General features: G+C 40.7%; 2 protein-coding genes across 3 annotated transcripts; both read right to left on the reverse strand.

Annotated features, from left to right (window-relative positions):
- Positions 1 to 11,284: 11,284 nt before the first annotated feature.
- Positions 11,285 to 60,927, reverse strand: MAPK1 (mitogen-activated protein kinase 1). Of its 2 annotated transcripts, XR_006573897.1 has the most exons (10): positions 60,655 to 60,927; positions 35,694 to 35,876; positions 33,740 to 33,929; positions 29,196 to 29,312; positions 26,954 to 27,068; positions 25,847 to 25,978; positions 20,471 to 20,580; positions 18,884 to 19,011; positions 15,250 to 15,307; positions 11,285 to 12,723 (listed from the first exon to the last, which is right to left on the reverse strand). XR_006573897.1 is itself a non-coding variant. In XM_044990040.1 (9 exons), exons 1-8 carry the CDS (start codon positions 60,795 to 60,797, stop codon positions 18,895 to 18,897), a joined length of 1,107 nt encoding a protein of 368 aa, XP_044845975.1. In that variant the 5' UTR covers positions 60,798 to 60,926; the 3' UTR covers positions 11,285 to 15,307; positions 18,884 to 18,894. The 2 variants fall into 2 exon arrangements, 1 of the variants encoding a protein (XP_044845975.1); XM_044990040.1 differs by having other exon boundaries at positions 11,285 to 15,307; positions 60,655 to 60,926.
- A 36,088-nt stretch (positions 60,928 to 97,015) lies between these two features.
- On the reverse strand, positions 97,016 to 124,905 carry PPM1F (protein phosphatase, Mg2+/Mn2+ dependent 1F). Its single transcript, XM_044989516.1, has 7 exons — positions 124,690 to 124,905; positions 112,389 to 112,519; positions 106,255 to 106,454; positions 105,281 to 105,469; positions 104,137 to 104,280; positions 102,125 to 102,218; positions 97,016 to 100,838 (listed from the first exon to the last, which is right to left on the reverse strand). Exons 1-7 carry the CDS (start codon positions 124,863 to 124,865, stop codon positions 100,441 to 100,443), a joined length of 1,332 nt encoding a protein of 443 aa, XP_044845451.1. The 5' UTR covers positions 124,866 to 124,905; the 3' UTR covers positions 97,016 to 100,440.
- Between the last annotated feature and the right edge of the window lie 13,463 nt (positions 124,906 to 138,368).

Below are 138,368 nucleotides of genomic sequence, written 5' to 3' on the forward strand. Positions count from 1 at the left end.
TCAAGGATCTTCATCATCTTCTTGCTAAAATGAAGGACTGCTTCTCTCTTGATGTAGCAACACTACTATTGATATCTTAAACACACAATCTGAGAGGCCCTTGATGTAGCTGCATCGGCTCTCAGGATGTTTTCAGGAAAGGTTCTTTCGTTTTGGAACCTGCTTCCTTCCTTGGTCCAACACAGAGACCAAGAGGCACACTGTCCTTAGAGGCACACTGCAAGACTTATTTTCCCAGGCTTTTGAGACAGGAAAGGGGTATGGAGAGCATACGTGGGTTCCAGGGGTGAGAGAGATTTACTACACCTGATAAGCTATTGGGGGGGAATATCATTTGTTTTTAGTTTATTTGACAGATCTTTTGTTCTTAAGACACGTGCCCAGAACACTGGAGGGGGGAACGTTTAAAAAAAAGGCAAATATGAGAAAAATCAATTTAATTAAACACTATTTCTCTTGAGTGCAAGTAGAGGTAGCAAGTAGGTGCAAAGTACTTTCATCGAAACCAAGTCATGCTTTTTCACTGTGAAAAGTAGCTATTCAAGTGATTCACAGGTTTAACAAAAAAAGTACATACATGCAAAATTTCAGTAACAGAAAAATGTCATCATGAATCCATCTTCAGAGTAAGTGAATGCTAAGGCAATACTTGCATGTTTTGAGGCTGAAATGGACACCACTTGTTAATTGCTGCTATCTTTCTTCAAGGAAGTGTATGCCAATTTGCAGATATGAATATTTATACAAGTGCCACAAACTTCATTGCTGCTGCATAGTCTTCTATCTAGTCTAGCCTAAATTGAAAACTACAGTGGGAGGAGCGGCTGCCTCTAAGGGAATTTGTGGGTAGGGGGTCCAGACTTAAGAAAACCTCACTTTGCACCCTGTTTGACCAGAAGCAATCCCAATCAATTTTCCCCATCAAAACAAAAACCAATGGGAGGTAGCTGCATTGGCACGGAGGCGAAGACTGTCAAGTCACCCCTAGCAAGCGTCTATGTCAGGTTTTAAGGACTGCATATTTTGAATAGTACAGCCTCCCCTCCAGGTCTCATGAATCCATGGTGAAGAAAACCTGCTTCTGTTTGGAGGGTCAGTGTGCTCCCTATATATGCACGCATGGAGATCCCAGATCCAGGTAGCTTTGGGTGGGATGCAGTTTATCCTTCCCCCATCACTGTGGATAATCTACAGCCAATTCAGCCTAGCCTAATACCGTATTTAAGCTATTCCATAGCTTCCCCAAGGCAATCCTGCCTCAAAGCACCAGCCTCAGAAACTTAGAATTATTAATGATTAGTACTGTGTAATGCTGAAAGGCCACTATTGCAGTAGGCCTTATACAAACATGCAGAAGGCAGTCTTTGCCCCAAAGAGCTTAAAATCTTTTTTAAGCTTATGCTAGTTCTTAATGCAGTTTTTCTTGGGAGTTAGAGGTGATCTTGACCTTAGAGACCTCTCTGCACATCCCAACTTTCTTCTTGCTACCATATCTCCAGCAGCAGCCAGACTTTCCACCGGCTGGGTCCCCTTGTGGGTACACAATAGCAGCCCTGAAGAGGATACAAGGAAAATAGTACTGCTATATTTGAACTAAAATTGAGTGTTTTATTTTTCTGAATTCTTTACACAGGTCATCCCCTCTCTCTTTTCTGCTGATCCCTCAACTGTGTAGAAAACTAATAATACCCTGCTGCAGCTGCCAGGTTCCAAGGACAATATGCTACCACAGCAACAGATTTCTAACCACAGCCTCCATCCATAAATTACATTGAAGTATATTCTCTTTCTATACAGAAAGCTGGAGATAAATAATAAGTACAATTGCTACATCGATGGCCAGATGACATTAGTGTTGATGTGTTTCATCGTCATCTAGCAAATTACGTTACAAAATTACTGGCTACAGAAGTGATTGTTTTCAGTGTGATGACTGCCTGGAATCTATTACTGGCACTGGACTGCTGTACAAGCAGCAGTCATAGAAAGATTTTTTTTGGTAAGAGCAGTCCTCATGCTTCATATAAATCTCTTAGAGCAAGGTACACTTCCCAAACAAGATGGTACAGTGTGGTGCAGAGCTAGGAGTGTCCCAGCAATGACAGATATGAACCGGGTCCCAAAAAACCACTGAACTTTGTGGCAGACTTCATTGTCTCACTGACACCACCAATAACTTGGCCAGATATGTACATGGTAATTTGGTTTACAACTCTACTCCAAGGCACTTGTAATACTACACTATTTAAAATGCTATTAGCAGCAAATATGAAAAAAGTGGGGGTGGAAAGAGGGAGGGAGGGATGGAGGTAGGCTTAGGGTGGATTCTATGGAAGCTAACAGGTTAAAACTAAAAATTTCTCTAGAAAAATAGTTTTCAGATGCATTTAAAAGTAGTGAGGAAGGATGTGCGGAGGCAGATGTCTAGGGGGAGCAATTTCCACACCGTAGGAGCTGCTACAGCAAAGAAATGATCATGAACTGACCCTTTGATACAAATAGCAGAATTACAAGATGTAGGAAGTGGGGAGAAGATACAATCTCTTTCCCTCTCCCTTTAGAGCAGGGCATCAAGTGAAAACAAAAACACCCATCACATAGGAAAATTACATAGGACTGTCTTGCTACATGGCCAAGCAAGTCAGGAATAACTGGAAACAAAGGGGTGGAATTATATAGCAACAGAGAATTCACAAACAATCAAATAGTTATTTGGCTGAAAGAACATCACCTCTGTGATGGAGAGTCATGTTCCATATTAGCAGGAAACCGGATGCTCAAGCTGTTTATGCGAGGGGCTATTTATTGGTTCAAACGAAGAGAAGTGCAGGCATTGATCACTGAAATAAATACTCACAACTACTGTGTACAATTATTCCTTTGGGTAATTCTAGGCTCTCAGAACTTGAGATAATTCCTAGGCACTCCATATTGCCTGTGCATTCTCCTCCAGTATCAGTCCAACTGAGCTTGTTTGCCAGCTTGTTACAATGTCCCATGATCTTTTACAGCCCCACTACCTATAGGTTTGGAGTCTAGGTTTAATGCAAGTGGAATCCCAAAGCAAAGAAGAGCAGATTCCCCCCTCAAGGTAAATCCAAGGCCCACCAGTGCTGGGCCTGGCCTTCTTGCAGAGGAAAGATGGGTAGGTACAGGTCTGGAGAAACTCTACAGACCCATTAATAAAGTTTGGTAGCTACCTTAAGACAAGTATCAGAGGGGTAGCCGTGTTAGTCTGGTTCTGTAGAAGCAGCAAAGAATCCTGTGGCACCTTATAGACTAACAGACGTTTTGCAGCATGAGCTTTCGTGGGTGAATACCCACTTCTTCGGATGCAAGACAGTTATACCAGGAGAAACAAATTTAAAATAGCACCAGAAGCCACCACTGTGTGCTGTTAAACGCTATTAAATGGTAATAGCAGCTCCCTAAAACCAAACAAAAAATGACAGTCAGGACACTCTCTACCACAGTTGTAATAGCCTGGAGAGACTGTCAAACCAACATAGTCTGCTCTGGGGACAACCAACAAAACAACTGGAAGGCAACTTTTAAAACAGAATTTGCACAGTAATTATTATTTCCACTACTAACTGCATACAGAATATCTTTGTGCTTTTGGTACCATACCACTTATTGTCACAAGGAGAAAACCAGTGATTAAGTTTATCACACTTGAATCATGCAGACCTTTGGAACACTAGAACACCACATTATGCCTGAAGGAATGTGCAGTGAAACATGTCAGCAATTCAACTGTAAATAGTCTAATACAGTTCTCCTAAAATACCACCTTCCCCAAGCTACTATTTTCAATGACAGAAAAAAAACTCTCTTCTACAGCTGAACTTAAAGTTATGACCTGACTATACCCCCACATTTGCCACAGTTCCTCTTTCCCCATATGGAGCATCTTGTGACCTCATGTTTAGCTTCATAATGTTTTCCATAACAACCTTATAGCCAAGTTACTTGAAGTAAAAACAGAAAGCTATACCACTTATACTAGCAGAATTTAGCAAAACTCATCCAAATATTTAAGTTTAAAAAGTAGCCTACAAAGGATTTTTTAAAAATTTGGTTTGAGTTGTTTTATTTCTTTATTTAAAGAAAGCCTGAAAGGCTTTTATGTTTTAATAAAAAGGCTGAAGTTTTTGCTTAAAAAACCCTAGGAACATGAGGAGTGTCAAGTTTGGTCTTCCTTTGTTTTGCTGGTGAACATCCGAGAGGACACAGAGATGCTTGCTAGTACTAATACCTTCAACTGAAGAGGCACTTCCTTTACCAAATGTGTCAGTCACTGAAATGAAACAAGGGTCAGTAAAAAAAAAAAAGGGGAAAAAAAAAGTTTTAAAAACAGTGACTAAAAATCCTTCACCTGATTGTTCAATTCATTTTTGTGATGTGTCTGTTTCACTAGTTCTCAAGTCAGTACACTCCAGCCTAGACAGTCTGAATTTCTAATGTGTTTTTTTTTTAAATAAAGGTAGGAAAAAAGAGTCTCTTTCAGGCCCTAATACATCATAATGAACCAAAAAAGGCACATGCCAAATCTTTAAGTGATCATAAATTCAAGTTTTAACATATTTTGCATGCTTTTATATTCCCTTTTTACCGTAAAAGTATGGTTTTCAAAGGTTCTATAACAAGCACTGTGGCTAGATAGGAAATGCACTGACCTTTCTTCTCTCGGACTTGTATTCAAGTCTAGCATTAGCGCTAATAAAATTAATGATAGCTGCAGTTCATATTCCCCCCCAAGTAAATAAGATACAATTAGATGTCTGTGCTAAAGAAATCCCCTGCCATCTGAGACAGAGACTAAGCTACCTACCATCAAAAGAAAGGGCAATCCTACCAGATGAACAGTGGAAATAACTGTCAGTAAATACTAGTAGTATTTATTTCCATTTTAGAGATGAGGAACAGAGGGCAGATGAGTTGCTCAAACCCACACATCAAGTTCTATGAACAGAGCTAGAATCAAAATTCTATGTTCCCATCTCTATGATCTGTCCACTAGATCAAGCTGCCTCTATCTGGGACAAGTTTTCAGTGCAGTAGCTTTAAGCTGTTTAAGTTTCTATTGCTATTCACTCTTTCACCTACCCAATAAAATATTAATTTTACAACAGTGCCAGTTAAAGCAGCTGTGGTTGCATGGTCTGCAGTGGCATCACATCTACTAAAAGTTGCCCTTTGACAGCCCAGCCTACAGTTGACATCTGCCAGGGCTAGCTCCACCAAGTGTGGTGGTCAAAGAATCTATCATTTATACAAACAAGAAAAACAATTTACTTTCTGTGTCTGAGACAGCCTGGACCATGCCAGTGTTGTGATTTCTCAAGAGTGATCAAAACAGACTAGTAGTGTAGGAGACATTAATGTATTTGTGTGTATATATACACACACATATATATATATATATATATATATATATATATATATATACACACACATATATATACATACACACACACACACACACACACTAGTGATCTTGGGGCCAATTATATCTTTCTGCATGGAGGGGCATGATAAGAGTTTGAATGTTAACCACATGAAGAATTTCAAACATAGAAAGTTCCCAAATGTCACTCAGCATGCATGCTGCTGTGTCTCTTCACATTATTGATGGATCACAAAGCATTCTTTGCTTCCCAAAGCCTCCATTTCAGAGCTTTGTGACACCTTGAGGAACGTTATGCTGTTTTTAACTATGCTCTTCAGCTACATAGTGTGTGATCTAGGAGGAATCTGAAAAGCTATTTTGTAAAAGCTTTAGCTACCATCTTTACCAAGATGAGTCCCAAACCATCATATAAATTCCCCCTTTAACAGAAGTGGGAATCCATCAAAATGTCTTTAATGCAGTACTAGTGGAAAACAATTCACCACTATTCAGAGTTTATAAGTGTTACAGCAGAGGCTATTCTGGCACTTGGAGAAAGGAAAACTACTTACCAACAATCTAGCTAGAGTTCTCTGAATGCGAAATCTCTGCAGATCCCCACGATAGGAATTGAGTGCCATCTCTCAAGTCTTGGAATCATTCAATACACTTGTGGGTCTTAACTGCAGATCATAGTATTCTGAGGCAATAATAGCCTGTGGGCCCAAACGTCCTCAGTTTCTCTTTGTCTGTTTGATATCTAGGGTGAAATTCTAGTCCCACTGAAGACAATGAGAGTCTTTCCATCTACTTTAGTGGGGACAGGTTTTCACCTTTAATCTTAAAATGCTGAAAGAGCATGGAGCAAAAAGATAGGTCAGTGTGGCTCTGCAGAGAACCTTCACAACACTCATTGCATAACTAGTTCTGAGTTCTCCACAAAGTAAACTTTTCTTTTCCATGTAAAAGCAGCAAAGAATCCTATGGCACCTTATAGACTAACAGACGTTTTGCAGCATGAGCTTTCATGGGTGAATACCCACTTCGTCGGATGCAACCACGAAAGCTCATGCTGCAAAACGTCTGTTAGTCTATAAGGTGCCACAGGATTCTTTGCTGCTTTTACAGATCCAGACTAACACGGCTACCCCTCTGATACTTTTCCATGTAATTATCTCTACTGATCTCTGCTGTAGAAGATTGGTAAACTGTAGAAATCCTTTAGAGGAGGCCTGGTGAGAGCTTAACTGAATAGAAACAGGACTGCCCTTCCAAAAATAAGCCCCCAATCTGGCTCTAACATTAAGAGAAATGTAAAGAGCCTCCTGCCAAATCCTTTTGGGGAAGGGAGTTCTCCCCCAACCCGTAGCCCCTCCAGAAAGGTGGCTGAGAGCTCTTCAGAATTTTTTCGTCTGAAAGAGCTTGAGTGAGAAGAACATAAGCAAAAGTTTCTTACACATGGTCTTCATGGTCTTTTCCTTCTGAAGATGCTAAGGCTTTCCAGATGACTAGTTAAATATCCTCCCCTCTTTAGTCCAAGGTGACACGTCAAAGGCCATGTTCACAAATCCTAATTAGTAGATTTGTCCTTTGTCATGACAGTAGTGAAGCTCTTGCTCTGGATGGATGCCAGTGGGAAAGCTCACCCTGTTCTGGAATGAGCTAGAAGTCCTGCCTTTGCAGGTAAGATGGCAGCTGTAAAAATTCCCCAATAAATATGTTAATCAATTTTATTAGCACAGCTCTAGCTATGAATATATACATGTAATGCCAGTCATTATGATTGTTAGGTGCTACTAGCACCTTATTTGGGGTGGGGGAGAACACCCTTCCCCAAGAGGAAATACAACCTTCTTGTGACCACGAACTAGTTCTGCACATCTTGGCATGTGAAGCTACAAGGACTGTTCGCAAGGCTACAAGGACTGCATGTAAATTGACTTGTCATACCAGTACCTCACACAGAACAGGGAAAAGTAAAGGGAAGAAGATGGGTCTTGAAAATGCAGAGGAAAATGAGAGGAGGTGGTTAGGAATTGAGCAGCCGTAACCATTTACATAGTTGTCTATTACACACAGGCTACTCAAGATTTGAAATACCTAGAAGGGGAGCATTTGAAGTAGAAAGACTTTTCAGAATCTGATCCAGAGACTAGTTCTTCAGAGGCTAAAGTTCCCAACAGCAGTGGGGAATCCCCCAGTGAATAGGAGTGCTGAATACAAGGACTGCTCTGAATTCCAGCAATGTTGGAAGATTCCATAATATTTCTACAACACATCACCTTCATCTGTTGAGTTGGCTTCTCTATCAGAACAGAGATGGATTTTGGATCCAAGTGTCCTACCTGAACTTATTGGGTCAATAAGTATGCCAATACTGACCTGTGGATCTGAATTGCTTGGAATTCAGGGAGGCTCTTTGCACCAAACTTTCCCATTGAAGGGTTTGTCTGCATTAAGGTGTGTCAGGATGTGTCTATAATCCTTTTCATATAATGAAGACAGATTCTGTATGTATGGATCAGGATCACGAATGCTCCGTCAAATGGTCTAAAGACTTCAAAATACTATTTTTAATAAAGAGGACAACCAGAGAAAATTTGAGGTTTAATGGAAATAACCAAATTCAAATACTTTGATTTCAGATCAGAATCATAGAATCATAGAATTCAAGATCAGAAGGGACCATTATGATCATCTAGTCTGACCTCCTGCAAGATGCAGGCCACATAAGCCGATCCACCCACTCCTTAAGCAAGCGACCTCTGCCCCATGCTTCGGAGGAAGGCGAAAAACCTCCAGGGCCACTGCCAATCTACCCTGGAGGAAAATTCCTTCCCGACCCCAAATATGGCGGTCAGCTGAACCCCGAGCATGCGGGCAAGACTCTCCAGCCATACCCTCTGGAAAAAGGCTAACAATATCCTATCATTGACCCATTGTACTAATTACCAGTGTGGCACTTAATTGACCTATTGACTAAGCCCGTTATCCTATCATACCATCTCCTCCATAAACTTATCTAGCTTAATCTTAAAGTCATGGAGGTCCTTCGCCCCCACTGTTTCCTTCGGTAGGCTGTTCCAGAATTGCACTCCTCTGATGGTTAGAAACCTTCGTCTAATTTCAAGCCTAAATTTCCTGACTGACAATTTATATCCGTTTGTCCTCGTGTCCACATTAGCACTGAGCTGAAATAATTCCTCTCCTTCCCTGGTATTTATCCCTCTGATATATTTAAAGAGTGCAATCATATCTCCTCTTATCCTTCTTTTGGTTAAGGAAAACAAACCGAGCTCCTCAAGTCTCCTTTCATACGACAGGCTTTCCATTCCTCGGATCATTCTAGTGGCCCTTCTTTGTACCCGTTCCAGTTTGAATTCATCCTTCTTAAACATGGGAGACCAAAACTGCACACAATATTCCAAATGAGGTCTTACCAACGCCTTATATAACGGGACTAGCACCTCCTTATCCCTACTAGAAATACCTCGCCTAATGCATCCCAAGACCGCATTAGCTTTTTTTAACGGCCACATCACATTGCCTACTCATAGTCATCCTACGATCAACCAGGACTCCTAGGTCCTTCTCCTCCTCCGTTACTTCCAACTGGTGCGTCCCCAGCTTATAACTAAAGTTCTTGTTAGTCATCCCTAAATGCATAACCTTACACTTCTCACTATTGAATTTCATCCTGTTACTAATACTCCAGTTTACAAGGTCATCCAAATCTCCCTGGAGGATATCCCGATCCTTTTCCGAATTTGCAATACCTCCCAACTTGGTGTCGTCCGCAAACTTTATCAGCCCACTCCTACTTTTGGTTCCCAGGTCAGCGATAAATAGATTGAATGAAATCGGACCCAAAACCGAACCTTGAGGAACTCCACTGGTAACCCCCCTCCAACCCGACAGTTCCCCCTTCAATATGACCCTCTGCAGTCTCCCCTTTAACCAGCTCCTTATCCACCTCTGGATTTTCATTTCGATCCCCATCTTTTCCAATTTAACCAGTAATTCCTCATGCGGTACCGTATCAAACGCCTTACTGAAATCAAGATATATTAGATCCACCGCATTTCCCTTGTCTAAAAAATCTGTTACTTTCTCAAAGAAGGAGATCAGGTTGGTTTGGCACGATCTACCTTTCGTAAATCCATGCTGTAATTTGTCCCAGTTGCCAACTGTACTGAAGACACTGATCCTACTGATATCAAAAGGTAATCAATAAAGCTTCCTCAGAGGATAACTGAGCTTGTTAGCTCACTTACTGCATGCCTGATGAGTAAAACTTGTTCAAGCTGAACACAGTCCTGAAGGAAATCCTTTCTAGGTATTTCAACCATCTGAAGTGCTGATTATAGACATCAGATTTACAGAAAAGATACAGCACCTCTGAATCTTTAACACTTCTTTGGGTCTTCCATCTAGTTATCTTGCTAATACAGAAAAGAGCAATACATTAAGATTTGATTTAATTAATATACTGCCTATTTCACCAGCCTACACTTCTAATTCTTCCCATTGCCTGACTGCAAATGGGACTTTACCTCTCGCTCCCTGGAACAGCACAGAGAGCATGCAGTAATTCTGCTAACTACTACTTATGGAGATTGTCTTGTTTCAGGCTCTCTGCTGATAGGCACCACTGCATATTTATACTCATGTTTTCTAAGTTATTTGCACAAACTAAAAACAAGAAACTGTTCAAGTGAAAGCTGGGATCCAGGAGCGGCTTCCATGCAGATTCTTTTGCTATGTAATCACAAAATACACTGTGCCATTACAGCAGGCCAGGTCTGCACTACAGAGTTATGTCGACAAAAAGCAGCTAAGCTCACACTGCTCGCACCAATTTCAAACCATAACCCTGACTCAACTCCCTTTTACACAGGCAAAACATTGATATTTTTTAATGTTAATAAAGTTAAACAGTATGATTAACAAAGAAAGATTAAAAAATAAAGCAGTAGGCATTAGGTTAACCAAAACAGGCTAATGATAAGAGATCCGAAGGCAAATGGAATTGGAATGTAGTTACAACTCCTTTGCAACATGTCCATGATCACAAGCAGAATTACAAGCCTGGCTCTAATTCTACATGGACGCCAAAGAGTGGGATGCAAAAGTAACCTGGATCTGTTTTTCTTGTAACTAAAGTTAGTTTGAATAACTAGCACCCCAAAATGCTAGTTGTTGAATGTAACAACGAATTCCTCAGAGTTTCTTATATAAGTGTAAATCATGTATTAATATCAAGTATCAAAAGGACTAAAGAATCCTCATACATTGGAATTTATTTGCACTACTATGTATTCAACATTTACTTGAAAGCCCCTGATGCCTTTTTAAGCAAGCATTAAATGAAGGTCTGCCTACTGGTGGGGAATTTAACCTATCAGCTTTTGGATGGCACAAGTTCTCACTTCAACCAGGTACGCAGTATTTATGTATGGGGGGAAGGAGGGAGGACCCAAAAAACCCAAAGATCAGTTTCCTGTATATTTTTAAAGAATATTTTGATTAATGTAGGTTATAGTCACCAATTAAAGGGTTAAACTGATAAAGTCAATTTTTAAATAATAAAATTGTAATAAGCTAATATGTATTGGTGGTTTGTAAAAAGGTAGCAATTAGTATTAAAAAGTGAAATTCCAGTCATTCTATATATGCACAATACTGTGCTACACTGGTAATACAGGGACGCAATTTAATGATTATCTTTGCATTTGTTTTTACAAGAGTCAGATGCCAGAAACAAACAAAACATTCAGTTAACTGATTTTTGAAAAAAATTATGTACGTTTACAACATCAAAAGAATCAAGATAAAATATAAACCTTTGCTACTTACAATTGTTCTATACAGATTAACCAAATCACAAATCTGTCACAATATAAATGTTTAATTGTTACAATATAATGAATAAGAACATACAGAAAATGATATTTATAAAATTTTCCTTTGTTTTGTCTTTTAAACCTACCATTGTAACTAAGTTAGCTATGCAGGACTTTTGGGATACATGATTAAGAAGGCACCAACAGTACAAAGCAAATACAAAGCAGTTTGAGTTTTGTTTTTTGTTTTTTAAAAGAGTGTTCTACACTGATACAACACAAGAAAAGGCAACAATATAAGTAAATCCCCTTGAACCTTTACAAATTTGTTCTGGCTTTACAAAGATATTCCAACTTTTAAATTTCTTCCAATGCATCACATAGTTTTGATCCAGCACATGCTACAAGTATCATTGTAAGCTTCATTTTACTAAATGTACACTTTTCATTATTTTAGTGCGATGTATTTCAATCATCACCAACTAAACCATTTGAAAGACCAATGTGTTTAAAACTTACGCAAAAGGATTGTTCAGTGCCTTTTTTAAGCCACTGCATTTACAAAAATATTTCCCCTAAAATTTGGGATTGCTTGAAGTCATTGCTGTACAAATATAAAAGTACTATGCAAGGGACCCAAATCATGTGCGTACCTGTATGTCTGCAGGGACATATATTTATACCATATCACTGGCTGTAAAATCAATCAATAAGTTTATCAATAATCAGGGGGCTACATAAACTACACTAACATAAGCAAATATATTAATAAAAGTTTATATCTACGGTATAGTTATTCAGCAGATTGTGTGAGACATGGTATAAATATACTGTAGCACATTACAGCGGCAGCAATAACAGGTTTTCCCCTCATTTATTCACTAAAGATAACCATGCTTAACTCATCTATGGTTTCATTTGGCCATATAATCATACCCAGCTCCTGAAAGCAAATAGTGCATTACACTGTTCACCCTGTACTGTGGATTGCACACTCCAAATTTTATATACTATCTAAAATATTGATATGAGAAATTTTGATGCCAAAGTCATGAAAGCAGAGCTCAAAAAGCTTATCACCAGAGCCACCAAAACAGAATTTTCTTGTATTACATGTTTATGTATTTGCATTTCTTTATCTATAAAGGTTGGAATGTTTTGATAGTTCCGTTTACATTCCTTATACGAAAAATGTCTTTACTATTAATAGGGATATCATATGTGTCACATCAATAACAATATGCCTTTCAGTTCTCTGCTAGTCTATGGGAATTTCCAGAAATATAATCTACAAATACACAGAACAGGCAAGGAAAATCAAGCATGAAGTGATGAAATAATTCACATAACAGTGTTGTTATTATAGGCACCTTCTTTTAAAATATTCTCCAACCTGACAAAATCATGCTTCTGCAGTTGAGGCAACGAGTTCAACTCAACATCATCCAATGACACTTTGATGAAAGCAGTTAGTGGTTTCATGCCAATCTGATTCAGCAATAATAGCTAAGGAAGAAAGCGCCAAAGCACCAGATGTTAGTAAATCAAACCCATGGCTTCTCTTTTTTAGAGATGCAACTTGACAGTAAATTTGTAATGCAAAAAAAAAAAAATCTAATATTAAAAAGAAAATGGTTAAAAGATGAATGGGAAAAGGGGTGTATGAAATAAGCTGCCAAAGCTCTTCCTTAATAAATTAAAGTTGAGTTGTTGCAAACTAAATGTTTCAATAACAGTCTTCTTTCCATATTTTCCCAAATCAACTCCTGTAGTGACCATGATCATGCAAGTGTCCAAGCATCTAGATATAGTTTAGCTTTTAGAAACTGGGCAAGGAAAGTATTTTGGTAAAGATATAATGCGTAGAAACGTCAAAAGAGATTTTTACACTAGTATCAACAGTCAAGTGCAGTATTGTAGAAAAGTTGTTAGCATAGGCTCTATACCAGCAATTCAATGATCAACTTTGCAATGTTCTGATAATGCTCTTAATATATATTGTATGCAACGAAGATATTCATGGACCACAGGATTTTTCTAACAGAAAATGCCCTTTGAAGATGAATCCTTGTTTATTAAAAATTAGTTTTGGCAGACTAACAACACCTACAACAAATGAAAATTCAGAATTTTATATCTGATAAGCACCCTTATAAACTGAGAATCTAAGTTAATGGCTTTCTAAATTATCTTGAAAAGCAGACAGAGAAGTGCTATGAGGAAGCCTGGGATAACATACCAGCAAGCATCCTTATATACACACTACAGTAACAAACGGAACCTGATTTCCATTCAAACACATTATCCAAAAGGAAACCAAAAACTAAATTCTTAATATTAATGTGAAGATATAAGATTTAAATTTATTTCCATGAATTACAAGTGCATTTTGTTCATATTAGCAGGCAGTCTTTATACAATCCATTCTTCACTGCTGCCAAAATAAAGTGAGAAAAGACAGCAGAGAAATGAAAAGCTAAAAATAAACTAGTTTTCCTAAGTTATTTGTTGAATAGCATTTCAGTTGAACACAATTCAGAGGTAACAATAGATTTTTTTTCAATCATAGGCATGTGGCACTTAGACAATCATCTTTGCACAGAAAGCTTTAACAGTCATGCGAGGGCACAGTAATTATTTTAAACAAGGCAAGTTTCTCACCACAGAGAGCAGTGGGGAAAGAAAAGGAGGCACTGCACTGGAACAGAACATCTAGGAAACTCCACATTATACAATTTCAGTAACAAATACTTGAAAATATCATTAAAAGGTATACAGTTTTAAACATCATTTAGTGCTAGCTTTGTTTGGCTGTCCTAACTCAGCATTATCAGAAAAGTTTGATAGTACTTGACAAGAGAACAGTACTTCACGTCACGAGCTCACGGAGGCTTGATTACAAATCATTATAACGTAGGTTGCAAGAAATTAACTTTAGATGCTGACGTGCAGTAGTAGCAAAAGTAAATTCAAACTTTCTCATTTAAAGATGCAGTGTTTCTCTCAGCAAGAACCCTGAATTTATTCATTAAATTCAAATGTTATATAAACTAATCACCCTCATTTGAAGTGTTTCATTGGTATATATAGTAAGTAGACTGAGTTTAGTAACAGCACATTTTGGTTTCTCTGCTTACTAATGTATATGGATGCCTTCTACTTAGGAAAACATTCATAATTAGGTAAATATGCCATTGTGGTGTTTATTAATTTTTCAACACACAGTGAATAAATATATTAGTGAGCTGCCACTTTCATTCTTTTTGCATAAATCTCGTAAACACTACATATAGCATGAACTTTGGAAGTACTATACCTCCAGAATGGTACAAGTATCCACAATCTTTTTAGAAAAGGCAGGGGAAATTTAGGATTTTTTTCACTACATAGGAAAAAATGTTCTAGATGGGTAGATGAATTCTGTTAACTAAGTTGTACTCCTAGATATTCACTAATATGCTGTGTAGAATTTTTTATGTACAGAATAAGAAACCTAAATAAGTGCATAAGCAAGATTAATGCAAATGTGGCCTATGCTGTAATCTGTAATGGCGTATATATGAATGAGTTCCCATTGTGAGTAAACGGTTACTGTATAAAGGCGAAGTGCAAAAAAATTGGGATGTCACTGACTTAAAGTGCCCTGAATAGTAGCTTTCCCTAAAAAATGCCAGTGACTTCAGTAAAATCAGAAAAACACAGTTCATGGTGCAAACTTCTATGGGTTAATGAGTTATCTGCTTGGTTAATGATACAGGAGTGAAAGGAACTACTGCATCTTTCAAACCAGAAAGCAAGCAGTTAAAGTATGGTCAGCAGTGGGTGCACTTATAGTACAGTACTGCAACAGGTTAACAATGGGCATTACAGATAGGACTGTCAATAACAATTCTTCAGACTTAAAGAATTAATTGAAAGCATAAAAAGCCAAAACTACCAGTAACTGCCCTCCTGAATGGCTCAAAGGAGTTAGTGGATAAGCTGAGATAGGCCATAAGACATGACCAAGGATACAAGAACTGGGAAGAGGAACAGCAACGTTTGAGCATGCCCAGTCCTTTAAGTCCTTGTCCTACAAAAAAACAAAACATGTTTTAATGAAGGAGATCTGAACAAGAAATTGTAATTTAAGATAAGAAAAATGACCAGTGTTTCTGTATCTCACATACATGAATTCGGACTGACAAGTTGCAGCTAATCACAAAAGTCAAAGGCAGCAGTACCAATATATTCATAAGATTTTCAAATCCCACCCTCTTTTGCCCATGTTCTACAGAAGATCTCCTGGTGTTCAGACAAACTGTCTAAAAGAGAAAATTTTCAGAACTCCTAATATGAATTGATTTATTACCCACAGGAAACATACTAAACTACCAGAAGGATGTTCTAGATTGCTGTACCTGAGATGCAAAAATATTTACGAATAATGAAAGATTAAGAGAATTGTATTTCCGTACCCTCAGATCCACCAATCCAAACTGATGGAATCTTACTATCAGTACTAAAAACAGAATAGGGAGGGAGTTCAACAGGAACCAACGTTCTTAAAATGTATCACCTAACTGGAGGCAAAGCTATCCAGCTTGCAGTACTCAGTTAAAAGGCAAATATGGGGAAACTATAGTTCTGCTGAGTTCTTTTAACAAGCCATTGCCTTGGTGGAATGTCCTAACATTTGCAGGACAGTCACCTGTGTAAATCTTCCTCAAGGAAGTCTAGCATGTATAGTAGAGAAAAGAGTTGACTGACTACTACACAGGAAGAAGCTTTTTTCAGGTAACTGTACATTCTTTTGAGGACTGAAGAATATCAGCTACTTTTATATAGGCTGTCAATGCCAGAGACCAGGCTCAAGACAGTAGATTTTGAATCTCAGAAAATACTGTAGGCTTGAGAGAGAAATTTAGACTCATCAAGACCACATACATTAATTACAACAATGGGACTGGATTTGTCTTTCTGAATCATCCTTACCACTTGGCAACAGATGCACAGAAACAACTGTACAGGAAAGATGCCTCTCATTGCCACTGCCACAGATACTTGCTGGAAAATATGCAGTTTAGTGCTAAGATTGGATGTAAAAACTCTAAAAATGGGAGAAATTCATCTGGTTGACAAAGCAGAGAAAACAGGAAAGAGACATCCAAGGGAATGGAGTATCATCGTGAAGTTTAAACCAACTGCTAGGGGGTGAGCTTCACTAGAAACTTACGTTAAAACAATGGTGAAGAGTTGGACCTGCTGACAATGCTGATCATGATTGACTGGTCTGAGTGGTCAGTCAGCACTGTATAAGCTTATTGTGATTATATTACTAAACTAGCTGATGTTCATTATCATGTCAGCCAACTCCATTGGTGACAAGTCCTCAGCACCAATAGGTGCTTCTGGTCCATGGAGGTATCAAGTTGCATTCCTCCCAACAGTGGGCAGTCTTGGTGACCAGATTCCCACTTTTTCTCCTTCCCCCAACTTGCTGATAGAAATCAATTCCTATCATAGGAATTATACAAGGGCTGTTTTTTCTACTTGCTATTTCCTGGAAGTAAAGACAACCCTCATTATCTGAAGTTCCAGGACACTGGTTGTACAAGAGACCACATTCCTCTGAGTTACTTTTCATAGCATCAAGGGTTCAATATTTAGATTACCCATTTTGCCACTAAAGCGCTCGCTCCTCTGTACAACACTCTGAAAGAGGCTCTATTTCAGTATGCTTCTCAGTGACAGCCTAATTAGTTGGCTTGACTCTTCTGCCCATATAGACAGAATGGCGCAGCAATAGTAGGCTGAAGTAAAGCTCAATAACGTTTTTCTTAAATTTTTCCTATGAAGACATTTTAATTAAACTTTTTCCATAGAAGCAGAGACCTGTATTGTGACTGCCTCTCAGGAAGAACTAAAGTTGCAGAATGTGGAAGGGAGACTGGCATCATTAAGGTCTTGGAGCCACAAGTCTTTAGTTTTATTGGTAGTGAAGCCTGACTTTTCATAAAAGCAGCAACCCATTGAGGATAAATTAATCTGAAGACACAAATCTAGGTTTAAATAAGGCTATTTTAACCATTTTAAAGGTATAAATGCTAGCTATGTTAATATAGTAAACAAAAACTAGAAGCCATTAAAAGAACAAATTTCAAAATAAATTCTGTTGTACAATTGTACACAAATAACTGCCTATTCAAGCTAGTGACCGTGGTGGAAGTTAGCTTGGTTTGGAGTATAACAGTCTACATTTCCACAAGTCTCATCACTAAATTCACACACACACACACACACACACACACACACACTTCATGAAAATGATCTGGATCAACCATGCTGGAAACTGAAATCCTATTTTCAGTGCAGATAAAGCACTGGTTGTGGCAGAGAAGCCAACAATCCACATGCTTCTCTGAATCCTGACCAGCAGGGACTCCCTCTATGGATAAGGATAGTGCTCAGGCTCAATAAATCCTTGGCCTCTCTTTTGAGGCTACCAACAAGGATGCCAGTTGTGGTGGACAGCTGTTGAACTGGATTCAGATCAATACACTCAATTTTACATAGAAGCACAGAACAGACAGTTTGAGCTGTATTCACATGTTTGATCCAGAGGTAAGTTTGTTTCTATTCCACTTCCACGAAACAATCCAAATCTTCATGGCCTATTTAAAAGTACTTTAAATTATCAGCATCACAGAAAAGTTTTAGTCAAGGATTCTCTGAGTAAATCTGAATAATTTTGCAGGAAGTTGAGACTTGTAAATTTCAGGGTATCTAAAGAAAGTTTTACATCAATATACTTTACGCCTATTAAAAAAAAAAGGATCATTACAAAATAAGTCCAGGTGAGGAAAGATGTAGATAAAGGAGAGTGGGCAAGACTTTATAAGCAAGTTACACATGAGGTGGATTGTTCCTGCAAATTTCAGTTTTGTTTGTTTTTTGGGGGGGGGAGGGGGGTTAATGTATTATTAAAAATTGCCAATGGAGAGAGTGAATAGCAATCAGCACAAAAGTACTTTAATCTTAATGATTTATACAGTCTTCTTCTAATCAAAATGAAAATATAAAATCTTTTAGATGCCTTTGTGAATTATGTACTCAAATATTTTGGAGGTATTTTTAAACAAATTGGGATGACTATCAATAAAACGTTCTTGTTGTGTTTAGGTCAATGATTTCTCCTCTTTACATTGTATTACAACAACGGAAACATTAAATGTTTATTTTAAAATAGAAACAACCTAGAACAAGTTTTTTAAATATTTTAAGTTTACATTGATATTATGTTTTAAGAGATCTTTTGAATAACATTTGAATATCAGTGCTGCCATAGCTTTTGTTCAAGCAAGCACCATTTCAATTTCACTGTCACTCTTCTAATGTAATCTACAAATTAAATAAAAAGCATGTCAGAAATTGCTTGAATTCCCAGTAGGCATTTTAACATTGCAGAGAAAATTAAACCCATTTCTTTAAAACAGTATGGCTGAGGTCAAATCAGTACTTTAAAAGCAATAACTAGATGTTAAGGGGTTGCTTTACAATAGTAATGAAATGACAAGCTATGAGTTTTGCGTTAATGATAACTACATAGAGTTCTATCATTCCTCTTCATCTCTTTTACATGGTTCATTATGATTATGGCGTTATGTACCTATGCACAATTTAAGATCGATATCCTGGCTGGAATCTAGCAGTTTCCTCAAAAATTAGTTCTTTCAGTTTTTCCTTCGGCAAGTCATCCAATTCCATGTCAAACTTGAAAGGTGCTTCAGCTACAGGCTTAAAAAAAAGACATTAGTATTTTTTTTAAAAACAGAAAATGTTAAGACAGCAAATAGTCTGAAGTGGGTAGCACAAATGTCTCTTGATTAATTTTTATATACCAAGATTTAAATAATTTCTTAGTGAACAGCTATTCAAAACTTAAGCCATATTGAAATATCTGAGTAAGTGAAAGCTTGTAGCTGAGTAGCTACCTGAAGACAAATTACAGAGAGACACTTAACCTTCCATTATAAACCTAATTTTGACTTCCACTCTGCCCTACGTCACCAAAACTAAACTAATCTTTCTGAAATTTCACTGGCAAGGTCTTATGTCAAGGTAGACTTTTTTCTGGAAAGTCTTAAGGCAAATCTCAGCTACCTTGTTTCCCACCCCCACGCCTAGGAGGCATGGTAGTTCATTATGGGATAACAGTTCATAACAGGAGTCTTAGGTCTTTTTTCCTACTGTTTACCCAATGTTTTTCATTTTACATCTAGAGAACGTGACAACAAACTGAAAAAAATCTAAAATAAATGAAAGTGGGAAAGTCATAGGAGAAATGAGATTTCAAAAAAGTTAATCCAACTTTTTCCAAGCATTAAATATAAATTCTAAATTAGGATTGAAGTTAAATAGATATTCCATAATGAAAAGTTAGTAATACAACATTTCTCTAAATACAAGCAAATTTGCTTTTATTATAGCAAGATTAAACCTGCAAATATACTACACACGCTATGAAATGTGCTCACAACCAAGGCACCATCCAATAAGACTTTCATAGTAAAATGAGTGAAAATAACAAAAATCTAACAGTCCTTTTGTTGCTTTTAAATTTTTTGTTTTGTTTTGATAGAAAGAAATACAGACACTACCTTGAAGGGGAAACTTTAAACTCAATTTGCAAGTACTTAACTAAACAATGAAATAGCAAGGGATTTAGTTAAGTGTCATTTATGGCTCTGTTTCTGTAACTATACTTTAACACAAGCCCAATATAATTTTAAATTTAGGGTTTGATTTGTCAGACAGTGTTTTTCCATTGTCTAATAAAATCATGCTTAAGTGTGACCAGACTCATGTAGTATTTAAAGATTTCTGACAAACTTTAATTCTGGGAACCTAAATTTGAATCTACTGAATCCATACTAAAATCCCTAAACAAATATGCAATTTAAAGTACCCATGCTGTAAAATTTTAGCTTAACTACATTACTCGCTATTTATCTGCAACCAAATATGGTTGTTCTAAAGGCCCAAAGGGAACTGCAATTCAAATATTTCCTGGTATAAGCATTGCGATTTTTTTATATACACAGTGTACACACAATTGTAACAATTTTTAATATAGAACTGATTTATATAACTATTGGCAATTTTTCAAGATCCAACTATACAAACTGTATCCTTAAAAGGGCTTCTCTGATTTCTTGTACAATCATCTACAATATTTATGTTAAAAATCCTTTACCTCATCACTTGGATCATAATACTGCTCCAGGTATGGATGGGCCAAAGCTTGCTCCACTTCAATTCTCTTGTGAGGATTAAAGGTCAACATTTTATCCAACAAATCAAGTGCTAAGAGGAGAAATAATTTTTTAAACAAAAAGTCAACATATGCTGAAAGTTCTATTATATTAAAAATAATACAATCACTGGTATTTGAGGTCTAACACAAATATTGCCCTTTGTTTTAAATGCTAATTGTAGTGTGAAGATGTTTCAGCTTACTCATAATAGGAGCAGAAGACTAGCCAATGTAGTTAACAGGAATGCCAAAATTTTTATTTTATTACCCTTTCCATATCCTCAAGTTCCTATTCTCTGATCATTGACTTCCTGTTCAAATTGAGAGATCTCAGAATGCATTAGGTTTGCAATATTCATAATCCCATAGGCCAGTACTAGAATAAGGAATCAGAGGGATAGCCGTGTTTGTCGCTTTTTACAGATCCAGACTAAGAACCCTGTGGCACCTTATAGACTAACAGACATATTGGAGCATAAGCTTTCGTGGGTGAACACCCACTCCGTCAGATGCAGAAGTGGTATTCAGCCACAAAAGCTGCGTCTGATGAAGTGGGTATTCACCCATGAAAACTTATGCTCCAATTCTTCTGATAGTCTATAAGGTGCCACAGGACTCTGTCGCTTTTTACAGAATAAGGAATGTGTCTCTAGGGATTCAGGAAGTCAACTTTATTCAGCACTGAATCCTTGAAGTCTTCCCCTCTCCGACCACCAATGTCTTAGAAGCACAGATCAATGGTTTTATGGACTTTACAAACCTAGCACATTCTGTACCGCTCAGAGTGAGTGCAAAGTCAATGAACACAGAGCAACCACTGTGGAGACATGCAAAACAAAGAGAGAAAAAAACCTGGATCTTAACTATAAATTTCTTCTGTAAAACAGTATGTCTGAATTCTGTATGTGAGTGGGTCCTAACCCTGAAGGAATGGTAAGGCAATTAGAACTGAATTATATGGCAGGCAACATTAGAAATTCCTACCAACTGTATTTCAGACTAACTTAAATAGCTGGTGAAACTATAAAAACTGGTTGTTAATCTAAATACTAGTCCTTTGGTAACACAGGCCCAGCGTGCTTTCCACTTATCCAGTTCTCTTCTCAAAACTATGGTTCTGAGTCTTGATCTGAGGGTGAACCAGGAATTGACCAACATTGGTTCAATGAAAAATGTACATGTAATGACCAAATTTTTCTCATAATTGCTCTGGCAATTATGTGTATGTGGGATGTAACTAGCAGGATTCAACAATAGGGAGAGAAAGAATCAAGTAGTCTTTCTACAAAACTCATTTTAGGACTTTTACCAAATGAGTCAGATAAGTCAAGCTTAATATTTGGTAAACATATGGATTGAAAGATGTAGCAGTTTTGCTTATTTCCATAATTAGTGCATGTCAGCAATCCTATGAAGCATACTTTGAGCTCTAGTGAAGGATAGTTTCCTTGTTGATTGAATGTCTCTCATATACATATAGTTTGTAGTTCATCTGGTCACTTTGTCATTAGCTACTTTCTTTCCTTTACACGGAGTGAATTGGATAGACTGAAGTTCAATTGCCCATACTACATCCAGGTTACCAACATTTTGGAGGATGTGATTAACTGGACCAACGTATAGACTCCTGAGTTGTACTAGGATACTGGGCTAGAACATTTCTAGAGTTCCTTTGTGTATAATTGTCCTTGTGAAATATACCTGATCCACTACTAAGAATATTTAACTCAGACACCCTTCTGGCAAAAGTTAGGGGAGCTAGAGTCCACCTTCATAGGGGATTAGCGCGTACTTGTAAACCCAGTCTTAAGTTCTAAAATGGACACGTCAACCAGCTATTGTGCTGTGTTCCATTTTAGGATCTTAGCCCTACACAGATGCCTGGAAAACGCTCTTTCCTGTACCATCTGATTATTGTATTCAGAGCTGTTAACCATAACCCACAGTAACTCAGTTTCCAGTCTGCTGACACTATCCCACAGATATTTAAGTCTGTGGTCTGGAGGGTTCGGAGGTTCATTCTGCACTCTGTGAACTTATGCTGAATCTAAGCTACATCCACAAGGATGCAACTGATTATTTCCTACCTTGCCCTCCAAATTTTAGAACCATGTCAGTTATCTGCCTAAACAAAAATCCTTGACTTTCCAATATTACCTTTAAAGTAACTAGACTGCTAAACTTATGTAGAATGAGTCTGGATGGCAAATTGGTCTCAGCAGTGGCAAATACAACCATCAAGTTGTTTACCATTAAACGCTTTTTTTGGAGCAGAACCTACCCTGCCTGGTCATTGTCAGATGAGGGTAACATCTCTTCATTTTAAGACTTCTTAAACTGGTGGAGACTTGGATAGCAGTTGCTATGCCGAGGTCTGCCCGAGCCTGTGTTCCCTCATTTAAAGTAAATATTTATTTGCTTTGCTGTTTTGGGATGATGCAAAATGAGTATATCTTGGGGTCCTCTAGAATGGATATTATCCTTTGTAAGGTCTCATTCAAATCCTAGTCCCCTTGATTTGTGGATTACCTGCTCTACTAATCTGCTCTGTAGTTTAATCTGCCTTTTAGGACACAGTATTTCTTCTGCTTCCTGCATTAGAAACTGAGTTATTCTTCTTGTCCGTTTACTTATATATCCTTGAAGTTGTCAGGTATGCCTGAAATCATGATAGAGCCTTGCTGCCAGTAGCTCCATCCTGTTTCTAATTCTTCTGTTCTTGTGATTGCTTCACATCTCTTGAACTGTGTGCAAGGTTAGCACCCATTGTTACAGTTTCCTTCACTGAGATTTGGGAGTGGAAACTGCACAATCTGCTGCTCTGATGGCTAGTCTGAAGAGGAGTGTACTGGCAGTGAAGCAGCTATTCCTTTTTCCAGATGCTCTTAAGATGGATCCTAAAGGTCAAAATGAACCAATGAAGTTTTTTCAAGTGAAGAAATGCCCAGGGATGCTAAGGGAAAAAACTTCCAGCATCGGTGCATGTGGCAGGCACACACACCTAATATGGAATGGACATGAGCAAGTACTCTGAAGTTTTCTTCTTATTCTGTCAACGCAGCTCTATCTTGAAACACAAAACACAATACAATATTTAAGGTATTTTTAAGATGCCTATCACTTTGGTAACTAAGCAGTTCTAGGTCAGACAAAATCTGCCAATCTTATCAAACTGTACAATGATTTTGTGATCTACACAAACATCCAACAGGAACAGAGATGAGATTACCAAAATCCTTTTAATTTGTGACCTCCAGTAAGTTTAAAATTGAACTGGGGTCTCTGGGTTCAAATTCAATTCCAACACTTAGACAACTAACAATTTTAACTTCTTGATGATGGAAAATTGGGATTTCCATTTTATATATTGAAGTCAACTTCACTGCAACTAATTTTGAGAAATATGGACTGCTACAGCCAATGAGTTTAAAAAGGAGGTCGTCGTCATCATCATGTTCCTATTACACCGCTGGCGTTTAGGGCAGTGACGAAGCTCCTCCACTTCTGTCTGTTTCTGGCAAATCTTTCAATGGTTCCCCAGCTGTGCCCCAGGTTTTTCAGCTCGGCTTCCACAGCTCTTCGCCATGTTGTTTTCGGATGGCCTTGTTTTCACTTGCTTTCAGGTGTCCATCTTATTGCTACTCTGGTGATGCAATCAGTTTCCATCCGAAGCACATGACCGATCCATCTGCAGTGCCTCCTGGCAATGATGGTACTCAGATCCTTTTGGCTGCACTGTGTCAATAGATCTTGATTTGATATTGTTCTGGGCCAAAAGATATGGAGGATTTTTCTGAGGCAGGTTATATAGAATGAAGACTGTTTGGACATGTCATACTTTCTCATTCCTCAGCATTCTGCACTATAAAGTAGTGTTGAAAGTATGCAGCTCTGATAAATCTTGAGTTTGGTTTTGGTGTTGTATTCTAATGATTTCCAGACTGTATATAAGCTCCTGAAGGTGTTCCTGGCTTTACTGATTTTGTTCCGGATGTCCTGGCTTGTTCCACTGTCCTGGCTGATGGTACTGCCCAAGTATGTGGATGTTTCTACACTGATGAGAACATGATCCTCTATCCGTACTGGTGATGGTGAGGCAGTATTAAAGGTCATGATATCTGTCTTACTGTGGTTGATTTTCAGTCCAATTTGCTGGATGAATGCATAGTGTCAAGTTTTTTTTTCTTGTATATGGTGTTGGGTATGTGATAGGAGAGAGACATCATCTGTGATGTCCAGGTCTTCAAGGGATGAGAAGTGTGTCCATTTAATGCCCTTGACATGTCTTCTGTTGTACACTGCATTACCCAGCTGAAGAGGAGTGCAGACATGACACACCCCTGACGGACTCCTGTTTTGACTTCAAAACTGAGCTCACTGTGATCAACACTGTAAAGCATGTAAAGTTGAAATAGAAGCTTTTGATTATGTTGATTATACGGAAAGGAATTACATATGCCTGCAGAATGTGCCATAGGCTGGTCCTGTGAATGCTATCAAAAGCCTTCTCAAAGGCTATGAAATTTATGTAGAGTTGCCGATGCCATTCTAAGCTCTGTTCTATTATGTTTCGTAGAGTCAAGATCTGGTTTGTGCATCCACGCCCTTTCCAAAAACCAGATTGCTCTTTTCTGAGAATGCTATCAACTGCCTCTGATATATGCTGGACTATGATCTTACACAATACTTTGCTTGGCCAGATAAAAGTGTGATACCACACCAGTTATTACAATCATGGAGAGTTCCTTTCTTTGATATCTTCACTATAACCCCATTGGTCCACTCATCTGGCACTTTTTCCCTTTCCCAGACTGATGTAAATACAGGCGAGTCTCATCTTACACTGGGGTTACGTTCTGCTGTCAGCATGTAAAGTGAAAATCGCGTATAGTCAAAATTACATTAATGTAATGGTGGGCGGAATCGCCCGCACTACAGGTACAGTATTTAAATTGTTATTTTTCTCATTTTTTGTTTTTGCCGAATGCACAAAGCTGAATTAGCGCATGTTAAATGTACGTAGGATGAGACTCGCCTGTAGAGGGGCCAGGATAGATACTGCTAATCCAGGATTAAAAAGGAGGTAAACGTTTATTTAAAAAAACCTAAGTGTCATGCTTATCTATAATTTTAAAATGAGATTTTTTTCAAATCAGTTTAAGCAATTTGTATGCTAAATTCTCATTAACTTTACTAGGAACTGATGTACAAATCCCTACGCAGTTCTGAAAATCCCACCATTAGTTGCTTTTTGTGCTGTTTTCCCATCTTTTAAAAAAATCAAGACAAGTGTAATGGAGCAAAAATATAAAATACCTTTGGGGTCTGCATTTGGAAACAGCCTGTTCCATGGTACCTTATTTTTGTGTGGCAGAGAAAGCAAGTAGTTTCTGGCCTTTACATTGATTATACAATTCAAGTCTTCTTGAGAAGGAGATCCAAGTATACCTAAAAAATACAAAATAATTTCATTCATATGGAAAGTACATTTGAAACAGCCACATTACAAGCTTTTGATAAGACTCAAAGATTTCTACTTTTACTCTATTACTGCTGCTCAGATTTATTTTTAGAAAAAGTGATAGATGAAGTAATTTGATATAAATAGCTTTCACAAACAATTCTGACCAAGTTTCATCCTCACCCACAGACATATTTTTATATTAGACTTGTATCAGTCTGTGATGGAAAACTGATTTTTGATCAGCTTATAGAAAAATAAGTATTACCAAATATGAAATGAGCTACATTTGAGTCTCAACAAGTGAACTAAAAATTAATCTACATTTTTATTTTGTAATATTCAATTTAATATCAATACAATAAAGAAGAGATCATCTCTTAATTTTCCAGAGAAGTTATTTGAGACTTAAAAAAGTGGCTTGGACTGTTCACTTAGTAGAGCAATACTGTATGAACCCTTTATTATTATTATTACTACTAATTTATACATGTGATAGCATCGAGAGGATTCAATCAGGCTAGAGGCCCATTACTCTAGATACATGATGTGATTATAACAAATAATGGGAGGGAAGGGAGAGAGGGAACAAGGATAACAATAAAAATATCCCACATTCACATAAGCTTGTAACATGCAGAACTTTATGGTTCTAAACCAGTTAAAAGTATTTTCCAATATAAGTAAGATTTAGCTATCCTCAACTGCCCCTCAAACTAGGCTGGTCATTTCTAGTAGGCATCACAAGAAGAAGTATGTAGATGGAGAGAATAGTGGTCTTGCAGAACATTTCAGGAAGAGTATTCCATACATATAATACAGTGGAAAAAAGCATGGAGACAGCTGTTGGAGAGGTGGATAAATGGGTGGCCAAGGATCCACCCATTTATTGTTGATAGGGATCCAACAATGAGGTAAGAGACAACTGTGGAAACAGAAACTACTTTTTATAAAAAGCTTACCAAGGATATGGTTCAGCTGATCAAGGTAATGTTTTCCTGGAAAGATGGGTCTGTTGGAGAGCATCTCTGCCAGAATACATCCTACAGACCAGATATCAATAGACTTGGTATAACCCTGGGGGGGGGGAGGAAAAAATAAGCCCTTTTGATATTTCATTGTATAATTAACACAGTAACAGGCTATATGTGCTAAGGTACTGTGGTTTTGAAAGATAGGGCACTGGTGTAATTTAGTGATTTAGATGAGTCATGCTTAAGACATCATACTGTTGCATAATCATTCTTGCACAGCGAGGAATAAATCAAGCATTGTGTCTCAAAAATATGAGTGAAAGTAATGCTTTACTTGGAGAAGAAATGCACAATATTTCTTAATCCAAAGGGATTATCTCTCTAAATTTAGTTGTAGCTGTTGCCAAATCAGGTCGAGAACTGTGAATGCATTTTTGTGAATTCTAATTTCAGGGCCTGTCTACATAATAGATTTTAACATTTAGCTGTTATAGAACACCCTGTATCAGCAGATTGTACCAAGTTTGATTTTACCAAAATTGTAAGCAAGTTAATCCATTACATATCGAAATGTAAGAACCATAGTGCCCAGAAGCATGTTACACACTTCAAACAAATACACACATGGTCCTTTCCCCAAAGCTTCTACAATCTAAGTATTAGGCCACAAAATAGTTAAGAGTAACAAGTGTTTGGGATGTGAGTTGGTAAAAAGAATAAGAAAGGACAAAAAGTTACAAAAATAAGTTTACCTGGTTACTTTAGAGCATATATCTGGATAAGCCCCATAGTATATTTACATATATACAAAGAAACGTATAAATGTTTTGGGTATATAGAATTTTGTAAAGAAATCATGTGAGATATCTTACACAATTTAAAAATTAATTAGCAGACTTTTGGGAGGCTGAGGCATGAGAGGCAAGAGGAAATTGGGAGGATATGGAAACAGATAATCAGACACAGCAGTTCTGCCTTGAAGTATCCTGTGAGGTGCTGATTATCAGAAGGGTGAGTGGCAAGGGTCCAGATGCTCTGAAATTGCTACAGTTGAACCACCTGCTTCTGTGAGCCACTTGGAGAATTTTGGGTTTTGAAATACCAGCCCTTGATGGCTGCTAGTACTGGTGCGGGAGAGGTAATATGGGACATAGTCTCCCCAGCTCATGGGGGAAGGGCACTGAACAGGTTCCACTCACACATCCCTACTTCACTTTTGTTGTGAGCCATGAGGGAAGTGTACCATTTGCTTACTTTGCTAGTGATCCTGACAGATTTCCAGGCTCTAGCCAGCTTCTGTTATGTTTCTTTTGCTGTGTATATAGGACCTAACCAGGTTAGTTAGACCTAACTCTCAGGTGCCTGCTTAGGAGCCCCCCACAAAATGTGAAAGACCACCTACAACCCTCTGCCTCTGGCACAAGCAGCTGGGACAACAGGTAGCCCAGATTTACCCAGATTACACTGTTACAAACGTGGCTGTGCAGCTTAGAAGGTGTGGGCAGTACACCATGGTTAATACATAGTTGTGCCAGGAAAAGTCCTCCTGCACAGACATATTGAATCACGTTAGCTGTAACCTTGTCAGATAAACATATCAAAGCCTGGTTATACTTAACATGGTTCTGTCTACAGTGTAAAGGAACTAATGTGCTAAGCAATTAAATTCCATGAGGAACGTGATATGTCCAAGAAAAAGTGCTATATGCGTATTTAAATTGGAATCTGGTAATCCTCCTGCTGTTAAATCGAAGTTCTCTCTGACACACGCTAACACAATTCTGGGAAACCTCTACTAGCAGTAAAACAGGTAAAAGGAGTAAGTGATAATTTGAAATATTTGGTTTTCAAACTTAAAACAAAAAGGAACTGAAGTCTTACGGCCTTGCTGCTGATATACCAAAATTCTAACAAACTCCCACCTAATCTCTTGGAAAACTAGAAAAAATGTGTACTAGACTACATATAAGCACTTCATATATAAAGCAGTACTGTATACATTAATGCAGGCGTTTGCTAGCCTGCACAAACAACCAAGTCAAACCCCTTAAACTTAAAATCATCTATTGCTTCTGGCAGTCTTCTTGGTGAAGACATCTCAACCACTATTTAAGCTGTTCAGCAGCCAGCAATGACATGAACAATATGATTTAAATGGAACTCTACTGTAATACAAATCTAGGATATCTTTGTAGCATACTTTTCCTGTTGGTCCATCTACACTCCTTACCTTAGAATTCAACATAATTTCAGGTGCTCTGTACCAACGTGTGGCTACATATTCTGTCAGGAACCCTGTGTGATCATGATCTGGATCTGCAACACGAGCCAGTCCAAAGTCGCAAATCTGGTTTTAAATTAAAAAATAGTATTAGAAATACAAATCTTAGTGTTATAATTCACCTTAGTTACTACCCAAACTATCTTCTCTCAAGCCATTGTAAGGCTGTAAGCCATGCAATGATAGGGTAATTTTAACATGTAAATTTGTTTTCTCCATATCTAGAAAAATATATACGGTAGATTAAAAACCTAAAATTAATTAATCTAAACAAAGAAATTATGAATATTTTGCATTCACATGCTGCCTGTCATTCAAAGATTTCAAAAGTGATTTATAAAGAATGAGTTAAGCTTCATTACTTCATTACGAGATAGGCAAGTATTCCCCAGATGAGGAAACCAAGGCACAAAAGTTCATTACTACTTGCTCAAGTCACACAATGAGTCTGTGGAAAAGCCGTAAATAGAACAGAAATTGACTAATTCCTGAATTTTAGGTGCAGGCCTATTCTTATCTTGTAGCTGGGTGGGGGGAGAGAGAGAGAGAGAGTAGTTGGATATCAGCCGAACTACTTCCTGCTCATTAATGGTTTTCTATGATCTATCTACTTCACCAATGCAACTACCTTCTCTGCACAGTTCAGTACTTCTATTTTAAGAAGCTATTGCCACCACAATGCAGTCAATGCAACAGAGGCATACTACTGAGCCATGAGATAGCGGTAGACTGGGGAGAATGTAGACTGCTGAGGGAGGAAAGAACTGCAAAAAGCTTATCAACCCTTTGGATAGACACACCAGGGTTGAGCCCCAGTACCTCTAGGCGTGGCATTTCATAGTCCCAGCACCTTCGGGCTTGCCACATCAGTTATGAAAGAAAAAAAATGTTTGAGCCTCGGCACCCCTTTCATGACATATTAAGTAGTGGACACACCTAGATCACAACAATGAGAAGGAGCTCTTATCCACACTGGCAAATTCAGCAAAAAAGCGGGAAATTGCTTTTGTCGATCCTCTGGTGAAGAGACCGTAGAAAGCTGAACTCTAACTGATGGAGGGACTCACAAGCCTTAGGAATGAGGGAGGTCACTCTAGGCACATTTTGAAAAGGATGGTGCTTGCTACAAACTTTCCCTTTTCCAAGGCAGGAGAGGAGAAGAAAAAAAAAATGGTGAACAGGCCACTTTTTGTTTTTGTAAGAGAGAAGGGAAAATTTAGAGACAGACAGTTCTCTGGGAAACCAGCCAACTGCTAATGTCTATTATCTCACTGGACAAGTGGCTGGCTCATTGAGTGACTTGAGATTAAGCCACATGAGTAAGCTTTCATTTCTCCTTCATGAGGAACAGTCTACAATATGGAACAGTCTACACAAGAAGTTTATCACAGAGGAACTTTCTCTCCATCAAAAAACCACTATGGCTATGGGTAGAATATTTCCTCCCAGAGAAACTACGAAGATACAGAATGTGTACGATAATGAAACACAAATATAGACAACGAAGTGGGATTTTTCCCTAGAATTGTTATAAAGGGATAATGATGCTGTATACTTAACTGTGAATTCAAGAAAAGGAAATGACAATTCCTTACTTCATATCCTGTAGTCAAAAATAGACTATGTAGCATCACATAGAAACTCAGGAGGCCTCATCAAGGAGAAACATTTCCCTCATCAGATGCAAAATATCAACAATAATCCTAAGAGTATTTATTCTATCCTTTATTCTGCTTTTCAATTTTCTGATGGAGGCTGATCCTTGACAATTTAGGTTTTAATCTAATCACCTACAAAATTTGCCTTTTGGATTATATCAAATGTTTGTAATAGGCTGGTGACATTTGGAAGTAAATAGTGAAGTATGTCAGGAGAATCACATATGGTCAGTTACAAAACTGAAATTAAAATTACACATTGTGGCACCACAATAAAGACCAGGGGTTCTCAGACTTTTGTACTGGTGACCCCTTTCACACAGCAAGCCTCTGAGTGCAACCCCCCCTTATACATTAAAAACACTTTTTAATATATTTAACACCATTATAAATATTGGAGGTAAAGCGGGGTTTGGGGTGGAGGCTGACAGCTCATGACCTCCCATGTAATAACCTCGTGACCCCCTGAGGGGTCCCGACCCCCAGTTTGAGAACCCCTGATACAGATCCTAAGTTCTCAGCAGTAAAAATAGAAAGGAGTATTTCAAGTAAAAAAGTTACTAGTCAGGAAAAAAGAATAGCTGCAGCAATTGAAAGTCTCACTTTCGTTGATTAGAGGGCCTTTGGTAAGACACTTGAGCAAACAGTATAAATCAATAAGATGATCTCCAAGAGAAAAGAAGTCCCCGTTAAGTTCAATGGCATGAGCTAAACCATATTTAAGGCCTCAATGAAGTTATTTTGCTGGCATAACCTGAAGAAATGGTAACTGCTCTAACAGCTTCATTTCATATTGTTAGAACCCTGGTTCCCAAAAGAAACCATGCCTCTCCCTCCTTTCGCTATTCAAAAATATCCAAACACTACTATCTCCAAAGGTGATACCTTATATGCCTTATATCTCCACCCTAGAGGGAACTGTTCCTCTAAAAAGGTTAGATTTTTTTAAAGGCAAAATTATTTAATTTCATTTTAGCCATTATTTAAGTCCATCTATAGCTATCATTCTACAGATGTTTAGCTATAAAGACACAAATAGGCCAAGGACCAAACTATCGAACAGTCATGCCCATGATCATGCCACTTGTGCTAGGATCTAGTAATGCATTGCTAGTCTGCTGACAAATAGCTGTTTTCTTTCACAGCCCTGTTGTTCAACCATATACGTAGTAACTGTAAACATCAAAGCACCCTTCTAGTTCAGAAGCATGCTCTTTGGAGCTGGGACTGTCTTTTGTGTTTGGAGAGCCATACTTAAACAGTCCTGTAGTGCCTGAAGTAACACTGGGAATAAAGAGGATTAGTGCTCACAAAAGTCACATTCCATGTATTTCTCTTGCCTCTTGACTTTCTTTTTTGTGACTTTCTGTCTAGGGTCAAAATGGCACCTGTTATCCCTCGAGGGTATACACATACAGAGATTCTTCTGAAATTCTACTACTGCCAGCCTCTCCCTTATAGGAGGCTGAAGATTTTTACCAATGCCTGTTTCCTTCCTTAAACAAAAAGATGCCTCCAAGGGCTGCTGAAACCCCAGACCAGGGGGTCAGAAGACACTGGCATAAGACCAGTATTCCACTATCACTTGATACCCATACCCATGCATTATGGGACTGGGAGGGGCCGGCTAACAAAAGCAAGAACTCAAGGTAAGCACCAGTAATCAGTGTTTGAGATGAGCAAGTACACAACTGAATGGCAGAATGATTTTTCTTAAAACTAGTTGTGACAAACCTAGCTATTGGGCTTACATTTTGAAGATTGCCTTTATAATAAGACAACTAGAGACATTTTTTAAAAGAAAGCTTAATTAGGTGGAGCAGAGCTTGTAACATTAGACTGACAGTTTCACATCAAAATAGAGGCTTAATTTTTTCTATACTCCCATAATTCTTGATGGAAAGGGCATTTTAAATTCAACTTTTTCCGTCAAGTTATTTTCTAGGCATAGATTACTCATGAAGAGTTTCAGGTGCCAAAACAAGAGTTTCTTAGGAAGTTAGTGGAAGAGTCAAAATTCAGCCTCAAGGAGGAAATAGTTTTTTGGCCTTAACTATATAGTCATTACTTGTGGTTCTATATTATTATCCTATGCTTTGGTTCACTGAAAGTGGCTGTCACAGGTTTCATTTGCTAATTTTATGGGGATGTGAGGGAAAAAAAATCAGTGCATCTCTGTCTATATACTGCAGGATACATTCAAGATTACACTAATTGATAGGGGTTACTTGAAAGTAAAATGAATGTATTTATGGAAAGGATAGTCGATTCACAAGTGAGAAAGTTACAATCCATTATGCAAAAGTCAAGTCTAGCACTAGTTTACAGAGACTGTTCATTAACAAAAGCTAGTTTAGCAATTTTATCAAGAAAAGCTCACATTCACAACAAAAATTGGTTTAATCATTACGGCAAGTAGTTTATTAAGTCAGGGGTTCTCAACCTTTTTCTTTCCGAGGTCCTCCCAACATGCTATAAAAAACTCCACAACCCAACTGTGCCACAAATCTTTCTGCATGTAGAAGCCAGGGCCAGCATTAGGGGGTAACAAGCAGGCCAACTCCTTGGGGCCCCACACATCAGAGAGCACCACAAAGCTAAGCTGCTGAGGCTTCAGTTTCAGCCCCAGGGTGCAGTCCTGCACAGGAGGACTTCAGCTTTCTGCCCTGGTCCCTAAAAAGTCTTATGCTGGACATGTTAGCAGACCCCCTGAAACCCGCTCGCAGCACTCCAGGGGCCTCAGACTTCTCGTTGAGAATCACTGTATTGAGTCATTGTATAGGGGAGTTTAATTTAGCTGAAAAATGACTAATTTGCAAGAAGGCTCCAACTAACCTTGAGATCACAAGTGGTGTTAAGCAGCAAGTTGGAGGGTTTGAGGTCACGATGCAGCACATTGGCTGAATGAATATATTTTAACCCTCTCAGGATCTGGTAAAGGAAATAACAAATGTGGTCGTTGCTGAGGTGTTGAGTCTTTAAGAGCTTGTAAAGATCTGTTTCCATGAGATCTTGCACAATGTATCTGTAAGCCACTGGATGTAAGGCAGCAAACAAATCCATAACCTCATTTTAGATATCCACGTAATGTGCTAGATGAACTACCCATTTTTAATTTCAGAATTTAAAATTACCGCCAAGCCACAAATTGTGTCTGTTTCATTTTCACTTTAACAATCACAAAACTATTTAGATATTTTTGATTTTAAGATTTGGTTCAGATCAATCTGTTCAATGATTCAGTTGTTACAGGATTAAGAGACTGGTATCTAATGTGTCAGCTAATCATAATAAAACTCTTTCATATAAGAAGTTTATTTTATTTGGCTCTGAACATGAGAAACCGTGTGTCTTCAGAGGATTCTTCTCTCTGCCAAAAAGTGAATACTCTAGTTTAACAGGTGATAAAACTATGAGGAAAAAAAGATGTTTGTATTCAGTATTAAATAAATGTGAAAGAAATAAAGCTTAGAAGATACCAATTTCTGACCTAGGCTTATGTCCAGAAACCAAGTTCCCTCTTTTATTGTATATTTGTCATGCTGGAGCAATCATTCACCACCACATCTTTTACACCTAGTACTGGTCAAACCCTTGCCTGTATTTTCAAAGCAGATTCTTCCATCCCAACCTGAATCGCATCTCACCTGCTCCCAGTTCATCCCCCCTTAAGGTACCTCTGAGAGAAAAAATTGGATTTGTAGCTCAGAGCTGGCCTTTGTGTTACAACAAATTTTAGTCAAGGTAGACATCAAATAGCAATAACCCCTTGTAATTAGTTTTCCCTCTCTAAATCAATGTGTCCCTTTGAACTCTCAGACTCAGATGCAACACGACCTGCACTCAAAGTACTGTCATTCTATACTGCTTAGAGAAGAACTGAAGACACTTTGTACTGATGTGTAAGTCTTCCAACTAAGGCTTCATCTCATGCTAAATATATTAAGCCAAATTTTCCAATGGGAGGCAAACTGGGTATATACAACAAAATCCAGTTGCATATATCAGGTATGTTTAATTGCCTGTGAATGCAGAATTTTCCATATACAGCAAGTACACCTGGATTTTTGCAACTTTATCCTTTCAGCTCACCTCTGAAACAGGCTAGCTCATTTAAGCCAGGGGACTCAGGGCAGTTATATCTCCCCACCCGCAAGGTGGACAGCTACTCTGCCATTACTGTTCCAGAGGTACTATGCTTTATTTTAGGATCAATAAGGGTTGAACCATTCAATTTAGTTTTAGGATAAAGTGGCTAGATAAACTAAAGACATCTAGGCAATGCCAGAATCTCTTGATCCAGGATTTAGAGGAAAAACATAGGAACACTATTTTTGGACCTGTTCATGTAAAAGCTGGTGTTCACCTCAGGAATCAAACCAGAGACTATTTGAAGACTTCTTACTGCATAGTATCAAATATAAAATGTAATGCTGGATATTTTGACATTTTCTGAAACAATCTAAGCTGGCAGAGGCACAATAACATTACAGACTGGAATAAATAGGTCAACTAGCAGAAGGTATTTATTTATTTTTATATTGGTTGTAGGATGATAGATAAGATAGAGTCATTACAGATTGCAAACAGAACTCAAGTTTTACTAATGTTACAAAGCTTTCCTTTCAGTTTACCAGAGCACAGCAGGTAAATTCCTATCACAATTTAAGAGCATGATGAAGGATGAATGAAAAATAAAGTGTAGCTGCCTCAACATGTAAAGCAGAAAACTAGAACTATCAAAGAGAAAAAAGTGCAATCTATACCATCTTACACCTTTAAAGGATACACATCTTTCATTTGCTCAATAGTTGGAGCTCTGATAATGTCATTGATTCCGATAATATTCTCATGTCTGAAGCGCAGGAGGATTTTGATCTCTCTCAGAGTTCTCTGGCAATACGTCTGGTGCTCAAAAGGGCTGATTTTCTTTATAGCTACTCGAACTTTGTTGACGTTATCATAGGCAGAACTGGAAGAGGAATTCACAATATTAAAAATTGTACAGACTATTAAATCCACTTAGTCCACAAAGCAAGAATGAGAATTCTGCAGAATCTAGGGTCTGCACATCCCTTTTACATTCATGAAGTGTATGATGGTCAATATGACATTCATTTTAATTTTTCAACAAATACTTGGTTGTATTGCAGCAACTGTTAGATAAATCTGGGTTCTCTGCCCAGAGTATGAGTTATTCCCATGTATTTAAAATTATAATCAACACCAGGAAGTATCTTTCCTTCTTATCAGCCTGTAAAAGAAGTAGGTTTAGGGTTATTTAACTTTTTGAGCATAAAGATCTTACTGAAAGAAAGGTTTGTCAAAGAGTTGAGCTTTGCATTGAGTTCTGAACATGGAAAGGCCTATGGTAATTCTCTCTTGAAGCAGTTACGAGTTTCACAGCATAGGTCCAACTTCTGTTTTAAAAAAAAAAAAACCTCTCCCAAACCCACAAGCCTCCTTCATTGATCAAAATTTTCAGTGTTCCAGTGAAATACAGCTATCATGGAAGGTCTCGATTGTAGGAGAGAGATGTTTTCACACGCAGAAAGATACAATCCCAAACAAGGCTCTGATTATGAGGAAGAAGATCTTGAATTGGACTTCATTCAATGGAAAGCCAGAGCATGGAGCAGAGAACCCAGGTAATGTGTTCAGTGACCTATATTTCTAAGCAGGTAAAGTGATGTAAATACACCACCCTGAGCTTTTGAGAGCATGCAGCTTCATTCTGAGATGCATCTATAAAGCAGTGTCCGTATTCCTTTTTAAAGTGCCTCATGTCTACAAATTATGTTTTATGTATTGAGATGACAAACAGGAAGACTCAATGAAACTTTCATGATTTTCTAAAACCCAGTTTTATATTATGTTGCAAAAAGATATACATTTACGAACTACAGGATGCTTTCTATGCTCCTATTAAAAATGACAAAGGACAGAAGTGTCTCATTACATTCAGGTATTTTTGTGTGAAGAAAATGTGTAATCAAGGGGGACAGTTAACTCTTAATTTGGTCAAAAAATTAATTTTGTAAAAACCTCTGAAAACCCTAAACAAACAGAAATGGTTCCACAGTAGGGTTTTTGTTTTGTTTTTAATTCCAATTAAAACAATTAGGGGTTAAAAAAGTTGTGTTAAATCAGAAAGAGCTGCTAAAAATTTAGGCCACTCAATCAACAGGCCCCACAATTTTTTCCATAAACAATCAATCAAAAAGTTCCTTGAGGTTCTCATCAGTGGGCCCACTCTACTGAGAGGTCTGAGTATCTTCTGATCAGCTGGAGTAGAGCTATAGAGAGTAGATGCTCAGGAGAAAGGACCTCAAAAGGAATTCAAGAAAATGGCTGGCTATATTAACCACTCTCCCACCCCAAGAGAGATTACTTGGAAGCATGGAGGGCACATTTCAGACACTACAGTACTACTGCATATAAAACACTACATGAAATGAACATTATGTTTGCAAAAATCAAGCCCTTACAAGATACTCAATTTAGGTTACCAGTACAACCTTAATTCAGCCCTCTTGTGTGTATACATCAGACTGAACCAGAAATTTTGAAGACCGAATGAGCCTATTTAGGAATGAACAGAAGAAATCTTAGCCTGGCTCATTTCATCAGTGTACACAGATCACCTACTTCCCCCTCTGTCCTCTCACAATAAAGAGCCTACACTTATTTCACAGCACATGGATGACAAATATGTGACAGAGAAAGAGGAAGCAAATTGTTTTAGGAATATTTCATGACCAGTATTAGGCAACTGATGTTGTTTAAATATATAACATTTTCTATTTATGAAACACACTTTTCGTTCTCAAGCTTTAATAAACAGTACTGATGTTTTTGCTTTTTCAAATGAACACAGTCAGTTATTTGTGGGATAACAGTATTTATTCTCCCGGAAAGCAGAAATTCCTTCTTTCCTTTCACAGAATCACTAATTTTTATCAATTCAAAAATATCAAATTTTGATATGCTGTAGTTCAATAATTTCATTTACATTTCATGAAACACTTTCCTAGCAAGCTGGGCAAGAAGTTTAGATTAGATTAAAAAATAAAACAGTAAAAACACAATTCTCCCTTTTAGACAGTACTACCATGTACTGTATGAAGGCAGGGTGGAAAAAGCAGGGTACATGTGGTAAAGATGTAATCAGTTTCCTCTTTAGTGTACATCTTGCACATAGTCACTTTTCTCTTCATATCAAAGGATCTCATCACACTAATGTAATTACTAAGTATGCATTTCTGTTATTGCCACACAGCCTGTGTAAGCTCACAAAAGCACAAATGAAATGGAAGCTAGCGATAAAGGAAACTGACTTGTGATCAGTTATATTGTCTCAAACTTTGTTTCATTCCTGTGCAATTAAGTGTAATAGAGGATTTTTTTTTCTTACATTGGCAACCTGAGTGATAACACTACTCTAGTTGTATGAGTGGGTGCACATTTGCCTTTGCAGCATATTGGTAGTAATGTGAATAATGTAGCTACACAGAGAATCTGTTGAATACCAAGTTAATACGTCTCTCACACAGAAATGTGGCCCCTTTGAGTGATTATTGCAAAAGAGTCTCAGAACTTACACAGGAACATACCAGTACCTCTTTACTAGACATGTATTCTAAGACACTGAAGGTCTTTATTAAAATTGTTGAAATAAGTAGATGGATTTCCAGTCCCTCAATGTTTTCACCAACAGCATGTTTGTCAGCATATACAACAGAAGACAGTGTCCCTACCTTAAGAAGCTTGCAAGTTAAGTTATTAACTTAATAGTAGTAAACAAAGTTCTATCTTGGGGCATTAGATTGAACACCTGGCCACTTTCACCTCTAAACTGATTCAAACAGCCTGGGTTGGCTCAAGTAGAAATGGATACTTATTGCGAAATAAGATGGTGGTCTCAGTCCACTGCACAGTGGACTAGCATAAACATTACAAAATTACCATATTTTGAATTCTTGTTGGGAGTCTTAGAAAATAGGCCAAGGACTGAAACATCTCTTCAGTCCTTAAGATGGTCTCTACCCCTCACCACAACTACCTCATTCCTCTCTCAGATCATTGCTGAGGCACAAATTGGTGAAGAAGCTTATGCTGATAATACCCATACTGTCTATTTCAGTGGATAAGGATCTTCCTCTCCAGAAATGACAGTCTACAAGTATTAATTAAATTGACAAAAAAATTCCATAGAGCAGCTCACTTCTTCAGTGAGAAAGCACCATCATCATCAACTGTTTACATTTTCTCCAGACTAGATTTACTGTCACTGCCTTCTGAAGAAGAGAACTTGTTGACCACCATTAGCTTTCATCACAGGATGAAAAATTAGGATGCCTACCTGCAAAATGGGGCAATATTTAGCATACCAATCCTCACAAGGATTCTGTGAGCAATAATCAGTGTTCAAAGTTCTTTTGGGATTCTCAGGTGGAAACTGCTAGTCTATACCCTTGAGTTCTTAAGATAGCTTATCATTCTGTTTGTCAACTGGCATACAGTTCATCTTCATTACAAGTAGTGCAAACCCCCTTCCTGTAATGGTTTGTATGTGTTACTCATAGTTGCAATGAACCTAGTTACTAATACTTTAAGCACATTCAAAGATGACAGATAAACAAACCTTTTTTTCCCCCTGTTAATGTTCAGCTTTACAAGTTGATGCAAGCATATGGCTGTGAGTACTCTTTAATTGTACCATGATAATTTTAAATGTAGATATTTTGCAACTACTGAACAAAGTTCCTAATTTTATACACAATGTTATTCCAAATTTCAAGCTCCGGCAATTATATTAAACAGAGATTTGCTTTGGATTGAATACCTTTATATATTTAACACTACATTCCTTAATATTCAAATTTTTTTTAAAGAGTTGAGCTATTAAATATTTTGCAAATATCTAATCTCTATTGATCTCAGTTGAGCAAGTAACGTTCAGTTAGACAAGTAATATTTATAAGCCAAGAAGTTTTAACAGGCAATTTTTAAAAACAGATTTCTCCCTTTTACAATCTTTACTTTCATTTCTTGTTTAAAAGCCTAGCCTTAGGGCACCCTTCTGACAATGTACTGAGCAAAAGCATGCACAGCTCCACATGCGGAGCTGACAGAATGCATCCTCACTACTAAGCTGGGCCTTTAACGGGTACCCCATTCCTCATTAACTCCTGCTGCTCAAAAAGGAAAAGTCTTCCTCTGTACAGGAGGGGCCTACTACTAAAATTTAGCTCCTTCTACCACCAGCAGCGGCAACATGTTCACCCACCCATTTCTACTCCTCACATGTTTCTTATGGAGAAGAATTGGAACAAGTGAGAGCATGTTGCAGCTGCCACTGGGAAGGAAGCCAATTCCTGGCAGTGGTCTCACCCACAGAGAAGACTGTTTCCTCACACAACCACAGATAAACTGCCTAGTCTGTCAGCACCCTCAGTCCTTCCCCGGCTTCTTCTTCACCTCATTTTGCCTTTCAGCCCAACATGGATCCTTAGGGAAGATGGTGTGGGAAGAATATTCACCCCCCACAAGGAGTTTTGCAACCTGATAGTTAAGAAGTTATATACACACACAATTTACAAAACTACAGGTGACACACACTGTTCTAAACTCCCAATCAGCCTGTCATTTATTTAAATAATTACATAGAAAACTAAATAATGGCTGATTGGGAGTTTAGAGCAAGATTTGTTTTATCTGTAGCCTAGTGTTACCTTGGCAACAAGACTCCAAGGGCATGTCCAGTGATAAGAAACTCACTGAAATATAGAATGACACTGTTAATAACTATGATAGGAAAACAGAAAATAATTCCAGCTGGTCAAGCCATTCTTGGAAAAAATGGAAATTGAGCTTTAACAAATACATTTATCCTTTTGATTGAGTCTGCATTTAACTCAATCCTAGGTATCTCTGCAACAGTAGGGTGACCAGATGTCCCGATTTTATAGGGACAGTCCCGATATTTGGGTCTTTTTCTTATATAGGCTCCTATTACCACCCACCCCTTGTCCCAATTTTTCACATTTGCTGTCTGGTCACCTACTGCAACACTGACATTTAGGCCAACTTTCACTGTAAAAAGATGAAACTTAAGACTTTGCTTGTAAGAAAAAATAATACTGTATTCTACCCATTGTATCACACACAGTTGTTTCATGGATTTTCGACAAAAGTTACTCAAAATTTTTAATTTAGATTTGTCAGCCATTTTACACTTATTCAAAAGATTTTATTTTCTAGTATTAGTTGGTTTCATTGCATAAAAGGAGCTAGTTTTTATTATTTGTCCGCATACGTATTTTCTCCTCAAAGAGTAATGAATGGAAGATGACAAAAGTGTCATGGAAAAAAATATTTCACACTTCTGAAAGAGCATTTGCAAACTTTCTATCTAAAATTGAATAAAGTTTTGTTATATCACTGAATGTGCTTTTTTGTCCACAACCCTAAATGTCTAATGTTAATTTCCCACCTGTTCATATCAACTTTGAAGATAAAACTTCAACAGGAAGGATTATACTACTTAAACCATTTTTATAAGCATTGCTTTGTAGAATCAGTGCCTGCTTTAGAAGAAAGGAATGTCTGAAAATGTTTGTATTTTAGATAAATTTGTATCATTTAAATGGACTTCAGTTTATAAAAATATCAACCACAGTGTTCACTTCAAGTTTTTAAAATGCAAACTTAATAGGCTATTTTTAGAGATAGCTATTAAACTGTCCTTTAAGCTCGTTTGTGAACTTTGAAATTAAATACTGTAGTTTTGCATTCAAAAAGAAATTGACTAATGCTAAACAATATAGTTAACATTAATCTATCTTGTTTAGATTTTACCTTTAAAAAGTAAAAGGAATTGTTGCTGTGAGAGATTAAGTGTATTCATAAAAAAATTCTTTTTTTTACCCATCCCTTATATAAAGCTGTTGGGAAAGGACAGAGAAGAGAGGAACAGATAGCAGCACAGAAAAGTTGGCAAATTCATATTTAGAGAAGAAAGTTTAAAGTTCACCTTTAGATATTTACATTTGTTTCCAGAATAATGCAAAAACTTTCAATACTATTTCATAAATATATCTGGAGCATAATTTTCAAAGGTGCCAAGCACTCACAGTTCATTAACTTCAAGAAGAGCAACAGGTGCTCAGCACCTGTGAAACAGGATCTAATTGTGTAACTATAGAGCAAAAATAAAAGAGTAAAGATAAAAACATTAGCAGTCTAGTATTAAATAGTAACTTTTAATACAGTATATTTAGTATTAGCACCAGTCACTTCTCCAGAGCAGCAGAGCACAATCAAAGCTGATGTTTCTATTGCAAACATGAAAGTATAAAAACAAAAATATTCTAGAACTGGAGCACTAGTTATTTGATACAGTTCTGCTTCTTCCTCTCTTTGAAACTGAGGATCTATGCATGCCATGTGGAAATAACTAATATGTGTATCAATAACTCAGAAAACAGAGCTGTTGAAGAATACTAGCTTCTAAAAAAATCTCAGGCTTGAGGCTCCATTTGTTATTCCAATGACATATATATATATTACATAGCCATAGGAACACACATCTCACACACTTTTACATTTTCCCCAGAAGATACAAAATCAAAAAAATTAGAATTCAGCATATTTTAATCATCTATTGATGTGTGTAATTATTGCAGCTCCTCCTTCCACCATCCTCCACATAGGTTACAGAAAACCAATAGTATATAAACTGGATTTTGTAATTACAGTGAAAAATGTATACTTAACATTTACTAGCACTTACTGGAGGAAAAAAAAACAGTAGAAACATGAGAATACTTAAAATTCAGACTACTTTCAAACCCCGTACTTCTTTTCTAACAGGAGTGATTATATTTTTTGAATTTCTAAAATGAAAGCGTGATTGAGGAGAAAAAAAGTTCCCTTTTAATCACACAATCATGAAGTACGTAAGATTTTCTGCCCTGCAGCAGTAAAGTTTTCAATACTGAGCCAGCACAAACATGAATGCACATTCCATGGGCCCTTCTGAGCATATCTATTAATTCAAACATTTGTCTTTGTGCAATTTTGCATTACTACAAATACAAATTACCATGCACTACTTGAAGTAATACAATAACTATTTACATTTTAATAAGATAAGGGCCAAGGATTTATTTTAACTCTTTCATCCTATAAGGAGCCCAACTAGGGCCAATGTTTCTCACTACACTGGTAGCTCTACCCCACAGAAGATTTCTAGTCTTTGGGTATTCAGCAGTTGACCCATCTTCTGCTGAAACAGGAACTTTGGCTGCAATGATGGCAGCAAAGGAAATCTGTAGTACACAGAGCTTTAAAGTAACTGCAAAGCAGATCTGGCCCCTTCTGTGGCAGTCCTAATCTGGCCCCGCTTGTCCCATACAACTTTCAGCCTCAGAAATCAGGAACATGCTCAGAAGAAAAGCCCTTCTATCCTATAAAGAAGTACTAGAGGCTGAGCAAAGTGATCAAGAAGAGAGTATCCTCAGATTTGGGGAGGAAGGAGGGGAGAAACAAGTATTCACACTTTGCTCTTGATTTAACCCTGACTCAGTTGCCCTCCTGAATTCTGACCTGGAGTTTAGGAAAGAGTGACCAGGCCCTTCTCACCCCTCTTCCAAGCTCCAAAACTAATGGGACTTTAGGCAGGTAGTGGGGCATACTACTCCCACAGCAGCGTTTGTCAAGCATCTCCCATAACACCTCTGCAGCAGGTGTCACAGTCAGACTGAGTAGGAAGAGACCTGCCTCTTGAGGCACTAGGGTAGTTGGTCTCAGCTGTCAAATTCTGGGCATGCCTCTCTGCTTTCCCCAGAGACAGCTCAGATCTGAAAGTTGGGATACCTTATGGCAAAAGACTGCCCCATGGTTCTACAAAATTAAGAGGAAGGAGGAATATATGACTCAGTAGAAGATTCCTCCCCTACCTCCAGAGTAGTCAAGGTGTTTGCCAAAGACAAGTTAGGCACCTTTGAGGAAAAGGTGGATTTGTCTGGACAAAACAGTAGTAGCTGACAATGGCTAGGTAGGTGACAAACCATAACTGATGTTCACTGTGCTAAGATATGGTTGTTTTACTGTTACCTTGCCCCTCACCTGTCCTCTCCTCAGTTTTTTTCATCCACTTATGGCATCCAGTTGTCACCTACTGTAAGATACTTGCCAGTGGTGAATGTGAAGCTTTCCTTGGCAAATGTGGAGCGTAGCAGTTACCATGCGGTATCAGACAAGTGGCCTATGTATTCCGATATTTTATCTCCAACAGTGACCAGTATCAGCTTCTTCAGAGGAAGAAACTCTGCAGCAGGCTGTTATGTGATAACCTGCCCCCAGGGAGAGTTATTGCCAATAATTAGAGATTGGGTTACTCCCCAAAGCTTGAGGGTTTATATCCCTTCCAAAGATCTCTTTTTAATATTAACTCTAGCTATTGCTGTTGTAAGAATAATCTATAAAGATGTCTAATCCTTTTTAAAAAAAAAATCCTGCTAAGCTCTTGGCCTCAATGATTTCTTGAAGCAAGGAATTCCTGTCTGACTGTGAATTATGTGCAACAGTATTTCCTTTTATCAGTTTTGAATTTGCCACTTTCTAATTTCATTGACATCCACCTGTTCCTATACAAGGAGAAAAGATAAACAAGTTCCCAGATAAATCTTCTCTATACCATTCATTATTTTGTATCCTTTTAGCATGTCCCCTCAAGAACAGTACCAATATTTTTACTCTCTTCACATGAGTTTTCCCATACCTCTAATTCTTCTTGTTGTTCATCTCTAAACCCCCTCGATTTCTGAAACATCCTTTTTGAGATGCAGTGACCAGAACTGAACACAGTATTCCAGGTGATTTACCACTGATTTGTAGAACATTATAATAATATTTTTGTATTATTCTTAGTCCCATTACTTATACATTCTAACATTTTGTTCATTTTATTGATTCCTGATGCATGATTCCTGTTTTTTCCTCCAAGATGATGCACATAATTCAAAACCCACTAAGGTGAGAAGTTCAAATAGTTTACCCCCAATGGGCATTACCCTGAATTTCTCAACTTTGAATATTATCTGCCATTATGTTGACCATTCACCTAGCTCTGTTAGGTCCTTCTGAAGTTCCACAGTATTCTCCCAGGAAAGATTAAAGAGGCTAGGACTCTTCAGCTTGGAAAAGAGGAGACTAAGAGGGGACATGATAGAGGTCTATAAAATCATGAGTGATGTGGAGAAAGAGGATAAGGAAAAGTTATTTACTTATTCCCATAATACAAGAACTAGGGGTCACCAAATGAAATTAATAGGCAGCAGGTTTAAAACAAATAAAAGGAAGTTCTTCATGCAGCGCACAGTCAACTTGTGGAACTCCTTACCTGAGGAGGTTGTGAAGGCTAGGACTATAACAGGATTTAAAAGAGAACTGGATAAATTTATGGTGGTTAAGTCCATAAATGGCTATTAGCCAGGATGGGTAAGGAATGGTGTCCCTAGCCTCTGTTTGTCAGAGGATGGAGATGGATGGCAGGAGAGAGATCACTTGATCATTGCCTGTTAGGTTCACTCCCCCTGGGGCACCTGGCATTGGCCACTGTCAGTAGACAGATACTGGGCTAGATGGACCTTTGGTCTGACCCGGTACGGCCGTTCTTATGTGGACTAGCCTAAATAATCTGCAAATTTTGCCACCTCACTGGTCATCCCTTTTTCCAGATCATTAAACACCAATTCTAGTATAGAAACTTCTGACACCCTTCTGCTGACATTTTCTCATGATAAAATTGACCTTATCCTTACTCTGTGTCATAAACAGATAGTTAAGGGTTAATGTCTCTTACCTGTAAAGGATTAAGAAGCTCAGTAAACCTGGCTGACACCTGACCAGAGGACCAATAAGGGGACAAGATACTTTAAAATCTTGGTGGAGGGAAGTCTTTTGTTTGTGCTCTTTGTTTGGGGGTTGTTTGCTCTTAGGACTAAGAGGGACCATACATCAATCCAGGCTCCCCAAATCTTTCTGAATCAGTCTCTCATGTTTCAAACTTGTAAGTAATAGCAAGGCAAGGCGTGTTAGTCTTATTTTTGTTTTCTCAACCTGTAAATGTTCCTTTTTGCTGAGAGGATTTTACCTCTGTTTGCTGTAACTTTGAACCTAAGGCTAGAGGGGGTTCCTCTGGGCTATATGAATCTGATTACCCTGTAAAGTATTTTCCATCCTGATTTTACAGAGATAGCTTTTAATTAAAGAAAGAAAGGTAAAAATTTTCTTTTTTAAGAAGCTGATTGATTTTTTTCCTTGTGTTAAGATCCAAGGGGATTGGATCTGGACTCACCAGGAATTGGTGGGGGAAGGAATTGGTGGGGGAAGGAAGGGGGGGATGGTTAAATTCTCCTTGGGTTAAGATCCAAGGGGTTGGATCGGTGTTCACCTCTCAAGGCTGCCCAGGGAGGGGAAGGTTTTGGGGGGACAGAAAGTGATCCAGACACTGAAATTTCTGGATGGTGGCAGTGTTACCAGATCTAAGCTAGTAATTAAGCTTAGAAGTGTCCATGCAGGTCCCCACATCTGTACCCTAAAGTTCAGAGTGGGGGAAGGAACCTTGACACTCTGTTTTTGATCTCTTAGGCAGTTTCTGATTCATTATTGTATATTGTCTTTCACACTATGTCTACTTAGTTGCTTTACCCTCTTGTGAGGGATTTTATTAAAACTCTTTTGAAAGTCCATAAAAGACAACTTACTGATCCAACTTATATCTATTATTTTATTGTCCTGTTCAAAGAAGTCTAAGAACTCTAGATTCAGGAGGCAGGGTTTTCCTTTACAGACGCTGTGCCTGTTAAACTCCATCAGAGCTGGCTCTTCTACATAAGAACGGCCGTACCAGGTCAGACCAAAGGTCCATCTAGCCCAGTATCTGTCTACCGACAGTGGCCAATGCCAGGTGCCCCAGAGGGAGTGAACCTAACAGGCAATGATCAAGTGATCTCTCTCCTGCCATCCATCTCCATCCTCTGACGAACAGAGGCTAGGGACACCATTCTTACCCATCCTAGCTAATAGCCATTTATGGACTTAGCCACCATGAATTTATCCAGTCCCCTTTTAAACATTGTTATAGTCCTAGCCTTCACAACCTCCTCAGGTAAGGAGTTCCACAAGTTGACTATGCGCTGCATGAAGAAGAACTTCCTTTTATTTGTTTTAAACCTGCTGCCTATTAATTTCATTTGGTGACCCCTAGTTCTTGTATTATGGGAATAAGTAAATAACTTTTCCTTATCCACTTTCTCCACATCACTCATGATTTTTTATACCTCTATCATATCCCCCCTTAGTCTTCTCTTTTTCAAGCTGAAGAGTCCTAGCCTCTTTAATCTTTCCTCGTATGGGACCCTCTCCAAACCCCTAATCATTTTAGTTGCCCTTTTCTGAACCTTTTCTAGTGCTAGAATATCTTTTTTGAGGTGAGGAGACCACATCTGTACACAGTATTCGAGATGTGGGCGTACCATGGATTTATATAAGAGCAATAATATATTCTCAGTCTTATTCTCTATCCCTTTTTAATGATTCCTAACATCCCGTTTGCTTTTTTGACTGCCTCTGCACACTGCGTGGACATCTTCAGAGAACTATCCACGATGACTCCAAGATCTTTTTCCTGACTCGTTGTAGTCATCGTGGATAGTTCTCTGAAGATGTCCACGCAGTGTGCAGAGGCGGTCAAAAAAGCAAACGGAATGTTAGGAATCTAGCTGTTATAATTCTATTTATGATTATTTTAACCAATTTATCGAGTACAGAAGAAAAGCATACCGGTCTAATTCCTCAGACTGCCCCTAGCACTTATTTTTAAAAATAGAAGTGCAATACTGGCTACTATCCGAGATAGCAGTTCATTTAAATGAGAAGTCATTTTTACTAGTAGCTCATGCATTTACTTCTTAAATTCCTTCTTAACATTGGGTGTTTGGGACCAGGTGACTCGTTGCTTTCGGTTTATTTGTTCCAGAAACTCCTTTTTTGATATCTCAATCTCTGAATGTGCCTTATCACTGCTACCAGAAAAGAGTTACATCACCTCACCACTCTGTTATGATGACTGATGCAAAGAAATCAGTTAGCTTCTCTAGAATGTGTCTTTCTTAGTTGATCTTCTTTCTCCAGGAGACCTATCAAATTCTCATGCAAACTTCCAGCATCATACATAAATCATTTCTTATTTGTTTCTATACCTTTAGCTATTTGCTATTAAAATTCCATCTTTACTCTCCCAAGTTCCTTCTTGCTTTTTGCCTGCTGTAGCTTATACTCCTTTTAATTGACTTCTTCAGAAAATGGAAAGCCTAATGGATATCTGGCTTTAACTTCCTGAACCTTTCTATTTAGTCATACTGATTTACTTATTGCTTCCTGATTCCCTTTCTTGTTTAGAGGTTTACATGCATCTGACACTATTACTGTTTCCTTAGAGTAGTATCTATGCCAAACCTAAGGATTTCAACTTCTTTACATTTGATTTTAGGGCCTTTTGCCTAGCTTCCTCCTTTTTAAGTCCCCTTTATGAAGTTAAACATAACCAAACTATATTTCATCCCTCAATGAAAGCTGATCAGTTTCTGCAGAAATTAAGCTTCTATTTAAAAAAATGAAATTAAGTTTCTAACCATTATGGTTGTGAAGACAACCTTCCAAATGTGAAATGCAGCGCTGACTTCCTCAGTCTGCAGAAAGATTGCTCCAGTGCCTCTGCTGCTTTTCTTAGATCAGCCAAATAGCAGCAAAGTGATATCAAGACACTGGTCAGTTTCGTAACAGTGATATCAAGACACTGGTCAGTTTTGTAACAGTGATTCCTTACCCTTGGAAATCTGCATGCAGAATCAAGAGCAAGCACTGGAGTTACTTGCAGGATGACCACATGCTTAAAAAGGGTTAGAGTAGTAGAGCTCTTCACCTCTTGCACAATCCCCATCATCTTTTCTATCTACCTTCAGCTAGCAGGTAAAGTTCTTCAGCTGATATATGTCTACTAAACTTTTCAAGCCCAACTGTAACATCTCCTTGGGGTAGCACACACATTTTGGAGCTTCCAAAAGAAAAAGGGGACAAAATTAATTTGTATATTCTATTTCAGGGCTAGGCAACCTATGGCACGCGTGCCAAAGGCGGCACGCGAGCTGATTTTCAGCGGCACTCACACTGCCCGGGTCCTGGCCACCGGTCACAGGGGGCTCTGCATTTTATGTTAATTTTAAATGAAGCTTCTTAAACATTTTTAAAACCTTATTTACTTTACATACAACAATAGTTTAGTTATATATTATAGACTTATAGAAAGAGACCTTCTAAAAACATTAAAATGTATTACTGGCATGCGAAACCTTAAATTAGAGTGAATAAATGAAGACTCGGCACACCACTTCTGAAAGGTTGCCGACCCCTGTTCTATTTTATTTAGGTCTCATACCTGAATTGTGCTATTTAAAATCCAAGAAAGTCTTACTACAGCCATTTTTAAAATTCATTATATAATTACACACAATCTTTTTACATTTATGTGTAAAAATATTCACAGCAATTCAGTACAAAATGACATTAAATCACAGGTATACGTTGTTCTGTGAATAATGAAAAAATTCCATTCAGTAATTTAATTTACAAGAGTACTTGGGCTTTCCCCTTACCCCATTATCATTATCGCAGAGTAAGAGGCCAGACATCTGTGAGTGCAGCCTAAGAATGAGTCTGCCATATTCACACTGACAAGAAAGAAAACTGTGTATTACTGTATTAGCTGTGAAATAACTGACACTAGTCTTCCACCTGCAAAAATCAAGAATGTCTACACTATTTAAAATGCATCTCTCAGCATTCATCTTTGGCAGAAAACTTATTTCCTTTTACTATGTATTTCACTGTTTCAAAGCAGTCACATATGCAGATACATTCAAAATACAATATTTAAGAAATGTTTTACTGTGTCATGTGGTACATTAAATTCCAGAGAAGATTGGGCATACTGATTTGCAGTACTCAATCTACTTCATGGCGCTTAATTCAGGATACTACATCAGTATCTGCCATTAAGGGAGCTATTTGCCCTCCAACTAAGCAGGAAGCAAGGTGCTGCAGTAACAGCTGCTAATTTAGAGAAAAGGGAAAACTGGGAGATGAACTAATTACATATTATACACTGCAAATCTAATTGCAAGTTCCCAGTACTTAAAATATACCCATAAAAAAAATGATGAATTACTTTACCATGCAACAGAGATTCTAACTCAATTCTATTTACTTTATCAGCAACAAAGTATTTTTCAATATTTTGCAAAAAATATCAAAATAAGTAGACTGAATTTAACAAATTCCAGAAAAAGCATTATTTGTATATGATTTAGGTACTATTGAACAACTGAGTTTAGAAACTTCAATAAGTTTTTTATTTGTTTCCAAATGAACAAGAAGATAATCTTAAGCTATCATGGAAAATTCTAAAACTTGACCATCTGAAATGTGCTAAAAGAAAGTTCTATTAATGTCCTGTTACAAGCTACACCTACACCAGGGGTAGGCAACCTATGGCACGGGTGCCGAAGTCGGCACACGAGCTGATTTTCAGTGGCACTCACACTGACCGGGTCCTGGACACCAGTCCGGGGGGCTCTGCGTTTTAATTTAATTTTAAATGAAGCTTCTTAAACATTTTAAAAGCCTTATTTACTTTACATACAACAATAGTTTAGTTATATATTATAGACTTAGAGAAAGAGACCTTCTAAAAACGTTAAAATGTATTACTGGCACGTGAAACCTTAAATCAGAGTGAATAAATGAAGACTCGGCACAGCACTCCTGAAAGGTTGCCTACCCCTGACCTACACACACAAATAATTTTGTCTACCATTGAAGTGCAGCAAGCTCTAAGGAGGAACCAGCAACTATTTTATGACACTGCCTCCTGATCAGTATGAACAGCATAGTAGAGCACTACAATCACCTATTGCACAAAACCATCCACGCTCTTATTCTTTCGGAGCCTCCTCTCTCCGCATCAGCCTCACAAGCCACCATTATTAACCAGCAACTTGACACAGAAATAAGAGGGGAGGGCACTGGAATGTTGTAGACAGATGTACAAACATGGAATATGAATCACTGAAACAGAACATTCTTATGCCAGAGCCACAAGGAACAAGATGTCTTTACAGCATCCACAAAATCTTGACAAGAGAAACTATTCCATGTGATTAGTCTGATTAACTCCAATTGTCTTCACCAGGTCCAAGTTGAAAGTATCTCACAGCAAGGGGCTTTGAATATATCTCAGAAACAAGAACAATTTGTTTAAGGACAGTCTCTCCACAGCTGGGAAGCGATGTCAAAGGAAAGGGAAACAAAAACAAACCACTTTCCATCCCGTACTATCATCCAATTTTGAAATTGTGGAGGCACTAAAGTCCACCCAGACATTTGAGTTAGAGATATAGCCTGCTAGGCCAGAGAAAGCCAGTGAAAAATGTTTGAACTTATTATTGGGAGGGATAATTATGGCCTCCCTATTCTTTCATATTAGTGTTCTTGCCAATTATCACCAAAGATCTGACCTATTCTTTCTGGAAGTGGTCACTGAGAAAGTGATGGCAGACCAAATCCAACAGATCTTAATCTTCCAAGCTTTTGGATCCTAGACAGGCTTTAGATCTAGCCACAGCACAGAAACAGCATCAGTTTTAGTGACAAACAACAGGCTTCTTTACACATACTACTAGATCTTTCAGCTGCTTTTTATTGATGGGATTTTCAAAAGGGCCTAAGTGATGCAGAAACACAAGTCATGCTGACTTACAATGAGACTTACCTACCTATGTCACTTAGACACTTTTAAAAAATTATACCCGATATTTAGACTTGGAAGGATTAGATTTTTATTGGTAAATGTTGATTTCACCATACAAAAACAAACTGATGAAAAAAATATTTCCATCGATGATAGAAATTTACAGATTGGCGAAGTAAGAAAAATGCTGCTTGAGAACTTAAGAGTTTGAATTAAGGATACTTAGTTTGTATATTTTGACATGTGACACTAACAATGTGTGTTTTAATGGTTATAAAGCTTTAATTTTTTGAATCTCAGTGTCTACCATAACTTCCTACAACTGTAAAAATTTGAATTGATATAAACAAACATTGATATCAACCACTGAAATTACAAAAAACAACAAAAAACAACCCCACAAATTCTGCCAAGCCTACCTTTATTGTTGAACATGAGATTCACTGATGACCATGAGACTGTTGGGGGAGGGGGCGCACGAGGGAGGAGACAAAGGACAGAACAGCTTTAAAAGTTGTTCCATTCATTCCTTACAAAAAATCCCAGCGAATGGTGAGCGGAAAACTGGCCTTCCTGCCTGAAGACTGTAAGTTATGATGTACCTCAAGAATCAGTCTTGATACCTCCTTTCTTCAATGCTTGTATATAACTAAGGATTGAGAGATGTAAGAGGATCAATATGCTGATGGCTCAGCTCTGTATCTTCTTTTCACCTCAACCACACTAAGTGGTTCCCTTGCTCTTTGGATGTCAGAGATAGAAACCTGGATGAAAGACAGTTGGCTTATGCTCACCTTGGATAATAGAAGTGAAGCTGAGCAGAAGAGGAAGCATTTTGAGAACCTGAGGTCCATGTCTATTCTCTTAAATACGGCCCTACCTACTACTGAGAGTAGTTGTATCTTAGAGAGAGATTCCTGGCTGCTACTAGACTGTAAACGATATGCAGTGACTAAAACGCACCAAAATATCAGCCCAAACCCCCAAAGCATACTCGATTGTCAGATGTTGTATTCACACATTCTTTCACACCCATTATCTTTAGGCCAGAATACTGCAATGAACCCAGAGATAATCTTGACTATCACTCAGATGCTTCAGCTAACAGAGCACATTACCATCTACAATAACATCTACAAACCTTAACCTTTCCTATATCTAGCCACAATAACTTTGACTTCCCCACTTTAATTGTAAGCTTCACCTCTATCAAACAAAATCTAGAGGCAGGTAATTCTCAATAGAAAGCCCTTGACCCTGGGATTCAGTCCAGTAAAAAATATACCTGAGCCTGAACTTTACCTCATTTAGAAGAAGGTGATAGATACACACATCTAATTATTCCACTAGGTGTAGTTTCTGGACTCTCCTCCCATTTGACCTACTAGCTAGGTTTTCCCCGCAAACACCAAGCTTACTGTAGATTATATGGGAATGCAAGTAGCATGCCTTACATAGTCTTTTGGGATTTTTTTTTAAATCTAAAACCCAAGCTGTGCCCAGAACTATAATGGTATTTCAGAAATAGCAAATACTAATACCCAAACTACACAACTGCTAGGTTTTAACAAAGCTGTCTACAACATACATGTCGGGTTCTGTCTTTGCAATACAACCTGCACCAACAAACATCTTCCAGTTTTAGTTATACCACCACCACCAATATCCATTAAGTACATATGTTAAAGTTGCCGTATGACTTGATAAGCAAAAAGACAAAATGCTTGCAAACTGGACCATGGAATGTAAAAAAAGGTCAAGTATATACTGAGAAAGTTACCTATCAATATTGTAAAGTTATTAACAAAAAAAACTTGCACTGAAATTGGTTTTTAAAATAACCAGAAAATAAATATCCCAGAAGAACTGCAGAAACCAAAAAGCATTTCATTCAACAGCTTTGGCTTCCTGTGATCTTGGAGAAACAAAAATGACAGCATGTCTTTGCTTAAGAAAAGGCAGGAATTGGGAACAAGGGTGTGTGGGCCACATCTTGCAAAGTGCTCTTTGTTGGCTGACCCCTCAGGCAGCTCACTGATATAAAAAGAACTACACAAGGCCCACTTGGCCAAAGGTAATTAGTGCATTGCCAGCTATAAGAGGAAGACAGAGGTAATAATGGTACAGGACAACAAATAGAAGGGCCACAATGGAAGGGTAAAAATGGAATTCACAGTAAAAATCTCAATTTCTCATTCAAAATAAGCTACAGAAGAAAAGGGTGTGTGAAATATAACCAACAAGTTCTGTATCCGTTATATGTTACCTAGGTTTTGTTTGACTATCAGTTACTCTCTTTGGGGTGGGGGTAGGAGGGTGGAATCTGGTCTATTTAGATGGCAATCTCTTCGGAAGAGGGTATACTTCTCAGTGCTGTATAAATACAGAGTGAAAGCAATGAAACACCAATACTGATTGGGGCCTCTAGTCACTCCCATAAAACAAATAATAAACTTCCATTCTTGACAAATAAAACTATAAAATACTACTACTCACTGGTGGCTTTCATATAAATCTTAAGTTGAAATTGCCTGGGACTGTAACGGCCATCTACTACATTTCAGGTATAGTTCAAGTTTGAGTTGATGTGAGTTAAAAAATGTTTTATTCTTTAACAAAAACCTTGTTTCTCCATTTTCTTTAACTGCGTAGCTTAGAAGGAACAATGCTGCTATAAATAGCACTATAACCATTTACTAGCACAATCTTTTTAGATGTTAGTTATTTTAAATACCCTCCATTGAAATATGTTTGTTATAAAGACACCTTTCAATGCCAATATTCAATAACAAATATTTTCTAATTAAAGACAGCAACATCCAACTTTAATGCCAACCTGCAAGATGTAGTGAGAAAGAATTTTATGAAAATAATCAATGAATTCTAGTTCCAACAAAGCAGTTGAAGAATCCGAGACCGCGCACCAGTATACAAGTGTCATTATGTGCTAAATTGATACGATGCTATTTTCCAATTGACATTAAGATTATACTCCTACTCAAATAAGTAGGAGGTATAAATTCTTTCTATACAAGCTTCACTTCCTCACCTTGTAAAAAGGCACAATGGTCTATAGCAGCAGAGTAGCCTGTGGCCCTCATGGGCCAGTGTATTAAGAAAAAGTATATCTGATTATGAAACAATAACATATTCCCTGAGCTGCACTCCTGACTTTTAAACTCAAGAGTTTGAACTGTTCTCTTACTGTGGACAGGTGGAAGGGGGTGCTACTTTCCACCACCTCTCCTGCGGCATTAGGGAGCAGCGCTGATGTGGATAAAGATGGCTACTGTCCCTTCCCTGCTACACCTACCTTAGCAGCTCCCCACTGTCCATCTGCTGCAACACAGGGGAGAGAGGAAAGTAGTTCTGGTGGCAACTTTGCCTGCTTCCCTGACAGGCTGTGGGAACTCCAGGGACAACAGAATTTGTCCTCATATTTCTAGAATGGCACATACTTGTAAATGTTATACTCTACTGCTCTTGAAATGGTCTGTAAGAACAGAGTATCCACTTCAATTTTCTTGTTTTATTTGTTTTTTTGCTGTTTCATACCTAAAAGGTCCAAAAATCAAAGATAATATTGCAAACGAATACGGTGTGCAAATTACCAAAGTGCAACAATTAACTAAAATTCTATATAATAAAAATTCCCAGGACTGTAACTCTCAAACAACCTTGAGTAAAGTAGCCATACATACTCATGATTGTTACCATTAATTAGTTCAATTAACATACATGGAAGTGTTTTATGTCCATTTTTTCCTCTTGTTGCCATACATGCCCTTCATCTTAAACAAAAAACAACTCCAGTTAATAGTCCTTTTAAATTTCAATAAAGGGACACTGCCAACGTAAGTCACATTTCTGTCTGACTCTTTACCTACGTTTACTGTAAATGAAAGTTTTACTGAAAATCTTTCCTAGTTTATATAAATGATTGTCAAATGTACAATGTTTCACTGTTACCCACATAGGCCCTGATCCTGCAAGCACCTAGACACTCTGGTGAAGACAGATCATTGTAATGTATCTTTTTTTAAATTTTTGAATATAAACTACACATTATCCACTTTGTCAATGGGAACTGACAAGATAATCATTTAACTGAATGTTTAAAATTCTTCTTTTTTTTATTTTTGAAAAGGACTGTTTAGTGGCGATGCATGTAGGGTCGGGTGTTTTGTTTTTTGGAAGCCCTCTACATCCCATCAAAATTTACCCAGCATCTGTGTGCATGAAGTATTGCCACAACCACAAATATTTTATGTTAGTTAAAATATAAATGTTTGTAATTGAGAATAAAAGATAAATATTTAAAAGAATGATCAAATCCCATATCTGTTGGTTCCAATAGCTTGGAAACAGCATGTTGTGATTGCAACTGTTATGTACACCTCTACCCTGATATAACGCGACCCGATATAACACGAATTCGGATACAACACTGTAAAGCAGTGCTCCAGGGGGGCAGGGCTGCGCACGCCGGCGGATCAAAGCAAGTTCAATATAGCGCGGTTTCACCTATAACATGGTAAGATTTTTAGGCTCCCGAGGACAGCGTTATATCGGAGTAGAGGTGTATATCTTTGAGTCGCTGATACCATATAGTCTAAGTACCGTATAAACTGTTGGAACAACTGTTAAGTTGAATGTTTAAAACATAACTATTCTAGTTGAGAAGTAATTATTATCAATAATCTCAGTTTAGAACAAATGTTTCCTATTAATCCCACTAGAATTGACCCACTAGGAAATTTTATGTGAAGAATTGTCATACATTTCATTTAAAACATCCATCCTTTTTCTTGAAGAAGTTGATTCATAAAGGGATTTAAGATTAGAGAGATTATGGAGAGACCACTTTCTAAGATTTATATTAGAAGTATTTTCTCTAAAAAGATGAAAATGGATTGATACTAGTATATTTTTCCTTTTATGACGGTGTGAAGCTTTAAGTCAACTTAGGCTCTGTCTACACTAGCACTTTTGTGCTTTTGTCTCCCACCTGACGTAGCCACTGCCATTCACTAGGGGTGGTTTAATTATGCTGGCAGCAGAGCTCTCTCCCACCGGCACAGAGTGGCTACACAGAAGACCTTACAACGGCGCAGCTGTGCCGTTGTAAGATCCGCAGTGTAGACATAGCCTTAGACATAAGACAGTGTCTGTAGACAGATGATGTCCATCCTGTTGAGCCAGAGGGTCAAACTAATCTCAAAACAGTCAAGGGGCCACAATCAATTGTTTAGGGTACTTCTGCCCTGTGTGCTACGTAGGTGGCACAAAGGGAACAGAAAACTCCTGCAAGTTTTCCTGCTGAGTATTCCCTCAGCATGGGGTAATACGCAGAGGAAGGAGAGCAAATCCCATGGGGCCACAGTGGGGGAGCAGTGGGAGCGTTTCTAGATATCGCCAAGTAGTTTATAGTCAGCCCCTTAGGGACCACAGCCAGCAGGCATGAGTGAGGCAGCCCCTAGTCTCCTTTAACCTGTGCCAGGATCAGGCTGTAACTGGTGACTAGTTTTCAGCTTTCTTCCCCTCTTGACTTCCCTGGTTGACTGTTGGGGAAGAGAACCATCCTTTGGTAAACATTTCCCCTATGCTCAGGCTGAGCCAGTCAAGCTCCGGTCCTGTTCTCCGATAGCACGATCTGAACATGAATCAAACAGGTAAAAGGACAGAATCTAGCCCTTGGAGACAATAGAGACAGAATGTGTCATGTTGGCAAAAATATAACCTTTGAAAATTACAGAGTTTAAATTTATGGGCATAAGGTTAAGACACAGGTTCCTCTAAAATTACCTCTCAAATCAATATATAATTTATCCTCCTTTACTCTCTAAAATATAGGTGTGCTTTTTCAATAATATTTTATTTGACATATAGCTCTAATAACTCTGTTTTTACTCAAAATCCTGACCTGGCTATGGATGATTGAGTTAAAGGAAAGCATTTAACTATTATCTCTAGAGTTTTTCAGACTACAGAAAGTTTGAATGTGAGAACATTTATACAAGCAGCTAACTTGACTAGTATTTTCCTATCTTTCCTTAACTATTGTTTCAGATTTGTATTGATTAAGGCTTTGCTTCTGAACATACTCAACTCTCTGCTTGACCCAGCTGTGAAGTCATGTTTACAATATCACTATCTTGTCATGGAAGGTTAAAGTGACTGCTGCTTCAATTTAACTTTGCTACAAGATCAAAAAAAAAAAGACTAACGTGGGCCATGAGAGAATGCTGGTTTAATTGAACTCACAGCTTGGATAATTTACAAATATAATGAGAGGTTATGAAAAACACACCAGGTAGCTTTCACAACACTCCAGTCCTTTACATTTCCGCATTATGAAGCCATGACACTATATACTGATAAATATGGTCTCTCAAATGTTATATATTAACTTAGTCTAGAGTCGCAAGACTTTAGTACCATAGCTTTATAATTTTTCAATGAGCTAAAATTAGTAAATCTACTTCTGAAGCTTGCAAAAAAAATCTGACATCTTCACCTCACGCCAATGAAAATGCCTCCACACTGTAAGAACTGCCTTGCTTTGCTTGGAAAGCTGCATATGCAAAGCATGAAACATCAAGTGTCAATCTGCATAATGAATGTACTTCTAGTTGCTTGTAAGTAATCTTATGTAATCATAGCAGTTTGTGTCCTACATGCTAACAAACATTAGTTGCTATGACATCTCACTAGGACACATACAATCCAACACTTTCCTTATCAAATATGCAATACAAATTTATAAATGTTTGTTTCACGTCCTTTCACACTTGAGACGGTATTGAACAACAGCAATTAAGAAATTAATACCTGATATAGTGAATGCTTTAACTTCATAGAGGGAATACAGCAGCTCAACAAACCATAATGCATTTGGATCAGTAGGGTTTAACATTTTTATTTTAGTCCAAAAACACATGTCATTAATACAGACATTGTTTGAGGTGAAATGGAAAACTTAAGGTTTTATCTCAAGCCACTAACCAGAGATCAAGTTGAGGGGGGGGAAATAGTGATACGCTCCCTAGTCCTGCCCACAAACCACCCCCCCATTCACCTGTAAAGCCAAAAAAGGATGTTACCAGTAGACTGTGTACCCTTCGTAATATTTCTTGCAGCCTTTGATCAGTAGTGAAATAGAAACATTTGAAGCTAAATTAACTGTCACCATTCCCACTTAGATAAATAGAGCAGTATAAGCCTCAAATATTACTTCTAAGAGGTGATCTTCAACCTCAGACAGATGTCAATGTGTTGGTTTACATTTAGAGTCTATCTACAACAAGGGTATTTGTACTAGTGCAGCTATACTGGCGCAAACCCCTCAGACTAGATATGCTGAACAGGTGTAAAACTAGGCTTGCACTAGTGAGGCTTATTCTGGTTTCTGAGATAAAATGCACTAACACAAGCCTCGTATTAAAATCTGTACAGTGCATCCACCTTGATGATTTACATCAGTGTATCTGCATTGGTACAAATAATTGGTACAAGTATAAACAGGACCTCAAATCACATTTTGAGAGTTATCACCACAGCTAAAAGGGCTAATGTCACAATCCAGTAAAAGCACTTAAGCATACGAAATCCTTGGTGAATTCAAGGCTTAAATGAAAGCTTACATTCTGAAGTACAAAGTGACTGCCTCTCATAGAGCCATCAAAAGTCAGCATAATTCAACCCCTGAATTAAAGGTTATAGATGTAAAAAAAAATTGAATATAACTAAAAGTGATAAACCAAATTTATTTCAAAACATACCTTGTCTTTTAAAAATGAAATGTCATAGAAAGACAAAGTGCATTCCGAAGGAAAATCAGCATATGGTTTGGAGGAAAGTTATCCTGTTTCATTTACAAACTTAAAATCAATTCAGGAGGTAAATTTCTTTAATCCATTTTACAGATGGAAAGACAGACACAAATAGGATAAATGATTTAAGCAAGGTCACAGAGCAAGGCAGAGATACTCTTGTATCCTAGCCCCTGGACCATGCTGCCACCCACATATATGCATCCGTTCAACCCAATCTCACTACACTAGTAGGAGATAAACACCTTAACTTGCTCAAATACATCTGTGCATTTCCCATCATTCTTACAGCCTGATTAAGACAGACAATGTCAAATAGTTGAGCGCACACATTCACTTGCATACATGTTTGTGTTTTAATGTGTTTCACTGGAAGTCTCCGTGACACAAAACAGTTTCAACTATAACAAAGAAAAATTTCACCAATATATGAGGTTTACTAGGCTAGACAAAGTGACTTGCCATTATTGGAGGGGTGGCAAATCACAACCAAAGAAGAGAGAATTGGGGGTAATAATTCCTACACACAGTCTCTTTTTTTGTTTACCCAGTGTGGTCCTGGGGCATACAAGGTGAGTCCTAGTGTTTATAATCAGTCACAGTCATGATTTTGGTTACCTTTTCCATTTTAGACACGTATCACACACCACCAAGAATGAAGGGGAAAAAAAGTGAAGCCAACCCAAGAGCCAATAAACGGAAAATAATAATTAAGCCTTGAATCAGGGCTGGAGAAGGAAGGGGCAGCGACTGGGGCTAGGAGGCAGAGAGGAGGGCAGCTGGGCAGGGGAAGCAATCGGGGGTCAGAGGCAGCAGCAGCAGGAGGCGGGGCAGGGGCAGCAATCGGCGCTCAGAGGCAGCAGCAAGCAGGGAAGGGGAGCAGGAGGCGGAGATGCTAAAGCCCCGGCCCCTGCGGGAGGGCCAAGAGGCTGGGGCCGCGGGCTGTTCCCTAGCCCCCGGGACTCAGAGGCTGCGGCCGGGCGGGCGGGCGGGCGGGATAAGGCGCTGCCCCGGCCCGGCTCGGCTCCCCGGCCGGTACTCACCAGACCATGCCGTAGGCCCCCTCCCCGATGTAGGAGAGGTTGATGTAGCGGGGCCCCACATCGAACACCTGGCCCCGCACCATCTCCGGACCCCCGGGGTTGGCCGAGCCGCCCGCAGCCCCGGCCCCCGATACCGCCGCCATGTTCTCCGTGCCGGGAACCGCTATGGAAAGGGGGATGTGGTCGCCTCCGGTGCCCGCGCGGCCGCTGCGCTCAGAGGGACCCGCTGCCGCCCGCTCCCAGGCCCGCTCGCCGCTGCTGTGAGGAGACAGAGGCGGAGGGGGGCGCGCGCGCATAAACGGGAGGGGGAGGAGCGAGGAAACCAGGCGCGAGAAGGACAGGAGGGGCGGGGCTAAGGGGACTGCGGTAACTTCAGAGCCGCAGCCGCAAAGAGGGGCGGGGCCGGACAGGTCACGTGGCCGGTGTGCGGGCTGCGCTTGGAAAGCGCTGCTGCAGAGCACCATTAGGAGTCAGGGGCCAGGACAGCCTGCCTAGGGGTTAGTGCCTGCGCTGCTCCGGGGCGCCACCTTCAGCGCGTCTTCTCAGTGCCCCTGGGCTGCGTCTCCAGAGGGGGGCGCCCCTGCACACTGGGGCCTTGAATTCTTCTGAGGCAAATTGGGGTCCATTGACAGTGGGTACAGCGTCTGGGCTGGTGCATCTCACGTGGGGCCTTCAGTTGGCCACTCCTTGACTTGCTTCTTGTATCAGGCAGGGATAGGGCATGGACCTCCCCACAATTTGAATAGTAATCCACTGTACTTGCATACTGCTTTTCCTTGAAGGTACATAAGTCTGCTCCGACCTTGTCCCATAGTGGGGTGGGGAGCTCATGCGGTAACAGAATTTCTTTCCGCAGGTGGTTATTGCATGACCGCCACATGTCCCACCCTTCTATCAAGGTGCAGAGCTGTGTATTAATTCTTGGCCAGTAAAGACTCTTGAGCCTGTCTCAGATAGTTGCCAGTGCCTAGGTGTGAGGCATGTATTTTTATGTGATAGCCTTACGTAAGAAGGCGGGAACAACGGCTCTCTGGCCTTGAAATATGATTTCAACCTGCAAAATCAGCTCATTTTTAATTTGAAAATATGGTTCTGCACCTAGTGATACTTGGCTTTTGTCTTCTGGCCACCCTGCTAGTATTGCTCTCTTGAGTGCTTGTAGTTAGGTGTCCTTTTCCTGAGCCTCATTGATTCATAGAATCAGTCAGAATCATAGAATATCAGGGTTGGAAGGGACCTCAGGAGGTCACCTAGTCAAAGCAGGACCAATCCCCCTATCCTTCGCTGTTGAAACACAGATAGTGCAGCATGTTCATGGATTCAGTGTCCTGATCCCCTTCCCCCAACCTCCTGATGCTGGATATATATGCCCTGCTCATAGTGTCAACTAATGCCAGTCGTCATTCCGGACAATATCTGATCTCTGCCTGGTAGTGTTGGAGGCACATCAGCATGTGCTGCCATCTCTTCGGAGCACTAAGAAGGGGCTTTGTGATGATTGTGTCTAGGGTTTTGAGGTCTGATTGCACGATTAGTGGATGACCATAGGAGTACTGATGGAATTGCTCCACTCAAATACCACAGCCAGCTGCTCTTTTTCTATTTGGAAATACCTCTGTTCAGTTTCTGACAGCACTCTGCTGGCATAAGGGACTGGCTGCTTCTGAGAAAGAGCTACACCTGATGCATCACATTGGAGTGTCAGTGGCTCTCCTGGCTGGGAGTACTTCAGGACAAGGGAATCCATTATCATTTGTCTCAGTGTATCAAATGCTTGCTTTTGGGGAACCATCCAGTCCCACTTAACATCCTGCTTTGTGAGCTGACTTATGGGTTCTGCTACTGCAGCCAGGTGTGGCCAGAACTTGGACAGAACATTTATCATTCTTAAGAAGTGCTGTAACCCTCTCACATCCACTGAAGCTAGCATGTCTCTAACTGCCTTAATCTTACTAGGATCTACTCTCAGTGCTTCTGCTGTGAGCTGAGGTCCAATTAATGTCACCTCATGTTATTTGAGTTACATTTTTTCTTGGTTTAGTTCTTTGTTCTTGTCCCTACATTGCCATAGAAAAGTTTGTAGTTTTCTGTCATGTCTTCACTTGGTTGAATCTTCTCTTGAACACCTCTGGCACTGGGCTTATCCCCATCAGCACTCTCAGCCATCTGTAGTGACCAAATGGTAGTACAAAGGATGAGAGCATGCTGGACTCTTTATCCAGGCTTATATGCCAAAACCCATTTCTCACATCACAGACTGAAAAGTTCTGTCAAGATGTCATCAATTATGGGCAGTGGATAGTGGCATCTTTTCAGTGCCTGGTTCAGTGGCTTTGCGTCTATGCAGATGAATAATTTGCCTGAGGGCTTCTTTACCACTACCATGCTGCATATGCAGGCTGTACAGGCCTCCACAGGTGCTACAATACCCCTACTCTGCAGATTTTTGAGCCTCTTCCATACTTGATTGTGTAGTGCCATTGGAATTGTCCTTTGTGGTAAGCACACAGGTTCCCCTGGGGGGTTTACTTTCAGAGAAGCATTCCTTTGAGGCACCTGTAGCCTTTGAAAAGATTCCCATATGCATTTAAAATTGTCTCTATTATCCATGGGACTCTCCTTTTTGCTTCTTGCACTGCCGCTATAAAATTCTGACACTGCACCCTGATCAGATCTAACCCTTATACAGTAAGCATCATAGACCCTAAGACTATCCACCACCACAAGCTTCAGTTGGTATTATCTGTTATTTTTTGGCTAGTTACTATGAGGTCACATTTTCATAGAATCATAGAATGCCAGGGTTGGAAGGGACCTCAGGAGGTCATCTAGTCCAACCCCCTGCTCAAAGCAGAACCAATCCCCAGGCAGATTTTTGCCCAGATCCTTAAATGGCCCCCTTAAGGATTGAAAACTCACAACCCTGGGTTTAGTAGGCCAGTGCTCAAACCACTGAGCTATCCTTCCCCCCCAACCAGGAAAAAAGTAGTTTTTTACCTCAGATGGGATTTGAACCCATAGTCTCTGGCTTAGAAAGCCATTACTTTATCCATTAGACCACTAAGGCTCTAAAGTGCAACTGTGAGTTGCATTTTAGTCTCATTCTACATTATTAGATTGTGCCTGCTGTTTGTAATGGCTGTTCTTGAGTTTAATTCAGCCCAAGGAATCACATTGCAGCAGGCCCTGTTACCCAGTTGAGATTGCACAGGGCATTACCCTATTAACATTGTTGCATGCATGGAGGTTGGTATTGTCACGTGTTGCTTTTCTGTCCCAACAGCCTGAACCTAGTATTCTCTCAGACTTAAGGAGAGAATCATGATGTCATCGCTACTGTCTGATGTGCCATCCCCCTCTTGTACAAGTCTGACAATCTTTCTGAGACTTTCCTCTGCTCTTGCACGCACTGCTAAAACTATTCAACTTGCCACATTCCTTACAATGCTGTGCTAGTGCAGGGCACTTCTCTGCCCGCTCATGCGGTCTTCTACACTAAATGCATCACACCATGGGTATGGAACCCTGATCACCTGCTTCCCTTTGCTGCTGTCTCACTGCTTGCACTTCTGGGGCTGTTGTGCCTCCTAGAGCTTTCATCCTTTCTCTTGAGACTGATGTCTTGTGACAGATGTCTAAGCATCTGTCTAACGTGAGATCGTCTTCTCGGAGCAGCCGCTCCTACAGATGATGTTCCCAGTGCCGTAGACTATTCTGTCCCAAATTAGGAAGCCTGTCAACTCCCCTAAAATTGTATTTAGCAGCCAGTGTGCATAAGGTGTTCCCAATGCCACCGACTATTCTGTTCCAAATTAGGAAGCTTGTCAACTCCCCTAAAATTGTATGTAGCAGCCAGTGTGCATAAGGCAATAGCAGGGGGGTCTAGCCCATCCCTTCAGATTGGTCTCTAGGAAAAGCCTGTGTCATGCCACAGTTTCATTCTGCTTTGGGAAGCAATAACTCCCCAGGTCTCCCAGGACTGCTGTGAGGCTTGAGGCAGTGGTGCACTTCAGAGTGGTGCATACCTGTCTGCGTTGTTCCCCAGTAAGGTCTGATAATAGTTATACTTGACTGTTGTCATCCTCCTGCATGGACAGGTCTGTCCACCAGCAGTACCACTGGGCTACCCGTGTGTCTGCAAAATCCAGGTTTCTGGGGAACTTCAGATCGAGTTCCTTGGCTCATGCAGCCATCTGCGGCACTTCAGAGAACTCACAGCTCCAGTGCTGCCACCATGTTTCATTTGCAAAGAGTGAAGCTGAATGCAGGCTAAGCTGAACACATGGAACTCTGTGCACTGCACTGTCCATGTGGCTGAGTTGCTTCCAGCCCAACTCCACCCATGTACCCTGGTGTCCTATTATTAACAGTCCCTCCAGGGAGCATGGGCCCTATGACTTCAGCTCCACGATACATCTTCCCTATTTTACATACATTTTAATACAAACCCTAAAAACAAATAATTGATGCCCAGACCTGCTCCCCCCCCTGCGTCCCTTCAGCCAGGGCTTGCCAGCACATGGGCAAGTTGGAGTCTCATCTTTACCACAGACTCAGCTGGTTACATAGTCTTTGAAATAGTCTTTCTGACCCACTTTGCCTGGCTTCCTATTGGCATTCCTGCCCTGCCTATTGCTGTCTCTCTCCTCTCCACCTCAAGGGACTCCCTGCTTCTGCCACTGCACTTGTTTTATAATTCTGTCTCTGTTCCACCACTGCCTAAATTGTCTTGCCATTGAATATACCAAGTCCAACCCTTCTCCTGTTACCAATTGTTCCAAACCAACTTTCATTCCGACTAGCCAGTATCAGCTCCCCCAAACCAACTGTTATTCTCAGTGGCCACAGCCTCTCTCAACTGCTGCGGAACCTTTGGATTCTAACGGGCCATGCCTCTTCATCGTAAAGCAAAACATTCAGCTCCCTGTTTGAATAGCAGTCAAGAGGAAAAGAATATCCCTGTTGCAACTGTACGTACTCTGCTACCGCAGCAGCAATCTAGTGGCTCGCCTTCCATGCCAGAATGCACAGCAGGTGTCCCGGTTTCAGATGCAATACAATCCTCCAGTCAGCTTAGTACAGTGAGAAACATTTTGTGTGACTGGAATAATCTAATGATGAAAAGCCTGTGTTTAATACTCATTCAGCCATATGGTTTATTGTAAGTGTATTTAAGTGGAACAGTTAACATTGCTTTGTATGAGTTATTTTTTCCTCATATCTAAAACTCTTTGTTTTTCACACAATTTTTTCCCTTCAGAAACCCGGCATTACTTTTCTCAGAAATTTTAGACATCTGTAAATGTGAATGTTTCAGTAAATAAAAATAAGATTTAAAATGTTCCCTTAACAGCTTTAAAAAACAAAATTATGCTTACAGTTCTGAATATAGACATAAATAAATCTGTCATCAGCAAGTGTAAAACAAATGCTTATGGAAAAATCTAACACACAACCAGTAATTGCCATTTTAATGCAAAATTTGATTAAAAACTAGTGTTTCTCTAATATATTTCCCTGGGATATGTCAGATCAAAAACGATGCCAATAAGGCAGAGCAATAAGGTGTGGAAAGACAGCCAGGCCCCCTGACAGGGTGCAACTATGGTCAGCCTGGACATGTGTCCAAATGCATGTCTCGGCCCATATATATAAATGGGATAATTAGCATTTCATGTGTATATTTATTTTCATTACCTAGTAGTTCATATTGGGTCTTTCCTTTCATGAAGGCCATGACCCTGCAAAGACTTACATGTGTGCTTTAAGCACATGGATAGTCCCATGAAACCAATGGGCTTATTCATGTGCTTTAAATTAGGTACATGCCTAAATCTTTTGGGCTCAGACCTTAAAGGGGGTACTTATGGCAAAATCTCCATTGGTGCTTGGAAGTAGGAAAAATACCTCCCTGAACATATGTAATAATATGCTGCAAAAGCACCATTAAGAACAGTAAAGCCATACAAAGATGCTGTATTTTAAAAAAAACCCACTAGGAACAGGTTAATAATTATAATGGTGAAGTTAAACATGCTATGGTCTGAACTAACTTTTCCCCCATATCCATGTCACAGCTCATATGGTTGGGTTTAAATCCTAAAAGCTGGGTCTGGAAAGCCTTAACTTTGCCCTGTGTGATATGTGCATTTTAACAGTTCACTTTGTGTTAAGTGCAGTACTATTGAAAGTACCTGTGAGCCCTGGAGATTGAAATTGGCCGCTTATCCAGAGAACAGGTGCAGCTTGAACAGCAACATGCATCTTCCCACTTATGTGCCTGGAAGCGTGGAAAGGTAGTTTAATCTCTACTTGTTCAGAACCGTAGCCATCTCTCCTAAGCCTGCCATCACTGTGAAGGAGGTTTTAGTTCCACGTGAGCCAATGGGACAGAGTTTGTCTAAGAGTGCGGTACTTCTTCTGGAGCACATCAGAATGAGCAGGAACCTCCACACCTTCAGAACAAAATGCAAATATCGTACATTTCACATCACCTTCCCCTGATAATTTTAAAAAGCCCCAAATCTGTGTGTGGGTGTGGAGGGAGAGAAATGTGAAGTATTTCAAAAAGAAAGATATATTTTAACTTGTAAGGCACTCAGATACCATGGTGATGAATGTGATCTAAATCTTAAATACATTAGATGTGAACACTGGTCCACTGGGAACTATCCTTAGACTCTTAAAGAGCATCAGATGCTAACAACTTCTAGAGACTACTAAACTAGGCTTGATTTAAACTGGTAATCTAGAGCTGAAAACGCCTGGGCCTGACTTTCATTTACACTTAGGCCACTTTACACCACTATGGCAGTGTAAAGTGGCCTAAGTGTAAATGAGACTCAGGTCCTCTATGTAGCCAATCCCCAAGCTATCCTGTCTTCTCATACAGTAATTCAGTTAATATCAATATGCAACTTGACTCAGTCAACAAAAATCTAACACTGTTTTCCCAGCATTTCATTATAAACCCCCCCACACACACACTTTTTTTTGTTTTCCTTGCCCACCCAAAATGCCCATTGACTTCAATGGAAGTTTAGGCTGTACAAGGAAGGCAGGATCAGGACCTAATTTGGTAAATATTTAAATTCAAATGTAACTAAACTCTGGATTCTTTTGATTTTCACTGAATGACTAAACAGAAGTTGGAAAACATAAAAGATTACCAATCATAGGACTATATGGTCAATAGCAACGTTATCTTAATTACCTAATAGAATTCTGTATATAATTCTTTCATTCCTTGTTCTAGGAGCAAGCTTGTAAAGTCATATTTTTGTCAGACTCGCTACTCACAAATAAGCCATCAAACTGCAGCTTGGAAGCTTGGTTGCATTAGCAAGTCAATGATATATTTCTTAATTGTGTCTGAGTGGTTTACAATTATATTTTAAATATTAAAAAGATCCATTTTAATGCAGTCTTAAAAGCTTATTGCATAAGTCTCACCCTTGTAATTAATATGCTGATATTTTGCTGCCATCTGTATGAAATTAAGCAGCTTTTATTTTACAACAGTAGCAGCAACAGCATTCAGGCATTGTCCTGTACTTCAGTAATGGAAATTTCCCAGCCTCAAAGCACACACTGTCTCAGTCAGCTGCAATAACCATCTGAGTAATTTCAATATTGTTGAAGGTTTTGCTTGTCTTTAATGTTATCTAGATCTTCTAACTTCTGGAAACTGACTCCTTATGAGCCTTCTTCATCTAGAGACTAAAAATTAAGTAAACAAGCTGAAACCGGTACAGGAATTGAAACATCCAGATAAAAATAATTACACAGGACCAAAGGAAAAAAAACCATAACAATAAGTATGTAAAATGTTATAGAGGCTCTTGATGTAACCAGGCACCTTGTATGTGTGTGTAGTTTTCCTGCACTGGAGTTATATGTTTGAAGGCAGCAAGATTTTAAAGGAAAAAAGCCTCCATTAAAATAATATAATGTATAAAATCAGTGTCTTGCCCTGTTTATTTCTTGTAACATTGTTAAGCAAACACTATAATACAAAAAATTAGGAAAAACTCTAGATTTGTAGTATTAATTATTGCTATTCATTTCCTCAATGCTACTGAGGGTCTGGGACTTTACAGACATATTATATATGGAAATAGACCTATCTTGTAGAGCTGGAAGGGACCCTGAGAGGTCATTGAGTCCAGCCCCCTGCCTTCACTAGTAGGACCAAGTACTGATTTTGCCCCAGATCCTTAAGTGGCCCCCTGAAGGATTGAACTCACAACCCTGGGTTTAAGCAGGCCAATGCTCAAACCACTGAGCTACCCCACCCTCTTGTCAGTCATGATGTAGACATGACAAGTGATGGTCACAAGCAAAGGTGGGGAAGTACAGGGCAAGGATCGCAACAAGAACGCTGGTTTTTTCAGGGTGTCTATGCATTGCAATGATTCCATTTAAAAATACTTCTTGTTTATAGCTCTTGGGCTTGAAGGGGGGAAAATGAGGGACTGAGTTAATAAAAAGGGGGGTGGCGGGAGAAGAGGCTGAAGTGGGGATAAGCTGAATGGGGGCAGGTGAGAGTAAGGTAGGGTAGTAGCAGAGATGTGGTGGCTGGGGAGGAGGGAGGAGCACCAGGATGTTAGCCTCAGTGACAGATTAGCAAATATGATACTGGAAGAGAGAAGATAAGCATTGAAGCTGGTCACATTAGAAAACTGCTGGTTTGGTGGATATTCACTGCTTGTTGAGGGGGCTGCTTGTGTTGCTGCTGCTCCCATTTACTGACTGGCTCCTTCATGGCTGTTGCCAGATGGTTACGAATGGTGCACTGTAAGGCATCAGTCACTGGGACATCTAAGGCCCCAATCCTGCCTCTGGCTCTGTATGGGTGCAGCCCCTTTGAAGTTAGCAGCACTTGGCCTGTGCACACAAGTCCATCTACATGGAGCCAATTGCAAGATCAGGATCTCAAGGCCAAAACTTTTTAAAAACTTACTGGAACTTGATGTCAAGTAAGATAAAGAAGGTGCTCTCACCATTAACGGAGCCTCTCATAAATCAGGAATGTTACTTTATTGTCTCGACAGTGCCAGAGATGTGCATGGTGCTTGTCTATTGCAGTTATATCTGGCTAAAGTAATAGGCACTCCCTGTTCAGAAACGTACACAACAGGATGAGATAGCACATGTTGCAAAAGTGTGGGGTTTTTTACTCACGAAAGCTTGTACCCAAATAAATCTGTTAGTCTTTAAGGTGCCACCAGACTCCTTGTTGTTTTTATGGATACGGACTAACATGGCCACCCCTGATCTAGTGACAAAAGCTGCCACTGGACAGCTGGTTGGTAACCTATGTGAAATGAGTAGGTGGACTTAGACCAGTTCTTTGAAGACAACCTTCCACATCACAAAAACCACCATCACAACCAGTTTCCTTACTGGCACCAGAATTCTAAGAAATAAAGTTGTGCTGTTTCAACCTTTCAGCATGAGTACTTATGTTTTTATCTAACTTTTGTGTGTATGTTCTGAACATAAGACATTGGCAAGTCCTTGCAGGGAGATGCATATTGCTGCTCTCCATGCTGCACTAGTTCTGTGGATAAATAGAAAATATCAGTCTCTTCTACTGGCAAACCAGCACTTTGCACCAGGACTAAATTCACACCCACTATGCAGATACCTCAGAGTGTATGTAAGCGCTTTGTATATAAATATTACATACATTACTGATGTCAGTTTCTACACCCTAAAGTTGGTAAATGCACTGTTCATTGTCAAACTAACAACTTGCAATTTTGCATAGGCTTAGCAGAGAGGAGCTTGGCAGAAGTTACATGGGTTTCCTAGAGGAAGTGATAACACACAGTTTTGAAGAAAAAAAAAGTTTGAGCTGTTATCTTTTGGAATTTGTGTGGTGCTATACTGGTAATAAAGTACATTCTAAGGCTTCCTGTTTATTGTGAGGAGATACAATGTTGACCACAGTATAAAAGCTTCAACCATTTGTTAGTAAATGCTGCACAAGAAAAATAATATCCAAACACAAAATGGCCTGTGGCGTCCATGGTATTTATCAACAAAATGAGATTTTCCTGCCACAAGTCAAAGGGACTACTTGTGCAAGGCAGACAAGACTGGAACGGGAGCCGGGCTTCATTTGTAATGAAAGAGGTGCTGGGTGGGTGGCCAGAGAGCAGCGGCTTCTGGCCAGATACCCAGCTCTGAAGGCAGCACTGCTGCCAGCAGCGGCACAGAAGTAAGAGTGGCAGGGTATGGTGTATTGCCACCCTTACTTCTGCACTGCTGCTGGTGGCGGTGCTGCCTTCAGAGCTGGGCGGCCAGAAAGCAGCAGCTGCTGGCCAGGAGCCCAGGGTTATGAACTACCAAGCCAAGTGGTGCTGGGGCTCAGCCCTGGCACAGATTAAGCCCTGAATGGGAGCCAATTCTGCTCCCCCTGAAACCAATGTCCAATCTCCCATTGATTTCAGTGGGAGCAGAATTAAACCTTTGGCCCCTGCCTTTGTTTCTATATGTGAGTTGGAAGACGTCTGAGTGAGTGAATGGTTTTTTTTTAATTAATGTTTGTGGGGTTTTATACAACATTTATATGCAGAGAATGAAAATCGGCATAATTACAGGATAGTATCTAGAAATGGCACAAGTAACATTTAGATTTAATTAAGATTTGTTTCTAACAACAATCCATAACAGTCAAAATAGCTAATCAAACACACAGTATGTACAGACACACAGAATTATGCATACTTGCTGTGTGGTATCTCTCACTCAACAGCTTTGTTTTCTCAGTTAATTATTCTTGCTACATTAACACAAGCCCGGACCAGTAGATTTGTAAGAAACAGGGGTGCAAATTCTACAGCTGTACAGACTGAATTTACAGTGCAACTTACCCTGGTGGCAGATAAAAAAATATTTGGCAGGGAAATAAATGAGGCTGAAATCTTGAAACTGGTCCAAGATGGTCTCTGTTCTGGTGGTCAAGTCATAATTACTACAGAGGAAGCTAAGAAATTAGCATTGGCCTTGGTAATGTAAAATACAATGAAAAAAAATGGTGCCTGCCTCAAAGAGCTTCCCGTCTAAGTAGGTGCGTTGACCTCAGTGCAGACTACAAGACTTATCTGTTTCTCCAGACTTCATTCAGTGGAGTGTTAGAACCGGATGGAGGGGCTCTTTGTTTGGTAAGTGTGGTGGATGGAACTTTTAAGACCTGAGGCTGACTCCGTATAATTACTGCTCCTTTAAAGGACTAACATTCTGTGTACTAGAATTAAAAATCTTGCCAGCTGGAATGGTTTGGGAACCTGAATTCCAGAATGGAATGAGCGGATGTATCTTGTCAGTAAGGATCCACCCATTCTGCCAGCTCCATTCATTTTTGTTAGTACTTTATTTTTCTTGTTCTTCTGATCTAGTTAACATCACTGTAGTTAATTAAAAAGACATATGGCTTTTTGGAGTTTGGAAGACCTAACAGTGGGAGAGTTACTCTGGTTGCATTAGTATTTTTGTTTATTATTATTACTATTTCCGATATACATAGAGGATGATAGGTGCATGTGATAAATGGCAAATATAACTACACTATGCTTAATGTTGATATATTCATACACACTACAGCTCCCTCTTCCTCCTCCCCGCATGGGATGGATCATGGTCTAGTGTTTAGAACTGATCAGGAGTTCTATTCTCAGTTCTGTCACTGACTTGTGCAACTTTGTGTAAACAAGGTAGCCTCTCTGTGCATCAGTTTCCTGATCAATAAAATGAGGGGGGGGAAAATAATTTTAGTGGTTGCCTTACAGGGTGCCATGCAGCTTACTCATTATTCATAAAGAGCTTTGAAATCCTTGGACTAGAGCAGCAAGAAGTATTTTCTGTTATTACGATGAAGGCAGCCCTTCTTTGAGGAGATAACTCCTACCTGACAGGCAGTTTGTAATCACCCCCATTTTACAGACAGGAACAAACACCCCCCCCCCCAAGTGTCTTGGTCCAAATCACATAGCAAGTATAGGAGAGCAGGAGGCAGATGGCCTGATGCTCAGGCCTGTGCCATAACTACTAGACCTTATGATGTAAACATATACAAATAGTTAATCAATTACAAATTGTTTGGACTGATGACTCGGAAAGAGGGCCATGAGAAATGAGTATTAGTAAGGTAAGTACACTCAGCCCTCCTACAGATCTCCAAAGAACTCCATTTTCATAACAAACACTTTATACAAGGACCGTGTACCACCACCATTTCCCATTACTTTCATGAAGTGCAGCTGGATAAATGCCAATATGCTAATAAATTCCCAACAGATTCTGAACAGCCTTTACTGTAACTTATCTCAGACAATAAAAATACAGCAGTTGTCCTGTTAATGAAATCCCACGCTTAGGGATTTCCCCTCATGGGGGTATATTGAACTCCTAATGAATCCATCATGGTAATATCTAGGAGGAGTTCTTTGTGAAAGCACAAGGAGGAGATTTATCAGAGACCTTAAAAGAACGCCAATGGAAGAGCATTTTACAGAATGTTAAAAATACTTCTGTGGATCTCACGCTGTTTGATACAATAAAAGGTTTTATTCAAAATGTATTGGCCACCATCAAAGCTGTCCAAGATAAGGGCCTTATCTACAGATGTTTGTTTGCGCTGGAACAAAAAGAACCCCGATGCATATACTGTGAGGCTATCCAACAGTCAGGCAGCTGTGGAAAGAGGTGGACATAAGAGTTAAAACCATGCTCAGTTTAAGCTGCCAAATCTCAGTTGAAAATTATATCCCAGGTTGTTTACCTGCTCAACTGGGTTTAGTCCATCACAAAGACTTTGCAGCCCCCAAGAACCAGTGTTCACCAAGCACATGATTGTACACAAATTAAAAAGTAGGCTTATGCCCAGAATAGAGCAGTGGTACTAGGACGTGTTTGAATTAGCAGCCAAAGAAAGAATAGCTTATCCAGAGAAAGCAGTTAAATGGATCTGAAGAAATTTGGACCAAGTTTCTAGATACATTTGGATAAAAGTGTTGAGATGGCTCAAAGAATGCTAGAGTTCCATTCCACCTAATCCCTCCTCTTGTTCCCCCACCATCCCCAATACCCTTCTTCTCTTCTCTCCTTAGTCATAGAGGTCTTCTCCTATTTTAATCAGTTACCTCCACTCTAACATGTTATGTCTATGTAGTATTGTCTGGTCTTGTAACTTTAGCAAGTTATAAAATTGCATAATTCTATTGGCAATATCATGAAACATGCCGTATTTGGAAATATATACCACCTGTAAGTCATTTATCTTTTTGTACTTTTCATTGTTTGTTTCTTTATGAAAATCAATAATAGATTAATAATAATAAAAAGTCTTAGATAGCTGGATGAGATAGATCGGGCTATTATTCTTGCATACGGAGTGCTTCTCTGTTCAACTCAAGTGCACTTAGCAGCAGCCTGTTCATCTGAAGTCATCTTTCTTCCCTTCCTCCTCTTACTGTTGCCAAGACTACTATCCTCCCTGTCCCTCTGGACCACAACCCCCATGTAATTCTTTAACCCTTCTCCACTCTGAGGACTGACACTAAGTCCTTCTGGGTTTCTTCTACTATGTCTCCAAAACTCCATCCATTACTCTCCCTTCCTACTGCCAGCTCCCCTGTCCAGGCGCTGATTGTCTGGTTCTGCTATCAGTGATGCACCCACCTACAGTGTTGAGGAGGGCAAGGAGTGGGAATGCAATAAGTGTCAAATCTGCACTTACGCTCGAATAATAAAAAGTTGGGGGAGGACATATCCCTGATACTCTTCCTGGTGGTTGCATCTATGATCTCTGCTACTGCTATCTACATCCCTCTATCTCTTGCATTGCTCTTCTCCAATCTAGCCATAATGCAGTAATAAAATTCATCTACCGGGCAGAGTACTTTAATGGTTACTCCAACCTACTTCTCTTCCCCACACCTTTAGTCCCGTAGCGGTGCCTAACCACTCTTTTGTTGCCTTCCCCTGCTTTCCTTGTCATGTCTTGATTCCATGCAGTTACCCATGTCTGGAAACCCTTCCTGACCCAGCCCACCGTGCTTTAGCTTCTTCAGATCTCTCCCTTAAAAACCCACTGCTGCACTGAGGCAGACAAACACTAGTTTTACCTTCTTAATACTTGTATCCAAAAAGCACAACCAAAAAAACTATACATAACCTGCAAAAGAAGGCACTCACCAAAACAATCACATGCATCTTATTTCTGTAATCCTGCCGTTCAATGCTTGTTTCCCTCCATCATATCAATGTCTTAGAGACAGATTCTGAGGACTGACACCTGTACAAATCCAAAGTGACTTTAGTATACGTGTAATAGTGATCAGAATTTGGCCCTTTGACCATAAGCTTTTAAAGACAGGGATATTGTCTTTTGTTTATTTTAAAGCACCATGAACATTTATAGCATTATATAAATAATATCATATTTAAACCTGCCAAGTGAAATCCATTGCTAACTGCGATTCTTTGATTTTCTCTTGCTGATATATGGATATGCTGGAAGGTTCTTTGCACCTTTAAGTCTTTAAACCATGATTTGAGGACTTCAATGGCTCAGACACAGGTTTGATACAGGAGTGGGTGGGTGAGATTCTGTGGCCTGCATCGTGCAGGGGGTCAGACTAGATGATCATAATGGTCCTTTCTGACCTTAAAGTCTATGATTGTAAGTGTGATACCGTCCTACAAGTCTTGAAACACGAGACACAAAGATCCAGTGGCTGAAAGCTGAAACTAAACAAATTCAAACTGGAAATAAGGTCTAATTTTTTTTCTAACAGTGAGGTTAATTAACCATTGGAATTGATCAAGGGTCTTGGGGGATTCTCTATCATGGGCAATTTTTAAATCATTATTAGATTTTTTCCTAAAAGATATGGTCTAGCTACAACAGGAATTATTTGGGGAGAGGGGGGAGTTCTATGGCCTGTTATGCAGGAGGTCAGACTAGATGATCACTTTGGTAACTCCTTCTGGCCTTAATTTATCAAATCTATAAAATCTACACACACACCCCCAATACCATACCCTTATATAGGAATTTTAGAAACATTCATGTTTGTCTAGCATTTTTTTCCTTACCAAAAAAAAATAAATAAACAAAAAAATAATCACACTGTGTCCTATTGATCTGAATCAGAATTTTTTTTTAAAGAAAAACAAAGTAATAAGTTACTCTGTTTTTGGCTGATTTGCAGAGAACATAAGAACATAAAAAAGGCCGTACCGGGTCAGACCAAAGGTCCATCTAGCCCAGTATCTGTCTACCGACAGTGGCCAATGCCAGGTGCCCCAGAGGGAGTGAACCTAACAGGCAATGATCAAGTGATCTCTCTCCTGCCATCCATCTCCATCCTCTGACGAACAGAGGCTAGGGACACCATTCTTACCCATCCTGGCTAATAGCCATTTATGGACTTAGCCACCATGAATTTATCCAGTCCCCTTTTAAACATTGTTATAGTCCTAGCCTTCACAACCTCCTCAGGTAAGGAGTTCCACAAGTTGACTGTGCGCTGCGTGAAGAAGAACTTCCTTTTATTTGTTTTAAACCTGCTGCCTATTAATTTCATTTGGTGACCCCTAGTTCTTGTATTATGGGAATAAGTAAATAACTTTTCCTTATCCACTTTCTCAACACCACTCATGATTTTATATACCTCTATCATGTCCCCCCTTAGTCTTCTCTTTTCCAAATTGAAGAGTCCTAGCCTCTTTAATCTTTCCTCATATGGGACCCTCTCTAAACCCCTAATCATTTTAGTTGCTCTTTTCTGAACCTTTTCTAGTGCTAGAATATCTTTTTTGAGGTGAGGAGACCACATCTGTACACAGTATTCGAGATGTGGGCGTACCATGGATTTATATAAGGGCAATAATATATTCTCAGTCTTATTCTCTATCCCCTTTTTAATGATTCCTAACATCCTGTTTGCTTTTTTGACCGCCTCTGCACACTGTGCGGACATCTTCAGAGAACTATCCACGATAACTCCAAGATCTTTTTCCTGACTCGTTGTAGCTAAATTAGCCCCCATCATGTTGTATGTATAGTTGGGGTTATTTTTTCCAATGTGCATTACTTTACATTTATCCACATTAAATTTCATTTGCCATTTTGTTGCCCAATCACTTAGTTTTGTGAGATCTTTTTGAAGTTCTTCACAATCTGCTTTGGTCTTAACTATCTTGAGCAGTTTAGTATCATCTGCAAACTTTGCCACCTCACTGTTTACCCCTTTCTCCAGATCATTTATGAATAAATTGAATAGGATTGGTCCTAGAACTGACCCTTGGGGAACACCACTAGTTACCCCTCTCCATTCTGAGAATTTACCATTAATTCCTACCCTTTGTTCCCTGTCCTTTAACCAGTTCTCAATCCATGAAAGGACCTTTCCTTTTATCCCATGACAGCTTAATTTACGTAAGAGCCTTTGGTGAGGGACCTTGTCAAAGGCTTTCTGGAAATCTAAGTACACTATGTCCACCGGATCCCCCTTGTCCACATGTTTGTTGACCCCTTCAAAGAACTCTAATAGATTAGTAAGACACGATTTCCCTTTACAGAAACCATGTTGACTATTGCTCAAGAGTTTATGTTTTTCTATGTGTCTGACAATTTTATTCTTTACTATTGTTTCAACTAATTTGCCCGGTACCGACGTTAGACTTACCGGTCTGTAATTGCCGGGATCACCCCTAGAGCCCTTTTTAAATATTGGCGTTACATTAGCTAACTTCCAGTCATTGGGTACCGAGGCCGATTTAAAGGACAGGTTACAAACCTTAGTTAATAGTTCCGCAACTTCACATTTGAGTTCTTTCAGAACTCTTGGGTGAATGCCATCTGGTCCCGGTGACTTGTTAATGTTGAGTTTATCAATTAATTCCAAAACCTCCTCTAGTGATACTTCAATCTGTGACAGTTCCTCAGATTTGTCACCTACAAAAGCCAGCTCAGGTTTGGGAATCTCCCTAACATCATCAGCCGTGAAGACTGAAGCAAAGAATCCATTTAGTTTCTCCGCAATGACTTTATCATCTTTAAGCGCTCCTTTTGTATTTTGATCATCAAGGGGCCCCACTGGTTGTTTAGCAGGCTTCCTGCTTCTGATGTACTTAAAAAACATTTTGTTATTACCTTTGGAGTTTTTGGCTAGCCGTTCTTCAAACTCCTCTTTGGCTTTTCTTATTACACTCTTGCACTTAAGTTGGCAGTGTTTGTGCTCCTTTCTATTTGCCTCACTAGGATTTGACTTCCACTTTTTAAAGGAAGTCTTTTTATCTCTCACTGCTTCTTTTACATGGTTGTTAAGCCACTGTGGCTCTTTTTTAGTTCTTTTACTGTTTTTCTTAATTTGGGGTATACATTGAAGTTGGGCCTCTATTATGGTGTCTTTAAAAAGGGCCCACGCAACTTGCAGGGATTTCACTTTAGTCACTGTACCTTTTAACTTTTGTCTAACTAACCCCCTCATTTTTGTATAGTTCCCCCTTTTGAAATTAAAGGCCACAGTGTTGGGCAGTTGAGATGTTCTTCCCACCACAGGGATGTTGAATGCTATTGTATTATGGTCACTATTTCCAAGCGGTCCTGCTATAGTTACCTCTTGGACCAGCTCCTGCGCTCCACTCAGGCTTAAATCTAGAGTCGCCTCTCCCCTTGTGGGTTCCCGTACCAGCTGCTCCATGAAGCAGTCATTTAAAGTATCGAGAAATTTTATCTCTGCATTTCGTCCTGAAGTGAAATGTTCCCAGTCAATATGGGGATAATTGAAATCCCCCACTATTATTGGGTTCTTAATTTTGATAGCCTCTCTAATTTCCCTTAGCATTTCATCATCACTATTACTGTCCTGGTCAGGTGGTCGATAATAGATCCCTACTGTTATATTTTTACTAGAGCATGAAATTTCTATCCATAGAGACTCTATGGAACCTGTGGATTCGCTTAAGATTTTTACTTCATTTGAATCTACACTTTCTTTAACATATAGTGCCACTCCTCCCCCTGCACGGCCTGTTCTGTCCTTCCGATATATTTTGTACCCCGGAATGATTGTGTCCCATTGATTGCTCTCAGTCCACCAGGTTTCTGTGATGCCTATTATATCTATATCCTCCTTTATCACAAGGCACTCTAGTTCACCCATCTTATTATTTAGACTTCTGGCATTTGTGTACAAGCACTTTAAAAACTTGTCCCTGTTTATTAGCCTGCCTTTTTCTGATGTGCCAGATTCTTTTTTATGTGACTGTTTATCATCAGATTCGGCCCTTACATTATACTTCTCATTCCTCTCCTCCCGACTATAACCTGGAGATTCTCTATCATCAGACTCTCCCCTAAGAGAAGTCTGTGTCCGATCCACACGCTCCTCTGCGGCAGTCGGCTTTCCCCCATCTCCTAGTTTAAAAACTGCTCTACAACCTTTTTAATGTTTAGTGCCAGCAGTCTGGTTCCACTTTGGTTTAGGTGGAGCCCATCTCTCCTGTATAGGCTCCTCCCATCCCAGAAGTTTCCCCAGTTCCTAATGAACGTGAACCCCTCCTCTCTACACCATCGTCTCATCCACGCATTGAGACTCTGAAGCTCTGCCTGCCTACCTGGCTCTGCGCGTGGAACTGGGAGCATTTCTGAAAATGCCACCATAGAGGTCCTGGATTTCAGTCTCTTCCCTAGCAGCCTAGAACTAACGAGACAGAGCAGAGCAGGTAGGCTATGTGCTAAAAAGTCTGATGCAAAAACAAAAACAAAAAAACATTCCTGAGACACTTTTACCTCCAAGGGCCAAACATTCTAAAAAAACACTCTGTAAACTGATGTTCCTATTTGTAATAAATAAATAAAGACGCCAGGTAATTGACAATAATGAGAATCTCAGAACTTCATTATGAGCCCTGCAGCAAAGGAGAAAAGCTCCTTGGTAATTTATTAAATAGAGCTGAACACTGACAGAGCTTCAAAACGTGTTGAAAGATCCCGCTGTCTGATCGGGTTAGCGTCAGATAACCATCTTGGTGTTTTGCTCAATCCTGTCTTGGAACTAGAATGATTCAGCAGCAGCAGCAGCAGCTGCATATGCCATTTACCTTCCCAAGGCTAGAGCATCTTTCAATTGAACAGAAAAGGTTAATGTCTTTTGCAGTGATCAGTCCTTCATTCCATATGGCACAAGAATGTAATCTGTAATTATGCAGCGTATTATTTGAAGAATTTAACTTATTTGTTCAGCTGAGGGGTTGACAGGTGATATTGTTGTGAAATTCACAGACAGGATATTTATAAACCTTTTATCTCTCCCCACCATCAGTCCTAAAACGTCAGAGAATATCTAGATGGAGGGTTGTCTCAGTCCAACTTTCCTGCTCTGTTGCTTTCCGTTGGTTTTGCTTTTTGAGTCTGTCCCCCCCACTCACCCTTGGTGCTTAGAACTTGGCAGAGAGGCGCAAAAGGGAATGTGACTCACACTGGTGACTTCATTTGTTGTAAAAGACCTGAATAACTGCTCTAGCCCAGTTACGGGAAAGCTGCGCCCCCCTCCTCCCCCAGCCTCAGAGAGACTTCGGCCCATGTTTGTAACATGAGCAGCCCAGCTGATCTCAGCGGTCATTATATCATTCCTCTTCTGTTCACTAAACTTGCTTGTTCTGTATTCAAGTTAACCCCTTCTTGGAACTTTAAAGAGCCTTGAGATTAGGGGGCAGCTTCCTGCTACCAACAGATTTCTGATTAGTTTAAGAGTGGAGAGGTTTCAAGTTCTCTCACATGGAGCTGTAGTTCTAACAAAGTGGGATTCAAATGCCTCCCCTCCCTTTCCCTTTTGTTACTGCAACAATAAGAACAAATCTTAGACATGAACTAATCTGGCAGCAATTGGACGAGAGTAAAAACTTGTAGCAGGCTGGTTTAAAACAATGTCAACATAGAATATAATAAAGTAGTTTAGACACATCCCAAGAAAGCCCAGTGTGACGCACTGCTACAACAGCTCCAGCCACGAGTTCTAGAGAAGCTGAAGCAGTTTCCCTCTGATTTTTTTTAGGGGGGGGGCCAGGAATAGGAGAAAAATCACTACAGATGCCTATGCTGAATTCTACCAAAATATATTTTCATTTTTAATTATGTAATCAACAATGAGAGTGGCATTCACATTGAGGGGGTGGAACAGATGGCCAAGGCTTAGTGTAAGTAAGATCTTAATTAAAACAACTTTGGTTTCTGCTCTAATAGGGTTTTTGTTCAGCTTCAACATGGTTAGCATGAGCACTTGTAAAGGACAAACCAGAATGCCCCAACCTACCGTGATTTCTTCCCCAACTGCTTCAAGGCTGCTCCACATCCATGTCAGAGCGGCAAGGATCCTCCCACAAACACTTCAATGTCCCAAATCCTTGCAGTGCTAGAAGCAAGTGCTGGTTCCCCCTGGGAAGCTAGGAATCCTCCTTCCCAATGGGAGAAAGCTCCTATTTCTAACCCAATGGACATATAATGACTTTAAAGTGGTAACATATTTACAGACCAAGGGTAATGGAGGGGGAACTAAGTTGGCTTTAAGCCACCTTTGTGCCATCCTGCTCCTGGGCTGCTCTGGGGAGTCCCCAGGTGTAATTTAGAAGACAAGCCCAGGGCCCTGTCTATGTTAAGGCAGCCCCAGGAGGTTGCCCTATCAGCCCACAGACCTGCCAAGGTCTCCCTAATGGTGCAGCCTGTGGACACACCCCTTATGCCAGATCTTGCCATGTGGTCCGTAGAAGACAGCTTGATGGCTGCGTCTGCACCAGGAAGTTCCCCCCCTGGTCAGGTACATGCTTCCAGGCCCCTTTACACTGCTCTGGCCCTTGCACTTGCTGAACAGGGGCCCCAAGGCAGCTACTTGAAGAGGACGTTAAAACAGAGGGAGACTCCTGGCCAGAAGGTAGGTGAGAGAGACTTATGCATCTTTGACTATTTATCACGTGGCTTTGCAACCCATCACGCAGCTATCACGTCTCCATCTGTAGCGTGTGTGTCTGTGTGCATGTGTACACACACAGTACATAGTTATCTACTCTACAGATCTAAGTTCTTGTAAGGGTGCCCATCACCACCGGTTTTGTGAAACACAGCATCCGACTTCATACACCACAGGCTAGACACCATGTTCTGTAAAATAGACCCTGCCCCTGTATAAGTGATCTGAACAGATCTCGCTATTTGCAATGATTAAAAGTGAAGCTTTCCCGGATGTTGTGTGAGGTTTTATCTCCCTAATTTCCTATGCGCCATTCATTCTGATTTTAAATCTTAGGTAGACCACAGGCAGTTAGTGAGTTAGGTTAAGTCAATGCTACAGCCGCGCAGCTACGGTGCTTCAGCTGGGCTGCTGTAGCACAGATGTTTCCTACAGTGACAGAAGGGGTTTTCCCCCTCAGTGTAAGCAGGCCAGCTCTCCGATAGGGAGTAGCTAAATCAATGGAAGAATCCTTCTCTTCACCTAGCCACATCTATACTGGGGGATAGTTCGACCTAACTATGGTGCTCAAGGTGTAAATTCTTTCCACAGCCCTGCGTGATGTAGCTAGGTTGACCCAAGTTTTATGGGTAGACCAGGCCTTAGTAAGAGCCAACCCAAGAGTGGCTGAAGCAGAGAGCTACTTGGAAAGGCATTTCTCAAAGAGCAAATACTATTATGCATGCCCATGTACCACCTAAACAGTATGTCACAGACACAGAATGCATTGGGCCACAACATTCATAGCTGGAAAGTCCGGCATCTGCTTTTTACATTGCAATATAATGGGGGTGGTTAGATCGCCGGTCACATTCAAAGTGCTCCGTGGCCCGTTTGCTGATTTGCCACTGCCATCTTTGGAGGGATTCTACAGAAATAGAAAGTTTGGTGGAGGCCACGGAACTCTTCTGTGAGTTTTTCCCATTCATCAATGGATATTTTTTCCCAGGGTGGGAAGGTGACAGTTCCAAGGAAGAGGATAGGAGTTGGGGAGAGGAGAGCAGGAGGTGTACAGTGGGGGAGAACAAACGAAGAGGGGAAGGAGAGAGACAAGGACGGGAGTCAGGCAGGGTGGAGATGGACAGGATCTGGGTGAATAGGAGCAGAAGGTCTATAAACATTAAAGCATAGGTTGCCAAAAACAGTGGTATGTGAGCTTGTTGGTAGAGGTGCGCTGTAATAGGGTTCTCTGTCTCCTTTAAGGAGTTGTGGGGCCTGTGGCTAGCCAACCCCATTCCATGACATGGCTTCTTGAAAGAAAAAGGTATTCAAGGGAGCAGCAGACTAGCAGAGGGAGGGAGCTACCTCCTTAACATGATAAAATACAGCTGTTAGATGCCTTCTAGGATGATTACAAAGGAGAGGGCTAACAGCCTGGAGAGCAGAATTGCAGGGAAGCATCAAGTGAGGAGAGAGAGACTCCCTGGGATGAGATTCAGAACCAGGAGGGAGAGCGGTGGGATGGGGAAGCCTTCCTGAATCATGGCCCACCATCGAGGAGGGCGGTTGGAGGCCCTGGGATCCAGAGGGCAAATGTGAGTCCCAGGACTAAGGGAGGCTCCATGGAATGGGGCTGGAACCTCAATACTGGTGGGGTGGGGAAGCCTGTTTGGGTCACTTCACAACCCCGGGCAGGAGAGCTGTGGAATCTCTTAACCAAGAGGAAGAAACAATGAGACCAGGACAGGAGGAGACGCAAGGGAAAGAATCCAGAACGGTCAGCGGGTGCAGCTTCCTGGCTCAGAGGGAACTGGGAACATGAAGCCTTGAAAAAAGGGTGAATTGGAGCTGAAACAGCCTGATGCCAGGTGAAGTCCCAAACTTCCAAACAAAACTCCCCCATCTCTCTCCCCCGCCCCCCCTGGTTTTTATACATACCCCATCAGAGCCCTTTCTACCCTTCCCCTCCTAAGCCCTCCCCACACTTCAGCCAGAATCCTACCCTCACCCCCACCCCCAGTCTAACCTTGTTAGACCTGAGTGGGAAAATGAGTTTTCCTGTTTTGTGAAACTTTTTATGATTTAAAAAATGATCCCACTCTGCATCAGGACAAACAACTGAGACCTTTCAAAGATAGTCATGAAAAACCAGAGAGAGAGACAGAGCCCCACCAACACGTCCTAGAATAGCCAATAGCCGGGTGGTCAGGGCACTCATCTGAATCAAACCGAGTAGGGACAATGAACCTGGTCTGCGCATCCTGCCCCCAGGCTGTTCTGAGGTGTCCCGCTCTCTCGTTTTGACCTTAAATTCTATCCTAGACCTGAGAAGCCATCCCAGTGAAAGTTCTGTCAAAACCGGTGGGTACCTGGAAAACATAAGTTTCTACAAATCAGCATTTTCCAACTGGGAACAGTTTCACTGAAAAATTCCCAGCCAGCTCTAAACCTCATGGCTTCTACCCCTCCCCACTTTGACCCCCACCCCATCCTAATTCCCTTCACATCTAATTCCCCCCAGGCAGATCTCCATCAGATACACTCCACAATTCAATTAAGTATTTACAGACTTGTAGTAAATTAAGCTATTGAGACCTAAAATAAATGTGCACAAAAAGGAGAAATTTGCACGTGGTTCTTCAAACATCAGTTTAAGAAGGCGGCACATGTACCAATGTTTGGGAAATGCTGCACTAGAGCACATTCCCCTAAAGAAAAGCAACCCATCAAACTCATTAAAATAAAAGGAACCAACAGCTCTTGCATAAACGTTAACATTGATTTTAGTGGAGTTGCAGGGATGAGTTTAGCTTGAAATCTATAAAGCACTTTCAAAGCAGGAGCACATTGCATACAAATGAGTGGTAAATAATCTGCATTGATAATAGAACTCCAAGCGGCTCATATAGACTTAGAAAAAAACCCAAAGCAAACACATACTGTACAATTAGGAACTGGTTGTTAAATATCATCTATCTATCTACATTTGTACATGCACTCATTACCATGGTGTCTCTGCAGCTATTATTTGCATGTTATGTTATTTATTGATTTATGTAACCCTTAATATACAAGCCTTGGAGTGCATTACAAATTGCCAAACCTTATCACTGAAATAAGCAATACTTGGCATTTACTCAGTGTCTTTCAAAGGGTAGAAGAATACTGTTCTTCTGATTGGATTCTAGGATACCACAGGGATTAGTGCATTTGAAACCTAAATAGATAGGGAAATTAAGGCACAGAAAGGCAAAGGGCTTTAGCCAGGATCACCCAGTGAGATAGGACCAGGGGTCCTGATGCCCAGTTCCCTGGTTTACCCATTAGACCACACAACCTCTCTAACTACTGCCACTGTACATCTTGGATAAAACATTGCAGCAGCTTTAGAAGCATATAGCAACACTACACAGCAAGTCAGGTGCAGGAAGTGAAATATGCAGCCAATTGAAGCTTCAGGGCAATTTAAGTGGGTTGAATACACTTACCAATAATAGCAAAATGAAGAAGTTGAGTTCGTATGTATAGCAAGCATAGCAAAGCAATGAGTAGGGGAGAAGGTCCTAGGAATGAGTAGGGCAGAGCAATGAGAGACTCAGGAGATTGCAAACCTACAAATTGAAGTAGAGATGGGAGGAATCTTTGAGTTGCCCCAAACTTCTGCCTTTATTAAAGTATTTGTATCTCTCAAAGACTGAGATTAGATCAAGCAAAACATCTGAAAGCAAAGCCCACTGGCCAACCCCCCCTTCAATAGTCTTAAGCCAGGAACACAGATGAGATCGAACAGGTCCTTGTGAAACACACACTGTGGCTACTTCCCATGCACCCACCTCTCTGCTGCTGCTGGGAGTTTAACAGTTCATGGCAGCCATTACCATCCCAAGTTGGTTTTATGCTGCCCTATTCTAGAACCATTTCAGTGCACGGAGCATCCCCAGTGGTCTCTTACTAACCCCGAGCCCCTGTCTTCCCAGGACATCTCAACTAAGACTTTGTGTATCTGCACAGCCCCTGTGAGCCCATGAAATCTCTGCTTCATTTCATTAGCTGCCAGCATTTGTGCACGTCACAGACGCTTGCATGGATCACTGATGGATTCCAAGTTCCAGCAGTCTTACTTATTGGTGGATGGACACACCTAGCCCACTCCAGATCTCACTGCCCGAGAGCAGCTTTGGGAGCTCTAGAGGATACCAAAAAATCTTGTTCAATATTCACTGAAAATTGAGTCACTATTAGGTATTTAACTAAGAGTAAAAAAAAAGCAGTTTGATCCCCATCCTAATATGAAACATACGTGTTCAGAGCGCTCCAAGGGGCTATAGCTATTTGTAGTGGGATGAAATGAAGAACGGCAAAACTAAGGCAGAATAACAAGATAGGCTTCCTGACCATGAAACCTGTTAGCTGGTGGAGTAATTGCCTGTGGGAGGGCTGGAGTGCTTTGGCAGATCTAGCTTCAGTGCTCCTAGCAAGTTGCTGAGAGACACAGGGCCCTCAGCCATGCAGGACCCTCACCACTAGCCTACTAATGAGCCTCCTGGCATGGCTTATTGCTGCCACCTGAGAAAAGCCCATTGATTTTAAATGTCATTAAAAACAAGATGTTAGACAACAATTTCCAAAGAGTAGCTTTTGGTAGCATGGGAGAAAATACCAGGGGGAACTTCTGAACAACTTTTCACTAATATTCTGAATATTTATTTTTAAACCTTTTCCTAGATTACTTAAATAAAGATTCCAACACTGCTTGAACCCCTTCTCTCTCACCCTGCTGCCCTCTCCCCAGAAGCTAGCTGCTTTTTCAGACGCACCCTCTGATCCAATAGCCACTTTTCTTTCTATTATTGCCAGATAAAATAAAAACAACAATAAAGAAAACTATGTTAAGGCAGCGTTAAGGTTGGGAATACATGATCGGTCATTTCAAATAAAAACCATTACAAGGATGCTGTGACTATCCCAAAAGCCAGCATTACAAGAAATCAAAAACACATTAAAGAAATACAGAACGAAGGCACCCAAAGTACCTTAAACATATAGTGTTATTACCGGGAAGAGTTATGATGAAAGCATTTGTAGGAGTCTGTGGACCACTATGCCTCAACCTTAGTTCCATTTTAACAGTTTGGTGCCTTGGAATTTCCTTAATTTTTAGAAGTGTCACACCTGAACACTAAACAAGAAACCTACAGAGAATGCCACCATACACTGGCTGTTTTGGTGTGAATTTGTCCCTTGAAATTTGCAGCTGACTTATTGGTTTAGAGTGCTGTGTTAGTAAGACTGGCACTGTCTGCAGGGAGAGCCAAACGCCAGTGTCTGTACTTTACAGGCTTTCCCAACACTGCTGCCTCAGTTCTGCCAGTAGCGCTGTTCCAATGGGCAGTACAGCTGAAGCTGCAGTGCCATGGGAATCTTTCCAAACACTGATGCCAGAGCTGGTGAGCAGCCAGTGAGCCTCTAAAGAGCAGACACAGTTGGGACTGTTAATCTACCTATGAAAACTCTTAACAAGTGTCCAGTCTCCCTTAGATCACTGAGTCATTACAACAAAATACCTGTGGAGAAAGGGTGGTGATTGGTTGAATTTCCTCTGTCACAATGGCCCCACATAAGTTACCTGAGCCTGGCTATAACCTGTTCAGTCAAAACAATTAGATACAATCATTAATTTAGCTTAGTTACAACCTACTTTCTTCAATTGCAGGCGCTGCGCAAGATTTCAACCAATTTTCATTATACTGAAGTGTCAGTTATTCCATTGGTAAGATATCTGTGGAAAGAAAAAAACTGACAGGATGCTAAGTTTCCTAAAGAACCCTCTTTTCAATTCCTAAAGTAATTAATGATGAATGGTCGGAAAAATATATTCTGCACACAAAGAGGAAGTGTGGAAAGTTTGGGGGACACTAGGCTGTATTTTTCATACAAAACAAAGACTGAATCCCTTTAATTGCAAAATGAAGCTCAGCCTTACCTGCAACCAGCACCTCCGTAATAAAGAAGGGCCTAGTCTAACACTTGTTCACACAAGTATCTCTGCAGGACCCAAAAATAGATGCGATATTACTATTAACACTGGACATGCATGTTTACAGGAAAAGCACAAACCACCAACAGAAGAATTTTCAGAGGGATATAACCCTTGTGCTTCAGGGCTTAAACCAACCTTTAATTAATGGGAATTAGGAAGAAATTTTCCCTGGGACAAGTTATCCCCTCCCTTCCAAGTGTAGGGTTTCTTGCCCACTTTTCTGAAGCAACTGGTATTGACCACTGATGGAAACAGGACTGGATGGCCCTTGGGTTTTAAGGTGTTACAGAACCTAATTTAAAGGTAAGGTCCAAACTACTAGATTGTGCCTTTCTATGCTTTAAAAAAAACCAAATAATGGCAGTGGCAGGCTTACTGCGCTCACAAGTATCCTTAGCACAATGAACCACACAGGCAGGAGGGTATTAATGTACTATGAAAACATTTCACATTTCAAGCTTCCAGAGACAAGGCAAAAAACCCCATGAATGCAACATTGGCTGTTTGTTTGTTAATAGTGCCAGCAGGCACCACCAAAAACCTTTTTCAGAACTCTTTTGCCAAAGGTAACAGAGAGCCCTCTAGAGGCAGGAAACACAAATAGACCTTTCATAAAACTAAAGGAAAGGAACGCACAGATGCCTGCATCATTTGTCTCTCCTGCATATCAGAGGCCTTGTTCCTCAGGATACGAATGGCTGCCGCCATTGACTTCTGTAAGGCCCCTGGAAACTATTGATTTATTCCATTGCCTTCAGCCTTTTGATTTTAATGATTATCGTTCTTCAGCTGCAGTTAGGAACACAGAAGTAATTAAATCAAGAAAACCAGGCATTAAGAATAAACTTCACCTAAACAGCCATGTCAATGTTGCTATAAAATGATTTATTTGGTATTTTTTCTTTTGTCCCCCCCCCCCTCCCCTCCGCAGGTAAAATTCTGGCCCTGTTGAAGTCAAAGGGAGTTTTGCCATTCATAGCCAGGATTCAGAAGCCTAAGTCATTGATGTTTGTAAAGTGCATTTTACTATGAGCCAGCATTTTTGTTGTTACTCCACTAAAAAGACTGCTAGAGAGCAAGAGGGCAGATATTAAAAATCTGACTCCATTAAGTGGGAAGTAGAAACTCAGAGCTTTTTCATATATATACATTTTTGGAAAAAGCAAGAGAGAGAAATCATATTGAATACCAGAAGGTGACAGGACTGTAGGTTACCTTATGTGACAGTTTCCTGGAGGTATTTGCTATGCGGCCCAGAGTGTGATTTGGAAAGTACATCCCTTTACATGACAGTAGAATCTATTTTAGGATCAGGAAAATAGAATCTCAAACTTCACACTCAAATATTGTAGCTAATCTGCTCCATTACAAACAGTGGAGTTAGAATAAATTTCTTTCTGGCTTATTCAGAATGAAAGACTCTCCTCAAAGGGAAAAATGGTCATGTTATACAAGCATTTATGGTACAAGTTGATGTTTTCCCAGACATATTTAGAACATTTATTAGAGCTCTTTCTCATTTGATGTTTAAATAGCTGCTGCTCCATTTTAAACATTCTGCCCATTCTAATGGATAATTAAACTCTCTCCCATTTGCTCAGCACACTGACTTATTAGAATAGCGGTTTTCAACCGGTGGTCTGACCTCCAGAGGTCCGCAGACTTTTATCTAAGACTTCCAAAGGGGTCCATGCCTCCATTTGAAATTTTGTAGTGGTCCGCAAATGAAAAAAGATTGGAAACCACAGCTGGGACAGTGCCTCCCGGCCTGGACAGACAGACTTGTGCTAGTGGAGCTTGAGCTAGTGCGCAAGAACTAGTGTGGATGGAACAACTTGAGCTGGTCAGGTGGGCTTGAAAGCATGAACTGCAGCTCAAGCTACAGCATCCACACTATTTTTAGTGCACTAACTTGAGCCCTGCTTGTTCAAGTCTGTCTACTGGGCTGGGAGGCAGGCTCTTGGCTGCAGTATAATGTCCCTAAGCGGAAAACATTAAGATTGATGAACATCTTACACATGACAAGGTGTAATATGATCCACTAGCCCATTGCCCTGGTCAACTTTTGTTTGGTTTGCTGGAGCTAGTCAGCATGGGTATCCACATCTAGCTACACCTACTTAATATATATTAGATCAAAACCCACCGTATTCTCTTGTACTTTATTTTGAACATTGCTTCTTGAGTTCCCCAGCAGTACATAGGTGTAGCTGATTAGCTCTGTCATTGCCCTGTACCACAGGTAAGAGGTCGGCTGAAGACACTTGGCCAGGAAGAGCTGTGGAAAGGGATGCTCACGGGAAAATTGGGGCCCTCTAGTAGACGACTTGAGAACAAACGCTGCTGATTTACTCTGCCTAGCTGAAAGCAATAAACTCTGGGACAGCTGAAGCCAGGTACCAGTGAGGAGGACCAATACAATGACAGGATGGAACTTCAGTACCAAGATACAATCCAGCTCTCCTTGAAGTCAGTATCTGATTGCAGTGGCAATGGACTCCCGTCCTTAGGGAAGAGATAGGTCCTTTGAACACCCATTGCCAGGGAGCAATGGGGATGCACAGGACACAGAAAGTGAATGCAAGTTTTACATGGATTCTTTACTAATAGTGACCCCTTCTACAGCTGTCAATGAACTGCCACTGCTCTAGATTATGGATTTACTTGGATCCTGTAAAAGCAGGAACAGTCAGTTCTCTAAGACCACAGGCAAAGGCTTGGTTGATCACAAATTGGAGAATCTCTGCCTTAGGAAATTAGGCAATCTAGGTCTGGGTATTCACCAGTTTCCTAAGGGTTAATGCAAATGTATCCCCATCCCTCTAGATACCACTAAGCCATCCCCCGCCAAGGTTGTCTTACTTCTAGCTCAATGATACCTCTGAAGAGCAATTACTTTACTTTTAGAATGCACCAATCTGTACAAAGTGACAGCTGTTTTCAAAGAGTTACCCATTTCCCTGGCACTGCAGAACATTAGCCCCTGGGCCAAGTCAATCCTGGGTGTAGTTTGTGTTGCTAACTCCAGGATACAGAGAAGCAAAGGAAACACATAATGAGCCAATGAATTAGAATAGAATGGCATAAACCTGAAGACAAAGTTTGACACTTTGGTTTTAGGGTAGCCTCAGTAATGAAACATTTTAAAAGCGTACCATATTAAATTATTGGATTTTTTTTCCCATTAGCCATGTTCATTGTAAGAGAGATTTTCAAAACCACTATTCTCAAGTCAAAAGGCTGCTTGTTATATTTTTTAAGGCAACTTTATGGTGGTCTTCTCAATAGTCCCTTCATTCACAGGTGGTGGAACTGAGGGAGCTATCATCCCTGCAATGGAAATACTGGGGGCAGATGCGTGTTTCACATCTGCAAGGTATTTGGGGGGCAGAAGAGTGGGATCTAGCTATATTTCCATACCTGTATGCATTGGGATAGAGGGAGGAAGGAGGATGTGGAAATGAGAGAAGGATCCAAAGGACACAAGATAAGTCTGGCTGCCAGAGAGCAGATAGGACTCCCTGACCCAGTCCAGACAAGCCTTACAGCCACCACAAGTCCCAGCAGAGATATCTGGCCCAGGGAAGAGGCAGGAACACATGTGCCAGCTAAAGGGGTGAGGGGGACAGGACAGGGTGCATCCATGCACAGGCACAAGTAACTGAGGGGAGGTTGAGGCCCACAGGGCACCAGCTGCCACTGCCATAGGAACAGCAGCAGCAACTATTGGGATGCCTTTTCCCAGCCTGGAGTCAGCTGTGCACCCCTCCACCTCATCTCAGTATTTCCTCCTCACTCCTGCTCCTATCCTATGCCCCCCATTAAAGGGAGTTTTCGTTACCCCCCCCCCCACACACACACACTTTCACCTTCAAACCCGTTGTTCAGTGCTGAAAGAGTTCTTTCCTTCTAGGTACTGCAAGGGTTCTTTCCTTCTAGAGCTCCAGCAATCTTTTCCAGTAGAAAGCCTACTGAAACATTCTGACAAGGCTAAGCTGTATTTGCCAGCCTGAAATGGAAAAACATGATCTTGGAAGTTAGTCATATGGCCCACATGTTTTTAAGCCACTTCTGTGATTAAAATGAAGAAATGAATAACAAAGTCTTTGGATCCTTGCACTTTATTAACACTTCAAAACACATCCTACGGTAAGGGAATCTCTTGCCCCTACCCCCTTTGCTACTCAATCACTGTTTTGAAACAATTTAAATTCCTTGCAATAAGCAAATAGATACTTGAGGCACTATGTGAATACAAAAGTGACAATATAAAAACAATTCAACCTCATGCAATACACTTAAATATATAAGGAAATGTAGCATCATAATACAACACACACAAGCACTGTTAGAACAATTCTCATAAGTGAATATACAATATGCATAGCATGTTTAATAACAGGTTTACAGCTCATGCACAAGTAACCAGTCAGCCTAAATAGGAAAGAAAAAGTCTTAAAATACTGGATAACTGCTTAAGCCACAGCTTACAAAACCTGCTGTATCACAGCCTCTCTGCTCAGGATTGCAACTGCACAGTAACAGTCAAAATAAATAAGTGAGGACTATGTTTAAATGACACAACAGATCCCTTATTTCTAATAATCGGCCCTTCTTGTTTTCATCCAAGGTTCATTAGCCAACACGCTGAGAGGAGGTTGCCAGAATAAAGCAAGAGTTGTGTACTCTCAAAAACTATTTTAATACTGATCATAATTATGTGCATTTTTAATCAATACAAGTAGTTACAAAAGTCTAACATTACTGCTAGATGTCTAATACTGTGATTACATTATATTATATATACCTAACACTGGAGAAATGTCTTGGATGAGAAGTTTGATCAGTCACTCAAAGTACAAAGTATAGGTATTAGATTGTCTTTCTTTTTTGTTCACTTGGGATGGGGAGCAAAGGAAGAACTGAAGAGGCAAATAATTCTCCTTTCAAACCAGTGTAAAATGGGCAGGGTGATAGCAAGGTGTGTCCCAGACAAGGATAGAAGTTAAGCAATATAAACCCCCATAGTACGGGCACAAGAAGCTCCAACTGCCTAGATTTAAGATGAAGCATCCCCTATTGGCAGGTTATGGCATAATAGGAGATTAAAGTCTTCCTCTGAAGCATCTGGTACTGGCCAATGTCAGTGACACCAAACCAGTGGGTCATCTAGTCCTGTATACTCTGTATGGTATTTCCTATGTTCCCAATGCCAGAGGCTCATTTACAGCATCAGACCACAGATCTGTATTTTTCCAGTGGAATTTAGTCAGACTGGACAAAATTATACAGGGCATCTGCACTGAGCCAACAATTCAGGTGGAGTTAATTGTCCGAGTCACACACATACTTTGATGCTGGTTCCAAAGGAAGACAATTCTTCCTTTCTAGATGAGGAGCCGCAAGGGAGAAGTGGGAGGAAAAGGAAAAATGAGGAGGGGATAAAGGCAGACTTAGATCTCTAGAACTAAAGGTAAAAATAGACGCATTGTTTATACTAGTATAACATTTCCTCCCATCACAGCGAATCTCTAGCAAAGAAGAATGACATTTTATATACTATATTGCTCAAACCCTAGAGCAAACAGCATCATTAATAAATAGCTTAGCAATAACTAGAGTCACATTAGACTGCTAGAAAAGGACAATATGCAGAGGCATCTACAGAAACGGATTGCATTGGACACCCCCCTCAGAAGCCCCTAAGATCCCTCTTGTTTTCTAGCTATGTCTCCCTTATCCTTGGGGCCCTAAAGGACACCATCCTTTTGACCAAGGAATGGATAATACTCCCTTCACAACTGGCAAAAGTCACACCTTAACTAGGTCACTGTTGAATGACACAACCCCCTTGGAGCTGAGTGCATTACCTCCCATATCTTGCTAGGCCTTGGAGATCAATCCACCAGGGGAGGAGATACTAGCATGACAATACTGTTGTCTTCAGTATGGCAATATAGAGCAGTCTCTCTAGGCTGGCCAAATGCATGAGTTATCACAAAAAAGCCATGACTAGTGATAGTAAAGTGTCATTGAGATTTGGTGCAATATGGCTCATTACTTGTGAAAGCAGAAAGCTCTGGTAAATCATGTTTTAACTAAGACAAATGCAGAAACAGATCCCCAGTCGTCAGCAAGTTAAATATTTGTCTCATTTCTTCACGCTAAAAAGTACATATCAGCAACAAGACATGAACCCCTGGGTGTAGGAAGCTTGTCAATAAAATAAAGCAGACAAAATGCATTAGCTTAAAACAGTGGTTTCCTTAACTAAGATATGTTCAGACAGTGCACTGCCAACTTTCTTCTAGCTTGGATTTTTTGTATTCCATTGTTTGTATTCCAAGAAGCTTGAAAACATTTTTTCTCTCTATTGATTTTGTCCTCCTTTGTTTGACAAATGTTGCATTTTGCAAAATTTCCTATGCTGCCAACACAGCTGTCTTTTGTTGCTGGTGCACAGGAAAGTAAACAATCTCAGCAGGAATGTGCACAGCTTGGAAAACCCACACAAAACTAGAACTGCTGAACAACTTAGGGTGCTCACATGGGTTTCTTCTTTTCAGAAGGGCTCATGAAAACAGTGACTTTAAAATGCTGCACTGAACCAAAATTCAAGCTTATGGTGTGGATGGGACTAACCTAGTCTTGTCCATGCTACAAGTTATAACCCTTTTGGTAGAAACAGGGTTCTGGTTTGTAGTATAGATGTTCCAATGGTAGCATTCTGCCAACCAAATGGATGCTTCAGAGCAGTAGTTTTCACCCTTCTCCAGACCAGGACACTGTTACAACAGAAATTTTTGGAACCACCTCCTCCACTTAATCAGAAAGAAAGCGGCGGGAGGTCACAACCACCCTTCCTGTTCACAACCCAAACTTGAAAAGATATATACATAATAGATGCATGGGGAAAACCATTAAATATTCAATACAGTTTAGATGATTTTGCATTAGTTTTCCAAACACTAATTTTTGAGTGGAGATGAAGCCTGGGAAATTTCAACCCAAAAGAAAGGAGTCCAAAGTTATGAACAACTGCAAAGAGGCTGTTATTCTGTGTTAGTATATTGCCTAGCACACTGTGACTAGGATATTGCACTAGTGCCTAAAGGCACCTGTAAGTAAGAACGGAAGTTTTAATCCAAATTTAACTAACAGCAATCTAGATATATAAAAGCCATCTGCAGTCTTCAAGTGTTAGACTAACAAGGATCAGAAAAATTCAGTTAAGGCTGACATTTCCCCCACACATCCCCAGAAGCATTTGCTTTTACTCAAATACAACACAGAACCTCAAACTGTGCACAGTGGTCCATTAATCTTTCAGCGTCTGTAGAACACCCATCCCTGTGGCATTTAAGTGCTAAGAATGGAGTAGCAACCTTGACTCCACATTTTCCTAGTTTTTGTCTGTCAAGTCAGACCTCGAATTTTCTTTTAACATAGCTTTTTTAATCTTAGGAAGCTTCAACTGAAACAACCCTTCAATATTTACCCTTCATAGACTTGTATGTGATTTAAGCAATCTTTAGTGACACCGTAGGAGCCAAGACCTATTGTCTAATACATGTTTTAAAAACATCTGTATTTCCTTCATAGTCTTTAATAGCATCTCTGTTTTGGAAAGCTCCTTTTAGGATTTGTGGGAGGTGGCTCCAAATTTCAGCTCAAAACTATTCTTTTATTAAAATATCAAGTGAAAATGCAGGTTTCCAATGGAAAGTGCAGCAGACCTATAACCAGAACCCAGAAAGCAAGTACTTCTCAACAGGGGAAGAAAGAAAGAAAAAAAACCCCACAACTTTCTTCTGGCAATTTTAGTGTCTTTTTACCATATAATGCTAATTGCACTGGGATTTTTTTTAAAGCAATATATCATCTGATCTGAATTCAGATAAAAGTGTCTATTAAATGCTATTAAAGTCATCACTGTGATTAACACTATTCAACTGCCAACTCTGCTGAAACCACTCCATGCCAATTACTCATCCTATCAGATCCAACCAGCAGTATCAATTCATTAAACACACTTCATGGCATTTACTTACAGCAGCAACAATGTGGTAGCTAATAACCTGTGTACACAGAACTGTGTATCTCAGCCTAGTTCCCTCGCATGCAATGTGTTTAGAAGAATTCCTCTTATCAGCATGAACCTCTAAGGACACAACAATACTGAGCAAGGTCACAGAAATCACCTAGGATGCTTTTACTCTGATCCCATTCCTGACCCCACACCTCACTATTATAAGACAAGGTTATCACTCTAGTTCTGCCATTTTAAAAGTGTTTTTAATTTCTGCCAGGACTTGATATTTCTCCATAAGAAACTGACATTTGTAGCTCTATTTTCCAGCCCACTTTCTTTTTAAAATAGGCACTAATAACACTTAAATGTGTTCCTGTCTTGCATGCTCTCTTTCATTCCTCTGTCACTGTTACAGGGTAGATTTTACTTAATTCCCCCTCCCCCACTGTTCTAAAAATTGCTCTGCCTCTCTCTCTCTCTCTCTCTCTCTCTCTCTAGCTCTCAAAGGTTCTACAAAAAAATACATGTCAAACAGACATTAACAGACTGTGACAGGACTCCTTTTCCCTTGAACAACTCTCCTTGTTTACAGCCATGAGTTATGAATTTCTGGTCCTTTTGTTTAGGTTAGACCCAGAACATTTGATTTATTAATTTATTTTACATTTCTTTCAAGGACTAAAGAATAAAAGTAAAAAGGATGAGAACTGAGCTGTTCAAGCACAAGGGAGACTTGTAACATATCTAAATATCATGAAAAAGCCGGTTTTCATCCAACAGAAGATGAGGCTTTTAAGTGTGTGTTGCATTGTTTTTAAAGACTACTGCATTTTAGTGCTTGGTTACTCTAAGCTACTTCTTAAAAGGGACACAATCCAACTTGAAATCTAGTCAGATGAAAAGTAGTTTCAGGCACTACATCTGCCCTGAGTCCCTCTGCCATTTTTTGTGGTGTCACATCACTTTCCTCGCCTTTACTATTGCTATGTAAAAGACCTCCAAAATCAGGGAAATCTGACTGACTACGCAGAGGAAACTAAATGCTACAGGTTGAAGTTTTTCTTCTTTGATAAAAATTCCTTAGGTTTATCAAATTTTGATCAAGGACAACTACTGATACCTCTGAAACTACTTTTGCAAGTACTCAAATATCAGAGGGGTAGCCGTGTTAGTCTGGATCTGTAAAAAGCGACAAAGAGTCCTGTGGCACCTTATTGACTAACAGCCGTATTGGAGCATAAGCTTTCGTGGGTGAATACCCACTTCATCAGATGCACGTAGTGGAAGTTTCCAGAGGCAGGTATAAATATGCAGGTAAGAATCAGTCTAGAGATAACTAGGTTAGTTCAATTAGGGAGGATGAGGCCCTCTTCTAGCAGTTGAGGTGTGAACACCAAGGGAGGAGAAACTGCTTTTGTAGTTGGCTAGCCATTCGCATTTGCAAGTACTGTGTACAGCAGGTTGCACTTTGATGACAACAGTGATAGTCATAATATACTTGTCTACGTACATAACATCTGCTGACTTTTTAACCTGACTGGTTCTGCTTAGATCTGTAGGAGCTGCTGACCTTTGAAAGCCTGTATGATCCTCTGTGAAGAATAGAGGGTCATTCAATAGAACATTCTAGCCCCACTGAAATCAATCAGAGTTTTGTCATTGGTTTCAGTAGAGTCAGGATTTCACCCAGCAATTCTCCATTAGTCCATGAAGATTAAAAAAAATATCCATAGCAAATAACTACAAATCAAAGTATCCATATTTCCCACTAACTATGGATTCTTCTAGTCTAAACCATTCGTTAGTTTCTGCTTTAAGGTGAAGTCTCATTTTAGCTCTCATATTTGAAAAATATCATGTCTTAGTCACTTGATAGTTGGCTAAGATATCCTCTCCTGGCAAGGAGCCTCTGTCAGAAGTTTCAGGTGGATTTATTTAATTTTGGCAGTTACCGTGCAGAAGATTATAACAGAAAGGCAGGACAAAGGGCTTGGCTTTTAAAGTCTGCCTGCTTCCCTCCATATCTTTGAAATGCTGTCCGAGTTCTGAAACAAAATAGCAACTTTATGAATCTTCCAAATCTTACACCACCTCTATAAGCTATCCTGGTTTTGACAAAAGTAACAGTGAAACTGACAGGTCCATAAGACACACACAGAATGTTCTATTTCTGAATATGGGGACTGGTCTCTTCAAGATGCCAAAATGCACTAGTGGTCACCAAAACCCCTGCAAACAAATCTAAGCCAAAGTTTCTAGGTTGCATCATTCTAGAGGTAGGATATGACAAAGATTCACTGAATTATTCATATAATCAGGGAAGTCTCCAAAACTGAACAGCCAGATTTGGCACAAAAAATTCCCTCTGACCTACCAACATACCTAGCTCACTTGCAGTAAGAGAAAGCTTCTCCCAAGCATTTTAGAAGGGTAGCAAAATTTCTCTTTATAACAGAAAAATGGTTACAACCTTAACTATGGAGAGGTTACTGCCTTTCCAAAATATAGTAACAGAGCCATTGTCAGAGTTACTAGGTGGTGGAATATTCCCCCACCCCCTACTCATGGAGCTACCATGTTGAATTGTACAATTTTTTGGGGGTAACCTGACAAAGAAATCACTTGGATAACTGAATTATCTTATGTTAGCTGACAGCTTATCCTAGCATGAGCACAATCAGTGCTGCTCTGCCTCCTCGCCCCACCTCATTATTTTAAGGCTGCTATCTGATCAAGCTAAGACAAATCTCAATTTTCCATAGAAGTTTACTCCCCTTAAAACATTTCTGATTTAAAATATTCAGGGCATTTTAACCAACAGGATTGCTGTATGACAACAGTGTGCCAAAGTCAAAAGTGATGTTACAACCCATCACCTGATGGGTTGCTTTTCCTGTTCAGATACAAAAGTTATACAATAAATTTGCAATACAGCTCTCAGATCCTGCTCCTACAGAAAGTGTCCTGGTGATGGGAACAGTGACAGAATCAGACTAGAGGCTCCAGCAGCACTGATCGTGACTGCCATGGGTCTACTACCTGCTAAGCAATGCAATGATATATGCACACTTTCTGCGTGCTTGCACCCAGGCATGTTATATACCAGTCACATGGTTCTCTAATATAATCTCAACTTCTCACCTCCTCAGAAAGTTACTGTATTAAATATATATCATAAATGCAGTATTGCCAAACATCCAGCAATCATGAGGCAAGCCCAACATTTTTTTTTTGTTTTAAACAAACACTTGGGGTTCTTTTTATTGAACATGTACACAATGGTATTGGAGCACATAGGGTTTGTTTTCATCTACAAAACTGAGGGTTAGAAATTTTTTTTAAAATGAAATCGAAGATTCTCAGGTAAATAACCTGAGGCCAGCTACCTGGGACCTTTAAGAAAACACCAAATATCAGGAGCCTCACAATCAACACAAAGTTTGGCAACACCGAAAAACAAAATGTTCTTGGAACACAGTTCCCGCTCAGTCACTCACAAAAAAATGAAAGAGCTGTAAGTGCATTAAAATATGTATATTAATTAAATAAATCAAATTTTAAAAACATAACTAGAACATGGTCACCTGAATTTGATAGAAAACTAACCTTTCCCATCCTTTTCTGAAACATTTAAGGCACTTGAAGGTGGCCAGTTTTTAAAGCCAAACAAAAGTGTACATTTTAAAAATCTTAATTATTTAAATAAAAAAACCACAACAAAATACAGTAACTGCAAAAAAAGTTCCCACAACCATAACATTCAGTAAATACTCAAAAAACTTTATGAAAAGAGAAAAATAAAATACTTCACTTTGTTTATAGCAAACCATAAAAAAAGGATGTGGCAAGTACAGGGCCTATTGAATTGGCAGAGCATATATACACAATTTCCATGGACCCTTTCAAACACAGTCAGCAAGTGTCCTCTCTTTTCAGGTTACCAAAGAGCTAATAAAGTGTGTTTGTGTCACAGAAATAACTCACCCTTACTCTAAAGTTAGTCTTTCCATATCAGGCAATTAAAATAATTACCAGACCATGCCAGAAAGTAATTAAGTACAAATTGCTGCTTCTGTTTGGGATATTCCTAGTTTCCCTCCTTAAGTGTTCCATGCTATTTTCCCCATAAATACAAAAAGTCAAATGGCTCTTTAAAAGGATGAGGTTTATATTACATCACCCTCTTTCACAATTTTGTCTTTGGTACGAAATGATGAAGTTGAGAGGTCTCTGAGGGTATATAACGAAGAGCACAAGATCCCACTCCTGGACACCTGATCCTCTAGAATACTGAACCTGTTTATAGAGATAGTGTGCAGTAACAAGCTTTTCTTTGATGATGGCTTTCCCCCACACACACACTCTCACCCTAAATAGATAACATTACAATTAACTATCTGCATATTAGCTTCCTTTTTTAAGCACTATTTTAAAATTAAAGCGGAACCCAAATAAGCATAATACAAATAAGTATTCTCCTCCATTAGCTTATACATTCCTTACCACCTCCAGGACAGAGGGACATGAACTGGCAACCTGGCAAACACTTTAAAACTATATCCAGGGAAGAAGTAGCTGCACAAGTCTTCCAGCCTGCTCAGCTGTTTCAGGGGAAGAGGGGACAATGAATATAGTAAGATGAGCTCTAACATTTTCCTTCGTGGAATTTTGGTCACCTTATACCTGACATTTTACCCATCCTACTAGATGCTTCTTCAATGGAAAGAAAATTTCTTTTGTGTAACATATGAGAGTTAAGATTTTGTCGTTATGTGGCTGTCGCTCTGATTGTTCATCTCAGAGCTGAAAAAGTTAAAGGGTGAATCCTCTGCACCTTCATCAGCTCTCAGGCTTTTAGGGTCTCTCAAGCAGTCTGCCAAGATGTCTCGGGGGTCCCTTAAGAAGACCACCAAGACAGTGATGTTGTCACTGGATCCATTTTCCTTTGCTGCAGCCACCAGTCTCTCTGCTGCCTTGAGACCATCTCCTTTGTTTTGCTTTAAGTGATCTAGGACCAGATCCACCACGTCATATGGTCTGATGGCATCAAAGAATCCATCGCAGGCCAGGAGCAAGTAATCTTCAGAACCTGTCAGCTCAAATGAATTACCATCTGCATTTCCAGAGATATAGGGCTTCTGATATATATCACCTAACAAGAGAAGATACAAATCTGATTACTTTATGAGCCATTGCCTCCTCCTTTCTATGATTCCCCAGAGTTGCAATGGTTTCTTTTAGGCCCAGATCATATCCCAGAGATCCATGCACAGCTCTCTCAATGCCCCATGAAGGAAGGAGATGGTTGCGGGCTACAGAGCCAGCTGAGAAGGCCTTCAACTCCTAATGATCCCCTGGGATTCATATGGATTTAAGGGCATCTGTGGTGTTTTGGGGATGGTACCATGGCTCATTATAACTCTCCTATAGAACAGGATGGTATGAGGAGCTCACCAAGGAAAACCTCAGATTTTCCTCCCTCAGGAAATGCTGGGATGCTTTGGGCTTTTTTTTTTTTTTTTTTTTTTTGAGAAGTGTGCATCTTGTGAAACCCTTGGAACACCGGGGAGGAAGCTTATTTTCATTAGCGATGACATGACAGGAATAAGAACATCCCATTGCATGCAGTATAGTGCCCAAATACTTAATTCAACAGTTCTACCTGTACACATTCATTTCAACACCAGTGATACAAGCTTACCACTTTCTCAATTAAAAAAAAAAAAAAAAGATACTGTATAAATGCATGATAAGATTCTTCAGTTCAGCCATTACAATTCTTCACTTACTGCGGTTGCCTAGGGTCTTTTCTCATTTTACTTTAAGTGGCAAGCATCCAAGAAAGTTCTTTCCATGGCATTTGGGAATATTAGCATTTAAATGCTAGTGGTCCACTGCTAATGTTTATGTTAGCTATTTGCAGTTTGAAGGATGACAACAATTTGACTTTTGAAACATAGTGAAGAGAACAACTTGTAGATACTAAAATAAAAAATACTCTAAGGTCAAAAGCTTGTCTCTTTATTTAACAGAAGTTGATCTAATAAGATGTTAACTCACCCTCCTTATATAGAGATATTCAGATATCTATCAGATCAGAAGCCAATATTTGCTCTGGTGTCATGTACAATATACTCTGCAAGCTTGTTGGGCTTTCATTTGCAACATGATACGTTATTATAAATGTTTCAAAGAAGGAATTGAACTAGTTTTATTTTTTCCTTCAAAAACTGATAAGGGTTGTGCTGACCAAACAATTTAATACTCCATTATTCAAGCAATTACAATAATAGAAGCAATTTACTCTTTGGCCCAAGCTGGGCAAACACTATAATCTCTTTATTAATGAATGGTTGTCTGCTTATTCAGCCCCAGGATTTTTTAGATTATGTATTTAAGGATAATTCAATTTTGACTAACTTAGATGGCCTTACTTACCAATAGCCCTGGAAACAGCAAGGGTTCCATTGACCCGCCAGCAGTCCATGTAGGTCACACAGCCACCTAGGGCTTCTATACGCATTCTCTCATCCTAGAAGAAAGAAGCACATCAACTCTTTATACTAAGAGCATATCCCATATCTCACTAAATTCACTGCTAGCCAGTGTTGCAGAGAAAAATCTTAAATCCCTTCAACTCATATACTTATAGTAGGATGCAAACAGCTTTATATTTTTAAATAAATGGGAATCAAGAGTGTTCAGAGAAAAATGTGCTTATTAAAAGAGACAGCCTTATTGCAACATTCAGTTGAGTGTACATGAACAAGACAAGCCATCTTCCCTATGACTGCATCATTGCTTGTTCGTGAAACAAAAGGGAAGAATCCCTAAGTCATTTCTATAGGAACAAACTGGCAATATCCCCATCACCGTGCAAATGTTTAAGATTGTGAATGGAAGTAGGAAGAAAAGGATAATTGTAAAGCTAAGGTTTTCAGATGTACATATAAAACGTGCATTTAGAGGCAAATTTCATTTTCATTAATATAATCCGTATTCCTCAAGCCCTACAAATTTATATTGTTCATACTATAAGGAGAAGGTTCATACAATGCCACCCCTAAAAACTTGCTACTGCCTTTTCAGTTTGTACATAAATCAGTTTAGTTATATTTGACCTATTTTAATAAAAAGAAATGTAAGATTAATTAAGCCAGTTATGATATTAGACTATTATTGCTTTTTGAATGATGCTATTATGTAAGCCAGGTCTGAAATTAAAACATTAATTAACTAACTCAATGGTAACTTTAAAAAAAAAGTTATTTTGTTAATAAAAGGCTTGCAGTTGTAGATTTTTCATGGTTGCTATGTATGCAAAATTCCATAGTACACCTCTACCCCGATAGAATGCGACCTGATACAACATGAATTCGGATATAACGCGGTAAAGCAGCGGGGAGCCCCAGGCCCTTTAAAGCAACACTCGAGCCCCGCTGCTTTACTGCGTTATATCCAAATTTGTGTGGAGCCCCAGGCTCTTTAAATCCCTGCCTGAGCCCTGCTGCCAGAGCGCCGGCGGTGATTTAAAGGGCCCAGGGTTCCCCACAGCAGCTGGAGCACTGGGCCCTTTAAATCCCCACCAGGGCTCTGGCAGCCGGGCTCGGGTGGTGATTTAAAGGGCCTGGGGCTCTGGCTGCTGTGGGGAGCCCCAGTCCCTTTAAATCCCCACCTGAGCCCTGCTGTTGGAGCTCTGGCAGTGATTTAAAGGGACCAGGGCTCCCCACAGTGGCTGGAGCACTGGGCCCTTTGAATCACCGCCAGGGAAGCTGGTCCAGTCCGGCACGGCATACTGGCAAGACCAAACCCGATATAACACGGTCTCATCTATAAGGTGGTGAGATTTTTTGGCTCCCGAGGACTGCGTTATATCAGGGTAGAGGTGTACTACAGTTTTCACAAGGTTGTTTTCATTTTTTTTAAAGGCATTCCCAACTGAGAGGACAGATCAAGTCTGTTCTTCAGCACAATCCTTTTTTCATTTGGAAAAACATGCATTGAGAACACACAACTAGACAGGAGAAAGGCAAGACTGACACATCGTAACTATGCTCCATAACCGTCCAACTTAAAAGGGATGAAATCACTGAGAAGTAGCTCTATCTAGTCCTGCTAGAGACTTTACATTTAATAGCTGTAACTCATGACCACTTAACAATTGCTAACGGACTCTATCCTCATCCATTGCAAGGATGAGATCAGCCACCAATACATCAGCTCAGTTTGTCATTCTAATTATAGACTTGCATATGTGCCACACTCCATGGAATCTAGAGATTCCAAATAGTTCCAAGGCTACTTAGAGACCTTTTTTATAACCTGTTTACAAAAGAGAGCAGTTCAGTGTCAGCTGGTAGTTGGCCAGGTCTTCATTTAAAGAGATTAAGTGAGCTAAAAGTAAATTAATTACAGCCATCAGAGGAGAGAGCCAAAGAAAACAAGCTTACTTCTCTTTCAGGTTTGTGAGGTTCCATCAGGGTCACAGCTTTTCCCTGCTGCACCAACATTACCTGGGAGTCTCCAACCCAGGCTATGTGTAACCTGTTCCCTACAATTAAGGCAGATACACCTGTTGTACCACTCCGCAGCTTCTACAAAGAGAAACAGAGCAGTGCAAATTAAACTGCAGTTTAACATCATAACACTGTAAATTAGGGTTAAGGCTATGTTTATGTCACGGAGGTCATAGAAGTCACAGAATCCGTGACTTCCGGAGACCTCCGTGACATTCTCTGCTTCAGCCCCAGGGGCTGCGGGACTCTGGAGCTGGCAGCCAGCAGGGCTGTGGCAGGGTTCCAGCAACAGGCAGCCCCTTGCAAGGTTCAAAAGACAGGTGACAGACTCCTGAGGGGGCCCTCATCAGGGTTCCAGTGATGGGGGACAGCCTTGAGTGGGGAGGGAGACGCCTCAGGAGAGAGGCTGGGGGTGTCCCGTTTTCTCTTTGGGAAATATGGTCACACTGCAGATCTCAGCTGCCATGGGCAGAGGGGGAACTGGCCCCACAGTTATTTGGGTTTTTCTGAAAAGTAGAGGAATCCGTTTGATTTTAACTTCAGCAGCAAGAACCTTTTCAGTACTGAACGTGACTTTTCTTCCCCATACAAACAGATGTAGCCACCCTATCTCTGCCTTCCTAGCGGCAGTGAAAAATATTGGGGCTTTCCCCCCCCCCCCCTCAGGGAAGCAACTCTTTGTTGCCTGTATAATTCCCTGGGATTAAGGATCCTGAGGACTTAGTGCTCTTTCACTTCAAAGTTTCCATCTCCCTGATCTTGCAGGCACTGGTTCTTATGAGAAGGGAGAATTTAATTTGACCAATGAAATATTTTCCACGTAGGATACTTGGCAAACAAATCAGAATGAATTCAAAGTCTAACTGTATGAGATCAAAATTCTCTGCATAACACCATTCCTTTTTACTGTCACCCAAGCATTCCCCAACTGCTTAACTACAATGGAATCTGGCTCTACATTAAGGTTGCCAATTTTGATTGCATGTATTCCTGGAGGTTTCATCACATGACAATCTTTAAATTGCTGGAGACTCCAGGACAGTCCTGGAGGCTTGGCAACCTCACTCTGCACACTCACCTCTCTTTCAGCTTTGAAAAGGAACATTTCATCCGTTTGCTGGAAAGAGCCTTTCAAGGCCTCAGTTGGGTTCTTAAGAATCTCCTTGTGTAATGCAACATTTATGTGCAAATGAGTTGCTGCATAATTGGCAGCATCCACTCCACCATGGCCATCAAATACAGCAAAGTATGCTCGATCAACATCATCCTTTTGGCAGGAGGGAGATACGAAGAGTTCATAAATAAAAGTCAATTGCCAGATTTTATGCAAGCATTTCAGTGAAAGAATGTGTGCACATATGTATGAGAGAGCACAAGCGTGTACATGAACACAATACTACGCAAATACACTCAGAGCCACAAATACCATGATCCTCCCCGGCAAAGGAAAGAAGGTGGCATGATCTAGCAAACTGACTTCGAGAGTAGGAATTAGGATGCCTGTATTTTACTCTGAGCTTTCCCACTAATTGTGTGCAACCTCAGGTAATTTGCATCAGTTTACCAATGTATAAAATAGATAGAATATGCATCTCATGGGGGTATGTGTTATTTTTCTTTGCTCCTTGTTGATCACTGACCAGATTCTTGAAAAGGAATAGGAATTGAAAAGGCAGATTGGAAGGTTGTGTGGTTCCATTATATCTTTAGTAAGCATCCCTGAATCCTCAACCAAAATGCTATTTTTTAACTTTACATCATCAATTCTCTCACAAAATATAGCAACAGTCCCCACTCCCAAAGTGAGTTATTTTCCCTCTCTCCCCCTTGTGGTGGGAGCATATCAATGTCACAAAAAACTGCTATATAGCTAGCCCAAATACACAGATCCAGTAGGTCTCTGCTCCAGTACAGACCTGATAAAAAGGACTGCTGTCAGTAAATCCTTAGTGGCACCTCCCAAAAGTTCTCACTTTGTGATACTAGGACATGAGTGTGTTTCAAGGGGTGTCTGAATGCTAGAACTGACCTCTCCTGGCCCCAGAGACTTACCGACAAGCCGAAGAGCTGATTGAATTCTGGGAGAGAAACATGTCTGTCCTCCATTTTCCGGCGGACGTTGCGGATGGCATGGCTGGAAATAAGCAGGAAGCGCTTCAGTGACTTCAGGGATGGCAGTTGCTTCTGCCATTCACAGCAGATGTCTCGCAGCTTATTAAAGAAACAGCGCTGCAAAGAGCCTCCATCCAGCACTGATGGCAGAGAAACAGTAGGTGACTTAGTTGTATGTTTGGGAAAAGGAGGAGGAAAACAAATGATGATATTCAAGCCCAATATCCTCTCTCCTACTTACCCCCTCACTTGTCTTTTCCTACAAGTTTCCTTCCCTAGGACTACATGCATTCTCTCAACATATTCTGCCTGTACTAGCCTCTGACTTGGAGCCAAAGTTCTATCCCTCCCTTTAATTCACTGGTTTTAGACATACGAGTGCCTATGGGTACACAGAACACTCCCTCCGAAAGTCACTCCATTGGGACACTATGAAAAAAGAAACAACAAGTATATATTATTATGTGTGGCCCATACACTTCTGAGTCAAGCCCCTCCTGAGAATCACAGGCAAAAAGTTCTGACCCAACAGTACAGTATTATGGACAAGAAGATCCTTCAGTCACCCAGTTTATTAAATAGTTATTACCTCTGAAGTTCATCATGCTATCAAATGTCTGACAGTTCTCCAGGGCAATAGACCGCTTAAGGTCACAACGAGGATCAAAGTCAGTTTAGTAGATTAGACATAACAGATCCAGTACTGGGAATTGTGAGTGCAATGTATTGTGCATACTAGTGGAAGTGTATCTGTTTATAAAGAAAATTAGATGCAGATCAGAAAACTCTAAGACTGTGCACAGGGCTGCTGTTGTCTTGACACAGGTCACAAATATTAGTCTGGGTTAGACCTGAGTTATGTGCAGTTGAATTATAGTCACTGAAAACAATGGATACACACAGAATGCATCACTCGAGGGATCAACTAGGCAGTAGCCTAGCATAATCAGACTGCAGAAGTGTTTAAACTGTTGTCTTCAATCATTTTCACACAGAGAGTGAACTATCAGATGTTAAAAGCATGAGGGACAGAGGACCATCTCTGCCACATTACTGCTTTGCCATTACAGAGCAGAATCACAACACCCATAGAGAGCAACATGAAAAGTACTAGCCAGACACTCAAATCCTTTCCTGGACTCATCTCAAATTTCATTAATCCCAGCATTCAGTTTGGTGAGCAGTAAACTGTAATATTTGTGATAATTTCTATCTTAGCAATGCAGGGTCTCTCAAGTAGGCTGCAATTTTAAGTTTGCTGTCCAAGTAAAGACTATCACCCAATGCTAAATCAACTTGCTTAAAGGGTGAGTAGAGCATCTATACAGCTAAAGCAATTAACTATTACAGATCTTCCTACTTTACAGCACTGAAATTCTTTACTGGGTAAACTACCTTCTCAATTTCTATATTATAACAACAACTCTTGCTAGCACTAAGAATGTCTCAGCATTAACTCCAGTTTCTCAAGCACGTTTTCTCATCCATGGTACTGGATGTCCAGTTTCAGATACTTTCTTGCACCCTGAGAATGAAAATGCACCAAATTTTGGCAAGTGGTCGGTCTGTGATATAATCACTTTTGATTTACTTATTTTTAGAAATTTTAAATAGGCAAGATATTTAATTCTGAGAAATGCACTCACTGCATATGCAGGTATTTTTAAATTGAGAAGATCAATTTATTCTGGTTAATATAGGCTAAATATGCATACCATTACACATCATAATGCCTGTGAGGCATGTTTCCTTAACCAGGCATTTAAACAGTACGGTGATAGTGTCACTAACCCATGTTTTTAAAATTAGTTTGAAGTCTATTTTCATGAAAGATCAATGGTATTCTGGTCCATTATGGCAAGTCTCATCTCAAGACAAAAATTTCTCTTTTTAAAAAGATTAAAATATATCCTAGCAAATCAACAAAGTTATTTATCATTTGTATTATAATAGTAAATATGGGAATCAGTGAGGCCCCATTGAGCTAGGCACTGTATAAACAGAGTAAAAGAGGGCTCCTACCTTACAGTTAAGACAAGTGGGTTTAATAAGCAATTGAAAAGTAGGGCAAGGGAAACCATAATAAAAAACACATATACATAGTTCAGATACGTGCTTAGCTGGACAGTTTCACATGCTATATTCCCCGCTCCCCGCCCAATCCCCTCATACTCTAGCATAGTTGCTTGCTTCCTTTTTGCTTTCTGTCCATATTCTTTCCACAACTCCTATTTTTTCTGTCCCTTTGTATCTTCTCTCATTTCTCTTTTTTCTGTGATTTTTGTTCTGGTTTTGCTTTATATTTTTCCATTCTTGTTTTTATTCTTTAGGTAAGTTTCAAGCAGTTTGTGAACTCCATGCCATGGTTAGCTGACAGTTTTTTTTAAATGATTTACAAGCTAAATTTTAAGTAAAAAGTTACTTGGAAACCAATGTTTGGAAAGATAATATGACAACACTAAGGATATGTTTTTCATAACTTTTCTACTTAAATAAAAAGTAGAAGTTATATTAATAAATAACGTAGGATGATATACATTTATTGAATTATGATATTTAAACTTGAAGAATTGCTGAATGGTAAAAATAAGGGTTACATTTCATTAATCAAACTATTAACATTAAATTATGTGTAGTCAACAAGCTCAGACAGGCCAGGCTAATACTTATATTAAGGCTATAGCTTGGCTTTTGCTTGACGTGAGTTGTCTTGCCAATTTCTCTCTCATGTAGGCTTACTTAAATAATACTCATAGCTGACAGCACAAAGGTGATTTGTTCACGGAATGTATTGTGCTGAAGGGCATATAGAAGAGGAAGATAAAATATAATGCTAAAAAAAATCCCTCTGTTGAGGAAAAACAGTAGTACAGTGACAAGGAGACATGACAAAAATAGCGAAGACAGCAAAAGTTATGTTAATTGAAGCTTGCACACGCGTATTGCGCAGGTTACACAAGACTCAATGCTCAATGTTGACTGGAAGAAAGGTAATGAATAGGTCATGTGGAAAGGTATTAAAAAACAAAACAAAAAACAAGCAAACCAGGGACCAAGTAGGAGAATGCTGGACCAGACACTTAGAAGACCATCATGAAGTGTCTAAGAGCAACCCAGAACCCCGGAACTCAGTAACTTGGGCCCCCAGCTGTTCCATCTCATCTACTTATTATCTGTCAAATATATGATCAGAAACTATAAATAAATCATGTCTGAAAATTTATAAATAAAAGGCAAAAACTGATTAAGTCTAAATTGAGTGGACTTGTGCCTCCATCTCCTACCTTACACCACACTGCTCAGACTAACACAATTTTTGCAAGGTCATCTTCAAAAAGACAGGTTTTGTTGGTTTGCCTTTCTGTTTTTGGAATTTCTTTTAGTGCCATAAGAATGACCCGTATTTAAAACATTTAAGCTTGCTTTTCTAGTCTACATAGGGCCACAGTGACATAGATCTCTGGTTCTCACTCAGTGACATGCACTACACTAGTGAAATCACATTGGCTACAGAACTCTAACCTCCACACACCATATCCCCAAAAGAAAGAAACCCACATCTAGAATCCAATTCAGGGGATACAAATATTGAGCCACACTTTCACCTTGAGTACCTAGGGCACAAACTGCATCTCCTTAACCCTGTGTAACAGTTGCTTTGGAAAGTAGATTATCCTAGAGGGTGGTAATCAGTAGTATCCATGACCATACTGCCCTGAGGATTCTAACTGGTGAAGGCAGCTTTAAATTCCAGCCAGGCTCTATAGGAACCCCGCTGGCAGAGGCTGCCTGGGAAGAGTGCTGATCCCATCTCTTACTAACTGGTTCTACCTACTTTGGGAGCTGTAGCAGTCAACTCTGCCCTCCTCCCCCCCAAAACCAGGAAGCATGGGCAGTTAACACCACTGTGTACCCCCTCTAGGCAACTTTCTGTTAGCACAGGATTAAATCCAATAAATCAAAAAACAGCAGCAGTGAGTGAATACTTATGATTACTAGTGCTTTGTCCATCATGGGCTATTTTGCCATCCTTACTCACATTGAGTATTCTAAGTAGTTCTATTTAAATCAATGGGACTGCTCTCACAGAAAGGTATTACTCAAGTGAGTAAGAATGGCAGAAGCGAGGCCTATGAGATTGAAAATTTACGAAAGGCTTATGAGGCATCTACAGTGTCATCTAGGATACTGTGGGAATGAACAAGCCAGTTTCATAAAGAAATGCTTGCAGCTATTGAGAGATGATCACAATTCTAAGTAGCTCAGCTTTACATAAAGGCCTGCAGTTTTCAAGTATCCCAGGAGATGGAGCCAATTTACTATCAGCTCAATTCTGAAAAAGCAAACTGTGTTGGCCTATGAATGAAAAATGTTTCCTGAATCTGTGGGACTAAAAACCTGCTAAATGTCTTGAGAAGACTGTGTTTAAAAACAATTTTGTTTATATTTCCTGCACTTCCCTTCCCACAGTTTCTATTAAAGTCTACCACCACATAATTTTTCTATGCTCTGGAGGAGGAGAGCTAGCACTCGTTATTTAAGTCTTGGCCAATTTGATTGAAACCAGCTCTTTGCATATAAAGAGGGGGAGTGATAATAGTCTACAAACACATGAAGGCTGTACACATCAAGGAGGGAGAGAAAATATTTAGGGTGCTGTAAAGGATACAGCCAAGAGTTACGGGATGAAATTAAGAAAGAAAATTTAAGCTGAATATCAGAAAAGATTTCTGGACAATGGAACCTGATGGCCAGTGGATTAGTCTTGCAAGGTAAGAAGTGGAAGCCCCATCCTTAGGGCTTTTAAAAACAGATTGGAGAACATGTGTAACAGGAAATAACGTTTCATTGTCTGGGATGGACTAGATTACCCAAGAGATTATTTCCATTTCTACCTTCTGATTCCTGCAGCATCCGACCCTCACTCTAGCTCCAAATCAAATGGTGAAAGGAGGTTTGGTAAGGCTTAAAGTTAAAAATTCTACTGAATAAATGAGATGGAACTGGTTGTTACACAGTGCTCAAACAGTGCGCAACTGTCTGTTCCCTACCCCAATGTCAGCTGGTTGTGAGGAAATGGAGGCACCAGGTAGAAGGTCCAAGAACAGTTCTCCACCAGTCATCACGTGGTCCTTACAGTACTGATGATCTTATAGAATCATAGAAGATTAGGGTTGGAAGAGACCTGAGGAGGTCATCAAGACCAACACCCTCTCAAAGCAGGACCAACCCCAACTAAATCATTCCAGCCAGGGCTTTGTCAAACCGGGCCTTAAAAACCTCTAAGGATGGAGATTCCACCACCTCCCTAGGTAACCCATTCCAGTGCTTCACCACTCTCCTAGTGAAACAGTTTTTCCTAATATCCAACCTACACCTCCCACACTGCAACTTGAGACCACTGCTCCTTGCTCTGTCATCTGTCACAACTGAGGACAGCCTAACTCCATCTTCTTTGGAACCCCCCCTTCAGGTAGTTGTTTCACCAAATGTAAGGGCCTGGAATTTTGACCATAGGTGCTGTCATCTTGACCCTGAATGTGGGCAGAGATGCTCAAAGATTTAAATGGGTTGCACTTATGATATTTAATGTAGCTGCATAGTAGAGACCCCACTGATTCCAGTGTGGACTGAAAAGGCACATTAATGGACTACCATTAGCTAATCACTGAAAAGGTTACTCATGTAAAGAAACAAACAACTCAAGAAAGACTGAATCAACTCTTCACAGAAGTCTCTTCATTTAGCAACAGAGCTAGAGCGCAGTTACTCCTTCCAATGTGACTCAACTCTGATTTTCAGGAAGTAGGTAGCTTGGCATTTTCTGAAAATCACATCCCTTTATTGGGCACCACAAATCACTAATGTTTTGAAAGTCTTGGTCCAAGTCTCCAGACTCCATGCTTGCCTCTTGACCACAAAACCATCCTTCATCTCACATTCTGTAGCGTGATGAAAGCTCTGCTCCCTATTGGCTTGCCAAAATATCCCATCAGGTATTCCAGGAAGTATTTCAAACTACAAGTGTTCCAGCAGACACCCTGTGGAAATCCACAGAGGGATATTATACTTACAGGTGAACTTCCCCTGGTCTCCCTCTTCCTCCTCTTCCACACTCTGCTTCTTAAAAACAGAAAGATCAGTCTGTAGCACCTCGTCAATTGCAGCGTGGATCAAAGATGCTGCAAGAAGAGGCGGTGCATCCCTGATGTGAAGAAAAAAAAAAGAAATATATTGTATTAAATTTAAACTGAACCATGGCCTTCCTGAAGTTGGCAACCACATGGCTCAAAAAGTTAGAAAGCTCCAGCAGCTACCAATAATTGTGACTCCTGGTCAGGGATGTAACTCTAATAGTCTCCAGAGACCACTGAAAATAAGTGTAACACTTTACTATTACCAGTATTTGTAGTATACAAAGACTTTTATAAGTCTCTAAACTCAGTTTAGACTCAAAGAGAAGCAGTTCCCTTGAGAACGCAGGGGCAGGAGGTGCATGAAGTGTGATTTCGAACTGCTGCCTCATTTTTACTCTTTCAATCACAGACTACATCTTGTGCTCTTGCATTCTGTGATGGGAACTGTTACTTACAGAGCCTTGTTAGGACTGAGCTCAGGCACTTTGCTTCTCTCACTGTGTACCATGTCTTATTTATTTATTTATTTTTAAACAGATATAATAGGAGTTATTCACCTTCCCACCCCCAATACTCATTTCTTTTGGTGGGTTTTTGCTAATTTCTTCCTTGAAATGTGGATAATTATCCATTGTTATTACAAAGCATATTAAAATCACAGTATATGGTATGTGCACACATCACTAAACACATAGCATCCAGCGCTCCAATACACTTTGGATGGGTGAAGGGAAAGGTGACTGAATTTTTGTGCAAAGAGAACGTGTAACATCTTAGCACAGCATAGGTCAGAGAGAGGTTGGAATGTTTTGCCTCTAGCATTATAGTCCCCAGGTTCTCCTGAGCTGAGGATCCACAAAACCAGTGCAGCGTGGAACTGAAAAAAGTGTCCATTCTGTCCACTGTGGATTAGGATTTGAACAGATATAGTACATTCACAGAGTTTTATATGATACACACAAGAGGATTGTGATAAGGCTTTAAATAATGAATTTGCAGATTCAAGGCAAGCCTGTTCCAACTTTAAAGTTGTGTGACTTGTAGCCTACAGGATCAACCTGCTTACTTGTATGTATATATACACACATACATAGATATCTTTTCTTATAGTCTAATATAAATCTATTACAATAAACCAAATACTTAAAGTAAGTTTGGCTGTAATGCAAGAGGCCTACAGGCCATATCTTGTATGTTAAGCTAAAGCAAAGTTAGCATATCTATATTAAGACCTTTTACTCAGAAAGCAAAGTTGACCTAAAGCTTGTTATCTAAATAGATGAGTACCCATGCCTATGTCTATGACCTTTTATCTAGACCAATGGAGAATGGAATAGGGGGGTTTTCAATGTTGTACCCACAGACTTAACAAGTACACCACAAGAGACTGATGTGCGTACATACCTGTCATCAATACGCACATAGATATTAGCCTATGAGGTAAGCATACCATAACATTTTGTGGGTGAGGAATGAAATTTGGGCATAGGAGGAAGGATTTCCAGCACTTTGCCCTATAAAAGAGGTGACCCACCTCAATAGAGGACTCCAGTTCTCACTTTACTCTAGTCTCACTTACTTCCTCCACTCTATCTATTCTATCTACGATGACTGCTACTTTAAGTTTCTTAAGGAACTAGGCTAAGCTTGGTTTCCTTAAGTTTTATTCTTAGTTTGTTTATTAGGTTTTGATTTAAGTTTAAGTTAGTCAAGTAAACCCTAGTCAGCTTTGATAGCTCTTAGCATTTTCTAAGCACTGCATCCCTCACTCAACAATTGAGAAACCTGAACCACAAGGCTGTGCCTGTGTCTCTTACCACCAGGTTATCAAGGAAGGGTGTGAGTATATTAACCAAAGCTTTGTTGAATATAATACTATATCATACGGTAGGTATCTTTTGAATAGCAGTAATGCAATTGTAACTTTGTAACTCTGAGTATTTTACCATTTACTTACTATTATTAATTTTAATAAAAAGTCTTTAAGGCAATACCTGTCTCACTGTGAGCTTCCTGTCATACCCCCGAGGGTCCTTTATAAATTCTGTGGAGCCTGATTCAGGACAAGAACTTTTATCTTCTGATCAAACATACTGGCACGCCTACAATTCATACTAATTAATATTGATGATAATAATAATTATTATTAAAATCAAATAAAATTAAATTCCCATATTATCCAAATTAATATTATCAGTACACTCTAAATCAGGCTACAGACTGCAAAAATAATCCATTCATATGTAATATATCTGTGTAGCAGGCATCAAGAATTCACTGGTGAGGATCTCTGGGAGGAGAGGCAGTGAAATAGAAACAAGAATACTGGGAACGAAGAAGTTCATGAACACAGGACTTCAAACATGGCTCTGAGAGTCTCTGGATATACACAGGATATTAACACTGCATCCAAAGAAGTAAAACAGTAAGCCATCTTGATCAGGTCAAGGACTGGTTTGGGTGGGAGCAGGGTTTCCTGGAAAGAGTTTGGGAAGGCCTGCATAAATTGTCTGGCTTTAACATAACAAATGCTCTATAAAGATTCAAACCCATTTTCAAATCTTAAAAGAACATTTATGGTTCCTAGTGGTGTTAAGAGCTCAAATGTACAGTAAAAGCTATTTTATCCAGCACTTCACCAACCGGAAATGTCTATAAACCAGCATTTCTCATCTTCATTGAAAGTGCGGTTTATAGTCCAGTTGGCGCAGGGCCAGCAAGGGATTGAGGCGCAGGAGGTTTGGGGTGTGGAAGGGGGTGCAAGGTCCCATATCTGGGGGTGCTCACCTCAGGGGGCTCCCCACAAGCGGCCACCTGTCCCGGCTGCTCCTAGGTGGAGGCACAGCAGACAGCTCTGCACAGCAGACAGCCACCCCTGCAGCTCCCATTGACTGTGGTTCTTGGCCTGTGGGAGATGCAGAGCCAGCGCTCAGGGTGGGGCTGTGTGCAGAACTGCATGCCACACCTCTGTCTAGGAGCAGCCGGGACAGGTTGCTACTTGTGGGGAACTGCCTGAGGTGAGCGCCCCCCTGGATCCGGCACCCCGAGCCCCCTCCTGCACCCAAACTTCCTTCCTTTTATTTAACTGGCATTTTTCACTTACCAGCACCCCCCAGTCACCCAACATGCCAGAGAAAACAGCTTTTACTGTATTTCAAAAATCCTTGCTGAAAGAAAGACAGACTTTGTCAAGTATTCATGGCCACATGTGCCTCCTGCTACAGCAAACAGAAATCTTCATGCAAGTCAGCTGGCTGCTAATACAGAAGCTTGTTTTATGCAATGTTCTGCAGCAGGGATGTCTTACTTTAGTTTGAGAGTGACTTCAGTACTCCAAAACCACAAAGAAGTGTATTTGCAGTCCTCCTTTCATTTCAAAGCACTGGAAAACCATAAGCTACTTTGCCATTTCTTTTAGTGCATGGTTAAGCCTGAAAAGGTCTGTGTTTTCCTATCCAATCCAAACAGACAAAAGCAAACCACATCTGCTTACTAGGAATATGCTAGCATGACTAGGCTGACACAATGGACAACTCGAAGTTTCAAGACCACCTTGCAAACGAGAAACGCAGTCAACCTACATAGAAATGCAACAAATGTTCTATTTCCCCCATTTTGAGCTACTGCATCTTTGGGGGGGAAGGAGGGAGGAAGGAGAATTAAATACATGAGCACAAGAATGCTTCAGCAACTGTCAGCTGCACAGCTAGTCTCTGCATTGCAGAACAATGCACAGCATGAGGAAGTCAGGCTTTCAGCCTTGTCTAGGCTAAGGGCTTGTCTTCACTACAGCACTAAATCGGCAGCATGTCTGGTGAAGATGCATTACATCGACAGGAGAATGCTCTCCCGTCAACGTAATTACTCCATGTAAACGAGAGGTGAAAGCTACGTGACCAAGAGAGCATCTCCTGCTGACATAAAGAAGTGTCTACACCATGCTAAGTTGATGTAAGTTATGTTGCTGGGGGATGCACACACCTCTGAGCGACATAACTTATATTGACTTAGGCAGTAGTGTAGACAAGGCCTATGATGTAAAGGTGCTAACATGTTTGAAAAGTCTAGTGTAGACAAAGTAGCATATACATTAACCTGTGCTAGGCTGGTCAAGTTAAAGCCTATACTCCCATTTGAGCTTTCATTCAGCCAGATATGTTTGAAACATCTAATGTAGACAAGCTACTAGTTAGAACATGTTACCTAAGATATTCTAGCATCACACCTTTTTTCTTAGCCTAGAAATGGTGCAAGTGTTTGTACCATGATTAAGTGTCAATATAAGTCCTATCTTCAGAGATGGAAACAGAAAATATTATGAGGAAAACAGGAGGAAAGGAAATGGGTGTAACAGGAAGAAAAATCACAGTATATTTTAATGGCCATTAAGAGCCACAGTTAAGGATCTTTTCCAGACTTACCTATGGTGCCTTGTGAATGGAATTTGAAAGCTAACCAGGTTTCTAGCTGACATTAGAATAGTGTTCAATACTTTGGTTCCAGGCTCGGCAGGGTTCTACCTTCAAAAGCCTTGGCTCAGTATGGGCTGGACCCTAGACAGAACTTTAAAGCACAGGAAATGCTGTAATGCACAAGTCTCACTGAGACCTCTAATCGCAGGACGTGTGCAACATTCCTGGTAGATTCTGCCCTCTGAGCGAAGGAAAGAATTACAAACCATCACATCACATCACATCCTTCCATTCTTGCCAATTACCACTCAGCCCCCAAAAGGAAATTCACTGAAGATTCCTTAGCATTTTCAGGAAGAAGAGCAGGACACTGCCAAGCGAGCTGTGGAAAAATAGCTTTCCAGTATCCTTTTTAAACCTGAAATGAACCTAGTAGTTCTGAGCTATATTTTATAGTGTTTTACTAGCAGCACTATCTACTATACCGGGCACAGTGGTGTGTGCCTGTAATCCCAGCTATTTGGGAGGTGGAAGCTGGTGAATCACTCAGGGGTTCTGGGCTGTGGCACACTATGTCGATCGAGTGTCCAGTGCCACTGACAGCCTAGCCAGTGGGTGGCTGAAGGACTGGCTAAAACAGGGGTCGGCAACCTTTCAGAAGTGGTGTGCCGAGTCTTCATTTATTCACTCTAATTTAAGGTTTTGCATGACAGTAATACGTTTTAATGATTTTAGAAGGTCTCTTTCTGTAAGTCTATAATATATAACTAAACTATTGTATGTAAAGTAAATAAGGTTTTTAAAATGTTTAAGAAGCTTCGTTTAAAATTAAATTAAAATGTAGAGGCCCACAGACCGGTGGTCAGGACCCGAGCAGTGTGAGTGCCACTGAAAATCAGCTCGCGTGCCACCTTATGCTGTGCTATGTTACACTTTCTCTTTGCCATAGGCTGCCTACCCCTGGGCTAGAACAACACGAATGACATGTTGTGATTGGCGCTCTCTCAGGTTTTTCTGATTAACTGAGGAAGGGAGCAATGGACAGTTACAATCTGACTCTCTTCTCATGGGAGAGAGATTGTATGGAGAAACAGGAGCTGATTTAGAAGAGGAGGCTGTAGTAAGAGGAGGCCCTGAGATATAAACCCTTGGTATAAGGCCTGGTATGAGGCCTAAGGCCTGAACTAAAGTAATGGTCAAGACTTTGCTAACATAAAGCAAAGTTAAGCTCTGAGCCAGAGGCAGGCACAGTTTTCCTTCCTCCCCCACTCTAAGACTTATTTCCAGTTCTGAGATAATTCCAGGCACTTCCAGTTATTCTCTCTCCCAATGCAACTGTACTCTGTAGCAGAGGTATGGCAGCACTATTGCACCCTTTTTCCTCTCAGATACTTCCCACAGAACACAATCTGCATATCTCTGAGTAACACTTGGCTCCCTGTCAGGGAAAATAAATTGGGATGCAATGGGAAAAAGGTGAAATAATAGATAAAAAGCACATTACGCGCCCTTTGAAAAACGGGAATGCTGGATCAGAGCGTTACTGCGATGTAGTGGAATCAGCGTCACAATTAATCTCAAGGCAAAATTAAAATAATTTAGATTTTCCTTTTAAGAAGTGTTTTTCTGAAACCAGAAAATTAACATTAACTGAAGGAAAAAGAGAGAGGACAAACACTTATTGAGAATGGAAATATTTGACATTTATTGAAAACCATTAACAGGATAGTGAATGTGTACTTGCAAACAAAAGATTAAAAAAAAAAGTCAGAAAGGCACTGGCAGTAGGGGAGAGAGTCAAAACAGGAAGTTAGGAGGAGTCTCACAACAATTATTGTAGTAGAGTCTCTTCAAACAGGAAACCTGCTTGTGTTTTATATTGTATGCAACCAAGTAGCCACCATCTTCTAATAAATTTCAGCTCCTTTGAAAAGGGAATCTGGAACATTTCTACATTAGGAGGGGACACATTTCACTTTATTTTCCAGTGTGGGTAAATTAATAAAATTTCAGATTAATTAAAGCTACTGGAAAGCATTTCTGGATACCTTACACATTGACCCATTTTCTGTAAGTCTTCATGGAAGGTGACTTTTACCTGGAGATATATTTCAAATAAAAATTCCACAAAAAATATATGAGTATTATTTAAGCTCTCACAAGCCCTCATGCTGCAAATGCTTAGGAATGTGTTTAACTTGGCAGAATGCAAACAATCCTGTTGACTTAACTTTATACACTGTGAGTAGTGCGATTTAAGCCCATGTGCAAGTCTTTACAGGATCAATGCCTCAGACTGCACAATCTCTCAGACAAGGAAAGTATTTGACCGTGACTGTAAAGTGCTGTGCATAATAACAGAGCTATAAAAAAAAAAAACCATTCTTCCCAGTGCCATCTATAAAGACAACAGAGAGTATTGAGAGCAAGAGTTAGATTGGGCTTGAGCTAGCTAGCTGCTTCTTCACCATAAATTGCAAAACCAGTGGTCCTCAGAGTCCTTTGCAGAATCCCATTTAGTTTTCCACTCATTTCTCTCAAAAGCCCTGCCACAGCAACCCTTCTCCTACTGGTGGATGTCAGAACAGGGCTCCCTCCAGAGGCAACAAGTGTTTTTCCTTGCATTAGACTGACAAACAGCAACACTGGACGCAATTTCAAGAAACAAGGATGCTGCCAGTCCATGAATTCTGGGCTTGTCTATGTGGTGCAGCAAAGCACACCAGAAGGGTGTGATCTGTAAAGTGCTCTGCAGTTGTGTGCAGATGCAGCTGGTGCACTCTAAGTATACCTAGTTTATATTAATGTACTCCTATGTTAATACAATCTAGATATTTTAGAATGCACTAGCAGAGTTTACACAGGGCAGTTAGAGTGCAGAACATTAGAGCACTTTATAGATCTCACCCTTCTGGTGTGTTTTGCCAGTGCCATGTGGACAAGACCTCGGACTCATCGAGAGTTGACCTGCATACCAATGCTGGCTATGATGGAAATGAAGTAATTGACAGAGCAGAGATTATTAAAATAATCACAGGCAGAGCTTCATTCCAAACTGCAATCTGATCACCTAGAAGGCCCTTCTTCACCACAGAAGTTGAATATTGTACTGCCAAAATTTCACACTACACAAAACCTTCTCATACAATTCTATCTCAAACTAGAAGAAAAGAACCACCACCAAGCTTTAAATTGACCCTGCTGTTTTCTTAAAGTCTAACAGTGGTAGGTCTGGCTATATTAGAGCCCATTCCTGATAAGTGTCTGTACTGACAATGATCTTACCGCAACAGGTGACTGGATCTATGCTGTGATGATCTTAAGTTTCATAATCTGCTCCCATCCTTGACTATAGACAGCCTTCACCATTTTTAAACAAAAACCATAATGCATCTAATAACTTTTTCTCTCTTTTAAATTATGGCCTTTAGAGCCCTTTCTTTTCTTTCTCCTTCCATGCCATTTCCTTGTCTTCTCCATTTGTTCTTCTGGGTTTTAGTTTGCAAATCTTATTGTGATTCTTTATCCTTTAAAACTATATTATGATTTATCGTGCAAAGCCTCAATATGGTGGGGAGGAAGAGTGAGAGAGACTGTATGAAACCATCAGTCTAGAGTGTTTAGTTTATGAAAAATGAGGCTGCGTGCTACCAGAATACCAGTCTTCCTCTGGTAGAGCCCTGTGTCCACAAACTTCTGTCTTTCCCAAAATCATTTCTCTGCCCTTGTATGCAAATATTTGGATGACCACCACCACCACATGGCAGCCCTTTTGGGAATGAGTTATGTTTTTCACCTCTGGTTCCAGAGTTGCATCAGCTCCAAGAGCACAAACTGAATGGCAAAACCTTTTTTTGTAGTGGGACCCCAGTATCTGGCATTTTAGACTTATCTGTACTGTGCCTAAGCAATGCTGCATGAGACTCCATGCTTCACTTTTCTGCCTTCTATGGAAAGGAAGGGGATAATATGAAATGACTGTGTCCTTATTAAAGAGTTATTTCTGATTTTTCAGAGTGTCCCACAAGGAAGAAGTGTGTTGTGGGTCCCTATGCCATTTTTATCTACTCTGCTTGGTTACACAGCTGCCTTGTCTATCTCTCTCTCTCAATTTTTCTAGCAGTAGACCAAGAATAAATAACTCGGAGTGGGGGGGGGGGAATATTAGAATGAGGTTTTGGGACTCAAGGAACTCTCAGACATAGGCTGTGTAAATCACAACTGGCTGGAGAGCAGGTATGTGAAGAATTCTGCTACTGGCAGAACAAGCTCCTTTCTGAGTAAACAGCATGAGTGATAGGCAGGATGAAAGCACTGCAAAAGCAGCATGGACTCTCCACTTTCACTGATTCACACAAGAACAGTACTGAATTTGCAGCTGTAACTAGCAGAAGCCCCAATTCCTAAAAGTTAGTTCTTTTTCAGGTGACCAAAACACAGAGAACTCCTTTTTCCTGCACAGAGTTCCTTTTGGGAACATCATCTTGGTTCACTTGGCGATTAGTTGGCTGGGTGTTTAAGACATGCACCACCGTGCATTGGTGGGATCCATAAAGTGCACATTCAGAAACACTCTAATCTCCGAACAGTTTAGAAATCACAGAGCACACCATTTATTTCAGACCCATCTTAAAATACAACACTTTCATTAAACAGTGCTCTGATCAAAGACAACTCCGTTACAAGTTCATAAATGGGGACTGTCTTGAGATCAATACACTACTTTTCACTTCTGACCTTAATCAGAAACTTAATTTGCACTTCTAATGTTGGAAAGCTCTAGAGTATTAATCTAATACACCAGCCATAATAGCCTGACAATCGCAGGTTTTAGGCCACTGATATTAGAGGAATATATTCGTTGCATTTTTTTAAAAACACTTAAAGGATTATGTTAAAATGTTTGACTTTTGCAGAGAAAACTTACATCTTTTCAAAGCTATGCTTTTTATGCACTCAAGTGCTGAAAATAAAATCATTGCATTTGTCAAAGAGACAAATGTGATCTAGAGGTCAGAGCACTGTAGTGGGGCCAGGAACTCTTGAGTTTTAGTCTCTATGTCATTGAACAAATAGATGTGAATTTCAAAGTCACCTAGATGACTTGGGAGCACAAGTGGCTAAGAAAGTCAATGGGACTGGTACTCCTAAATTACCTGGATGCTTTTGAAAACTCTATACAATGTCATCCCACCACACATACACCAGAAAGTTGGATACACAGTTTACACATGTTAGGGAGGTGTGTGTACCTAAATGGAAGCAATCTTAATTTTCTCTCATTCTTCACTTCATTAATCCCTAGCTGCTTTGACTGCACAAAGCCATATTTTTATTTAGAAGACCCCATGAAGATCTACATAAATCCACAGTATTCTTCTGCAAGTCCCCTGTAATTATTACCTTTTATAAAGCACGGACTTTGGTAGGTGCTTTGCAGAACATATAAAATATGGTCCCTACTCTGAAGTACTTACCAGAGACAAAATGTAACAAACAGGAAGACAGACAATGTGACGGAAGAGAACCAGAGGTCAAAGGGTTACATCAGTAAGATAATGCGGTTGTTCTGGCTGGGTAGAGAATCATCATTTACTGATTAAATTATAAAGCAACAACAAAGCCAGAGGTTATGGGCCCTACTACATGAGTGAGTGGCAAGGTTCTGTGTCCTGCAATGTGCAAGTAGTCAGACTGGATGATCATGATAGGCCCTTCAAACCTTAAAATCTATGAGTCTATGAGAAGGAGCCTTCACCAATTGGGATCAAGGAGAAAAAAATATTTCCCTTGAAATTGTGATGTAGGATCATCAAAGCAGCATAAGTTTGTAATGGCAAGCTGTTAAGAATTTCAATCTTGGAAGCTGAAAATGATAATGTCAACTTTGTCTAAATATTTGTATCTATTCTAGTTACAAGTATCATACTTCAATTGCAGTGAGCTTGGGTAAATCTGAAAAACTGTGTTTTTTCAGTTTATTTTGTGCATTTGACAGCCCTTAGTGCATAGTGAGCTGTGTTCCATGCTGAGTCAATCATTTAAGCCTTGATCCTGCAACTGGATCTACACATGGGTGGAACACAGCACCCACCAAGACCCACTCTAAAATCCTGGGTTCACCCACATAAATCCAGTTGGAGGATTGGGACTTTTAGTTTCCCCCATTTATGTGCATCTGTCACAAAGCAAAAAGAAAGAAACATTTTAAAAAGAAAATGTGACTGTAAAATCACAAGTTTGCAGGGGTCGGAGGAGCATGTGTATTAAAAAACCTTGTGTTTACATTTGTTTATTTTTTAAATACTAATTAGATTTCAAGACAGCATCTCTTTAAACTTAGTCCAATTCAAGCAGTAGATAGCACAACAACAATACCAAGGGATGTCAAGGTTAGGGATGTATTCTGAAGATTTCCTACCATACCGCACATCTGTTAAGTTCCACAGACATTAGCAACACTAGGAATCCTAGTGCAAATAGGATGCTGGTGTATTATATCATGTAACCTGGCTCAGAGCAAGTCTAATCACACATGCCAGTCCACCTAAAGCTCCCAGTGTGGTGAACACCAGTGCAACTCAACAGGTGATAGCAAAGTTTTCCTATCCTAGACTCGCCATTACTCCAGTTTGCATGCATGGAGCTTCACTCTCTGCAGTTACACCAATGGAGCTCTGCACACCTTTGCCACCTTGTACCAGTTTCATTGCTTACCATGGGGTGCCTGCCATTCTGGTTCATGCCCCAGATGACTTTAAGGAGTGTTGTCAAGCCCGCATAGGCACTCTGGACATAAGGTCTCCCAACCCTACCATGTAAAGTTGGAAGTATCAGCGCAATACAGATGGCTCAGCTTTCAGCACCGCATAGGGCAGACAACCAGTTACTCGGTACTTCCCGAAAACAGAGCATGTGCCCCAACCCATGGGCATAAGAAAAGAGACATGGTACAGCCCCTCACTCCCCTGCACCAACCCACCCAATCATACACCCACATTACTTAACACCCCCCCCACTAACAGCCCCCATCCCCAGTTGGCACAACACTCTCCTTTCTTCCCCCTTCCGCACAGTGGGCACAGCCCCCTCTCATCCCCGGCTAACGGGCACAGGCATCCTTGTCCCCCCAGCCGCCTCCTGGTTGGCAGGCACAGCCTCCCCAGCTCTACCGTGCCCCCCCCCCCGGCCCAGCTAATGGGCACAGCCCCCTCTTGTCCCTCCCAGCCGACAGGCACAACCCCTCCCTATACCTCCTGCTTTACTACCCTCCAAGCCACAGCTAACAGGCACAGCCTCCCCAGCTCTACTGTACCCCCCGCTGACAGGCACAGCCCCCAGCCAGCCCCCCCAGCTGTACTGTCTCCCCTCGCAGCTGACAGGCACAGCCCACTGCCAGCCCCTCCCGCTCTACTATCTCTCCCCCCAGCGCCAGGTGACAGGCACAGCCCCCCCCCCAGCGCCAGGTGACAGGCACAGCCCCCCCCCAGCGCCAGGTGACAGGCACAGCCCCCCCCCAGCGCCAGGTGACAGGCACAGCCCCCCCCCCCAGCGCCAGGTGACAGGCACAGCCCCCCTCCCGCTCTACTCTCTCTCCCCCCAGCTCCAGCGGACAGGCACAGCCCCCTGCCAGCCCCCGCCAACTCTACTGTCCCCCCCCCAAGTTCCAGCTGACAGGCCGGCCCAGCCCAGCTCCCTGCCAGCCCCCCACCCAGCTCTACTGTCCCGTCCCCGCCTCCCCGCGGCTGACAGGCCCAGCCCCAGCGCAGCTTCACCTTCCCGCGCAGTCCCGGCAGGCGGGTGCAGCCTCCCGCCCCCGCTCTCACCTGCCGCCCAGGAAGCGCCTGGCCAGCTCCGCCAGCTCGCCCGGCGCCTCGGCCCTGCTGAGGGCGGCGCTGCCCTGCGCGCTCCAGGGCAGGGGATCCTCCGGGCCCAGCGGGGACGGGAAGTCCCGCAGGAGGGAGCCCAGGACACCCCGGGCCGCCTCGGCGGGCCAGGCCATGGCCGCGTTGGTACGGGCCGGCGGGCGCGGCAGCCACGTTGGTACGGGCCGGCGGGCGCGGCAGCCGCCTTGCCTGGAGCGGGGCGCGCCACGCGCCGCGGGGGGGTTGCGGGGCGAGGCCACCAACCGCCCGAGACGGCGGCTGTAAGGGTAACAGGGAGGGACCAGCTGCAGGGGGCGGGGCCAGGAGCCATCCGGCCTGGGGTGGGGGGTGTCGGGGGCAGGGCGGGAGCTGCTGAATGGGCGCGAAGGGGGGTGGGGAGGGCTCTGGCTTCACTGGGAGGGGCGTTTACACAGGGAGCTGCCCGCTGCAGGTCAGCCAAGGCCAGTGCTCAATTTGTGGCAGCCTGGCTTGCCATGGATGAGCCCCAGCACCGCTGGGCTGGGCTGGTCACAGCTCCCCCCCCAACACACACACACACACACACACACACACCGCGCTGGGCCTGCTGCACCAGTTATCAATGTAAAAAATGGCTTGAGCCCCAGCACCTCTTTGAACCAGGGCCGGCTTGAGGGCGGATTCCCTGGCCTTGGGCCCCGCAACATCCCAAAGGAGCTGCCTTCGAAGTCCCGCCACTGTCTTTGGCAGCAGCTCAATTGCTGCAGCAGAGGAAGGTCCCTCTGCCGAATTGAGCCCCGCGGTGCCTAAAGTCGGCCCTGCCTCTTTCATTACAAATTAAGCCTAGGGAGAGCTGGGGGGGGGGAACCTCGAGAACCTTCCCACCACCACCACCACCCTTTTCAATTTTTCTATCAAAGAAACAAAATATTGCAAAGGATTTATTAAATGCTTCACACAGCCACCTGACACTTTTCCACTGGAAAACGCTGATTCTCTAGCACAGAGCATATGATTGGGTCAAATGTTTCACCGGAAAGCAGGCCAGCCAACTGCCCCCTTGGGCTCCTGCCTGCGCATGCCCAGAGCCTCAACAGGTGCTCCTGAGGCTGCCCTGCTCCTTTTGAAATTCCTTTTGGAGATGACAGGTTTCAGAGTAGCAGCCAGGTATCTGCAAAAAGAACAGGAGTACTTGTGGCACCTTCGAGACTAACAAATTTATCTGAGCATAAGCTTTCGTGAGCTACAGCCCACTTCATCGGATACATGTAGTAGAAAATACAGTAGGAAGAGATATATATATACACACACACACAGAGAACATGAAACAATGGGTGTTACCATACACACTATAAGGAGAGTGATCAGTTAAGGTGAGCTATTATCAGCAGGAGAGAAAAAGAACTGTTTGTAGTGGTAATGAAAATGGCCCATTCCCAGCAATTGACAAGGAGATGTAAGGAACTGTGTCTGTGGGTATGGCTACACTTAGAGCTGTACAGCGCTTTGAAGTGCAAGTGTGGTCGCAGCGCCAGCACTGGGAGAGAGCTCTCCCAGCGCTGCAGGTACTCCACCTCCCCATGGGGATTAGCTTGCAGTGCTGGGAGCCGCGCTCCCAATGCTGGGGCACTGTTTACACTGGCACATTACAGCGGTGTAACTTGCTGCGCTCAGGGGGGTGTTTTTTAACACCCCTGAGCGAGAAAGTTACAGCGCTGTAAAGCGCCAGTGTAGCCAAGCCCACGTGTGTGTGGGGTGGTGGGTGAGTGGGGAGGGGAATAAGAATGGGGAAATAGTTTTACTTTGTGTAATGGCCCATCCATTTTGGAGATGGGAAATTGTCCACAGGCTACAAATTCTGGTTCCTTAGCTCCGCTGCTGAGGTATTACCACAGCAATCCTGCTTCGTAGGCATGCAGAGCAGCTTCAGACATTTGATGCATGTGCTCAGTTGAGGAGCCAAGGGGACAAGATTCCCTTATGACCTCATTCTAAAGTAAGAATCTTCCCCTAAGCCTAGTGATACTGCAGTACAACAGAGTTTTGGTTAACCCTGCGAGGCAGATGCTCCCACGCTAGAGCACAGGGCCTGGTGCAGGGAGCCATTTACCCTCACCCTTAACACACTGTATCTGGCAGGTACATCTATCAGGTTACAGGGACAGAAGTTACTAATGGTTTAGGAGTGGGAGTTAAAACATGCCAGTGTAAACTAAATATGTATGGCTCAGGGGGGTGCATAGTTTTGTGGGTTAGAGGCAGCATAGGTATTTTTCACCTACACTTAGTTATTGGCACTGTAGGTGTCATGGAAGTTTTTCAAGCCCTGATGTTCATATCCCAACTTTGGCTTCCATTCCCCCTGAAATGATAAACCTTGGCTTTAAGAACACTCACATTCTCAGCTATAGCGGGTTCCTTCCCCACAAGTGATTCTTTTCAAAATGGATATCTGCCACATCTTCAAGGAAATAAAGTACCCCTGGCTGCACAGCCTTACACATCTGTTTAACTTTAAGCATGAGTTCCACTGAGGTTAATGGAACTAGTCACTATATAAATGTAAGCATGTGCATAAGTCTTCGCAAGATTGGAGCATAAGCAACTCAGTCCTATGTATTCCATCAATGAACCACTTGATCCCCTGCATTTCCATGTTTCTGCCATTTGTCTCCTCTCCCCTACTATGTTAATGAGGGCAGTGTGACTAGGAATTAGCACACTTTAAACCTATTCCAAAATCCTATTAAGTAGTCCAACAGAAGGGGCAGCAGCAGATCTAGTCTATATTAATAATGTCAAACAACTTAAAAAAACTCAACATTTGAACAAAAAGAAGAAACATTTATTAATCTTTCAGGATTTTTTTTTAAAATCAGCTGAGGTGATCAAAAAATTTTCAAAGTTTGAAATTATTTTTGCAAAACTATTTTTAAAAGGTTTATGTGATCAGGGTCCCAGTGGGGGCCAGCTGTAGTCACTGAATTAGGATGAACTGCAAAGAATGGGGCAGACAATCCCCAAAAAGCTGGTGGATATTCCAATACTTAGATTTACCAAGACAGCATAAAACAGCTTCTTAATTACCTCACTGGTTACTCAGAAGTCGGAACAACACAGTTACCTTAAAATGATCCAGCCTCAGGCCTCCATCCAGGTACTTAAGTCAAATACAATGAAGATGCCTGAAAATCTTATTTCATCCAAAGGATCAGACACATTACCTCGCAGATTAATGAATGTTTCAGATCTTACCCAAATACACGCTACAGCCAATTCTTATTAACTAAACTAAAATTTATTAAAAAACGAGCGAGTATGGTTAAAAGATCAATATACATACAGACAAGTTCAATTCATTGAGGTTCAGATTCATAGCAGAGATGGCGAGCTTTGTAGATGCAAAGAGTTCTTTCGGAAATAGTTCATAGGTTATAGTCCAATGTCATTGCAGGGTGTTCTAGCTCAGTCCTTTTGCCTAAGCTTCCCCTATATGAAGCCTCAAGCAGATCTGAGATGACAGAATCAGGACCCAAGAACCTTTTATACAATTTCATGTCCTCTTTGACAAGTTGGGAGTTCCTCTGGGAACAAAAGGTAATTAGGATGACTTTGAAGGAGGTCTATCACCAGTACTTAGCTATAGAATTAACATAAGACAATTTGCTTGTTCCTCCACCATTTACAGTATATTTCAAAGAGATGAATACCGAGATATCTCATGTTTACAATTAATTTAAATGCTAGGATGTTCTTTTGATCTCTGAACTATCAGAATATAGCATAGACAGGAGCTGTTGATTACATTGTCTACCCTACTCATACATATGTAAATACACAAAACCACAAACATTATCCCTCCACATGTCTTTTGAGGGTTATTTATTTTGCAGGATGTTTAACCCTTTCTGGCCATGTGTCACAGTTTGATTTTCCCACCTGTTTGTGAACCAGCTTTAGTCACTAATTACTTTAATTAATACTGTTGACTTGTCATCAACCATTACTTTGAATTTCATCCTCATCTACTGGCACCTCTGATAGAGAAATGGAAAAGTATCCAATGTGTCTGAATGCGCCCCTGTATTCACACCCGACACAGGGTGTGACCTTTATGCTGCTTGTGAGGGGCCCACGTTGGGAGTTACAGCAGCAAAGTTTTGTGAGACACCCAGGCTGCGAGTGATGTACCCGAATACTTGGATCCTAATATCTAAACTGTATTCTTAAATTTATACACCTAAATTTGGGTTATTGCTGATTATGCACTATATGTATCTGATGACTTTAAAAACAAACTTTGTATTTGAGGATAATCTAAGCATTAGATTACAGACACTCTTCTCTTAACCTGTGTAGTATATAACTTTTAACATTGCTTCGTGATAGCCTATTCATGCAGGAGGGAGTTGCCACCCCTTCTTGGTTAGCCAGCGATGTAATGCAAGGCTCAATTGTCTACCATTGCCCCATCATAAGACAGTCAATGGAAAACCATCAAAGACAACAGCAACAATCAAAACCAGCTCGAGGTAAAAAGTGAACATTGTAACAGACAGGGGATGGCCCTGTCTATGAATAAAGACAAAAAAGACTGTTCTAGTATAACCCAGAGTGGGTAGAGGCACTCTGGATTCATTCATTGAGGAAGTATCTATTAGAGTGGGGATGTTTTCATGAAAGGTTGGATCCTGGTTCCCATGAAGCCAGACAGCTCTGCAGCATACTGGACTTTGGGGGAAAACCTTCTTTATTAGATAGGAAAGATGACTATTTGTAACTGTAGGCCCTAGTTCGCATTTTATTATTTAATTCTGTATTGTAACCATTTGTTTCCATCACTCTGTTTCTAATTGAATTTTTATTCTTTTAGAATAACCTACTTTTGTATTATTTTAAGTGCTCACGAGTGCTGTGTGTTATACAGGAGCGGTGGTTTATGGAAAACTGGTAAACTAGGGTACACAGCTCCTTTGGAGACAGAGGACCCTTGGATTTTTGTGAGTAGCCAACACCAGGAGCTGGATTACAGGGAAATGCTTCAAAGGGATTTGGGTGCCCCTATTGTTAACCTGCAAGGCAAAGACAGGGCTGGCATAGCCCAGAGGAGTGCCCTTGAGTGGCTAATAAGTTGGTGATGTTAGGGAGCTAACACCCAGCTCCATGGGCAAGTCTACCTCACACTAAAGACGAGGGTAAGAAGGTGACTTGGTCCTGGGTACCCTGAGAACCATCACAAGCACCCACCTACAAGAGTTGTACCAGATGCATCTAGGCTACAATGCCATTCTTCTGATTTGATCCATATAGTCTAGAGATGGAAAAGATCTATTATTTTATCAAGTGCAGGACTGAATTTATTTCTCTGGTCTTCTAGTTTTCTATTTACGGTAGTCTAAATTTTCAATGTCCCAAGAGATGGGCCTTTTAGCACTTCCCTCTGGAGACTATTACACAATCTAACAGCTCCGTCAGAAAGTCTACCCTGATATGAAATCTAATTGCCTAAATCTCCCTCTTTGTAACTTAAAATCCTTAATCCTAGTTATATTCTAGCCTCTCCTCCTTGACCCCAGGAAAGGCAAAATGTCATCTATGCACACCTTAGCCATCTTCAGACTCCATAGATAACGGCAGTTTCCAGTGTGCACTTTGAGCTGCTGCAGGTAACAGTTTTACCTTCTTGTTGGGCCAAGCACCTGTTTGCAAAACTGCCTTCTCCAATTCTACATTAAAAGCAAAACAAAAAAAACCCCCCAAAAGCCTCAAGTGACAGGAGCACACAAAAGCAGAAGCAAAACTTGAGCAAGAGCATTGAATAGCTCCAAGAGGAGCACAGCATAGGCAGCGCACACCACACAGCATGCAAAATAACATACCAAATGGTGCTGTGTTGTGTTTGACCTAACGGAGCCATGAATATTGAGTCACTGAATCACAAGCTGTAATAAGCCAAATATTCCAACCATCCAGAGCATTCTAATTATTGATTTACAGCAGGAGAAACCTGAATTGTCATTTAACAACTCCACTTTTAGACGCCACTCGCCATGGCTTAGTGCCTTTCATATAAACTGCTCTGTATTAGGGTGCTATTTAACAGAGGGATTCTTGGCCTCTATCTTGTAGAGCTGTGGGTTAAACACAGACATTTCTGCTTCATTTTTTGCTAGATTAGCTCAAATGTCAGAACGCCATACTTGTCTACCTCTTAGCCACAGTCACCTTGAAAGTTGTGCAGTATCCAGAGCACAAGCCCCTCCCAATCCAAAATAAACATCACTAAAATCCAACAGAGCCAGTGTTTTTCTCTGATAGACATGAAGGACAAATTCATTCAATTATTTCAGTCCAAGAACTATTGGAAATACTACCTTTGCACTAGAAGGATTACAAAAAGATTCTATGCTTATCACTTCCTAACTGTGCAATAACTAGTTAATCCACTATATAAATCAAATACTATAGTAGCTTCAAGATGTAGTACAAAATAATGGAGTGACGTAACCCATTTATACACAGAATTACTATTTTGGAGGATGAAGGAACAAAAAGCCGGCTGCTGGAAAGCCAGGGTAGAGTGCAGTACCCAAGAACCAAGAGTTCCTAGCCACTGAAAGGTGAAAGCAGCAAAGAGTCCTGTGGCACCTTATAGACTAACAGACGTATTGGAGCATGAACTTTCGTGGGTGAATACTGAAAGGTGAGTTTCCTTACACCAGCAATTCTCAAAGTGTGAAGCTGGCCATCTTGGAGAGCCTCCAACAGAACAGGAGAAACAGTCTTGATAATTTTCATTTAAAATTCAGCCAAAACAGAACCATAGGAAGTTAAAGCAAAGCAAGGCTATCTTATAGGAAATATAGTCTGTGCTCCATTGGTTTATACTGACTGGCTTTTGCAAAGTCCCAACTGGAAAAGTGAGAGAACAAGTAAGGGAAATATATTGGCTCCCCCATGACTGTTAACTTACCAGAATTCACAATTTGTCCTCTCATCCCCGCTATGATTTTTCTGAAATGGGGAAAGTCTTCCACAGCCTCATTAACAATAATTGTTTCAAAGACAGTTAGAAGGGATTCTGTGACTGAGACACCCTACTAAAGTGACCACCAAATTCACTGTTCTGTTTATATATCAACCCTCTTCCAGAAGAACGTAAGAACGGCCGTACCAGGTCAGACCAAAGGTCCATCTAGCCCAGTATCCTGTCTACCGACAGTGGCCAATGCCAGGTGCCCCAGAGGGAGTAAGCCTAACAGGCAATGATCAAGTGATCTCTCTCCTGTCATCCATCTCCATCCTCTGACAGAGGCTAGGGCACCATTCCTTACTCATCCTGGCTAATAGCCATTTATGGACTTAACCACCATGAATTTATCCAGTTCTCTTTTAAATGCTGTTATAGTCCTAGCCTTCACAACCTCCTCAAGTAAGGAGTTCCACAAGTTGACTGTGCGCTTTATAATTATATACATAGCAATCACTTCATCCACCACTAAAATGCATCCACCTCTAGGTTGAAACATGGCAGCTGCTAAACTGCAGACAGAACCTCTACACCATTTAGGACAAGAATATGGGGCCAAATCCTCAGCTGGTGTAAAATAAAAATTGATGATTGTGTCCAATTAGACCAGCTTTAGAAAAGAGTTGGCTATTGTTACCAGTTTATCTGCCCATTGTGCTGGCTGTTGACTCCATTACGGAACTCTGCTGGGGTAGCTTTTCTAGCTGACTATAGATTAAGCAAGTTCAGCAATAACTAGAACTCAATGACTTCAGTATTGCTGCATGTAGCTGCAATGTATTGAATCCCTGAGTTCCCCCCCGCCCCCATTCTTCCCAGACATGTCTACTCAAGAAGACCGTTTAAGTTCCTGTTTCTTCCCCATCCCATCAAAAAAAGCTGATAATACACATTCACATATTTTGGAACACGAGAGCTATCTCTGGAAACAAAATCGGGAGGGGTCTTTGTGTTAAAACCCTGTGCATTGTTACATGTGGGTAGCTCACAAGGGAGTTTGTAAAGTTATTTGAAAATATAAACGGCTACGTAAGAACCACATGTCGTCATAACCTTTACCACAGGCTTTAAATTACATGGTTCAGGGCTCAGTTCTTCAAGGGGCTGAGCTTTCCAAGCTCCTGGTAATGGGAGTTTAGGGCTCTTCTCAACATAATGCAGCATCAAGCCCTGAGTTAGCCACATGTTAAAGGCTTCTCTGCTCCCAAGTTATGTTTTTTAGCCAGCTGGGCCAAGTTCATTCTAGCCCTGCTCCCTCAGCTTTTAAATACACACTGAAAAGAGAAAAGGCCATTAGCAACTAAGACCCCAATCCTGCAAACTGCTCCACATGGGCAAAGCCCTGTTCTTGTAGAGTCATGTTCTTCTCACACTTTGGGCCCAAGAAAGTGAAAGTGGGTTCTGTCATCTTGAGCCTCAGCTGAACGGGATTTGAAAACGGGCTTCTCCATAGGTCTGGATCTAATCCCAAAATTTTAAGGTTTGAATCTGGTGATTTCATTCTCAATCCCCCCAAAATGCAGGGGAAGGCACAGATTTTAGATGATAGGTCCTAGTTTGGCTCCATCTCTAGCTGTTCTGGAAAAGGTATGAGGGCGAGAGGTTGTGAGAACAAGTTCTATTCCTGCATATTGTATGTGTTTCAATCATGGTATAGTTTATTCACTTTTCATTTCATTTCTGAGTCCTGAAACCCTGAAAGCATTTTGGAAAGATAGCAATCTAGGAAGTAAATTCTAAACCTGAGAGGCTCTCAGGTGGGCAACTTCAAACAAATTAAATCTCTGTAGGGGATGGAGCACACTAGAAGTACCCTCCACCAGTAACATTACACTTTCTTTTGAGAGCAAACATTACCCAGATATAAACAATTTACATGAGTGAGCCCAAACTTAGAATAAATTAGTCCTCTCTTGCTGCTTGCCTTAACATTACTCTGTCTACCACCCATTCAATTATATCTTTGTCCTCTGCATTGTATCTGTCTTCCCATCCAGAGATCACATCCCTTCTCCCTTCAGATAAAATCATCTCCTGTCCCCAGTTTCTTTGAAGTCCAGATTCTGATACTCTCACTTGTCTTAAGCCTCTTTCTTTCACTGCCTGTCCACCTTATATAGCACCTATGTTCCCAAGAAGCCTAATTGTTACTCCAGCTGTGACCATAGGGTGCATTAGTGCCTCTTCAGACAGGGACAAAAATTGCAGCTGAATACTATAAGTCACATCATTTATTTTTGTCGTCTTACACATTGTACAGGAGCCAACTGAAGCCTGCGCACAGCCACTTCCCCCGCTTCTCCTTTTCCAAAATAGATTGAAAAGTCACAAACCATGCATTTTAAAGGAAAGGTTTCAAATAATACACACAAGTTATCCTCACAATGAGTTTACCCTAGGAAAGTAATGCAAAGGTAGAAGAGATCAATTTTATAAGCTATAGCTCAGGGGTTCTCAAACTGGGGGTCGGGACCCCTCAGGGGGTCATGAAGTTATTACATGGGGGGTCACAAGCGGTCAATCTCCACTCCAAACCCCGCTTTGCCTCCAGCATTTATAATGGTGTTATAAATTAAAAACACTTTTTTATATATTTAAGGGGGGGGGTCGCAATCAGAGACTTGCTATGTGAAAGAAGTCAAAGGCGTCACCAGTAAAAATGTTTGCGAGCCACTGCTATAGCTCCTCTGTAACTTGACAGATCTGACTTTTCACAATAAGATCCATAAGCATGAGATAGACAAAGCTCACCTGAATGCTAGAGATGCATCTCCAGGGGCTCGTCCATTTGAAAATTCTCTCCCCCTTTTGTGCTTTTTAAAATACAACCCAGAATGTGCCTTTCATCCAGTCTGTTTTAAATAGATACTCAAAATTCCCAGTCACCTCACTGTTCTCGCCTTCTCCTGTTCTGTGGAAAACAATTGCCAGTGACAGCTTGACGTGCAAGTCTTCACCACACTCAGAAGAGGACAGGGAAGATAACCATGCCACCAGACACTCTGCTTCCTTCCCCAGACCTGAAGAAGAGCTCTGTGTAGTTTGAAAGTTTGCACCTTCCACCAGCAGAAGTTGATCCAATAAAAGGTATTACTTCACCCACCTTGTCTCTGATATCCTGGGACCAACAGGGCTACACCACCACAGCAAACATGCCATTTTAGTTATTCTTTGCTGCTCTCTGCTGGGCCATTTCCATCCTGCAGCAATCAGGGACCAAACCCTGCCAATACGCTCAAAGGAAAGATCATTTATAAAGATGCGGGCACTTGGGAGTCTGAACAATCTATTAATATATTTTAAAAGCAAAATTGAATAAAGACACCCTCAAAATTACAAACTAGAGGCCCACCCTTGTGATGTCAGTGGCAGTGATGGCACTCTGCTGCTGGAGCATGCACAGATCAGGCCCCAAGAAAAATAGAGGTCCTACATAGATAGAAGGGGAAAGGTTGTCTATCTGTGGCCAGAAGTTATAATAAAAGCAATTTCGGAAGGGAAAAATGTTCTCAGGTATTGTTCAAAAGCAAGGAGGAATGGCGGATTGCCAAGAGGATATGAATCCCACACTTTGGGGGCAATCACAGCATATATCGCAGCAGAGTCACCACCAATTGCCAGTCTAGCACATGGACAGTGGAATCTATTAAAGCAGATAGGCATTTTATTCTGCCCCATTAGAATGCTGCTCAAGGAGGAAGCACAGAAGAGCAGAGAGGATTAGAATAGAACGGAGTCAATGAGAGCTCCCCAATGGATACGAACATAAATGTTTAATTGTTATGGGGCTGAGAAAAAAAAAATACTTTAAGGCCTGAAAAGAAGCTATCCCTTTAATGCTTTAAAGCTCTTATTCCACTAAGATTCAGTGTTTATAGAAGAAAAAGAACACTTTATGCAAGAGACAGGTTTAGACTGTGACATCATGCCTTAGGCCACGGGTAGGTAACTTATGGCACACGTGCCGAAGGCAGCACACGAGCTGATTTTCAGTGGCACTCACACTGCCCGGGTCCTGGCCACCAGTCTGGGGGGCTCTGTATTTTAATTTAATTTTAAATGAAACTGCTTAAACATTTTAAAAACCCTATTTACTTTACATACAAACAATAGTTTAGTTATATATTATAGACTTATAGAAAGAGACCTAAAAACGTTAAAATGTGTTACCGGCACGCAAAACCTTAAATTAGAGTGAATAAATGAAGACTCGGCACACCACTTCTGAAAGGTTGCCGACCCCTGCCTTAGGCCTTGTACACACTAGCACTTAACTTCAATATAACTTAAATCGCTCGGGTGTGTGAAACCCTCCCCGAGTGACGTAAGTTACACCAACCTAAGTGCCGGTGTGGATAATGCTACGCTGGTGGGAGAAGCTCTCCCGGTGACATAGCTACTGCTGCTCGGGAGGTGGAGTAAGTATGCTCTCTCCCAGTGGCATAGCGTTTGCACTAGCAGCGCTATAGTGGTGCGGCTACACTGGTACAGCTGCGCCGCTGTAGCGATTCTAGTATTGCCTTGCCCTTATTTGGGTTCGGTGGTTCAGAAAATGCATAAAACAGACCAATAAAAATAGCAGGGCTCTCCAGCGCCATTGGCCGCAGCTTGTCATTTTTCTATTGCCAGCGAATCATGCAACCAGTTGCGGGGTGTGTATTTCATGCTGGAATGCAGTTCTCAGTTTTAAAACATACAAGAGCAAATGCCTATTTCGAGCTATGGTAAAAACCCAATATATTTATAAACATTTATTCATACAGAGATTTATCCGACACCCGTCGCCTTCAGCATCTGTGTTCCATATAAAATTTTGATGGCACCCTGCTTTTGAACTCAATTAACCAGTGGTAAATCTAGCATTTAGGGTACAGATGGCACAAACCCTATTAATCATCAGCTCAACAGTAAACAAAAATCCAGGAAACGGTGATGGCATATTATTCATGACGAGGGACAGGTTCTGTACTATGCCTCTCAGAAAATAAGTGCAGCTCTTAGGGATTGCTCTACTTTACAGCAGCTTTATCTGGCTGCCTATGGAGCTGCTCTGCAGTCCAGAATTGCTGGAGCCCAGAATACTCTTAGCATTCCTCCTCTCATGCACACCATGTCTTCTTCTGGAATGCCCCTATACCAGGGATCATGAGAGAGGACAGCAGAGGGCTGCATATGCCCACCCCACACACCTCCTCCCTATGGGAATGCTCCTTGGACCCTGCTCCTCCCTTTTATGCGACTAGAGCAGCATAAAAAGGACTAGAACAGGGGGTCAGAATTTGGCCCCTAGCGAGGTATTAACAGGAGTGTCTTATGTAAGACATGGAGGTAACTGTTTCACTTTACTCAGCACCAGGGCCGCCCAGAGGATTCCGGGGGCCCGGGGTCTTCGGCGGCGGGGGGCCCTTCCGTTCCGGGACCCGCCGCCAAAGTGCCCCGAAAACCCGTGGCGGGAGCCCCCCGCCGCCGAATTACCGCCGAAGCGGGACCGCCGCCGAAGCGCAGCCCGGTCTTCGGCGGTAATTCGGGGGGGGGGGTCCCCGCCGCGGGCCTTCCGGGCCCTTAGGCGGCGGGTCCCGGAACAGAAGGGGCCCCCCGCCGCCGAAGGCCAGGCTGCGCTTCAGCGGCGGCGGCGGCGGGTCCCGCTTCCGGCCCCGCCCCCGGCGGGTCCCGCTCCTCCCCCCGCCCCGGTCCCGGCCCCAGCCTCTTACCGAGCGCGTCTCCGGCGGGGCCTGAGCTCCGTCCCGCTCAGAGCCGCGTGGTGAGGGGGCGGGGCTGTGAGCTCCACGCCGAGCGGAGGCAGCTGCCCCGCCCCCTCCCCACGCGGCTCTGAGCGGGGCGGGGCTCAGGCCCCGTTGGAGCTCCCAGCCCCGCCCCCTCACCACGCGTCTCTGAGCGGGGCGGGGCTCAGGGGCTCGGCCGGAGACGCTGAGGCTCCAGGAGAGGGGCGGAGGCGGGAGCCTCCGCTCTTCTCTTGGGGGCCCCTGCGGAGCCCGGGGCAAATTGCCCCCTTTGCCCCCCCCTCTGGGCGGCCCTGCTCAGCACTGGTGAGGCCTCAGCTGGCATACTATGTCCAGTTTTGGGCACCACACTTTAAGTAGACTGGAACAGGTTACCTAGGGAGGCTGTGGAATATCCATCTTTCAAGGTTTTTAAGAACAGATTAGACAAACACCTGTCAGGGACGGTGTATATTTAAGCCTGCCTCAGCATGGGGGAGATGGATGAAATGACTTAGTCTCTTCCAGCCCTACATTTCTATGATTCTATAATGTTCACTATCATACTGTCATCTTCATACTCCTTACAAATCCGTGGGCAACATTTTCCTCATATAGTATGTAATTACAGCTTTGACGTGATCAGTGCTGCTTTCTTCCTATTGCAGGTCCTGATTTGACAATTTAACAGCCCATCATCATTCCTCATTTTTGAAGACCCAGCCTAAAAAGACGCAAATGAGACTCATTTTCAAAGCCTCATTTTAAGGTTACTGATCTTAATCAGCTCTTATAGCTCTGACAAAAGCTACTAGAGAATGATACAAAGGGAGAGTTTAAGTGTCTTTTTCTACCACGTACAGGTAATTCTTATAGGTAAGTTTGCAGAATTTTCCTCCGTCCCCTCATGC

This window comes from Mauremys mutica, chromosome 16 (genome assembly GCF_020497125.1).
Source record: "Mauremys mutica isolate MM-2020 ecotype Southern chromosome 16, ASM2049712v1, whole genome shotgun sequence".
NCBI lineage: Eukaryota > Metazoa > Chordata > Testudines > Geoemydidae > Mauremys > Mauremys mutica.

Excerpts from the sequence above, each read along its gene's own strand:
- PPM1F (XM_044989516.1), bottom strand. The coding sequence starts at position 124,865 with ATGGCCTGGCCCGCCGAGGCGGCCCGGGGTGTCCTGGGCTCCCTCCTG. Across the intron at positions 102,219-104,136 it reads CTCACAAACCTGAAAGAGAA|GATGAGAGAATGCGTATAGA; the intron begins GTAAGCTTGTTT and ends TCTTTCTTCTAG. Across the intron at positions 100,839-102,124 it reads TGCTGTTTCCAGGGCTATTG|GTGATATATATCAGAAGCCC; the intron begins GTAAGTAAGGCC and ends TTCTCTTGTTAG.
- MAPK1 (XM_044990040.1), bottom strand. The coding sequence starts at position 60,797 with ATGGCGGCGGTATCGGGGGCCGGGGCTGCGGGCGGCTCGGCCAACCCC. Across the intron at positions 25,979-26,953 it reads TCAGCTGAACCATATCCTTG|GTATACTTGGATCTCCTTCT; the intron begins GTAAGCTTTTTA and ends TGTATTTTTTAG. Across the intron at positions 20,581-25,846 it reads TCCAAATGCAGACCCCAAAG|CACTTGATTTGTTGGATAAA; the intron begins GTATTTTATATT and ends TTCTCCTCTTAG.